General features: G+C 41.1%; 7 protein-coding genes, 1 long non-coding RNA gene, 1 other non-coding gene and 1 pseudogene across 13 annotated transcripts; 5 read left to right on the top strand and 5 right to left on the bottom strand.

Annotated features, from left to right (window-relative positions):
* Window positions 1–5828: 5828 nt before the first annotated feature.
* On the top strand, window positions 5829–10686 carry LOC131249862 (uncharacterized). The gene is made up of 2 exons (XM_058250607.1): window positions 5829–5981; window positions 9755–10686. The coding sequence occupies exons 1-2, from the start codon at window positions 5863–5865 to the stop codon at window positions 9948–9950; spliced, it is 315 nt and encodes a 104-aa protein (XP_058106590.1). The 5' UTR covers window positions 5829–5862; the 3' UTR covers window positions 9951–10686.
* Window positions 10687–25759: 15073 nt separating this feature from the next.
* On the top strand, window positions 25760–25866 carry LOC131250274 (small nucleolar RNA R71). Its single transcript, XR_009173201.1, has one exon. It is a non-coding gene; the product is annotated as a small nucleolar RNA R71 (small nucleolar RNA).
* A 13179-nt stretch (window positions 25867–39045) lies between these two features.
* Window positions 39046–42085, top strand: LOC131248237 (mitochondrial fission protein ELM1-like; annotated as a pseudogene).
* A 1489-nt stretch (window positions 42086–43574) lies between these two features.
* On the bottom strand, window positions 43575–86126 carry LOC131248236 (uncharacterized). The gene is made up of 2 exons (XR_009172173.1): window positions 85914–86126; window positions 43575–44054 (listed from the first exon to the last, which is right to left on the bottom strand). It is a non-coding gene; the product is annotated as an uncharacterized LOC131248236 (long non-coding RNA).
* On the bottom strand, window positions 44499–66825 carry LOC131248234 (uncharacterized). Of its 2 annotated transcripts, XM_058248407.1 has the most exons (5): window positions 66667–66825; window positions 65359–65497; window positions 46050–46276; window positions 45240–45497; window positions 44499–44930 (listed from the first exon to the last, which is right to left on the bottom strand). In XM_058248407.1, exons 1-5 carry the CDS (start codon window positions 66706–66708, stop codon window positions 44616–44618), a joined length of 981 nt encoding a protein of 326 aa, XP_058104390.1. In that variant the 5' UTR covers window positions 66709–66825; the 3' UTR covers window positions 44499–44615. The 2 variants fall into 2 exon arrangements, with proteins under 2 accessions (XP_058104390.1, XP_058104389.1); XM_058248406.1 differs by lacking the exons at window positions 65359–65497; window positions 66667–66825 and adding an exon at window positions 47528–48141.
* Window positions 86127–86213: 87 nt separating the features above from the next.
* Window positions 86214–102759, bottom strand: LOC131248233 (uncharacterized). Of its 3 annotated transcripts, XM_058248405.1 has the most exons (6): window positions 92072–92086; window positions 91792–91973; window positions 90460–90598; window positions 87776–88002; window positions 86954–87211; window positions 86214–86647 (listed from the first exon to the last, which is right to left on the bottom strand). In XM_058248405.1, the coding sequence occupies exons 2-6, from the start codon at window positions 91831–91833 to the stop codon at window positions 86333–86335; spliced, it is 981 nt and encodes a 326-aa protein (XP_058104388.1). In that variant the 5' UTR covers window positions 91834–91973; window positions 92072–92086; the 3' UTR covers window positions 86214–86332. The 3 variants fall into 3 exon arrangements, with proteins under 3 accessions (XP_058104388.1, XP_058104387.1, XP_058104386.1); XM_058248404.1 differs by lacking the exons at window positions 90460–90598; window positions 91792–91973; window positions 92072–92086 and adding an exon at window positions 100536–102759 and having other exon boundaries at window positions 87776–88208; XM_058248403.1 differs by lacking the exons at window positions 90460–90598; window positions 91792–91973; window positions 92072–92086 and adding an exon at window positions 89129–89727.
* LOC131248232 (uncharacterized) lies at window positions 98617–104349 on the bottom strand. The gene is made up of 5 exons (XM_058248402.1): window positions 104136–104349; window positions 102791–102929; window positions 100106–100332; window positions 99418–99675; window positions 98617–99115 (listed from the first exon to the last, which is right to left on the bottom strand). The coding sequence occupies exons 1-5, from the start codon at window positions 104337–104339 to the stop codon at window positions 98801–98803; spliced, it is 1143 nt and encodes a 380-aa protein (XP_058104385.1). The 5' UTR covers window positions 104340–104349; the 3' UTR covers window positions 98617–98800.
* A 5338-nt stretch (window positions 104350–109687) lies between these two features.
* LOC131249860 (acidic endochitinase-like) lies at window positions 109688–110726 on the top strand. Its single transcript, XM_058250606.1, has one exon. The coding sequence runs from the start codon at window positions 109693–109695 to the stop codon at window positions 110593–110595; it is 903 nt and encodes a 300-aa protein (XP_058106589.1). The 5' UTR covers window positions 109688–109692; the 3' UTR covers window positions 110596–110726.
* Window positions 110727–112285: 1559 nt separating this feature from the next.
* LOC131248231 (uncharacterized) lies at window positions 112286–125674 on the bottom strand. 2 transcript variants are annotated; one of them, XM_058248400.1, is made up of 7 exons: window positions 125138–125447; window positions 124305–124443; window positions 123000–123604; window positions 114727–114953; window positions 113887–114144; window positions 113104–113595; window positions 112286–112601 (listed from the first exon to the last, which is right to left on the bottom strand). In XM_058248400.1, exons 3-6 carry the CDS (start codon window positions 123211–123213, stop codon window positions 113281–113283), a joined length of 1014 nt encoding a protein of 337 aa, XP_058104383.1. In that variant the 5' UTR covers window positions 123214–123604; window positions 124305–124443; window positions 125138–125447; the 3' UTR covers window positions 112286–112601; window positions 113104–113280. The 2 variants fall into 2 exon arrangements, with proteins under 2 accessions (XP_058104383.1, XP_058104384.1); XM_058248401.1 differs by lacking the exons at window positions 123000–123604; window positions 125138–125447 and adding an exon at window positions 125497–125674.
* A 17263-nt stretch (window positions 125675–142937) lies between these two features.
* Window positions 142938–143840, top strand: LOC131249859 (acidic endochitinase-like). Its single transcript, XM_058250605.1, has one exon. It carries the CDS (start codon window positions 142938–142940, stop codon window positions 143838–143840), a length of 903 nt encoding a protein of 300 aa, XP_058106588.1.
* Window positions 143841–144179: the final 339 nt, after the last annotated feature.

Here is a 144179-nt window from a genome sequence, read left to right as displayed (position 1 = left end):
GTTTAAACAATGCATGTTAGTCATAATTCATATGGTTATATATTCGATATACATGAATTAGGTTTGGGTTGAATCAACTCAACCTAGCTTTATGATATTCATAGTGCCAAAAGAAAAAATCCATCATGTTTATAGACAGCTTTAAAAATCTACAATCTATTTGGCATGTAAAACTTTTTTAATTAACAACTTTAAAACTTAAATTTAATGAACGTTTCATCAATATTTTTAAATCTTTCATTGATTATTGGGTTAACGTACCTTAAATCACACATTAATTTTTTATTTTTTATTTTTTTTAAAAAATTGTCATATGCATTGTTGGAATCTTCGGAGGTGAAGTCAATCAAACGAAAAGCCAGCATGATTCATAATTAAATCGTTTATAGTAAAAGGAGATTAAATAGAAGAATCAATTCAACCAGATATAGGAAATTGATGGTCCATGTTTATTAATTAGAAAATGTCCAGTCAATAATTTAGATTGTCCATCATGTGGGCCCATCTTTGACTGCCAATCTCCCTTACATCATTTTGATTGCATAACATGACAAACTAATTATACTAATCATGGTATGAAATTGGATGGTTGATATTGATTATACTAGAAAAAGTCTAGGCATTGATGTGGACCATCTTTCATGTGGCATCCACCCTTGGTTTCCCACTCCTTGAAAATCACTTTCATAATCCTAACCATCCAGCCAATGAACCTACCTTTGTCTGCCGGTCCTTCTTAAAACTGGATGATCTTCACAGTTGATAATTTGATACAAACTGTATGGCCCATATTAATTATACTAGAAAGATTCAATTAGTGAGTTGAACCATCCATCATGTGGGGCCCACCCCTTGATATATTCGATTCCTCCCAAAAGATGGTGGACCGCAAGGTCCGCAACCATTCCATCAATAGTGGAATGGATCATATAAATTATAATAGCAGTCCGGTCATTAATTAGTCTGGAGCATATCAGCTGGAGCCCAATTTTAACTGCCTATCCCTTTTAAAAGTCACTTTGATTGGATAATCCTAACCATCCAATTAATGTCTAGAAAGGTGCATAATCCATATAATAAAAGCCCAATCACTGATGATCAAGACAGTTGATCATGTGAGCTCACCTTTGATTGCCCTTCCCTCCAAAATTTACTCTGATGGGATTACCCAAACCATATAATAGATGGCTGTGAAAATGGACTGTCCACATTAATTATAATAAAGAAGGTACAGACTCGATATGTGCCATCTATAGAATGGGGCCCACCTTTGAGCCCATAGCCCTAGTCCTTTAAGGCTGCCATTATCACCCCTAATCAGTTGAGCCAGCTCATATTAGAGGTAAGCCACTGAGAATAGGCAGATAAACTAACTCTCTTTATAAGAAACAGTGGCGTGTGATGCTTGCCATAGGAACCTTCCGGATGCCCAACCTGATTTTTGTATGCCATCCAACCCGTTCATGAGGTCATTCTCACTAGGAGAATGAATAAAAGAACATAAATATCGTCCTGATCTAAAAGTTCAGTGGGCCCAGAAAGGTCTCAATGGTGGGCATCTCCATCCCCCATATTTCCTGTGGTGTGGGCCACTTGAGTTTTGGATCCGTTAAATTTTTGGGTCCACAATCTACCGTGAGCTGGCTCAACTGATGGACGGAGTGGATGACACCGGACATTATGGCCAGAGGCAGATTGCCTAGAGATATGATTGGGCCATTAGTCAAAATTTTCTGATAGCGCCATGAGGCCCAATCGAATCGGTGCATCTTGGATCACCAAGACAATCTATGTCCATCAACATGGCGCCCCATAGATTCTTTTGTTGCACGTGACCCCTGCAACCATTCGCTAGGAACTTACACTATAATGGATCTTGGAGCATGGCCCAGCCAGGTTGATGCCCGTCGTATGATGGACGGTTTAGATCATTTAACCATGGGCCTCGCCTGTACAAAACGATACTGTACCACCTCGGTATTAAATTATAAACAGGTTAGCAGCGCTACCATGTGCCAATAGCTCTGTCTGCGAGAGATCCTTGCCATTCATCAGGCGTGGTCTACGGCGAATATGCCGGGGACCAAACTCAGGTATCAGATAGGCGACAAATATACAAAAAAAAAAAAGAGGGACTCAGACCAACGGTATATATTCAACGTAATCGTGTGGCCCACTAGATGAGTGGACCAGCCTGATTCCAGGTCAGAAAGTCAGGGAAGCAGATTGCGTCCGACCCCGCTTGGACAATAAGCCGTCCGACCAGATCTGTGTGGGTCCATTATAATATATATGTTTATCCACGCCGTCCGTCCCTTTCCTTAAGGAATGGGCCCAAAAATGAGTCAGATCCAACGGTCAAGTGGACCACACCAAATAATGAGTTGGTTGCATTAAATGTTAAGTTGCATTAATTGCAAGACTCATCTATGGTGTGGTGCACTTGAGCGTTGCATCTGTCTCATTTTTGGTCCAATAATTTAATTTAATCCGATAAAAGGCATGGACGGTGTGGATAAACAGATACATCATGGTGGACCTCACACAGATCTGGTCGGACGGCTTGTTGTCCGAGCGGGGGTCGGACGCAATCCGATTCCGCTGTGTTCACGTTGAGATTCACGAGATTATCGGGCCCGGTCTGCAACCCTGTCCCAGATAGCCACGTGTGCAGCAAATCCATTACACCTACGGTAGAATAAGCTCATTCTACAGCTACGTGAGAGGGGTCCACTGTCATGCAGATCCCACATCCACTCCGTCCATAAGGTGCACCACATCACGTACACCCCACCATCCTAAAAATCAGGTCGATCAAAAGTAGAGTCGAGTCGTACCACAAGGAAAAGTTGGGACGGGGAGCGGACGGCCACCATTAAAACCTGACAAATTGTGTTTGTGGGGCACCCCATAAATCTATATACTCAATCCATTCCATTCAAAAGATGCTACAAACCAGATAAATACACAGCAGAGAATCACTGAAAAACTCAGGTGAGCCACATCAACTGATTTTACAAGTTCCTAGCATAATCTCACACGGTATGGCCACCTAAGTTTTGGATCGTCCTCCGTTTTGGAATACAATGAAAACATGAGGGCATACAAATGATGAACGGAGTGGATATCATTAAAACATCACGGTAGGCCCCACACACAGTTGTAGAATAAGTTTATTTTACTACATTTGTAGAGGAACTCGCCTACGTGACTATCCGTCATCCCAACTCGACTCACGCTCATCTGCATGCCACACAAAGTTAGGCCCACATGCAGAGATTGTCTGATGACTGGGACCGTCCATATTCCATAGGCAAGAATGGATGGGCCACGATCTCAAACTCAAGCTCAACAAACTATTCTGACAATCTATATGCATGATTAAAAGTAAAACATTCAACGATTCAGATGCATCCCCGGAGATTACTGGTTACGATCATTGTTCTTCCTTGGTTGCAGGATGGTCGCAGTTCTAATATACCTCACAGAAGATGAACGGTTCCGATCCTCTAGAAAGCTCCGCATGTGGGCCCCACAGAGGGGTTCATGCCGGTGGGCCTGAGTTGCAACTTAAGCCAAAATGAACTCCCCTTTCAAACGCATTGAACCATGTTTCTAGCTCACCTTTGTGAGGACGGTGAGAATCTCTGGTGCGTATGTGATTCTTGCAATGTAGGCCCCACAAGGTGGGGACCTTCTAAATGATTGGTCTGGATCATTACGTTATGGGAAAGGACGGTCAGCCTCCACAGCATTTTTCTCTCCAGAACCCAATTAAAATTCATTGAGAGAGGCGGAGTCTGGTTCATCCTCCCAAATCTCTCCCATTAATGTGCATCCCTTCCAAAACGTCACCTTCTCTCTTCCAATGCCGGTATAAAGCTTTGATACTCTGGCAGAATGTGGCTGTTTATACGCATGCACTATAAAGTTGTACACTTAGGATGCATGTAACTCTAATTAAACCGTGCATTTTATGGGTCTGGGTCTCACTTTGGATGAGATATATTCCAATTACTAAAGTAGAATGATTGGCTAAATTGCGGATTAGTAGAGATCCAGCGGCAGCTGATGTGTCCCAATGCAGTGAAGAATATCCATTTACCAGCTGTTAGAATCGTTGAATAAAATGAATTTAGGGTTATAAACTATCTACAGTGCGTCCCACGATTTGGACGGTTCAGTTTTAGCTGGTTCTATTCCACATGTGCAATTATTTTGTTTCTGCCGGTGTACCTTATTTATTACGCCGGAAGAGTATGATAGTCCATACACATGCACGCAGAAATAGTAAACATGAGCCTCAACACCACGTGGTAGGGACGCAGATTGCGTGGTTACCCCAACACCACGTGGTTACGTAGTGCAAATACTTTGTGGGGACGGCTGTGATGTATGCATATTATCCACGCCGTCCATCCATTTTTTCAGATCATTTTAGGGCATGATGCCAAAATTGAAGCATATCAAAGTTTCAAGGGGACCACACCATAGAAAACATCAGAGATTGAACGAACTAACGTTGAAAGCTTCTTTGGGGCCATAGAAGTTTCGTATAAGCTGATATTTGTGTTTCCCTTCATCCAGGTCTCTGTGACCTTATCAATAGGTGAAGATTCAACGGTGGATGTCATTATCCGTACTGTTTGGTGTTTCGTGTGGTGTGGTGTACCTTAACTTCAGATAATTTTAGGCTCATGCCCTAAAATGAGCTGGGGTGAGCGAGCTCCACAGAGTCCTGACACCACGTCGCTACGTGGCGTCAGGATCACCGTCCGGTGTTAAGATGGGGCATAGCCCAAGAATGATGAACATCCGTGCGTTGAATTTGGACAAGTAACGACTATTCTCAATTTTAACCATCCATTAGACTCATATCAATCAACAGGTCGAGAAAATAGTTCAGTGTAATTGTTGAATTATAGACCATCTATGTTGGGGCCCACTATTTGAACGGTTTAACTTGGGTGCATATATGCCATGTGTACAGTGTAGGGCGTATAGAGCATCCAGCGTATCAAAGCTTCTCTCCTTATAAAACGAGAATCGACTCGGGAGTTACTGCCGCCAGCCATTTCCAACATTTTCTCAATTTTCTCACTGCAAGTCTGCAACTTTCATCCCTCTCACACACAAACGCACACACGCACGAACATATAAAGAAACACACGTGCCTCCCTCTCTCTCTCTCATCCGTCCATGGATACACTACTGGCCCTTAGATCATTCCATGCTGGGGAACGGCGTGTATTTGAACGGTTGCTGAATCTTGGGAAAGATCCATATGCGGCCAAGAAGATCATGGCACTTTGGTTATGGCTCGAGTCGGTGGGCCACCATGATCTTTTACAAAAAATCCAATCCCGCTCTGATAGATTCCTCTCATTGATCGCAGCAGAAGCTGAGACCTGTTTGGCATGCCTCCAAAATACAATAACACCCTCGGCTACCAACGACGATATTCCAATCACCGCCAGCATAGCTGAACAACCTATCACTCTCGCAGACTTCGACCTTCACCGAGAGATTGCGGTAAGGGGAATCTCCCACATCTTGAATGGAGTATGTGCTATGGTTTTCGATGATATCATCGTGCGGAGAGGAATGACAGAAGTTAATCAGATGATGAGTCAGGTGAGACCTTTTATAGAGGGTACAAGAAGGGGTTTTGCTGCTCCTCTTGGTGGGACCCACCTTGGTCATAACCCCTGGGGTGGGCCATCTTCAGCAGTGAATATGCCGCGGCCACCGCTCTTACTTTTGGGCCACACGAACGAAGGTTATGGACCGGATGCGACAGTGATTCCATCCAGTTCCCGCATGCGTAGTGAGCCGTCGACGGTGCTGTCTGATCTGAACCCGATGGCTCGACCATGGACTCCGGAGCGGGACCCCACTCCAGAGGATGAAAGGTGTTTATTTGTTACATTCTCCAGGGGATACCCTTTGACCAGAGGCGAGATCATTGACTTCTTTACACAGTAAGTCAATAACTTTCGTGAGTTGTGAGTTTGACTATGTTGACTGTAGGGTTTTTTTATATTTCTTTTAAAGGAATGAGACGCCGCACGTGCTAGCTCGATGAGAAACCGCTGTTCTTCGGGTGGGTGGGAGTGGCCTCACGCAAGACGGTGCGGCCTAACAGTGATACCTAACTTGATGTATGTATTTTATATCCACACCGTCCATTTTTTTATTTGTTTTTGTTTTTTATAAATGTTTTTCTGCAGATTTTTGTTGTTTTTTGTTTTTTGTGTTTTTAAATTGTTTTCTGCTGATTTTAGGGCATGTAACAAAAAAACAAAGCTGATCCAATTCTCAGATGAACCATACTAAAGGAAACAGTGGTGATTGACCATTAAAAACTTTTAATTGGCCACAAAAATTTAGTATCAAGATAATATTTGTTTTTTCTTTTATGTAACCTCATCAATAGGTATTAATAGGTTGCATGGCAAAAAAACGTTACTACACTGAGCTCTAATTAATAAGCTTTTAATGATGGGTGTTTAATCACTATTGTTTCCTATGGTATGGTACACCTGAGTTTTGGACTGGAAAAAAGGATGGACGGCGTGGATAAAGAATAGATATATCAAAACTGGCCCCGTAGTAATGGGTAGTAATGGAGCCGGGCCGCACCTAATCTGCTCCCGCTTCATGTGGTCTGGAGGATCATCTCATGCCATCGAATATATGCCATTCACCATGCATTCGAGCTTAAGTGGAGCCCAACACGATGTTATTGTGGAATCTAAACCATTCATCAGGTGCAATGCCTCATTTTCACAGTACATCCTATAAGTTTGATTTATATCTCAGGTGGGCCACACATCAAGAGACATTGTAAAATCATGTCTAAAACCTCTAATATTATGTTGTGTGGCATACTTGAGTTTTTGAAATGAGCTGATTTTGGGAGTGTACGGTCATCCTGTTGGGGCACGTTTGAAACTGTATATATATATATATATATATATATATATATATACACACACACACCATCTAATTAAAACTTTCTATGGTGCGCGCCCCTTCTCTATTTTTCTCAGTTATTCCCTGTGGTGTGGCCCACCTCAGGTTTTTATTACGCTTACTCTTAGAATACCATGAGGGGGAGAACACATGACGTGTTTGATGGTACAGATACGTCACAAGTGGTCCCACAAACTCAAATGTATGGGAACTCATATACATATGAACGTATGTGATCACTCCCTCGTCAACTGATAAGGTTATTGGATCGGTTACACGTGTACAAAACACATGGACGATTAGAAAAACAGACGACCCGATTATCGGACATGTATTATCTTTGGACCAGGGCACCTAGATGATGGGGCCGATCCTATCCACAGTCTGGACATGGCACGCATGCCACATTGGTACGTGCATAGAGAGCAATCGATAATGACCATATTTAGCGATAGAGGTGTACATGAGTCGAGCCGAGCCGAGCTTTGCCCAGCTAGTGCTTGACTCGGACTGCTCAAGTCCCAGCTCGTGCTCGGCTGGGCCTTCGAGCTCGGAACAGCAGCTCATGCTCGGCTCATCTAAGTTGGAGCTGAGTTTGAGCAGATTTCAAGCCGAGTTCGAGCAGAGTTTTCGAGTCGAGTTCGAGTCTTGGATCAGGAGACTGCAGGATTTCTCCATCTTGGACAGTGGCGATGATGCCGGTGGTGTTGGTCAAGGGTTTTGGGATTGGGATGGATGCGCGTTTGGGCGGGCAAAGGATTGTGATTTGGGGGGATTTAGATCTAGAAATTTGGGTGTGTTCTAGCAAAAATAAGGGTTTCGATTTCTTACCTTTTGGAGATGGAGAATCCATGGAAGAAGATCGTGCCCTTAACTGGAAGAGATGGTGGACAATGAGGACTGTAGTGGTTTTTGTATAATTCGAGGGGTGCTTTGGGAAATTTGAGGGAGAGATCTGAAATCTGCAACTCCTATGCGTCGATTGCGGCAAGGGAAGACGAAACGAAGACGAGAGCGAAAGAGAAAGAATTATATGATACAAAGCCAACTTTGTTTCATTGTATACACCGCTTCTGATTTTTGAGAAGTGGGATCCATGATCTAGTGATCAGGACCGTTGATATGTTAGATGTCACTGTGAATAAATATGAAAATTAAAATGTTATTATAAATATTCATATAAATTTATATTAGGAAATTTTTACTTAACTATGGGAGTTAGGGTTTTGATTTAAAGGGTATATATACCCTATTGAGTCGAGTCGAGTTCGAGTATTATTCGAGTTGAGCCGAGTCGAGCAGGGGCAAGCTCGAGCTTGGCTCGAAATCATTTCGAGCACCAAAAAATAGCTCGACTCGGTTCGAACTCAGCTTCGATCCATGTTGAGTCGAGTTGAGTGAGTTACCGAGCTTTTGCTGCTCATGTACAGCTCTATCTACTTAGCTATGCTCCATTTTAAAACTCCAATAACTAGTTAACCGTTTATAATTGTTATCCTTACTATGGGGCCCACCTTGATTACGTGTTGTATATCCACACCGTCCATCCATTTTTGCAGCCCATTTTAGGACATGTTCCAAAGAATAAAGAATATGCGAATCTCCGTTGGACCACACGTCAAGAAATAGTGGTGCTTGAACGCCCACCATTAAAAGCTTCCCAGGGCCTACCTTAAGCAAATCCATAATGTTTATTTGCCATCCAAACCCTTGATAAGGTGAGACAGACATGGATGAAGAGAAAATGCAAAGATCAACGTGATCCAAAACTTTTATACCCTATAAAAAGTTTTTAATGATCATTCAATACCTTTTCCAGTGTTGTGGGCAACCCTAAATTTGGATCTGCTTAAGTTTAAATGTGGCCCCACACGGTAAGGGTAACACCATTAAGGGAGTTACGATTCACTGATGGATTTTAGTAAATGGTGAAAATTTGATGGCAGGCAGACACGCAATGCAGTTTTTCTGAATATATAAACACAAACATCTCCCCTCTACCGAATTTTCATTCACTGATTTTTAATCGTTTTCCATTTTTTTACTCAATATTTTACTATCTTTTTTTAACCATCCAAATCGAATTAAACACAAATACCTCATGTACCTTATTTTTTTCTGACCCATTAGGCTTTTTGCTAGCAATGGACGCCGATTAGGAGGTGTTGCCCACACCACCCACAGCCGTGGTGTAGTGGTGTTGAGCACCGTGGGTCCCATGGTGATGTATATGTTTCATGTACACGCCATCCATCCGTTTTTCAGCTAATTTTAGAGCATGAAATCAAAACATGAAGCATATCTGAAGCTCAAGTGGACTACAGGAAAAAGCGGTGATAATCTGTTGAAACCTTCCTAGGGTCAATCATAATGTTTATTTTCCGTCCTATCTATTGATAAGGATACATAGACCTAGTTTTCCATCCAATCTATTGATAAGGATACATAGACCTCGATGAAGGAAAAATGCAAATAGCTTGATCCAAAACTTTTGTGGCTCCAAGAAATTTTTAATTGCAAGTGTTTAATCACCGGTGTTTCCTGTGGTGTGGTCTACGTAAGCTTCATCCCTATTTGATTTTTGGTTTCATACCCTAAAATAAACTTTAAAAAAAAAAAAAAAAAAAAAACAGATCGTGTGTAAGGATATAAAAAACATACATCACAGTGGACCTTACAACGGTCAACACACCAGGCAACATCACCTAATCCAGGTCCCTCGCAATTCGCACACAGCAGCACTGGCTTAAAAGTGTATGCATTTGGCAATGACTGGCAGGAACTGGGGTGATTGCGTGGAGAACGTGTACGTGGAGACTTCAATGGCTCAAGAGGGCCCTCTGTACGGACGGGTGATATTCAATACGCGGTCGATGATATCCCTCGTTTTGAATGGGCTAGAGAAGGTGAAGTTCAGCGTAAATGGAAAACCGCTGTGGGCGAGAATGTATAGGCCTAGGCGAGTGCACTCCTAATCTCTGTTTAAGGCAAGCTCTTTGGGACCGGAATTATCTAAAACACCTAGGCTCTTTGGGCCCACATGCTTTGTCTGTGAAATCCACTCCGTCCATCATGTTACCACACTTTTATGGTTGTGGCCCACCTGAGTTTTTGATCCGGATGAATTTTTTTTGTTCCCTTCTTCTTGTTGAGTCACTGAGTCACACCTCATGAATGGTTTTGATAAAAGATACTCAACAAGATGGTGACAAACACAAACCAATGGTCAACATCCCATCTCATTTTTTACTTGTGGTGTGGCCAAACTCAGTTGTGGATCTTGATGATTTTTCATCCAATGGCCTAGCATGGAGGAATGCATGCCTGAAGATGGAGTTGATTTTGCATATACAACATGGTGGGCCTAAAAAAGCCTGAGTGTTTTACGTATCCGGTCATACGGTAGGGAGGTGATTTTTAGACACCCTACTCTGGATAGTGAAGGATGCCATCAGCCGCACATCACGACAAATTCAATTGGCCATTGCAGTTTATGTTGAATCTGAACCACTGCTACACTGTCTCTAAGCATCCATTTTCCATTATTTGTGGGCCAAGGAAGAATCACGAGGAGCCCTGCCTGATAAACGGTTTGGATCTCACACTAATTGTAGGACACTTGAGTTTGTCAAACCTATACGTGTGGCTGCAAACAGCCTTCGACATATTGATTCAACCACCTTGTAAATGTCACGTATGTAGGCATAAAACCTCAACAGAAATAAAATAAAATGAAATAAAATATTCCTGAATACAAGGACTTTGCCAAATATGTTTCATGGCTCATGTTTTTGGTTGTATGTTTTATGGCTCATGTTTTTGCTCTCTTGGGTCGAACCCATAGCTAATGTTACAAGGTACTACAGGACCCAACCACAAGGTTATGTTTTTGGTTGTATGTTTTATGGCTCATGTTTTTGTTGTCATTGGTTACAAGATGGGCCCGATCCCATTAATGGGTTGGATTTCAATTTTTGGTCCCTTTAAGAAATTGGATCGAGTTTAGGATTCACCTCCTTGGACCCAATTGAAATCGGGTCCAGTCGGGTTTGTATCGGGTTAAGTTAGTTTTAATAGTACTATTATGCGTGTGTGTGTTGAGTATATGTATTGGTTATTCTAGCAAAGAAAGAAATTTCCTCAGCCACAAGCATGCAAGAGATCGAGTCCATTTATTCACCATACATGTGTCGAAGTGGCACTTGTGTGTGCAATCTAGTTTATCCATCAAATGGGCCTAACCATTTAAATGATCTTATTTGATGTCAGCTCAACTCAAAAGCTAGATCCACAAAGACCCAATGGGTACTGGAAACTGATTGCTCCAACGGGTACCTGAGCCTGATCTGGCTGGTGTCTGGTTCTTTAAAAGCTAGACCCAGACCAGAAAGGACCCATATCTGTAAGACCAGAATACAGTTGGCGTATTATATAAGACATTAAATCATTTAATGAAAGACTATTATTAAGCATTTAAACATTTCCATTAGCGAGCATTTTGAATCAGCATTTGTAATTTATTTATTTTTTAAAGTACCTATCTTGATCAATCAGGTTATATGGTCAATTTGGTTGAATGGTTTGGATTGGTTTGTATGTATTATGTATGAATGTACGTATATATGTACATGTATATGCATGTTTGCTAGAATGCATCACAAAGTAAAAGCAACAACATCCGTTGAGACTGAAGCCTTTGGATATAGGGTTATCTTTCTATGACCCCAACCGTTTGTACGACGGGACTCACTCTAGATGGAGTAAAACCATAACTGAAAACTCTTAATTAGATTGGAATATTTCAACTCTTCTGACTTGAACAAGGATGATCTGCTTAAGCTATGGATAATCACAGGACTGTAATATTTCAATATAAGATTATTATTTTTCCCTAGCCATGGCCATGCTTAAAACGTCTGGCTCATTTTTTTTTAAAAAAAGAACCTCATCCAACGGCCAAAGGACTGACCTATTCCATTGCAATACGTAGCCATGCAATCTAAGAATCTCATGCGTGTACTCAAAATGTTTGCTTATCCCACACTCGTGGATACCTCAAACCCTTCCACGCTACCACATGCACTAATGTGTGATGGGATTTCCTCCCAGGACTCGACCAGTCGTGAGCCTTACTGAACTGATCGAGGGTAGTGCTCAACTAGTCGAGCCCTGACTCGACTCAAAGTCCAGCGACTTTGGGTTATTTATTTATGTGGTGCTCGATCGGTCGAGTAGGCCGCTCAACTGGTCAAGGACATTGCTCAACTAATCGAGCTTATGCAGATTTGAGTCCGGATCTTGTGCGAACTGCGGAAATTGAAGGCAGTTTCGCAAGAGGTGAGAAAGGGAGTTTCCTAAACTATAAATAGGGGTGCCTAGGGCCTTTCTAGGCAATGTAAGAAGGTTTCCTAAAGCTTTGTAAGGGTTTGCTAAAGGGTTTAGGGCTATCAAAGGTGAGAGAGAGAGAGAGAGGAAGCTTGTAGAAGGGAGGTTATGCTCGTGGAGGTGATCTACTGTGCAATTAACAATCTCAGCGCTTCTACGTCCTTGTGATCGGTGAGATCTCTCTATTTTTCTTTTATTCTCTTATTGTTTATCCACTCTTGCATGAGTGAAGAAGATTATAATGTTCTACTTCATAGTGGATTGTTGATCTGGATGAGGACCCATGGTTTTACCTCTTTGAGGGTTTTCCATGTAAAAATCTCGTGTGGTGTGGTTTATGCTTTAATTTATTTCACTGCTTTATTATCTCAAAATTCTTGTTTGTTTTAGGAGGCTAGATCTTACGGTTTTGTGCAAGGCCCCCAACAAAGTGGTATCAGAGCTAAGTTCATTGAACGGAGTGGGATCGATTTTGAATTATGGAATGTGGCTCATCAAGGATGATCAACCTCAATGGTTCTAACTGAACCATATGGAAGGCTAAGATGGAGGACTTACTTTATTGTAAGGACTTATATTCTCCAATTTTAAGCATATTAGCAAAATCCAAGGATATGTCTGATGATGATTGGAAGAAATTAGACTGTAAGGTGGTGGGATTTATTAAACAATGGCTGGATGATTCTGTGTTCCACTATGTATTTACAGAGACCTCAGCCGCTAATCTGTGGCTGAAATTGGAAGGGCTGTATGAGAGGAAGACAGTCGGTAATAAAATTTTCCTGATAAGATGACTTGTGAATCTCAAGTTAAAAAATGGTGGTTCTATAGCTGAGCATATGAATGAGGTCAGTAATATAGTGAACCAGCTCTCCACTATGAAGATGGTCTTGGATGATGAATTGTAGGCTTTGCTATTGCTTAGTTCATTGCCTGACAGTTGAGAGACATTGGTGGTGTCTCTAAGTAACTTCGCGTAAGACAGAAAGGTATCCATGGAACAGGCAACTAGCTGTCTCTTCAACGAGGAGACAATGATGAAGTCTTAGGGGTCTAATCAACAAGAGGCTCTTGTAACACAAGAACGGGGGAGAGGAAAGAACAGGAATAGCGGAAAGTCCCAAGATAAATCAAGAGGCAAGTCGAGTAGCAGGAAGGATGTTAAATACTTAATTGTGGCAAGAAGAGCCACTATAAGCATAAATGTCGTAAGAATAAGAACGACAAGAAAGGAAAAGGAAAGGAGAAGGAAAATAAATCAAATCCCACTGTGGTTGCTTCAGATGACGACGTTGTAGTTTTTCTTTCAGCAGATCATGATGTTTGTCTCACGGTTACGAGTCAGGACACCGACTGAGTGATTAACTTGGGAGCTTCTTTTCATGCGACTCCACACTGAGACTTCTTCACAAGCTACAAGTCAGGTGACTATGAGACCGTGAATATGGGAAATTCTGGCATATCGAAGATCGTAGGAGTCGATGATATTTGTGTAAAGACCAATGTGGGCTGTACATTGGTTCTCAAGGATGTGAGGCATATTCTAGACCTTCGCCTCAACTTGATGTCGACAAAAAAGTTGGATGATGATGGCTATAAAAGCCGATTTGTTGGTGGGCACTGGAAGCTCATTAAGGGTTCATTGATCGCGACAAAAGGAAAAAAATGTTGCACCCTTTACAAGGCAAGTGTCAGTGTGTGCAAAGATGAGTTGAACGCAGTAAAAGATTCAGTTATTGACATGTGGCATAGGCGTCTAGGCCACATGAGTGAGAAATGGCTTCAAGTACTAGCGAGAAAGCGGCTTCTTCCAGACGTGACAGGTATACTTCTCAAAACCTATATTAATTGTTTATCAGGAAAACAATATAGAGTTTCATTTATTAAATCTGCTTCTCATGTTAATATAGTGCATGCATTAGATTTAGTTTATTTTAATGTTTGTGGTCCTATGAGGACAAAAACCTTGGGTTGAGGCATTGTATTTTGTTACTTTTATAGATAATGCATCTAGGAGAGTTTGGGTTTATGCTTTGAAATCTGATTGCTTGCCTCCAAGTGCAGAGGTTCGTAAGTAGTATCCCGTGAATACAGGGTCGATCCCACAAGGAGATAAATTGTGAGAAGAAAAAAATCAAATACAAAACAAACTAAGTAATAAAAATTAATCTGATGATTTGATTTTGGAATTTTTGAATAGATATAATTCAACTGAATAAAATAATACCCAAGCTTTAAAGTTCCACACATAGGTTAATGTTCCAAAATCATGATGACTTGGATAACACAACTAGGATCTGAGCACTATGGTCAGCCTAATCGAAAAATAAAACAGTTTAAATATTTTAATAAATGATATAAAAAATTAGAAAATAATGGATTTGCACCATTGACATATATTCTCAAGTGCCAATGATTTTAAGTATTCAATATCTATAGGATAATGAATATCAAAGAAATATAACAGGTTGAGAACCCCTCCTATCTAGAAAATCTGATTGATCTAGGGTAAGCCTATTCATCAATTTGGATCTCATATGATGGAAACATATGGATCTTACAAGAAGATAAAAAAACAAAACCTAAATAATAGATAACACGCATGCACCATTCTTCTCATCATTAAAATAATCAATCATCATAATCTTAAAAAATTACTAAACCCATGTGCTTCCCTTCTAGCTTGGGCTAGAAGGAACTTAGAAAAACATAATTAAAATAAGAAAGAAAAAATAAGAAGAAATAAATAAATGCAAATAGAAAAGATCTAAAAAAAATAACTTATAAAACTCTAATAAAACTAAAAACTCTTTAAAAACCCTAAATTTTACTTTGGGATGCCTTGAATGATGCTTATGAATGCCCTAGGAAGCCCTATTTATAAGTAGGGAACTCCAATTTTCGTACGAAGTTGAAAAACCCTAGAAACTGCCTCAAATATATGTATTTACTCAAAATAGATTTCTCGCTGCATAGTTCGTTTAAAACAGACTTCCTGCTGCACAGTTTCTCAAAATAAACTTCATAGCTCTAGAATACAGTTTTTCAGGACGATTTCAAGATTCTTCACTTCAAATATTCAATTCTTTTCATTTCTCACTTGGTTTTCTTGGATCTTTGGCATGTGAATTCTTGAATCTTAGTTTCCTAAGATCCATCCATTGCCTTGGTGATTTTTGAGCATCAAATTCTTACTTTTTAGCACCATTTTTCAATCCAAGCTCTTAAATTCACCTTGCAACACATACATGAGTAAAATAAAATATTAAGATGATTTATGTTCATAAAACCAATATATAAATGAGAAAAATTATGCAATATTTGAGTCTCAACACACCCTTCAACCAGTATTTTGTTAGTCCCGAGCAAAATAAGCGAAGAAAAATAAAAATAAGAATAAAAATTAATTTTAAAAATAAAATTCAAATGAAAAAATTCTAACTACACCACTTTCGCAGGTAATCTCGATTGCATTTATCATATGCAATAAGCCTTTAAACCCCTAGGTTTCCCCTAGTGGACGAGTTATAGTCTCGTGAGAGTTTTCAGAAATGTTACTCACATACATTGAAACATGAAAAATAGTTCAACACTCAGAAATTTATACAATTATGCCTTCATTTATCATATCATTTCTTCAATTCATTACATTCTTGAGTTCAGAAACCTAACCAAAATTGAGAATAGTTATGATCCAATATACTTAAAAGCTCATGACACTAGTCTAACTTTGAGAAATATGCATGTTCCCTATCTTAACTCTTTTCAATCATTCCAAGAATATGAAATCTCTAGTTATCTCATTTTCTTCATATCATTTCTTCTTTTATCATCATATCCTTATTATTATATACCACCCTTAGATGAAGATTCCCACCGGGTTTGCTTCATAACCTAAAGTATCGTACTTGTAATGGTAACAGTAATAGATACTTAGGTATCCTTATTCCCGATTACTGACACGATTGTTATGGCCATTGCATTCATGCTCTATAATAAAATTTTCCTTTTCCATCATTTTTTTGTCAATATTCTCTCTTTTAAGCATATATCAATGGTACTAGTTCATTCAACATTATTTGAATCAAGAGTTGTTATTCTAGTTCACATATCATATTCATCACTTAGTTAGTTAGGGTGTATTGTGAATTCAGTATATCAAATTACAACTCACTTTAAACTAGTGATTAAATAATTGAACTCAAGTTTATAATTTTCAGTTATCAGAATTCTGACTACTATTGACCTAGATTAAGTATTAACTTTGCCTTTGGAATTCGCATAATATCATGTTCACATTATTGTATATATTATTTTTAAAATATTGAAAAAAAATTCCCCATAAACCTAAAAAAATAAACTAAAACCTAAAAATAATAATAAAATAAACTGAAACCCCAAAAAAAAAAACCTTCACATGGATGACCATCCATACCCCCCAACCTAAAATCTACATTGTCCCAATGTAATGATAATGTAATACAAAGAACAATAAAAATAAAAGAAAGGGTGGATTGTACCTGCCATGAAAAACTCACCTGCTATGTGATACTAAAAAAATTAAATATGATACAAATCCTACACAAATGCTCCGTCAGACTAAGAGCATCATTCTAAATATTCTGGCTCAAGAAGAGGGAATGACTCTTCTCCCAAATGAAAGTTTTCCACATAAGGTTTCAATCTCTGACCATTAACCTTGTACACATTGTCATTATGTGGATTCTTAATTTCAACAGCCCCATGAGTATAAACATTCTTCACAATGAAGGGTCTTGTCCATCTTGATCTTAACTTTTTCGGAAAGAACTGGAAACGGAAATTGTACAATAGGACCTTTTGCTGAGGTTCAAAATTCTTCCTCAAGATATTTTTGTCATGAAAAGCATTGGTCCTCTCTTTGTAGATTTTAGAATTTTCATAGGAGTCTCTCCTCAGCTCTTCTAATTCATTCAACTCTAATTTCTTTTGTCCACTTGATTGGTCCATATCAAAGTTTAATTTCTTTATTGCTCAGTAGGCTCTATGTTCCAATTCCACAGGTAAGTGGCAAGCCTTCCCATACACCAATCATAAGAGAATTGTGACGGAGGGATTCTATCACCCTACCATGCCCATTGTTCACACCCCAAGTGCAGGGTTGTGATGTAGTAATAAACTCGGTAAGACCGAGGTCGAATCCACAGGGACTGATACTTGTACGTTATCTGGAACCAAGTAGAACTAGAACTAGACTAAGATGTGATCTAAACCAAATAGAATTTAAAAAATAATTGTGGAATAATTATCTAAAACTTTAAGAAATTCAGAGGAAGGAAACTAGGGATTCAGAGGATCCACTTGTAGAGATCAGGGAGATCTTATGCCTGCATCAAGGATTATGAAATTTAAACTGAACTTACTTGATCTGGTTTTCAAAAGATGAAGGGTATATGAATTAGAATGGATTCCATCACAAAACCATGCCCATGAGATAAAACAAACAACAAAATCAAACCAATTCACAGCCAATCTGAGTGATGTATGAATGTCAGGAAGAGTTCCGTCATCCAACCATGTCCAAGGGGCAATGGTGAACAACAGAGTTTTCTAACCGCATAGTCACAATAAGGGAATGGACATACTCAAAGCCATCACAAATATATTGTAATTTAAGTCACAATAAATCATTAAAAACTTGAAAGCATTCCATTCAATCACACTAGAATCAACGTCAGTTCATCACATGCATCCAGGCCGTAGGATCAACCCCATCACGCCACAAGCTTCACCCCTTATCCCTAGCTAAGGGGTTTAGCCACACATGAATAGGCTAAAATAAACAAATAAACAAAGGAAAAAGAAGAAAGGAAACATAGCAAGAAATTTAAGTAAAGAAGAAGAAACAAACTTCTCTTCTCTTTCTCTCTCTCTCCCGTTCAGCCTCCAGATCTTCCCTTTTCCTCCCTGCCAAACTGCTCCAGCGCTCTCTCTTCACTGCTAACCTCTTGCTCTGTTCATCTGCAGCCAAGCCAAGCCAAGCTCCACGTCCACCTTTGCTTTCACGTCCAGCTTCCTTCAAGAAAAACAAACCGATCCTGCACTCTCCTCTTCCCCTGTTCCAGCCGTGGATCCTTCTCTCCCTTTTTCTTTTTCTCATATAGAGCAGGAGGTTGTGCGGAAGGCCGGAGTCCGCGGACGACTTGGCTGCGGAGACGCCCTTTACGCACAGCAGCCAGTTCGGAGTCTTCCCCTATTTTTCTTCTTTGCTTTCCTTCCAAAAGGACAACGTCCTCTGGAAGCTTTCGAGCAGACCTTCATGATGAACGGTTCAGATCGTCCGTCCGATCGGCCCCACGAGCGCACAATCTGCCGCAAAAACCGGACGGCGTCCGGTCGCGAAACAGAGCCTGCGTATCGTCACGCTGTGACGATGGTGAGGTCCACAATTAGCTTATCAAGGAAATCCACACCGTCCACTGGTTTCCGCTCGGAATTTCAGTCGGGAATTGCTGTTTTTGGGTCCAAATCGGTGTGGTCCATGGATGCTCTCATTCAGCCGTCCGTCGTCCGTTTTAACGCTCGAAAATCGATATCCGGTGTCTTTTGACATTCATCCACCTAGGCCATGGTAACATGGACCCTGGGAATATGATGAATGGTCCAGATTTTCCATATGGAGAGCGAGAGGGGCCCACTGTTGAAAAACGGACGGACGCTGTCCGTCCGCTGTTCATGCGTGATCGAGTAGGAGAAGGAGACGTCGGTCAGCGTGCGCTGACCGACTTTGAGGGTGTTCGGTGCACGCCCGGTGCACTTGCGTCCCTTGCACTTGCACTGCATGTATGGGTCCCACAGAGATGTTTGTGAGAAATCCGCTCCGTCTATCCGTTTGGCCAGCTCATTTAAACAGTTGAAACCAATTTTCAAGCACATCTGGATAGCAGGCGGGCCCAAAATCAATGGTTTTATGGGCTGATCTGTCCGTTGGGCCCCTTTCACAGAGATCCAATGGATGAAAATTTACGTGTATGGTTAATTTATGACCCTCAGACCATGTATAAAGTTTTGAGCTGATCGGATGGCGAGAACCCTGTGATCTTGCATTTTGGACGTCTTTTGGGCCACTTAAGCTCCAATTTCTTGATTTTCTTGAATTTCTGGCATGCACATCCGTCGATCTTGGTCTCATGGGTCCGTCACTTGCCTTGGTGATTTGATCGCTAAATCCATGCTTTTAGTACCTTTTTCCCGATCCAGGCTCGTAAACACGCCCGCAACACAAACACGTTTTAAATCGGGCCGTTAAACAAGATATCATGTTGTAAATCTAGGCAACAACTGGGTCCGATATGCAATATTTGACCCTCAACACAACCCCCAACCAGCATTTTGCTAGTCCCGAGCAAAATATGCAAAAAGTAAGTTGAGAATTACAGAACAATTTCTATAAACTCGAGAGATTTATAAAAAAACAATTCAGATATTCGAATTCTAAGATTCATGAATGTTGGCATTACTTTCTCCTAGAATCAAACTCACGGTACTTCATAATCAAGCTCAAATATTAATCCATTAATTAGAACGATTCTAAATATTGAATTCCATGGATGTATAGTCTAATCTCGACTTGTCAACATTAAGATTCACCTCGATATTTAAGGATATCATTGGTAACAACTAAGAGAATTCACGATAACTCAACTTGGCTTACACATTAATTTTTTTTTTTTTTGATTTTTTCATTAAAAGTAACGCCAAGAAGAGGGATCAGATCCTCACCTATAGGGAGCAAACCTAAGGTAAAGACTGTACACCCAACTTTTTCACATATCATTCATGGGGAATCGAATCCTCACCTATAGGGAGCAAACCTATGGTAAAGACTGTTCGCCCAATCCATTCGATTTCTCAAGTTGGTTCCTTTCATGTTTAGTGATTACCAAGTTAATCCTCTAATATTGAACTGAGACCTTAATATGCAAGCGAGATGTGTCCTGCGAATTCATGACTCAATCAATGTTTACAAATTCTAATAATGGATTAACAATTCAAACTTAGCTGTGAAATTTAATAGATAACTGAATCCAAGAGTCATGAAGTACCAACATCACGCATCTTAAAATTCTAAGTGCCCTAGATGGCCTGTCAAAATCACTTCGACTTCATCAGAAATCCTGAAAAATTAAAAATTTTCACAACTTTTACTCAGGACCAAGAAAACACTGATTAGGAAACCTAATCTCCCACCCCCAACCAAAAATCTATATTATCCTCAATGTAAAAAGAAATAGACATGCAATGCACATGAGACAACGAAAAAATAGGAGTGATGGAAAGATAGTACCTGGACGAAAAGAATCAAGAGGCTTTCCAAAGATAGCTACGTAAGAGCGGGTCAGCACAAGAGAGAAACCAATAAAAATAAAATAAAAATAATAAAAATGAAATCCTACCTACACCACTTTCGCAGGTACTCTCGATTGTATTTAGCATATGCAACAAGCCTTTAAACCCCTAGGTTACCCCTAGTGGACGAGTTGTAGTCTCGTGAGGGTTTACAGCAATGTTACCCACAAACATTGAACTAACTAATGATAAAAACGACATGAAATGAAGAAGATTGGCTCCCGTGAGCGCTAAGTTTACCGTCTTCACTAGACAAATAAAGCAACTACCCTAGTCCTAAGAAAACAGAAACCTACCTATACCTCCATCGGACTAGGAGATCAATCCTGAAAAATCACGTATCAGCGACATGTCCTCTGAATCAAATTTCTCGACAAATGGTTTCAATCGATGTCCATTGACTTTAAACTCCTTGCCATTGTCGGGATCTCTTATCTCAACGGCCCCATGTGGAAAAACAGTGACAACAATGTAAGGGCCGGTCCAACGAGATCGAAGCTTACCCGGAAAGAGATGTAATCGAGAATTGTACAAAAGGACCTTCTGACCAGGCGTGAATGATTTTCGCAAAATGTGTTGGTCATGAAATGCTTTCATCTTGTCCTTGTAAATTCTCGAATTATCGTACGCATCATTCCGGATTTCCTCAAGTTCATTCAATTGAAGTTTGCGTAGCGAGCAGCGTTGTCTAGATTGAAATTAAGATTTTTGATCGCCCAATACGCTTTATGTTCCAGCTCCACAAGTAAGTGGTAATCTTTCCCATAGACAAGTCTAAAGGGAGACATTCCAATGGGGGCCTTATAAGCTGTACGGTATGCCCATAAGGCATCGGTCAATCGGATTGACCAATCCTTATGATCAGGGTTAACAGTTTTCTCCAGAATATGTTTAATTTTCTTGTTGGAAATCTCAGCTTGCCCACTTATTTGTGGGTGGTATGGAGTGTTCACCTTATGAGAGATGTCATATTTATTCATTAAGTTCTCAAATAGCCTATTGCAGAAATGTGAACCTTCATCACTAATGATGGCTCGAGGCGTTCCGAATCAGGAAAGGATGTTCTCTTTTAGGAATTTAATGACTGTGCGATGGTCATTATTCTGACACGGAATCGCTTCAACCCATTTAGTGACATAGTCTATGGTGATCAAAATATATAGATTTCCAAAAGATTGGGGGAATGGTCCCATGAAATCGATGCCCCAGCATTCAAATGCCTTTATGATAAGAATGGGATTCAAGGGCATCATATTTCGACAGGACAACGCTCCTAATTTCTGACAATGCTCACAAGCTTTACAAAACTCGTAAGTGTCCCTGAACATAGTGGGCCAATAAAAGCCACACTACAGAATCTTGGCCGTGGTCTTTTAGTAGAAAAGGACCACCACAGGCCTGTAAGTAACAGAAGGAGATGACACTCTGATGCTCATCGTCTGTCATACATCTCCTTAAGATTTGGTCTGGGCAATATTTAAATAAATATGGATCATCTCAAAAAAAGTTACGCACCTCGGTGAAAATTTTCTTCTTATCTTGCGTAGTCCAATGTGTCGATATGAAACCTTTGGTAAGATAATTAGTGATATCATCGAACCAAGGTGAATGGGCGATTTTAAACAACTGTTTGTCAGGGAACATGTCATTGATATGTGTTGTCTCAAGGAAATCGAGGTATTAAGGCGAGAAAGGTGATCGGCCACTACGTTCTCTACTCCCTTTTTATCTTTAATTTTCAAATCAAATTCTTGGAGTAGAAGGATCCATCGTATCAAACGGGGCTTAGAATCATTCTTCAAAAGAAGATACTTAAGTGCCGCATGTTCTGTGTAGATAATGATCTTGGATCCGATCAAGTAGGACCTAAATTTGTCCAAGGCGAACACTACAGCTAAGAATTCCTTTTCCATAGTCGAGTAGTTCACCTGGGCAGAATTTAAAGTTCTACTTGCGTAATAAATGACGTAGGGCCTCTTATCTTTTCTTTGGCCTAGGACTGCCCCAAGAGCATAATCAGAAGCATCGCACATAAGCTCAAAAGGAAGGCTCCAGTCGGGTGGCTGCATGATATGTGTAGTGGTTAACGTGCCCTTAAGCTTGGTGAAAGCTTCCTGGCATTGCTCAGTCCACTCGTACGGAGCATCCTTTTGAAGAAGATTACATAAAGGACGAGAGAGGAGACTAAAGTCCTTTATGAATCGCCTGTAAAATCCTGCGTGTCCTAAGAAGGATCGCACATCTCTGATGTTCTTGGGTGGCGGTAGGTTAGAGATAAGATCAATTTTTGCCTTGTCTACCTCGATTCCTTTGGACGAGATGATATGCCCAAGGACAATTTCCTTCTGAACCATGAAATGGCACTTCTCCCAATTAAGTACCAAGTTCTTTTCTTCACATCTTTTCAGCACACATTTAAGACTTTCCAAGCATTTGCTAAAAGATGGACCATAAATAGAGAAGTCGTCCATGAAGACCTCTAGATATTGCCCCACCATGTCAGAAAAAATACTAAGCATACATCGCTGAAAAGTGGCAGGGGCATTACATAGTCTGAATGGCATCCTTCGATAGGCAAAGGTGCCGTAGGGACATGTAAATGTGGTCTTTTCCTCGGTCTTCAAGGGCTATCTCTATCCGGTTCGGAGCCCGAATACCCGTCAAGGAAACTGTAATAGGAATGACCAGCTAACCTTTCCAGGATCTGATCAATGAATGGTAAAGGAAAGTGGTCTTTCCTTGTGACAGTATTCAACTTCCTGTAGTCAATGCACATTCTCCAACCAGTAGTGACTCTTGTTGGCACGAGTTCATTATTAGCATTGGCTACGATGGTGATTCCGGACTTCTTAGGGTACTCTGGAGTTAGACTCACCCATTGACTATCGGATATAGGGTATATAATACCCACGTCCAATAGTTTAAGAACCTCGCTTTAACCACTTCCTTCATGTTTGGATTTAGTCTACGTTATGGTTGCCGAGCGGTTTTTACATTATCCTCAAGATATATGTGGTGAGTACAAATCGAGGGATCGATTCCCTTGAGGTCCGCTATCGTCCATCCTAGGGCTCCTTTATGCTCAATGAGAGTAGAAATGAGCATACTCTCTTGTTCTTTCTCCAGGTGGGCAGAGATCACCACCGGGTATGTCTCATCTTGACCTAAATATGCATATTTCAAATCAGAGGGCAAAGATTTTAGGTCAAGCTTCGGCGGCTTGAGGTTAGACGGTAGAGGCACTATATCGGTTTGTGGTAATTCTTCAAATTGTGGCCTTCACCGCTTAACTTCAAGTACCGGCAAGATCAAGCAAGGCACACGTCTCCCTAATCATATCATCATCAAAATCATGGGAGTGGGCTGGGCACGTCTCTAGAGGGTCAGAGGTAAGGTCAGAGGTGTCGTATCTTCTACGAAAGAGTCAATCATGTTAATGTCGTGAAAATCGTCATCATCCTCTAAGTTGCGCCGTTATTGAAAAAAATGTTTGACTCCAATGTCAAATTTCCAAAAGACATAGTCATGACACCATTCCCGCAATTAATAATTGCATTTGACGTGGCAAGGAATGGGCGACCAAGAATGACGGAATTGAGTGGTCATGTTATTGATGGGTTCGGTGTCCGGGATGATAAAATCTACAGTTGCTTCAAAAATCTATCGACTGACTAACACATCCTCAATTATCCCTCTTGATACACGAACAGAGCGATCGAAGTTGTAGTGTGGTTAGGGTGGGTTTTAATTCACCCAAACCTAACTGTTTGTATACCGAGTAGGGAATCAAATTGACGCTCGCTCCTAAGTCAAGAAGTGCGTGATCAATTCGGTGATTTCCGATTACACATGATATGGTTGGGCTACCGGGATCCTTGAATTTCTGCGGCACGTCTTGCTTCAGAATGGCACTCACTTTCTCAGTCAAGAAGATTTTCTTTTGAATAATTTTTCGTCTTTTGGTCGTGCATAAGTCTTTCAGGAATTTGGCATATGAAGGTATCTGTTTAATGACATCAAGTAGAGGAATGTTGACTTTCACTTGTTTCAACACCTCTAAGATATCCTGAGAGTTAGAGAGAGGTTTTGGTGAAACCAACCGTTGGGGGAATGGAGCAACTGGCTTCTCTAGAAGTTCCGGTTCTACTTTTTGTGGGGCATCACTGGATCCATCATTGTTGTCCTCTTCTGGTTCTTGAGGCTTTTCGGGCCTAACCTAAGAGTTTTATTAATGATCTTCCCACTCCTAAGAGTGGTGATGGATTTAGCATGCCCCATCTGATTTGAAGAGCTGGGATCATTAATCTCGTACTGCGGTTTAGGATTGGGGAGAGGTTGTGCAGGAAGCATCCCCTTTTCTATAACCGTCATACGAGAATCTATCTTTTGCATAAAATCTGTAATTCCCCGCATTGCCTGCGCCAACTCTTGTATGGAATTTTGAACCGGTTCCTCTTGAGGTTTCACTTGATTTGGATTTTGATTGAAGAAACCTGGAGGAGTAGCCGTTTGTCCATTCCTCCAACTAAAGTTTCGATGATTTTTCCAGCCAGGATTGTATGTATTGGAGTTAGGTCCAGTAAAAGGTCTTTGATAGTTGTTTACGGCATTGGCTTGTTCATTCAACACTCCTCGAAAGACAGGTATTGTAGGACAGTTTTCAGTTGTGTGAATGTTGTAATCACAGATGCCGCAAACAATTTCATTAACCTTATCCTTCATTCCTTCCATGGCCTCAACTTTCCTTATGAGCGTAGTCACTTTACACTTAAGATCATCCTCTTCTTTTAAGAGATATAATCCACCTTTCTCCTTTAATTGAGTCGGCCTAGACGTGGTGTTCGCCATTGGGTAATAGTCCCATGATTGTGTTTTTTCAGCCAAACTGAGGTAATCCCATACCTCGTCGACATCTTTATTAATGAACTCTCCATTACACATTGTCTCGACCATTTGGCGCATGGAAGATGTCAGTCCATCGTAGAAAAAATTTGTAATGCGCCACGTTTCAAATCCGGGTTGTGGGCATGAACTGACCAAATCTTTGAACCTTTCCCAACATTGGAAGAATGTTTCATCTTCTTTTTGGGCAAAGTTCATGATTGCTTTTCTGAGGGTAATCGTTTTATGATGTGGGAAGAAATTTTTTATGAATTCCCTCTGCATGTCGTTCCATGTGCCAATGGATCTAGGACGCAATGAATGTAACCACGTCTTAGCTTTCTCTTCTAAGGAAAAAGAAAAGAGTTTCAGCCTAATTGTATCCTTAGATACATTAGGAAAATATAATGTAGCTATAATCTCATCGAACTCTTTCAAATGTAAATATGGACTCTCTGATTCAAGTCCATGGAATTTGGGAAGGAGTTGGATAACTCCTGGCTTGATGTCCATTTGTCCTGTGTTTTCAGGAAAAATCATGCATGAGGGCGTACTCACTCCCGCCGGTTGTAGATAATCTCGTAAAGTACGAGGCAGGGGTGCCTGTTGCACCTCATTTTCATCTTGGGTATCCTCCACCCTGGGTGGAAGTAGAGGAGGTTGGTCTTCAGCCATAACTTCACTTAACTCAGGGGATTTCGAGTGGTGTCTAGTCCTGCGATGGATAGTCAACCCCTCAACCAATCCTCCTTCAGTCAAGAGACGTCGAGTGTTGTCACGGGCCCACTTGGGCATGAAAACACTCGCAGCCCTCAATTAAAAACCTAATCCTAAGAAAGGAAAAGAAAATCTAGAAAGAAAGAGAGTTGGAAAGAAATTACCAAATTGGAGTCCTGAGTTAAAACCTGCAAAATAAAATAAAATAAGTTAGATTTTTAAAAAGAGAAGAACAATCCTTTAAAAGAAAGATAGAAGTGAACTAGCTTCTAAAAGAAAGAATTCCTAAAAGAAAATGAAAATTTCTAAAATAAATTAGGAGAGTCCTAAACTAGAAAGTAAATTACTAAAAGAGAATTGAAAAATAGAAAGTAGGGAAGGAACTTACCGAATTAGAAATTTCTATCTTAAAGGCCTACAAAATAGGAAGGTTAGTTTCTAAACAAAAATTCTAAAAATAAATTAGGAAACCAATTAGATTAAAAGAGTTAAAATTAGAAAGTTACTAAAATAGAAAGTTAATTTCTAAAAAGGGAAAGAAATAACCTAATTTCTAAAAATAAACTATTTCCTAGAGAAGGGAGGATACTAGAATTAGAAAATTTCTAAAATTTAAACCCTAATTTTAAAAATAGGAAAAGTAGAGAGATTAGGAAGGAATTACCAATTGAGAAACTTATGTCAAGATCCTATAAAACAGGAAACAAGTTAGTTTTGAACTCAAATAAAAATAAATAAAAACTAAGGTTAGTAAAATCCTAATCTTAAACTAATCCTAAAACCAATTAATTTCAGAGAATCGTAACCGTCAGTCCCCGGCAACGGCGCCAAAAACTTGTTCACTCCCCAAGTATAGGGTTGTGATGTAGTAATAAACTCGGTAAGACCGAGGTCGAATCTACAGGGACTGAAACTTGTACGTTTCCTGAAACTAAATAGAACTAGAACTAAACTAAGATGTGATCTAAACCAAATAAAATTTAGAGAATAATTGTGGAATAATTATCTAATAACTTAAGGAATTCAAAGGAAGGAAACTAGGGATTCAGAGGATCCACTTGTAGAGATTAGGGAGATCTTATGCCTGCATCAAGAATTATGGAATTTAAACTGAACTTACTTGATCTGGTTTTCAAGAGATGAAAAGTATATGAATTAGAATGGATTCCATCACAAAACCATGCCCATGAGACAAAGCAAACAACAAAATCAAACCAATTCACAGCCAATCTGAGTGATGTATGAATGTCAGGAAGAATTTCGTCATCCAACCATGTCCAAGGGGCAATGGTGAACAACAGAGTTTCCTAACCGCATAGTCACAATAAAGGAATGGACATACTCAAAGTCATCGCAAATATATTGTAATTTAAGTCACAATAAATCATTAAAAACTTGAAAGCATTCCATTCAATCACACTAGAATCAACGTCAGTTCATCACATGCATCCAAGCCGTAGGATCAACCCCATCACGCACGCTGTCCGTCCGCTGTTCATGCGTGATCGAGAAGGAGAGAGAGACGTCGGTCAGCGTACGCTGACCGACTTTGAGGAATACCATGCACGGCTGGTGTACTTGTGTACCGTGCACACGTGATGCACATCCGTCCTACGGAGACGTTCGTGAAATATCCGCTCCGTCCATCCGTATTGTCAGCTCATTTAACGTGTTGAGACCAATTTTCAAGCACATTTGGATAGCAGGCGGGCCCAAAATCAATGGTTTTATAGGCTGATATGTCCTTTGGGCCAATTCCACAGTGATCCAATGGATGAAAATTTACGTGTACGGTTAATTTATGACCCTCAGGCCATGTATAAAGTTTTGAGCTGATCGGATGGCGAGAACCCTGTGATCTTGCATTTTGGACGTCTTTTGGGCCACTTAAGCTCTAATTTCTTGATTTTCTTAAATTCCTGGCATGCACATCCGTCGATCTTGGTCTCATGGGGTCCGTCGCTTGCCTTGGTGATTTCATACCGCTAAATCCATACTTTTAGTACCTTTTTCCCAGTCCAGGCTCGTAAACACGCCCTGCAACACAAACACGTTTTAAATCGGGCCGTTAAACAAGATTCATGTTTGTAAAACCAGGTAATAACTGGGGTTCGATATGCAATATTTGACCCTCAACACCATAAAGCGTCGGATAGTCTGAGGGACCAATCCTTCCTATCTATCCTTATAGTTTTCTCTAAAATGTGTTTGATTTTCCGATTAGAAATCTCAACTTGTCCACTCGTTTGTGGGTGGTATGGGGTGCTCACTTTATGCTTGATGCCATATTTCTTCATCAAAGTCTCAAATGTCTTATTGCAAAAGTGAGACCTGCCATCACTAATAATGGCCTTTGGAGTTCCAAATCTAGCAAAAATATTTTCCTTGAGGAATCGTATGACCACTTTCTTAACATTGGTCCTACTTAGAACTGCCTCAATCTACTTTGAAACATAGTCCACACCAACCAATATAAAAAGAAATTCAAAAGAAGATAGAAATGGGCCCATAAAATCAATACCCCAACAATAAAAAATCTCCAATAATAAAATTGGGGATAAAGACATCATATTGCACCGAAACACTCTTCCCAACTTTTGACATCTATCACAAGCAACACAGAAAGCATGGGTGTCTTTAAACATGGTGGGCCAGTAAAAACCACACTGTAGGATTTTTGCAGTGGTTTTCTTAGCAGAAAAATGGCCACCACATACTTCCATGTGACAAAAGGAAATAACACTCTGAACTTCATCCTCTGGGACACGACGTCTAAAAATCTGATCAGTCCCATATTTATATAAATACGAGTCATCCTAGAAGAAGTTTCTAACCTCGGTTTCAAAACGCTTCCTATCTTGTCACTTACAATGATATAACATTTTTTCCGTTACAAGATAATTCACTATATCCGCATACTAAGGCAATTTGGAGATCGCAAATAATTGTTCATCAGGGAAAGTGTCCTGGATATGCATTTCCTCAGTGGAATCATCTAACATTAATCTAGAAAGGTGATCGACCACTATGTTTTCTACTCATTTCTTATCTTTTATCTCTAAGTCAAATTCTTAGAGTAAGAGAATCCATCTCAAAAGTCTCGGCTTTGCATCCTTCTTAGATACCAAATATTTCAAAGCTGAGTGGTCCGTAAAAATGACCACTTTGGATCCCAGCAAGTAGGACCTAAACTTATCCAAAGCAAAAACTACTGCAAAGCAAAAACTACTGCAAGTAACTCTTTTTCGGTTGTTGAGTAGTTAACTTGGGCTGAGTTTAGAGTTTTACTCTCATAGTGAATAACGTAGGGCCATTTATCCTTACTTTGGCCCAAAACAGCTCATATGACATAATCACTTGCATCGCACATTAGTTCAAAAGGAAGTGTCCAATTTGGTGGACGCATGATAGGTGTACTGGTAAGGGATGATTTAATTTTATTAAAGGCACTTGCACACTCATCTGTCCACTTAAATGGAACATCCTTTTGAAGAAGATTAGTCATGGGTCTAGTAATGACACTAAAGTCCTTGATGAATCTTCTATAAAAACCAGCATGCCCTATAAGTGATCTAATATCTCTAACAGTTCGGGGGATGGGTAGATTAGCTATAATGTCGAGTTTTGACCGATCTACCTCGATTCTATTTTTGGAGATAACATGGCCCAAAACAATTACCTTTTGAACCATGAAATGATATTTCTTCCAATTTAAGATAAGGTGTTTCTCTTCACACGTAGACAAGACAAGAGATAAATTGTTAAGGCATTCCTCAAAACTACTCCTAAATACAGAGAAGTCGTCCATAAAAACCTCAAGAAACTTCCCAACCATATTTGAAAAAATACTTAACATACACCGTTGGAAAGTTGTTGGGGCATTACATAATCCAAATGACATCCGTTTGAAAGCAAACGTGCCAAATGGCTAAGTGAACGTGGTTTTCTCTTGGTCTTCAAGGGCTATCTCTATTTGGTTATATCCGGAATATCAATCAAGAAAACTATAGAAGTGACCTGCTACCCTCTCTAAAACTTTTTCAATTGTTGAGTAGTTCACTTGGGCCAAGTTTAGAGTTCTACTCGTATAGTGAATAACGTAGGGCCGTTTATCTTTCCTTCTGCACGATAGTTATTCTGGATTTCTTTAGGACTACTTGAGTTGGACTCACCCAAACACTATTGGATATTGGGTAGATGATTCCCACATCCAAAAATTTGATCACCTCATTTTTTACAACTTCTATCATGTTTGGATTGAGACGCCTTTGAGGTTGTCTAATTGGTTTAGTGTCCTCATCGAGGTGGATCCGATGGGTGCATATAGAAGGGCTTATACCCTTGATGTTAGAAATGGTCCAGCCCAAGGCTCCTTTGTGGTCCCTTAGAACATTCAACAATTTAATCTCTTGATCCTTGTCTAAAAATGAAGAGATCACCACAGGATAAGTTTTATTTTCACCTAAGTATACATACTTAAGCTCATTTAGTAGTGGTTTTAAATCAAGCTTTGAAACATTGGTTGGTGATGACAGAGGTCACGAGTCCTTGATAAATAGGATTTGAGTGCGCGGTCTCCATTGGTACATACCAATGTCCAGAGTGGTAGTGCTTTCATTATCATCACAAATTTCAGCAAGCACTTTTTCTAAATCAGAATTTTTCAAGTCCCCAATGACTTGAATCAATTCCTCAGTCAGACTAGGTTCCAATTCCTCTTCTTCTATCAAGCAGTCCATGAAATTCAGCTCATGGATCTCATTATTATCAATGGGCTGCTTACATAGATTGAAAATATTTAGCTCTAGAGTCATGTTACCAAAAGACAAGTTCATCATTCCATTCCTGCAATTTATGATTGCATTTGAAGTTGCTAGGAATGGGCGGCCTAAAATGATGGGAACTTGAGCGCTAGCATTTACACATGGTTTAGTGTCTAGTACAATAAAATTCACGGGGAAGTAGAATTTCTCTACTCGGACTAGCACATCGTCTAAAATTTTCCTTGGTACCTTAATAGAGCGGTCAGCGACTTGGAGTATAATCGTGGTTGGTTTAAGCTCGCCTAACCCCATTTGTTTGTAAACTGAATAAGGTACTAAGTTGACACTTGCACACGAATCTAGCAAAGCATGCTCAATTTAAAAATTTTCAATAATATAAGGAATAATGGGACTTCCTAGGTTTTTGTATTTGGGTACAACCTTTTGTTAAATGATAGCGCTCACTTTCTCAGTAAAGAAGGCCTTTTTGTGCACATTTAATTTCTTTTTTATAGTGCATAAGTCCTTGAGATATTTAGCATATGATGAAATTTGTCTAATGACATCAAGCAGAGGAATATTAACAATAACCTTTTTAAGCACATCTAACACCTCTTAATATTTCATGGGGACAGTCAGATTCCGAAGTCTAGATGGGAATGGAACTGGAGGCTCATATGACTTAGTCTCTTTATCCTTTTGTTGTTGCAACTCTTGAACCATAGCCGGTTCATCATTTTCTTGAGACAGTGGCTCATCCTCCGGTATTTCTACCCGTTGCATTATCTTGTTATCGACCTCTTTTCCACTTCTTAAGGTAATGATGGCCTTAGCTTGTTCATAATGTAGCTCACTTGGATTTGAGTCTCCAATGAAATGTGTGTTTCGAGGGTTTGGCACAGGTTGAGAAGGAAGGGTGTTTTTTTCCTAGTATTTAGTTGAGTCTTAATCCTAGCTACAACTGTCTTTAATTCCTGATTTGATTGGATTAGAGACTGATTCATTTGAGCTTGAAAGTTCATGAATGTGGTCAATGCATCCTCCACAGATGATCACTTTAGCGGGGGCACATATGGTGCATTGTTAGGTGCCCAAAAGAGTTTTGTGGAGGCATTTGAGGTGCATTAGGCGCATTAATTTGTGGTTCATTCCTCCAACTAAGATTAGGATGGTTACGCCAATTTGGATTATACATGTTTTCCATTTGTTGCATAACTGACCTTTGGTAATTATTTATAGCATTTGCTTGATCATGCTCATGCGTTATATTTTGTACAATTGAGATTATTAGACAATCCTTTGTGTCATGGTCTGTACCACCACAAATGCTACAAAAATTACTTAAGGAAGTGTTTGCTTTAACCATATCAACCTTCCTAATTTCTAAGGCTTCGACCTTTCTAGCCAATGCAGCGAATTTTGCATTAAGGTCGTCTTCCTCTCTTAGGATATACATTCTCGCTTTCTCTCTAGGAATGAGTCTAGTTTGGTCTGATTTAGCAGAGACATCCCATGTCTGCGTATTCTCTGCTAACATATCTAGAAAATCCCAAGCCTCATTATAATCTTTGTCAAGAAAGGTTCCACCACACATCATCTCTATGAACTAACGGGTATCCATGGTGAGCCCCTTTCGGAAAGCATTAATCACGTGCCATGATTCATAACCATGATGTAGACAAGTAATTAGAATGTCTTTGAAGTACACCCAAGCTTGAAAAAATAGTTCCCTTTTGGGAGAATGACATGATTTCTTGTTTTAGTGTATTTGTTTTGTGCTCGGGAAAGAACTTTTTCAAGAACTCTCTACTTAAGGCTTGCCATGAAGTGATGATATTACGTCTTAGAGAGTTAAGTCATGCTTTGGCCCGATCCTTTAGAGAAAATGAGAATAATCTAAGCTTAAGTACATCCCTATTGCCATTATTTACTTGTAATGTTGCAATTACTTCCTCAAAGTCCTTGAGGTGCAAGTAGGGGTTTTCAAAATCCAAGCCATGAAATTTAGGAATTAATTTGGCTCGTAATCCGAGTCAACTTTATGCGTCTTATATATTTTGTCTATGGCTCTTGACTCTTTAAGTCTTGGTCAGGATTCATTTCCTGCAATCCAAGCTAAGTCTCTCCTTTAGGCTTCGTCTTGTCTCGGTCCGACTTGTCGCGCTACTGAGTAGAGCTGGGCATCGGACCGAGTCGGATCGGATTCGGTCCAACCCGACCCTAATCGAAGTCTGCATAGCTTGACCCGAACTCGAACAGATCCGGTACCAGATTTGAGTCATCTAACTCAAATAGATCCGAATCCCTAGTCATCTAACTCAAACAGATCCGAATCCCTAGTAGTCTGAACCAATCCGATTCCAACTCGGTCAAAAAAACTGAGTCGGATTGGATTGGGCGAGGTTCGATCGTCCATTTTTTCAATGGTGTGGAAATTTAGCGTCAACCCCTCAAATGATCTGAAAAAACTGATGAACGGTGTGGATAAACTAAAAAAAGATTTAAAACGGTCCCACGTAGTTTACCAAATGGGATAAAATATCTCACCGCAAAAGCTTACTGAAGAAGCTTTACTTCATGACGGGAAGCAGATTGTGCCTAGCCTGTACAGTAAGCGTACTGAGTAAACTCAGTGGGCCCTAGTGACATTCATGCATTGTATCCACTCCGTCTATCTCTTTTGAAACGTAATTTTAGGGCATTATCCCAAAATGGAGTATTACAAACCTCAAATGGACCACACCACCAGAAACAGTGTGAATTGAACATCGACCGTTGAAAAATTCTTGGGGACAACATAGGGTTTAGATCAAGCTGATATATGTGTTTTCCCTTCGTCCATGTCTTTGTGATCTTATGAACAGGTTGGATGACAAATAAACATCATTGAGGGCCTTAAAAAATTTCCAACGGTTGAAATCAATACTTCCACTTTTTCCAGTGGTATGGTCCACTTAAGCTTTGTATATGCATCAATTTTGGGTTGAACCCATAAAATGATCTAGAAAAACGAATGGACGGCGTGGATGAACTACATGCATTCGCGATGGGCCCAACCGAGTTTACTCAGTACGATAAGAGCGTACGAGTAACTCAGTACGCAAGGCAACAAGTACTGCCTATGTTTTTAGCTCACGCTAGCTATACAATAGCTTTAGGTACTTGTTGTGCGAAGACGAGCACTGACGGTCCTTGAGCTCCGTGTTGTACGAACGGTTCAAAGGAGATCAAAGTTACATGGCCCCACAATGATGTATTTATTATATCTATACCGTTCATCTATTTTTAGAGATCATTTTAGAGCATTATCCAAAAAAATGAATCAGATCCAAAGATCATCTGGACCACACCATAAATAGCAGCAGAGATGATGATTTTCACCGTTAAACAATTTGTATGCCCACCATAATGTTTATTTTCCATCCAATCTATTCATAAGGTCACAAAGACCTGAATGAAGTGGAAAAACAAATTTCATGTTGATCCAGAACTTCTATGAACCCAACAAGGGTTTCAATGGTAGACGTTCAATCCCCTGCGACTTTCCGTAGTGTGGTCCACTTAATAGTTAATCTATCTTATTTTTGTCTTAAGCCTTAATAAAATATTGCCAAATGGATGGACGGTTTGGATGTAACACATACCTCGTGATTAGACCCACAGAACTTGCTAACGTCCGCTTCCATCTCTGAATCTGACCGTCACACTTGTAAACACCGTATGCAAATCTTCTTCTTCTTCGATCAATCTCTGCTGCGTCGTTCTTTCTCTCTCTCTTCCGTAAACAGCTATCCACCGTATAGCAGTGTATATCTCTTCGACAGAGAAATCTCTGAAACTCAACTGCAGAAAAAAAAGGTATTTAATCTACCATAGGATATGTAAGTAGTTTTTTTCTTGCCTTAATCTTCAACAGAAAGGGAGAGAGAGAGATAAACAGAGATAAAGCGAGATAGAGAAAGATAGAGTTGGGGGCTCAAGTGTATATTGAGCGGGTTTTTTTTGGCGCCAAATGAAAAGCCAAAGATACGGGGATATTTTGTAAAATTGAGGGCTATTGACATTCCGGGTCGGGTCGGGTCGGGTCGGATCATTTCGGTCCGGATTTTCGGATCGGTTCTGTCCGGATATACCACTATCCGAATTCGACCCGATATATATTTTGTCTATGGCTCTTGACTCTTTAAGTCTTGGTCAGGATTCATTTCCTGCAATCCAAGCTAAGTCTCTCCTTTAGGCTTCGTCTTGTCTCGGTCCGACTTGTCGCCTCGGAGTCTTGAGCAATGTCAATAGAGTTGGTCCATTCTATATCTGGGTCTCCGAACTTGTCATATTTTTCCCCAACACAATTCATAGAATTTATATTTTATAGCTTTTTCATATTTTCAATGGGACATACGATATGAAACTCAAGTGGGCCATACGATATGATGCCTCCAGTTGAAGCCTTCCTACGCTCCACCTTGATGTTTATATGTCATCCAAACTGTTTATAAGATCATTTTCATTGAAATGAAGCGAAAACACCAAAAACTTAATCGATACAAAACTATTCACGTTCAAGTTTTTCTAAAAAAAACAACAAGCCTATCATTTACTTCTCTATTTCTCAACGGTAGGCGTTGTTCATCATGGTGTGGCCCACCTAAGCTTTAAATCAATCTATTTTTTCATCTCAATCCCATAAAATGATCTGACATAATAAATGAATGGTGTAGATCTTGCATGTACAACATGTGGGGAACACAATGGACCCCATGGGTGTTCTGGCCAAAAAGGGACCTAGGCATCCCTCTCTAGATGCTCCAACTTCCAGAGATTACACCCTTTTTTACTACTATATTAACTGGTTAGTGTTTTTTTTTTTTTTTTTGGATTTATTGATCTTTTTTTTTTTCGTAGCATTTTAGTGGGCTTTGCGAGCTTTCAACTATGGACATTAATCTTCACTGTGTGGTCCACTAGAGATGTTGGATCGGCTTGAGTTTTGGGCCCTTGCCCTACGTTGAGCAGGTAAAACGGATGGACAGCGTGGATCAAACACATGGATCATGGCGGTCCCATGGTGGGCCCCATAACCCTCTACTCAAAAAGGGGCAGAGACGTCCCTTCTCTGGATCTCAACGTCCAGAGAGGGCGTCCTCTCCCATCTACTTGTTTTTGTATTTTTCTCGTTTTTTTAGTGGTGAGAGTGCGCACGTGTGTGTGCATGGGTGTGCGTGTGTGTGAAAGTGTGATTGGGCCTGACCATCTAAGTGAGGCCCATCGAATTAATGGTTTGGATCATCTACTACATCATAACGGGCCCATAGGTTTCGATCAAACTGATAGTTACGTGACCCACGTGAAGTTTTTAATGGTCAATCACCACTGTTTCCTTTGGTGTGGTCCACATGAGATTTGGATCTACTGCATGTTTTGGATAATGCCCTAAAATGAGTTATAAATATGAATGAACAACATGGATGTAATACACATTCATCACGGTGGCCCCATAGCCAGGCATCTGCTTATCCACTGAAGCAGCGCCGGCGTGTCTCGCTACTCAACCTGCGCGAGTCTCGCCTAGTCCAGCTCCTGTAAAAACGAGGCCCGCGTGTCTCGCTACTCAACCTGTCATAGTGAGTCCTGCCACTCCTATCAAAATGAGGCCCGCGTGTATCGTTACTCAACCTGAGCAGCGAGTCTCGCCGCTCCTATAAAAACGAGCTCTACCTCATTTTTACCTATCATTTTAGGGCATGATCTCAAAAATGAAGCAGATCTACATCTTAAGTGGGCCACTTACCATTAAAAGCTTAATGGGTCACCGGACTGATGAAGGGATTGCACAAATATCAGCATGATCCAAAACTTTTGTGACCCACGTAAAGTTTTTAATGGTCAATCACCACCGTTTCCTTTGGGAGGGTCCACATGAGATTTGGATCTGCTGCATTTTTTGAATAATGCCCTAAAATGAGCTATAAATATGAATGAACGGCATGAATGTAATGCACATTCATCACAGTGGCCCCATAGCCAGGGATCTGCTTATCCACTGAAGCAGCGCCGGCGTGTCTCGCTACTTAACCTGCACGAGTTTCGCCTAATCCAGCTCCTGTAAAAACGAGGCCTGCGTGTCTCGCTACTCAACCTGTCATAGCTTGTTAGTACACCCACTGTGAGATCACACTTCTGTTCTAGATTTGAGAAAAACTCACCGATCCTCATGCCGATCGGTCTCTCCATTTTCATTGCCTTACTGGTGTTATACTTGCAGAGCAAAACCATTAAGGTGGGTGTACTCTCAGTCTGCACATACCCAAACCCCCGACGTACATGTGTGGTCAAAGACATAAGTTAGAGCTAATGTCATAACCATCCACATAATTGAATTCACATGCCCCTTGAAAGGGACTCAAGCCTTACGTAAAAGTTACTTCTTATAAGCTCGGGGTTTTCCTTGATAATTTTTTATGTGGGAAAGGAGAGTCACTAAAAGACAAAATTATTTTTCCAAATTAAACAAAATAAAGGTAAAAAATTTGAATTTTGAAACACATTTTATATTTAAAGTCATTTTAATACAACAAGGTGCACCCTACAATCATGTGCACCTACTACAAAAATCAGGCCGATTAAATCATTGGGTGACCACAAGATAGAAAACAATGTATAGGGACACTGAAAACCCCCAAATTCAAGTTGTGCAGTCCACAAGGTATTTGCCGTATCCAACCCATCCAAATAGTTTGCTCTGCCCCATCATAATGATGGGATGGAAAAGCCATTCAAGTCATTAGGTGGGCTCAACCTCTTGAAATCTGGGGTTTATGAGTGTGTTTGCTTGTTTCATTACATTTTTTCTTCTTTTCTCTTTGGTTGCGTTGTGGCCCATTTGATGGTTGAATTAACTTGAATTTTGGAACATCACATTATATGAGGAGAACCTTTTAAATGGGTTAGATGTCATCCAAACACCATGTGGGGATACAACTAGTGAAATTATTGTTGCATATGGAAACATACACTTAGTGTTTGCTTATAGTTGTATTGGGGCATCGGTTCATGTTACAGGCATGTAATCATATTCTTAGTGTGATAACTTGCAGTAGTTGTCATTCACCTTGGTTCATGTTACAAGCATGTAATCATATTCTTAGTGTGATGACTTGTAGTAGTTGTCATTCAACTTAATTTCCACTAATAAATACTTCCTTTCTGCCTTAAAGTGGACACTCATGGAGAATGAATAGAGTGAATGAATATGTACAATTAAGATATTGGAGAAAATTGATTAGGTAAATATTAATTTACAATTTGGAAATTCACTGATCCTCATGCCGATCGGTCATTTTCCTTATTTCTTCTCCTTCTTTCTCTTTCTCTTTCTCTATTTCCCTTCCTTCTTTTTTTCTATTTCGATCGTATTCTTCCTCTGAAGTTTTTTTTTTCTCTAATTGCAGGGAGGTAATGAAGTGGCCCGTCACACCATAGACATGGTGATGGAGGCTCTAGTTTCTCTTGCAGTACATCTGTTTGGATCGTACCTCGAGAAACTAATTTTCCGTCGTCATGGCGGCTGCGGTTGCGGTCACGGTCATGGTCCTGAGCCTCCAAGTGCTGAGCCAGAACCTCCCAAAGGTCCTATGGAGGTTGAGCAGCCAGAAGGTCCTATGGAGGTTGAGCCAGAAGAAGTTGCACCTGCTCCACCACCTCCACCTGTTGTGGATATTTTAGTTGTGCTACTACCTACTCGAGTATGTCTTATGATTCCTGACGCACTTCCCATAGCAGATATGGTTTAGGACATTCCATCTCCTCCTGCAGGCCCCTCTTTTTTTTGTGAGACGTAGACGTAGTTCCCGTAGCGGGACATTCCATCTGCCGGTTGTATTTATTTTTTATTTTTGTATATACAAAACACAAAATAAAGGGTGGACGCCGAGGATCCGTTATTGTGCTTTCCAATTCGAACTCTCTCATCTTCTTGACTGTGATTTCATCTGAATTTGTAAAATCTGACCGTTCATTAGGTGGGCCATGTTATCAGCTTTTCTGATTTTTTTCTCTACGCATTAAAACTAAATCACGTGACTAACAATGTTACGTACCAACATTAAGGTGGGGTCCACTTGCATACCTTTAAATCATAGATCCAACTGCCAATGAACTGGTTAATATAAAGCGTTCATCTGTGTAGGCCCATCAAATAAAAAGGAAAAATCTAACAGCTCTACATGCATCTTCTATGGCCCAAAAATCAAGAGTGGGACGCTTGACATGGACATACTTGAGAATCTGTTTACTGATACTTGAGCACTTCAAAAACTGTAAGGCGTCGTTTGAAATGTGTTCCTTCTTTTCTCAGTAAATCTTCAGTTGAAGCACTACAGCAGTTTAGGATGTCTGGATGACTCCTATTTTACATTTTTCATTAAATCTACAGGGGATGTGCATTTGGTCGAGATAGCTGCCCCGTCTCTTAGGTGTGATTGATTGCTTCTAACTCCCTTCATCTAGGTCTTTGTGACCCTATGAACAAGTTATATAGCCCTAAACATCATGGAGGGGCGCAGATCAGTGGGTCCCATGCAAATCTTGAATTCCAGCTAGTTTTTGTGTTTTTCCCATAATCCAAACCATTAGACGGTTCGGATGACATTTGAACATCAAAGTGGGTCCTTCATCAATGAGTCCCACACCTACGTCATCAAGAGGATGAAATCAACACAAAATAAGAAAAGAAAAAGGAATGAAGGAGAGAGCACTTACCTAATTCGACAATTGATATTCCTTAAGATGATTGGATGTTTTTTAACAGCAATCTTTAAAAAGATCATAATTTTACTATTTCATGATAAAAATAATCAAAAAGATCATAATCATACCAAATAACTGATGCCATAAAATATAATCAACTCTAACGACCATATTTTGTTTTTTAGCACATAAGCCCTTCACATTGAAAACCTTAAAAATTGATAATCCCAATAAAATTATTGACATAATAGATAAAATACTTTCAGATTGTAAATCTTCAATGATTGTTCGTCATTTAACTTGGGCTAACATTTCCATTTCTGCCTTCAATTTAGGAGGAAGATAGATCGCAGCACGCCAACTGCGGCAGCAGCCGTCCCGAAATCGTAAGAAGAGCAGCATCCATACCTAGTCTGTTGGTTTGATTGATGAGGGTCATAAAGCTGCCGGAACCGCCGAGCGGTTCATCAGGGATGCCGGAGATCTTCAAAGCAGGTGTCTACAATGTAATCCGCCATGCCGTCATCATCAGTAACGGTTTTGCTGGTGCTGAGAATCAGAGCATCGGATTGGTTCGCGCTCTTGGTCTTTCTGATAACCAATTTCTATACCATGTTTTAAGACCAAGAGGAGGAATTAATGAGTGGCTTCGATGGCTCCCAGTCTCTCTTCACAAAAAGGTAGACTGTCATGAACAACCAAGGACTCCAGGAGGCAAGAAGATTGTGTCATATCTTGCAGAAAATTTTGGAAATACTGATTTGTCATCTATTTTAGAAGCTGATGTCAAGCAGATAGCAACAATGGCTCGTGAGACTTTTGAGAAGGCAGGGCCTTTGCTAGTGGTTGCGTCTGGTCGAGATACCATCTCTTTATCGAGCTCAATAAAGCGTCTAGCACCCCAAAATGTTTTTTGTTTTTCAGATACAACATCCAAGGACACATCTGAACAGGTTCGACTTGGTGGTTACTCCACATCATGATTATTATTACCCTTTGACTCCTAGTGGACAGCAACAGATCCCCCAGTTTATGCAGAAGGAACAGCCTGATAGTCATGTGGTCTTCACTGTGGGAGCATTACATCAGGCTGATTCTGCTGCACTTTGGATTGCTGCAACTGCCTGGCATGATGAGTTGGCTCCTCTTCCAAAGCCCTTACTTGTTGTCAACATAGGGGGGCCTACAAGCCACTGTCGTTATGGAATAGACCTAGCCAAACTGTTAGCAGGTTCTCTACATAATGTTATAGCTAGCTGCGGAAGCATAAGGATATCTTTCTCTAGGACTCCTCAGAAGGTATCCAATATAATACTGAAAGAATTTGGCAACCATCCAAAGTTTTATATTTGGAACGGTGAAGATCCAAATCCACACATGGGGCATCTAGCGTGGGCAGATGCTTTTGTCATCACTGCAGATTCAGTTAGCATGTTGAGTGAGGCTTGCAGCACTGGGAAGCCTGTCTATGTAATTGGAGCTGAACGGTGTACATGGAAATTCTCAGCATTCCACAAGGCTCTACGGGAGCGAGGAGTTGTTCGGCCATTCACGGGCAAAGAGGACATGTTGGAGAGCTGGAGTTATCCCCCACTCAACGATGCTGCTGAAGGAGCTGCTCGGGTACGTGAAGCGCTTGCTGACCGGGGATGAACATTGCAGCATTAGTATTTTGTCGATAGCAATGTAGTTGTGTTGGGAAATGAGTAGCAATGTAGTTGTGTTGAGAAATGAGTGGTGCTTGTTGCTTTGCTTCCTGTCTTCTTTATCACAAGGAAGATGATACATACCATTGGTGGAATCATTCCCTTCATCCGATGGGCCTTACTGTGGTTAGTAATATAACCCACAAATCACGCAGGAATATATGGTTTGGTTTTGCGGTAAATGATATGAGATAGGGCACTGTCACTCTTCATACACAGACTCACTCCATAACGAAAGAGTCCATAGAGAAGTCCTTCGTATTATTCATTGTGTCAATGGATTGTATATCAATTTCTTTTACTCTTTTTTATTTAAAAAAAATGTTAAGTCATTCATAGAAAAAAAAAAGAAAAAGAGGAAGATGGATCAAGGCTGAAGAGATGGACAGCAAATGAGGCTTAATATATCAAACCCATCCTCTTGCCGTTTTGATCAGATTTCACAAAAAGCAAATGAGAGAAGTTCATTTTATAGTGATAAAAAGAAAAATGTAAGATATCGAGCAGTATAAGAACAGATGCATAAACAAAGTTGTCATTCACTTCAAGACTTCAATAGCATTATTAGAATTGTTTGGATGAGACAATACCAAATTCTGTATGGTTGGCATTATTAGAAGCCATTTAACAACGCTTAAGATTTGAACCTACTATATTTAGAAATAGTAGGATTTATGTGGTGCTCATGGCAGTTCAATTATCAATATAGTCCGTCCATTTATTAGGCTCTAAAAAAGATTGCTTATGTTTCAATAATTAAAACATACCAAACTTACTATCCATCACTTCTCTTTCACCATTAATCAATTTTGTTGCCTATTGTCATTTCAGGGATTATTTGGATCATAAGTTACTTTCCATAAGCTACTTATGCCTCAAGTAGTTCGTCTTGGTTTCTACTTATCCAAAAAAATTGTCTGGTAAACAACATATTTATCTAAGTAAAATGTAGAAAATGATATTTACTTTTCAAATAACGCAAGTACTTATCCCTAAGTTTGTTTGGTCCACCCCTAATATCCATAATATATGTGGGACCAACCTTTGATGCAGACTATTCTTTATGTTAGGCCAGCTTGGCATTGTCTTCAAAATGTGGACCAACCACCTTGCAAGGCCAACCTTTGATATAAGCTAGCCATTATGCAAAGCCTACCTTAGATGTTAGCCATCCATCATGTCGGGATAAAAGCCATCAATCATGCAAGGCCCACCTTTAACATTTAAAGTGGATTGTCCATTATGTAGAGGCCAACATCAAAATGGGAGGTCCATTTTTATGGGGTCTCACCTACATCCGCCCTAGATGTCGATCATTCATCATTAGGGCGCCAACCTCCAATGTGAAATGTCCCTGTGTGGGGGCCACCATCAATGTTATTGTCCATATATAGGCCCTGCCTTCGATGTGAGCTGTCCATCATGTAAGTTCCACCTTGGATTAGAACTCACCTTTGATGCGGACCATCCATTATGTGGGGCCCACCTTGATGTTGGCCATCCATCATGTCAAACCCACCTTCAATGTCCACCACCCATTGTGTGGAGCCCACCTTTGATGTGGACCATCCATTGTGTGAGCCCTACATTTGAAGTGGGTCGTCCATCATATGGTGCCCACTTTGAATGTGTGCAATTTATCATTAGTGGCTGACCTTTGATGTGGACCATCGACCCACTTTAATATGGTTCATCCATCATGTAGACTATCTATTGTGTTGGGGCCCACCTTAGATGTGGACTTTCCATCACGTTGAGCCTCCTTTGATATTGACCATCCATCAAATGAAGAGATGAGAGAGAGCCGTAAAAAAAAAGAAAAGAAAAAGAGAAGTTACTTTTACTATTGTATTTACCAAAGGACCATCCATCATCGGAGAGATGAAAGAAATTTTGAAAAATAAATAAATAAATAAAAATTCATAAGTAACTTTCACCGTTGTATTTACCAAACTAATTTTTTTATAAAAAGTAATTTCTTAACTTACATAAATTAAGAAAGTTACTTATTGGGTGGTACCCAAATGGGCCCTTAGCAGGCATACTAGATTGAAGGAGTGGAAATTTTTATACATAAAAAGTCATCCAAGCAAGTTCCAAATACATGAATCGACCTGATAAATACATAAGCTCGATTTGGCATGCAATCACAACACCCGACTTAAGAATCGGATCCAACAATTAGACGGGTCCTTTTCATTTATCCAAATAGTCGATGTGATTCGCCTCACCCTACATTTAGGAACTTGGAGAATCTTCCATATTTAAAGATTTCTACCGTTTCATTGCTCAGATGATCAAAGAGTTTAAATTTGGCTATACCCTTTTCAAGCTGGGGCGGCCTCAGGCCAAGGGGACCAAGCCCTGTCCATACACGACTGGGCCACAGCCATTGCCACTCCTATTCAATCATACACATGGCATAATTGTCCCGCAATCCAGACTGTCCAAATTGCTGAAACAGAGCATAACCCAAAAAGAGAGAAAAAAGAAGCTGTGTGTGTGACATCCACTTAATCCATCATTTTACAGTACACACGCCCAAAAATCAAGTCAATCCAAAGTTCAAGTGGGCCACACCCTGACATTGGAACTGGGAGGTGTCATCCAACCCGTTCATAAGGTGACTCCAACCCACATCGAGAAAACCAAATATAAGCCCAACCCAAAATTTTGATAAGCTTAAAGGTGGTCTCAGTGGTCAGCATCCTCGTCTACCTTTTTCCCATGGTGTGGCCCACTTGAATTTTTGCATCAACCTGATTTTTTTTTGGCTCATGTCCTAAATGATCTGGTGCAGATGATGGATGGAAATTTGCATCCCAAACCAACCAGTGAAAAGAAAGGGGAACTTAAAAAGGGATTTTAAAAAAAGAAAAAGAAAAGGAAGAAGAAGATGCATACCGAGTGTTATGTGCCGATGCAAGCCTTGCAAACGTTCATCCAAACCTGCATTACGTGCATGTATTCACCAAAATTTTCAATCTCCAAGTTCAGATTATATCTATTAAAAGACCATTTTAGTTTCTTCCAAACACCTCGGGTTTGCAACATATCAGTCGGAATCTGGTATCAACACCACAGAACCAGTGGTTTTCCTTGCCTCAAGGTCTGCATGAGCCTGCGCGGCTTGAGACAGAGGGTAGGTGTGGTTAACAGGGACCTTCAGCATACCTGACGCAATGCTGGCAAACAGTTCTCCGGCAGCTTCCAGCAGCTCATTTCGAGTTGCATTGTATTGCATGAGTGAGGGCCTTGTCAGGAACAAGGATTTGGCAGCGAGGGCTGACAACGGAACAGGGTCTGGCATACCAGATGACTGCCCGAAGTTCACCATGTATCCGCGAGTCTTCAAGCATGCCAACGATCCCTGCATAAGAGCCCACTTCTAAGTGATCCTTGCAATAAAAGCACTTCTCAGAGTAAGAGAGCTCTTAAAGCTAGTGTTTGGAAGTAGCCCAAAATTTTGATCGATTCCATTTGTGGGTGCCTGTTTTGAACTGACCGAGCAATTGGGGCAGTTAGAGAAAAGAAACACAAATGGTGTATTGTGTTTGATCCAAGTAGTTGTATTGAAATAAACAAAATCTTCTATGGGAGGAAAACCACCCCACCATAAACCCATGTTTTGAGATACTTCCAAACACTGCTTTTAACTTTCTGTGATAAAACATTTCACCTGGAATGTGTCTTTCCCGACAGAATCATAGACCACGTTGACTCCTTCACCGGACGTTATCTCATCGACCCTGCTGACAAAGTCCTCTTGGCTGTAGATTATGACATGGTGGCATCCATCCTTAGATGCTTGAGCTGCTTTGGCTTCGGTTGACACGGTTCCAATGACGGTGGCACCAAGGGCATGTGCCCACTGGCAGAGTAGAGACCCAACACCTCCAGCTGCTGCATGGACAAGGATGGTGTGCCCGGGTTCAACCTGTATTCATTGTAAGTTAGCTCTTATGCTTAAAGCTTCTATAAACGTCCCGCATTCTATGTATGCATGCATGTATTTATGTATATAATTCGTTCCATAGGTAGTTTCAAGAACAGGGACTGCCAGTTTCAACCTGCATCCGCAGTCATGTCAGGATTATGGCACATATGAAGAAATGAGCCTGCATATGTATGAGTAGCAGTGCATTTTAGTCCATCTATGTTGGGGCCTTCCATTTACAGCAATCAGATAGTCAAGATTGACCCATCAGTGTGATTTTTGGGGCTTGCCCATCCATGGTTGGGGCTGGCGGATGGATGGTCTAGATCACTATAATGCATGGACACAAGTACAGTGGACCTATGTTGAAGGAGTTGTATTGATGGGTGTTAATTGATGTTGCTGAAATTTTCACCAGCACCTTCCAAGTACACGCAAGATGACTGAGACAAGGCGGGTAGATTTTCTGACCATATAATTATCAAATGAATGGATTGCCTACTCTAGAAAGGTAACAAAATGTCCAGAAGCAGTGTTCTTAACAAAACCAACCTTGAAGCATCGGCGTACGAGGAACTGTGCTGTCAGACCCTTAAGCATGATGGATGCTGCGACAATTGGATCGATAGAAGGTGGAACGCGCACCGCAACACTCGCAGTAAGGATCTGTTCTTGAGTGTAAGATCCCATTGGGTTTTCTGCATAAGCAACGATATCCCCCTCTTTCATGCCGGTCAGTCCAGGTCCCACAGCTGTCACCACTCCAACTGCCTCAAAGCCTGCAAAAGAAAGACTCATGTATATTCTCACTCTTATGCCTTCACAAATGAATTGAGCTACAAGGATACTTTTCTTTCTTTCTTTCCTCCTCCTTTTTTCTTTTTTACTTTTCTTTTCTTTTAGCAGCTAACCGCAGTTTCTTAAGATGGAATCAGAAGGGGACCATAGTCCCACTACAAAGGTCGGGACTACTAGGGCCTTGTGAAGTGCAAGACTAACAGCTACGTGATTAGACTCCTTACTAACAAGATTAAATGAAATATTTAATCTAGAGGTTAAGGATCTAATCTCATTAAAGATGTAGCAGAGCACCCATGGTTTTTCGAGAGCCCACTGAAGAACACTTTCAGCATGTCCTTCAACGATTGTGGGGATTAATGGCAAATACAACTACAGGTGAAGACTCTCGCAACGCAATCACTTCCGCATAAACGGGATGACAGAGCTTAAATGGCCTAGAAAAAGCACAGACCACTCTTCCCCCGGTCTTTGAGACTACCTCCAAACCCTGCCTTGCAGATAGAACCTATCAGCCAGAGAATATTCAATTTGTAACATCAATTGGGAGGGGACCACACTGCCGGAGGCCTAGAATTGGAAAGAGAATCTGCTGCTAGGCAGAACTACTGTCTGCCAATTTCAGTCAGCAAACAGCCATTGAAATCCTTAGAAACCGAGGCCCATTGAAACCCTCTTTTTTACCCGATACACGTGGTTGTGGGTGATTGCGTGTATCCGCAGGATTAGTCTCACTTCAAAAAAGAGGTGGGGACACCCTGTGTCTTCAAAAAATAATAAATAAATAAAACCTTATACTTTGTCTATTATCGACTCCGTAGGTTGTTGCTAATCGTTGAAGTCATGCAGTTTATTTCCTTCCAAATCTCGCAACAGAGAAAGAGGGAAGAGGTTCCAACGGACATCCCCTTTACCACGAAATGGGCCTTTCAACCAAAATAAGGTCACTTCAATCAATTGGTAAAACCCAGCCACGTTTAGGTCCGATTGGATGTGGCTCCAAACAGCAGAAGCTACTGAACAGTGAATGAATGGATGCTTGCCATCCTCTTCACTGGATTTTCACAGAACACACCTGCTCGGCATGAGAATATCTGTGTTTCAGCTTCCCAATTGTAAATACCTTATTGAGGATAGCTTGGAGGGGCTTTTGATTCCCATGATGGTAAAGAAAAAATGGAACTTTTCACATGTTTGAAAATTCTGAAAGAAAGATTTTGCTGAGAACATACCCGATGATTCTATCTTCCGGAATCTAATATCCTCGCCTCGGTGACTGAGATGCATCTCTTCCAACAAGTTTAGTAAGGCGTGGAGATCTTCCATCTCTACCTCCCTGAGATTCCTTCCACTGGTGATGACCCACACCCATTTATGTTCACGATGCTCAAGGCATTCTCTCACTGAAGCTGAAGCACCCTTGTTGCGCATGCGATTCTGAAAGCCATGAGAATTTTGTGGCCAACGAACAATCATTGACCCATTCATCTTCCCAAAAGCAGACCGATTGACTGTCGTTTACCACAATGAAAACTCCCCTCCAACAGTTTGCCCCAGGGCTTTGACTGATCACCCAAAGCCATGAATCCTGACAACATTTTTGAGAGAGCTGCCCTGCTTCTGATACCTTGCTTGCATCCCCTATCTGACTCACCGTATTTCTCCACACTAACGCTGCACCAAAGAGCATTGTTCTCCCTCCCAAATCTCCATCACCATTTGCTGAGTAACTAATATTCTTATCCTTTATCTTGCCGATTCCTAGGTACAAGCGTACTTCCACATGCAGAGGTGGATGGATAATCGGAACTGTCCATCTTCTGTGCCGATTATGGATGGAGGGATCCTGGTCACTAGGATTGAGGTATGCAGATTGGAAACTTTACAGTAGAAAATCAATCAATGTAGATTTGAACTGATCCAATCTGGTATTGGCTACGAAGTGCTTGATTTGGGAGCTGATCAAATAATTTCAAACAGAACCACAGAAAAGGTGATGAAAACAGAGGACACTCATGAGAAACCAATGGGAAGGAACCAATATTTTGCTGGCGGGTACATTCGGAGGTAGGCATAGAAAGAGTTGGGGAACACTAGAATATATTGGAGCCCTCTGTAACACCCCAAAATTTCGCTATTTTGAATTAGCAAAAAAATCCTTAAAAATTTTCTTTTTTATAACTAGCCACGTCATCACTTACTGACCCTTGACGCTTGAGATGAGCTTATGCGCGGCTGGTACCGATAAAGAACAGTACAAATAGGACCGATCGACCGTAGAAAACCAATGAATCTAACCGATCACTTAAACATCGAGATTAGCCCCATGATTTGTTCACATAGGGCCCAAATCTAACCGACCTGTCACTGACTAATCAAACAACCGTAACTAAATTAAAGATCTACCCGAAGACGAGTCAACTATGGCCCGGACCTTAATTAATAAACCAAATCAACCCAGTTACTCTTTTAGCCTAAAACCGATGGTTTAGAGTGATCAAGACCGAATCACCATTTTCGCTAATTTCGAATAGGCCATACTGTGAACTTAGTCAATCCATACCTCCATAACCGCGCCTAAGAAATCTCCCTACCCAATTTATTCCAGAAGTGCCCCGATTACCCGAACAAGTTGTAGACTACTCGTTAGTGGGCCGCTAGTTCCGAAATTATAGAGTAATGTCCAACTCACTGGGCTTGTGGTCCATCGCCAGAAATGGACTCAAACGACACCTGGAAATAGATGATTTGTGCAGTCCAGTGGGCAATCGTAAAATGCAACTCCCCCAAGTATTAGCCAAAAATCTGAATTTTAAAACAAATGGCCCTGCCACTTCGGACAATAAATTAGGACATTTCATACGTCGGATTCTACCCAAATTTACACCATATGTTGAAGATATTTTCCTGCACTCGCCTGCCAAATCTGACCCCCGATCGAGAAACGGTGACAGTTGATTGCAAATCGGACCCTTACGATAAAACCCTGCGTCCGTTTGCCATCAAACTTTGCCCAACCCTTCATCGGGCCATGGAGCACTTATCCCATAAATTAGATGGGCCAGGGGCCCATCAAGATGACCCCAATAGCCAGATATGGGCCCCACAAGGCCATTGGAGGCATTTAGTGAAAAACAGGGATAAATGACTTAATTTCTGGATGTTTAATGCCCAAACCCCTCTCATTTCCACCATTTCTAGCAGCTGAAATCTGGGAGAGAGAGAGAGAGAGAGAGAGAGAGAGAGAGAGAGAGAGAAGGAGAGTGACTGTGTGGTGCATGTGGTGCAAAATTCCTTACACTCACACCCCTAAATTGCCGGGAATTTCGACCCGATCGCCGTAGAACCAAGCTACGTCCGATCTAAGGTGAGATTCATATTCCAATCCACTCTTTCTTAGCGAACAGCCACATGCATGCATCTTACCGCCGCTTTCTTGTAACGCAGGGCCCCGACGCGTCGAGTTTGCGGACCCGGCGACGTTAGGACGCTTGCGAAGGCTTCCGATCGACTATAGGTGCGGACCATTACCTTTAGATGGCCAATTATCGTGTCTAGCGTAGATTTTAGTAAATGTGCACGATGTATTGTCCCTGCATGTTGCTAGATTTTTGAATTGCTTGATTTGGGATTGTAAACTTAGTATTTCCCCCAAATGTGGGAAGGGGTTTAGGCCCCAAACACCCCTGAATGTGTGAAATGCTGACCTGCATGTTAAATTAGAGTGTATGCACTCAATTTCCCCAAATATTGCTGAATTGTTAGTTGAACTTTGTTGCATGTGAAACATGTTAGGCATAGAAGGAATGTATTGTTGTCAAATTGCCTAATTTCTGGACTAATTACACTTGATTCCTATTATATCGCTGAATTATATGATTCGTGCCAACACATGTGAAATTGAATTGTTGTGAATGGGTGCATGGTTGTCCATCTTGTTGAAATTGTTGGAATATGTTGAGCATGATCCTCGTGGTTTGGTGGAGATTGGTGTATTGCTATCCATATACTTAGAATGCTGGATTTTGTTTGTCATTTTTGGAATTATTCCTGAATTTGCTGAATTTATGCTATCCGTCTGTGACTTTGCCCTCTCATGGAGTGGCCAATTAATCGGAATTATTGGGAAACCTTTGATTGGATCATCCCACGAGTAAGTCTGGCCCGATCAGTTAAACCGTAAGTTGTCGGCCGTAGTTGGACTACACGAGACGCCGTTCTCAGGCCGTTCAGTTTATGGTTCAGCTTGTGGGGGCATATTGGCTCATAAATTGGCCATCCTTGCATGTTAACCATGGTTGCACACATCTGTAGGAACCCATGATACCCTGAGACCCTTGCGCCCACTATCAACTATAATTTGCAGCCCACAAGACTCATAAGCCGGGGATGGTGGTATGCGACACTATGCTCGAGCTGTCGGCCTATGCTGGGGTGACGAGCCTCCCCGTAGTAACTAATGAGCACTAAGACTCGTGTGCTGGGGACGGTGGTATGGGACACTGTGCCCGTGCTGTCGGCCTATGTTGGGGTGACGACCTCCCCGTAGTGACCGTGAGCAGGACTTTGAAATCCCAATTGTTTTTGTATGAGCTTAAGAGCTATGGGATTGATGAACCCACGTGGGCTAAGGATCACGAGAGTCATACGGCCACGGCCATTGGAGCCGCGCGATCGGATTAGGGCAATGTTTCCGACAAGGGTATCTCGGTTTCCCCAACCTGCTGGATGAACGAACCTAATTAATCAACTTGGCTAACATTTACATGATATTGCATTATTACTTTGGCGATTCGGCAATCGTGGTCGCACTGAGGGAGTGTTGGTCATTCGCGATCGTTAGATGTTGTTGCTCGAGAGAGTGTTGGTGGTGAGCATGCATCATATCATTAAACCATGCATTGCATTAACTAAGAATACTTAGGATTCTATGATGTGTGTTGTTTACTAAATCTACTCTTATGTATGATGATTTATGTGATCTCTTGCTAATGGTACCACTGAGTTAGCTACTCACTCTCACTCTGGGATAGTGTTCTAAAACACCAACCAGAATCTGGTATAGATGCAGGAACACTAGAGCGGGACGCATTGGAAGATGCCAGTGTGGACGACGAAGAGGAGCAGGCGTACTATCAGACTTTCGACGGTTTCTTCCAGTTTATGTTTGGATGGTCGCGGGACATGGGCTAGGGCCCTAGTCATTTTGAGATATTTATCTGGGTGGGACTAGTTCCCGGTTTGAATTTTCTTGGCACTGTAATTTGGATATCTTACATGTTTAGCAGCTCGTATTTACATTTTATGATATTCTCATGCTTATGGTTTGCTAAACTCCTCATTACTTATGAATAAACCCAAATGCATTGGAATCTGGAGCCCATTAGGGCACACGTGGCACCCGAGAATTCGGGAGCCGAGTTCCTACTCGGCCCTTGAAATTCGGGACGTTACAGATGGTATCAAAGCATGGTTTGGGTTTAAGCTGGGCCTTGGGTGGTGGGTCCACAACGCCATTTTGACTTAGGAAGGAGCGTCGAACCTAGTGACATTAAAAGACCCTAGGACCAAGCCGTTTGGCAAATCTAAGCACTGAAATCTTAGCCTAGGGTTGGAATATAGGAGGGACCTAAGGCCACTTCTACTTCATTCCTACCCCAATTCTACTCTTTTCTACCATTTTCACCCTTAAATCATCACCCCATTCTCTTCCCAAGCTCTCAAAACTCAATCCCTAAGTCTCAACTCCTCCTTCCAACCCATCTCCTTAAAAAACCTCACCTTCCACCACTTTATCCTTTTAATTTTTCTAAATACTTTCATACTAGACAGCTCCTAAAGCTCAAAGGATGAAAAACTATAATTAAACTAAAATTTACTATAAATAGTAAAAATGTAAATAAAATGAACTTTTGACCATTAACCTTATGAAATATCACAAAATAACCAGGTTATTTGGATAGAGTAGCTTCTCCTACCCCAAATTCATATATGGCACGTCGAGTAACTCATTCTGAATTGAGAGATATACTTGTTTCAAATATCGAGTGACAGAGCCACTACCGGGACCACCAGAGGGCGGCGGCGGAACCGCCGAATCGGCAGCGCGCCACCGCTGGCATTAGAAGATGGCACTATCGCCGCCGACAACCACAGGCCGCTGGATTTTCTGCCCTTTTAGACCAAATTCAAAAAGTCATCTCCCTCAATATAACTCCGATTGAGGTGATTCAAAAGCCAGATTGAAACTTAACAAGTCTAGTTTCATATAAAAATAAATAAAGAATAAAATAAAAATTATAATATAGTTAAATTTAGGATGATTTGACAACTGTCCAAAAATCGTCAATTTCAGATAGTTGTTACTTTTAGAATTTTAATAATTTATCTACAACTCCAAATGAGATGAAATCTTGTGGGATGGATTTAAACTTAATGATAAATCATAATAAAGATTTTAAAAAATAATTCAAATACTAAAAGTATAAGAAACATTACAAAAAATAGAGACATTTTGCAATCATATAAAAATCATTAGTTTCAAACAACTCTTACTTCTAGAATTTTAATAATTTTTCTACAACTCAAAACGGTATGAAATTTTATAATATGAGATTAAACTCACTGATAACTCACTATAAAAAATTTTAAGAAAATAATTTAGTTACCTTAAGTATGAAAAACGTTACAAGCAGTAGAGGTATTCTATAAACAAACGGAAATTCTTTGATTTTGGACAACTAGTACTTCTTGAATTTTTATAATTTTTATGGAACTCCAAATGAAATGAAATTTTGTGAAATAAAAGTAAGCTTAATAATGAATTACAATGAAAATTATAAAAATAATATAGTAACTAAATGTGACAAATATGTTACAAATGATAGAAGGGTTGAAACCAAAAATTTTGCAACTTCGAGTTGCCAATAGACTAGTCATGTCTTTTCATATTAAGGTTTAGTATTTGGTGTCTAGTTTGGAATCATTTATAATTGTACTAGGAATCATCCCGTGATTAAATTTGATTTTATATATGTATATATATATATATATATATGTATATATATATAGATAGAGAGAGAGAGAGAGAGAGAGAGTAATGATCTCCTCTGCACCTTACCGCAAGAGAACTTTTGCGCACCAAATTACAACCGGTCATGCCAACTTAAACAAGTATGCTGTAAGTGAGCCTCACCATAATGTTTTCCTATGATCCATTCTAACAATTCAATCCATGATATCAATTGAACCGTAGGGTGCAAAAAATATGGCTGATTTGTGATTTACTAGGCCACAAAATAGAAAACAGTAAGAGAGGAAAAGCCTAACTTTGAATTTTTACAGGGCTCACCATGATGTTTATGTGAAATCCATTTCATCCATTAATTGCCTCGTAGAGGTTAATTCATGGAGACCAAACATTAGACCCATTCCTGATTTATGTTGATCACACCAAGTGAAGTGATTTTGATAGTGGGTGTTCCTTACATGGTTTCCACTCATGTGGCCCACAAGAATTATGGATGTGGCTGATGTTGGATCAATACCCCTAAATTATCATATAGATCCATTATGGTTAGAGTGGATTTTACATACATGTCAAGGTGGGCTGTGAGACCCCTATCCTAGCCTGTACTGTTCCGTAGGCTTCTGCAATCCTCCCGATCGAATTCCCGCGACCCGCGATCTGTTATCGGCATTTGAGCGCGATCCTGAGTCGTATCCCGTATATTAGAGTCGGCTCTACTCGAAAGTTATATCCTGGCAACCGCACCGTTGCCGCGTCTCGCGCGCTGAAGCGATACCCGGGCCAGAAGATGTGGGCCCATGTTCAGTTCGAGGAAAACATCGCGCGTTGCAAATCCTAAGAGAATATGTTCCATCAAATGTTAAGTACACACCCCATCACTCACACCCATCCCCAAGTACCATACCCATCTCCAAAAGTCAACTCTCCCCATCACCGATCACTCACTCACCCATCCCTCTCTTACATCCCATCCTCTCTCTCTCTCTCTCTCATTTCAAACTCATTCTCCCAAGCAACCATGGGAGGTGGACGTCCAAGCTCTCCATGAGAAAGAGCTACGTGTGGTCTACCTTCCTACCATCCAATCCCACCCTCCATGATCGATCTCAACCGTTGAAGTCCATCCATTGGAGCTCTAGCATGCATTGGCGAAAGAAGGAAGAGGAGATCTAACGGTGGGTGTTCTTTAGGTAGATCCTTTCATTTTCTTGCTTAGGGCAAGTGGGACCCACCAATCAATGATGAGGATCCCATCTTGGTCCCTAGGTGTGGCCAATGGCCCACCTCGATCGAATGCATGTATCATAATGTAAGAGGGGCCCATAATGGCGGGGCCCTCCCACAACCGTCTCTCTCTCTCTCTCTCTCTCTCTCTCTCTCTCTCTCTCTATTTTTCCTTGTATGATGGCCCACCCTTCCATGGACCGCACCATGATGCATGCGTTGTATATTCACAACGTCTATCCATTTTGCCAGATCGTGGGGACCACTGTGTTTCATTCCAGGCCGCCCACCCAGGGCTTGGGCACTGAAGCTGCATCAAAAAATATATTTATATAATATAATATAATATACGATATTATGTGGTGGGCCCCACGTGGGACCGACCTGCCGTGAAGTGGGTTGGCCGGAGTACCTTACACCAGCCACACAGCTGTTGTTGGCGTCAGTGAGGTCTGTGGGCCTCCATCACAAGGTATGTGTATATCCCAACCGTCCGTCCATTTGCTGGACAGTGGGACCCAGCCACACAAGTGAGGTCCTCACCGTCCAGCTGGGATGTGACCCCCACCTTGATGATGTATGTATCCACACCATTCGTCCAGATTGGAGAGGCCACAGGCCTAGTCGTTAAAGAAAAATGGAAATATTAGCTTGATCCAAAAAAATTCTGGTGGGCTACTCACGTGGACCCCACCTTGGTGTATGTATTTGATCCACACCGTCCATCCCATTTTCCAGCTCATTTTAGCCCTTGAACCAAAAAAGTAAGCCAATCAGAATCTCTAGCGAGCCACATCATAGAAGACAGTGATATTTACTGTTAAAATCTGTTAGGGCCCACTGTAATGTTTCTGCACATCAAAACATATTGAATATTGGGCTCGTTAGGCCTGTCACGAGCTTGGGAACCCAACTGGCGGGGTGGATCCTCCTGATGTGGGCCCCACCTATGAAAATCCTCACATACAAAAAAAAATAATAATAATAAAAAATGCAGACGCTGCTGCTGCTAGCGTCCAGAGGACACTGCAGCAAGCAGCATCCTGCTGCTTTAAATCAAGGCAGGGACTGTGGGCCCCACCACAGGTCCCACCATGATATATGTCAGACATCTACATTGTGCATATGATGGGTCCCCTCTAGGTATTGGGATACCCCAAAAATCAGTCGTGCACGGGACTTAGATGGCCCACACCCTCTAAAATCATGTGAAGACATGCTAAATCATATAAAAGCACTTGCTGGGGTCCATTTGAAATTTGGATGCATCTGAAACTTGGTCTGACCCCTTAATCAAGTGGGACACACATGATGGATGGGCTGGATTTGTGAACCACGGCTTGGTGGGCCCCACAAATGATTGTGAATGTTTTAATGGAGAGTAAACCTCTCAACTATTGTGCATGGTGTGGCCCACACAAACCACAGATTGACTTGATTTTTAAGTCCTAGGCCCACCATGATAGGTGTGTTGCTTACACACCGTTCATCCATTTTTTTTTATAAACCTTATAAGGCCGTAGGCCCCACATAAATGAAGTAGATCCAGACATCAGGTGGATGCCCACCGGCAACACTTGGGGTGTCCCACCATGGACTGTATTGTGAGGCCCACCATAGTGTATGTGTTGTATATTCACACTGTCAAGCCTTTTCTAGTGAATGCAAGGCCGTGGGCCCCATTGGGAGGCAGGCCCAAATCCCAAGTGGACCATACTATAAGTAATGGTTATAAAACGTCCACCGTAGGGCCAACTTGAGAGGCCCACCATGTTATATATGTTGTATGCACGTTGTCCATCCATTTCAAAAGCGTGGGCTGTCCCATTGGGCCCACCATGTTATATGTGTTGTTCATATGCTGTTCATCCACTTTTTTTTTGGGCCATGGGCTGCCCCATGAGGCTCACTTCAATGTATGTGTTATACGTACTATCCACTCATTCGTCAAGCCCACTTTGATGTATTTTGTGGCCCATTCGAGAGGCCCACTTTGATATACTTGTGGCCCATGTGTAGGGCCCACCTATTGTGGATTTGAAGCCCATGGGTTGTGGCCCATTGTGATGTATTCGAGGCCCATGGGTTGAGGCCCATTGTGATTTATTTGGGGCCCATGGGTCGTGGCCCATTGAGATGTATTTTCACCCCATATGTCATGACCCATTGTGATGTACTTCCCGCCCATTGGTAAGGCCCATTGTGATGTATTTCCGGTCCATATGGCGTGGCCATTGTGATGTTTTTTGTAGCCATGTATATGAGGCCCATTATGAGACTCATTATGATGTGCATTAGGCCCATGGGTTGTGGCCCGTGTGATGTATCTGATGCCCATGTGCAGGGCCCACCTGTTGTGTATATGAGGCCCTAAGACGTGGCCTAATGTGATGCACATGTAGCCCTTGTATGAGGCTTGTTGTGATGTATATTAGGCCCATGTGATGCGGCCCATAGTGATGTATACGTAGCCCTTGTATAAGGCCCATTGTAATGTATATTAGGCCTTTGTGTGAGGCCATGAGCCCACTTTATGTTTGGCTCTATGTGGGCCAATCCTTGGGAGCAATGTTGGTTAAATGTCCACATTGATGGGCAATGATGGTTAAATGTCCACATTGTGACCTTCCCTTAGGACGATTGTATAGGCCGATTCCGATTGTCGAGGCTAATTGTCAAAGCTGATTACCATTGTTAATGCCAATTACCGAGACCGATTATCGAAGTCGATTCCAATTGTCGAGGCCGATTCCGATTGTCGAGGCCGATTCCGATTAACGAGGCCGATTCCGACTGTCGAGGCCGATTCCGATTGTCGAGGCTGATTACCATTGTCGAGGCCGAATACCGAGGCGGATTCCGATTGTCAAGGCTGATTACCATTATCGAGGCTGATTCCAATTACCAAGGCCAATTTCGATTGTCGAGGCCGATTACCCAGGCCGATTGTCAAGGCCGATTCCGATTGTCGAGGCCGACGAGGCCAATTACCATTATTGAGGCCGATTATCAGGCTAATTGTATAGGCCGATTATCAGTGTCGGTTGTTGATACCGATTATGAGTATGTGACAGCATAGCATCATGATACATGCCCATACACATCATCTGCATGTTTGTTATGAGATATGATTGACCATTGCATATACAATAGTGTCAGTGGTTTATGGGACTCCTTGATAGGCAGAGTTATCCCACATGAGCGCACGGTATGCGCAGGATTAATGCATGACTGGATTATATGACTCATGCATCTTGCATTGTGTGTTGTGATTGTTGTACGCCCTAGCGACATCAGGGCCGTAACTTTCACAGGCATATCGTGAATGGTCAGATGGGACACAGGAAATATGTTATTAGCATTGAGCTGACATAGATGGCCCTGAGTGAAAATCCCTAAACCCACTTAGTACCAGAGGACGCCCCAACGTCGAGATCAAGTGAATATATATGAGCACATGAAGGCCATATACTAGTAGGCCGCGTCTCCCACAGTGTCGTGATCGGTTAGGAGGGGGTGTGGCCTTATCCGCCTGAGGGACTAGGCAATGCTAGGCCGAGTCTGACCAGCTTAAGGAATGGGTCCGCTATCGACGAGTCAGGCCCAATATTGGCAGGCAGATAGTGAGGTCTCTTCCACTTCCCAATTGTGCACTTGATAGGGTGGCTGGTGGCGTAGAGTGTACTAGACCCCGGTGATGACCCCAAAGATGTACAGTACTAATTTGTGGAGCAGGAATTGCATACTCATTCATTCATTCACTATCCACTCAAGCTGGTGGTGCGCAACTATTTGTTGTGTACCTTCGTAATGGTCAAGATTTCGGTTGGGGCGCGCGACTAACCTAAGATCAGGAGTTTACCGCATTGAGTCTGACTATCCAAATTAGGTATGAGACTAGTTTGGATAGAAGTCCCTTGTGATGGACCCCATAGCCTGCGATACTACGTACTATCATCCCGACTTCACATTCCAGCATGGTCATTCGCACCGCATATTGCATTACATCCTCGGCATCTGATATTTGGTTTTTTATGGCTCCTCATTTGTATAGCCGATCTGTATTGCGTATCCTGATATCGTATGATTCATGATCTTATCAACATTTCCGATATTGTATAATTATGGCATTGTGTTGAATACCTGGCACTTACCTTGTGCACACACTTACACCACCCTCTAAGCTTTCTATAAGCTTATGCACGATAGATGCGTGCAGGTGATGTTAAGTTGCAACAGCGTGGAGCTTGGAGCATGTAGCTGACTTCTGGAGCTTTCTTTTTGACATATGTATTTCTCTTTCAACATTATTCAAATGTTTATATTAGTAGATATGTGATGATGATGTTGCCTTTGTGATTTGGGTAAACTTGTGGTTACGTTTATTACGAGTAAACGTACATTGGAAAATCCTCCTTGTAGGATCCCAGGATCAGAATCTGGAGTATGGATGTTCGGAGCCGAGAATGGGGTACTACAGAGGCTGTCGGCACCAGATTCAGCGATCGGGAATTTTGAGAGCCCCGTTTCCAAGTTTGGGGCGTGACATGGGCCCACCTCCAGTTGAACCAATATCGGTTGGGACGTTATCCTAGGTTGTGGATTAGATGCCGTGACGAGCATCAACCACCTAACAGCTGGTTGGTGCTAGTTGGCCCAACAATGATGTATGTGTTTAATCCAAGCCGTCCATCTATTTTTCCAACTGAATGTATGACATGTTCCAAAAAAATGAGTCAGATCCAAATATCAAGTGGACCATGCCACAAGAACAGTTGCTGGAAAGCCCACCATTAAAAATTCTCTGGGCCAAAGTAAGCTTTGGGTCAAGCTAATATTTGTGTTTTTCCTTCATCCAAGTCTCTATGACCTAACCAATAGGTTGGATGGCAGACAAACTATACCTAAAAAATTTTAATGATGGGCGTTTAATCTGTTTAATCACCACTATTTTCATGTGGTGTGGTCCACTTTAAATTTGGATCTTATGCATTTTTGGGATCATACCATAAATTGAGCTAGAAAAATGGATGGACAGCTTGGATTAAATATATACATCATTCGTTTGGCTCTCTAGCACCAACCAGTAGCAAGGTTGTTAGTTACTGACAGGGTCGGGCCGGTCGGCATGCAATCCATGTCTCTGACGCATCCCAACCACTACTGAATTGGCTAGGGGTTGGCCCACCTTGATGTTTATATGAATCCGCTCCATCCATAAGGTGTGTGACAATAATTTATTCGTAGGGATAAAAGATCGGCCACATTTATAATGTTGGTGGGCCACATGAGCAAAAACAATGTAGGGGATGCCAACTATCCAAACGGTTTCACTTGATGTGACCGATATGAATCACCAATCTACCTAATTTTTAAGATATACTACTAAATTTCTATCACAGACCTAATGATGGGGGTGGATTTCATGAATGTATCATGATGGGGCCTAATCTTAGCCCATGCGTTTTTACTTGTGTTGGTTGGTGCGTAAAATATCTCGTGCGCAGGAGACCGGGACTATATATATATATATATATATATATATATATATTTTTGTTTAAATTGTTTTGGTGCAATTAAGTTAGGACCCTTTAGTAGGATTGAGTTTCATAGTTCAATACTCTGTAAGCTCATATTAGAGGCGAGCTACAGAAAAATATTTTGAATTTTCTTATTTTTTTATGGACTCAAGGTTCAAACAACATCGAGAAGACGATATTCTTCATCTTTCCTTTTTTGCGTCCTTATTAACGTTATTAGCACTCCAAACCTCTAGAATATCTTAGAACTCTCGACTCTTCCTTCCCTCTCGAAGTTAACAAAACTGAAGTGCAGTTGCTCTTAACCCACTAGGCATAAGATCGAAATAACAATATATGTATAAAATTTTATGCCATTAGAAACCCTTTTAGGATGACCTTTAACCATGAACATATTGAGAGATTTATTAACCCCAAATTTGGATATAAATTAAAATGAGAACTCTCTTAGACCAAGACCCAAAGGACAACCTTATAAATAGGAAATTTGAACTTTTCAATGATAGGTATTCCCTACACATTTAGATTGATCGGACTACGGACTTATAGAACTATACACCTGCAGGACACGGATTGCGTCCTACCCCTGCCCGGATGGTAATCCGTCCAGGCAAGGCTCTGTGGGGCCCACCGTGATGTAAGTGTTTTATCCAAGCCGTTAATCGCTTTTCTCAGATCATTTTAAAGTATGAGCCAAACACTAAGAAAGGTATAGGGCTTAAGTGGACCACAAAGTGAGGATTTAATGTTCACCATTAAAAACTTATTGGGAGTTAGAGGAGTTTCGGATCAAGCTAATATTTGTTTTTTCACTTCATCCACGCCTACATGACCTTATTAATAGGTTGGATGATAAAAAAACATCACGGTGGCCCATTAGAAAGGTTTCAATGGTGGGTGTCATTATCACTGCAGCTTACTCCAGTGTGGTCCACTGGAGCTGTGGACCTGCTTCAATTTTAATTACATACCTTAAAATGATATGAGAAAAGCGATGAACGGTGTGGATCAAACAATTACATTACGGTGGGACCCACAAAGCCCTGCCCAGACGAATTACCGTCCGAGCGGGGGTAGGACGCAATCCACGTCCTACACCTGCAAAGCATTCACAGCTTGACCCAATTCTCAATCCTAGGAGACTACCAATGGACTCACAGCTTCAACCGAGCAGAAGACCAGGATCCACCAAGACTAAAAAAGGGGTACAATAAGCCTTCTACCCTGGCCAGGTAGATGATCGACGTATCGGGTTCAAGCCCACTACAACCGTCTCTCCGTATTGGTCGAACATTAAAAACATATACTCTTACTCTAGATAGAGGGGAATCGTTGTCATGAATCCAAATCTTTTAAAATAAATAAATAAATTGTAGTAAACCATCAGGGTGAAAAAGTTTTAAGGGGGGTAGACTAAAATGAGCCAGACCAGCGTAGATAGTATGCACCCTACCATGCACATGAACATGAAATCAATGAAACTTAGGCGTATAGGATTAAATTACCCTTACCTAATTACATTAGGCAATTTCGAGGACGAAATTGTTTTTAAGGGAGGTAGATTGTAACACTACGAAATTTCGCTATTTTGAATTACCAAAAAAATCCTTAAATTTTTCTTTTTTTATAACTAGTCACGCCATCACTTACTGACCCTTGACGCTTGAGATGAGCTTATGCGCGGCTGGTACCGATAAAGAACCATACAAATAGGATTGATCGACCGTAGAAAACCAATGAATCCAACCAACATCGAGATTAGCCCCATGATTTGTTCACATATGGCCCAAATCTAACCGACCTGCAACTAACTAATCAAACAACCGTAACTAAATTAAAGATCTATCCGAAGCTGAGTCAGCTATGGACCGGACCTTAATTAATAAACCAAATCAACCCAGTTATTCTTTTAGCCTAAAACCGACGGTTTAGAGTGATCAGGACCGAATCACCATTTTCGCTAATTTCGAATAGGCCATACTGTGAACTTAGTCAATCCATACCTCCACAACCGCGCCCAAGAAATCTCCCTACCCAATTTATTCCAAATGTGCCCGATTACCCGAACAAGTTTTAGACCGCTCGTTAGTGAGCCGCTAATTCCGAAATTATAGAGTAATGTCCATCTCACTGGGCTCGTGGTCCATCACGGGAAATGGACTCAAACGACACCTGGAAATAGACGATTTGCGCAGTCCAGTTGGCACTTGTAAAATGCAACTCTCCCAAGTATTATTCAAAAATCTAAATTTTAAAACAAATGGCCCCGCTACTTAGGATAATAAATTAGGGCATTTCAGCCACAGATTCCACCCAAATCTACACCATAGGTTGAAGATATTTCCTTGCACTCGCCTGCCAAATCTGACCCCTCGATCGAGAAACGGTGACCGTTGATCACGAATCAGACCCTTGCAATAAAACCCCGCGTCCGTTTGCTGTCAAACTTTGCCCAGCCCTTCATTGGGCCATGGGGCACCTATCCCATAAATTAGATGGGCCAGGGGCCCATCAGGACGGCCATTGGAGGCATTTAGTGAAATGCAAGGCCAAATGACTTAATTTCTGGATATTTAATGCCCAAACCCCTCCCATTTCCAACAGCGAAAATCTGGGAGAGGGAGAGAGAGAGAGAGAGAGAGGGAGGGAGGGAAGGAGAGTGATTGTGTGGTGCATGTGGTGCTTGGGGATCAAAATTCCCCACACCCACACCCCTAAATTGCCGGGAATTTCGACCCGATCGCTGTAGAACCAAGCTATGTCCGATCTAAGGTGAGATTCGGATTTCAATCCACTCTTTCTTGGCGAGCAACCACACGCATGCATCTTACCGCCGCTTTCTTGCAACGTAGGTCCCCGGCGCGTCGAGTTTGTGGACCTAGCGACGTTAGGACGCTTGCAAAGGCTTCCGATCAACTATAGGTGCGGACCATTACCTTTAGATGGCCGATTATTGTGCCTAGCATAGATTTTAGTAAATGTGCATGATGTGTTGCTGGATTTTTGAATTGCTTGATTTGGGAATGTAAACTTAGAATTTCCCCCAAATGTGGGAAGAGGTTTAGGGCCCAAACACCCCCGAATGTGTGAAATGCTGACCTGCATGTTAAATTAGAGTGTATGCACTCAATTTCCCCAAATATTGTTGAATTGTTGGTTGAACTTTGTTGCATGTGAAACATGTTAGGCATAGAAGGAATGTATTGTTGTCAAATTGCCGAATTTCTGGACTAATTACACTTGATTTCTGTTATATCGTTGAATTATATGATTCGTGCCGACACATGTGAAATTGAATTGTTGTGAATGGGTGCATGGTTGTCCATCTTGTTGAAATTGTTGAAATATGTTGAGCATGATCCTCGTGGTTTGGCGGAGATTGGTGTATTGCTGTCCATATACTTAGAATGCTGGATTTTGCTTGTCATTTGTGGAATTATTCCTGAATTTACTGAATTCATGCTATCCGTCTGTGAACTTGCCCTCTCATGGAGTGGCCGATTAACCGGAATTATTGAGAAACCTTTCATTGGATCATCCCACGAGTAAGTCTGCCCCGACCAGTTAAACCATAAGTTGTCGGCCGTAGTTGGACTACACGAGACGCCGTTCTCAGGCCGTTCAGTTTATGGTTCAGGTTGTGGGGGCATGTTGGCTCATAAATCGGCCATCCTTGCATGTTAACCATGGTTACACACATCTGTAGGAACCCGTAATACCCTGAGACCCTTGCGCCCACTATTAACTATAATTTGCGGCCCACAAGACTCATGAGCCAGGGATGGTGGTATGGGACACTATGCCTGAGCTGTCAGCCTACGCTGGGGTCACGAGCCTCCCCGTAGTGACTAATGAGCACTAAGACTCGTGAGCCGGGGACGATGGTATGGGACACTGTGCCTGTGCTGTCCACCTACGCCGGGGTGACGACCTCCCCGTAATGACCGCGAGCAGGACTTTGAAGTCCCAATTGTTTTCGTATGAGCTTAAGAGCTATGAGATTGACGAATTCACGAGGGCTAAGGATCGCGAGAGTCATACGGCAACGACCATTAGAGCCGCACGGTCGGATTAGGGCAATGTTTTCCGACAAGGGTATCTCGGTTTCCCAACCTGCTGGATGAATGAACCTAACTAATCAACTTGGATAACATTTACATGACATTGCATTATTACTTTGGCGATTCGGTAGTCGAGGTCGCACTGAGGGAGTATTGGTCATTCACGATCGTTAGATATTGTCGCTCGAGAGAGTGTTGGTGGTGAGAGGTATGCATCGTATCATTAAACCGTGCATTGCATTAACTAAGAGTATTTAGGATTCTATGGTGTATGTTGTTTACTAAATCTACTCTTATGTATGATGATTTGTGTGATCTATTATTAATGGTAACACTGAGTTAGCTACTCACTCCCACTCTAGGACGGTGTTCTAAAACACCAACCAGAATCTGGCATAGATGCAGGAACACTGGAGCAGGACGCGTTGGAAGATGCCGGTGTGGACGACGAAGTGGACCAGGCGTACTATCAGACTTTCGGCAGTTTCTTCTAATTTATGTTTGGATAGTCGCGGGACATGGGCCAGGGTCCTAGTCATTTTGGGATATTTATCTGGGTGGGACTAGTTCCCGGTTTGGATTTTCTTGGCACTGTAATTTGGATATCTTACATATTTAGCAGCTCGTATTTACATTTTATGATATTCTCATGCTTATGGTTTGCTAAACTCCTAATTGCTTATAAATTAGCCCAAATACATTGGAATCTGAGCACACGTGGCACCCGGGAATTCGGGAGCCGAGTTCCTACTCAGCCCCTGAAATTCGGAGCGTTACACCCTCCCTCCCTGCCAGAACAAGAAATTACAAGTATCGTAGTTATTATTTGCTTCTAAACAATGCCACTATGATTTAATTGCTAGGGGCCCTTCTGATTCACATCGAATTAGGTTTTTGGGCTATCATGGGATCTTGAAAATATCATGAAATAGTGTGTGGTATTTGACTTATCAGTTCGTAAGATGGACAGGGTGTGCTTCATGCAAATCATGATTGAGATCAAAGCAGAACATTCCAGTTCTTATTTCACTTGGGGCAGAAATGCTAGAAAAAACAAAAGCCTGTTAACATGGATTACATCTTCCATCACCCAAGCAAAACAGATATTTTGCACACCTTAAACAAAGTATGCAGACAGAATCTTTAGCAAGATGGAAGCTGAATTTCTTTTAAAAAAAAAATCAAAGACTGTTACTAAACATGTTCACCTGGAGTAAAAGGCAAAGCCGTTTTGTACACCCCTTTGCGGTAATAGACGTCGATGAAATTGACCCCAATCGCTATGTTTTTAACACGGATCTCTCCCTCTTTGGGCTCTCCTATTTCCACATCCTCCCACTTCAAGACCTGCTCTTCAAAAAAAAAAAAAAGGAAAGTGAAAACATCAAATCAAAATTGCATCATGAAAACATTGGAATTTACTCTATAGCCAAACAAATCCAACAAGCGTTGGCAGCACACAAGAAGTTATCTGAACAATATCAAACCATTGGAATCACACAGCGGCGGTTAACCCACAACACAACTGAAACACATGAAACTACCAAAGAAACAAATAATCAAGAGAAAAAAAAAAAAAGAATTGGGTTCAGCTCGATATTGAGAATTGGCCAAAGATCAATATTTGTGATTTCTATCAAGTCCAGGTGAATTTCTATCAGCTCGATATTGAGAATTGGCCCAATATCAATATTTGCAATTACTATCAAGACCAGGTGAATTTATTTCAGAAGCAAGTTAATTCAATATGCAGAGATACTTTGGGCACTGTTTCAGAAACAGTATTTTTATTTTGTTTATTTTTTAGAATTAGCTAACAGTAATTATATACTGGAGATCTTGATCGCTAATACATAATTATGTATTAGCTAAAACGAGATGAACTCATTTTTACACGCCTGCCAAACAGTGCCTCGTCCAAAATTGAAATCAGTTTTTGACAAATCATCCAAGAACTGGGTTTTACCTGATATCTCCATGTATTGGCCAAAAAAATTGATGTGGGAAATTTCAAAACTATCCAATAAATGGGGAAAAAAAATCAAGAAAAATAAGCAGCTGGTCAATTAGATATCGACAATCAACCCAATAATCGATCTGGGTTTAGATGAATTCATATAGGAAACGGATCCGATTGCATACCGACAAATTTTTTGATTAAGAGGGTTTTCATGAAGCAATCCAAGCTTCAAATCCCAACAACGAAACAGAAAATTCAAAACTGATTATTTCAATCCGACCCAAATGAAGTGGGGTTTCCATGAATTTACCTACCAAACTATTCAAACAAGCTCAGAACCCCTTAAAAAGTCCCAAGACTTTTTTAAAAAGAAGAAGAAAGAAGACCACAGAACCCATATCAGAATCAAAATCCACACAACCCATGAACATCTCCTGTTTTCATAGGAAGCAGTCTATCTAGTGGTTACCACTATTTAAGAGTGAGAGTGGTGGTAAGTATGGGAAAGGTTAAAAGAGAAAGGAAAGAGTAGAGATTAAAGAAGGAAGAAGCTTGCCTCTGGCCCACCAAGCTCATGTACTCTGATTGCTTTCACCATTGCTGCAAATGCTCTGATCGGTTGTTTGGGTGTGGTAGGGTTGAAGGAGGTACAGATGACTGAAGAGGTCTTCTTCTTGCTTAGCAGTGAGATCTTTCCAGAGCTTACCAACGGTGTTTTTTTGGGCCCATGGGCTAGTTTGGTAGAGCCCATTTTCTGTTACTTTCTAGAACCTTCTTAAATAGCGTGGCCAAAGATGAGGACGCGGATTGCCTGTGGACCCGGTCTCTATGGATATCCCTGGTGACCCAAACTTCGTGGGACCCACCGTGATGTGTATGTTTTATCCACGCCGTCCAAATGTTTTACGAGGTTATTTTAGGTAATGGGTACAAAAACGAGGCAGAAACAAAGATCAAGTGGACCATACCACAGAAAAGAGTGGAGATTAAACGCTTACCATTGAAAGTTTCTTGGGGAACATAGAAGTTTTGGATAAATCTAATGTTTGTCTTATCCCTTCATATAGTTCTGAATGAATTTATAAATATATTGGATGGAAAGTAAATCTGACTGTCGGGCCATCAGGTATATATCCGTGGAGACGGTCTCCCGGCAAACCCGTGCAACCAAGCAACTCAATAGTGTTGAATAAACTATTGTTCGGGGTTTTCATTCGTATCTTTCTAATATTATCAAGTGGTTAGATGGTAAATTAACATCATTACGGGCTCAAGAAAAGTCCGAAGGTTGGTATTAGATAGAATTAAAATAAATATGCTACTAAATTAGTGGTACATTTCGTTTGGTTTCTTTATTAACTATTAGCTTGGTATATTTTGAAAAATCAGCCATATGACAGAGAACTATGGTCTGCAGCAAGAAACTTTGCCGAGCCATCTAAAATTTGAATTAAATTGCTTCCATATACACTATGGTTTTGCTGGATTCGAATGGATTCTTGATGTAGAAAAGTTATCTAAGTTCCATCATAATGTATAGGCCATATCAATGCCATCCATCCATTTTTTTAAATCATTTTATGATATCAACTCAAAAATAAGCAAATCCATAGCTCAAGTGGACCACACAACGAAAGGTGATGGTGCTTGAAAACTTCTTAGGGGCTATGGAAGTTTTGAATCAAGTTAATATTTGTGTTTTCCCTTCAGCTATAACCGTGTGACCTTTAAAACATGTTGGATGGAAAATAAACATCATAGTTGGCCCAAGGAAGGTTGCATTGGTGGGCGTCATTGTACCCACTACTTCATGTGGTGTGGTCCATGTAAGCTTTAGAATTGTCTCATTGTTGGGCCCATCCCATAAAATGATGTCACAAGAGGGATGCATGGTATGGATATAACAGATACATCATGGTGGGTTTGCATTACTTGGTAACATCCACACACTAACAATGGTAATGGCGTGTGGCATTTCCAAACTAGGTGCAGAGAGTGGATGAATCTTCACTGTTTCCACAATTCAATCCCACTGTGTTTCAAAATAAAGGTCAGAATCTACTTTTTCACTATTCTCCTTCCAAACAAGAAATAGGATGACCTTAAGCTTACGGGAATCCAAAAAAACCTAACACCACGTAATCATTACTCAATACCAATTTTCATCCCACCTGATTCCATCTAATACCATGGGCCAAACTCCGTTAACGGTGGACCCCATTACCTTCAAGTGAAATGATACAATTAGCATTGGATATATTTCAATTACGCAGTACAATGTAGCGTCCAAGCACTCAGAGTTGCTAGAACATTCCATCCACATCCCCCAAGAGCGGGGTAGAGTAACTCTGTGGGGCCCACTGTCATTTATGTGCTTTACCCAATTCATCCATCCTCTTTTCCATATCATTTTAGGGCATGAGCCCAAAATTTGGATCATATCTAAAGTTCAAGTGAACCACACCACAGGAAACAAATAAAAACTGCTACTGTTGGAAAGTACGTCGGGCCACGGAAGTTCAGGGTTAAGAGGATATTTGTGTTTTACCTTCAGCCATGTCTACATAACTTTATGAACATGTTTGATGACAAATAAAGATCATTGTGGGCACTTGGAAAGTTTCAAGGGTGTATGTCATCATCCCACTATTTCCCATGGTGTGGTCCACTTGAGCGTTAGATATACTTCAATTTTTTTCTCATTCTATAAAATGTAATGATGAAACAGATGGACAGCATGGATAAGATACATATATCACATGTGGACTCACAAAATTTACTCATTACGCTATAGCCAACTGAGTTACTCATTCCTAGGGGTGTATATCAAGTCGAACCGAGTCAAGTTGGCCTCAGCTCGGCTCGAATTGACCACTGGCTGACCTTAGCTCGAACTTGGCTCGGCTCGGTTCGGTCAGTAGTTTGGGCCAGCTTGGGCTGAGTTTGGGCCAAGATCGAGTCGAGTTCGCCATTGAGGCATTTTCCACGAACACCTGGACTGCACCTTCAAAATCGCTCTTAATGTGAGACAGAAGCAATGGTTTTATAGGTATTTCATCAAACACCTTCTAAGCAACATAAAAAATCAAGAAAAAAAAAAGGTATTTGTTTCATTTACATACATTCCTTGCCACCGGTCATACTTTGTTGAGCCATTTTATCAAACACTCGGTGAGCAACATCAATGGCAAAGTAACCGAGTCACCGAACTAGTTCGATCCGAGTTCGATTCGAGCTAGATTCGATCCGAGTTGAGTCGAGCCGGGGCCTCCTCGAACTCGGCTCAAACTCATTTTCGAGCTAAAAAAATCAGCTCGACTCGACTCGAACTCAGCTTCGAACAGAGTCGAATCGAGCTTTTTCAAGTCGAGTCAAGCCAGCTAACCGTGCTACTCGGTTCACATACACCCCTACAGTCATTCCGCTCACCCTAAAATAATAGGGTGGACGATTGCGTGGATCCATTTCTTAAATGGTAGTGACTCTTTAACCATAATCTTAGTGAAGATTTAGTTAAATCCAGGCCATTCACATTTTGAACCTTACTGTGGATGGAACATGTCCAGAAGATTAAACATTTTAGGCTATCATAGCCACACGTAGCCTCCCAATTTATTGGATATGGACGGTTATAAGGGAACAAGTAGCCGTTGGATTTAATGGCTGATATAAGATAGATAATATCGTTTAAACGGTATGGTTTTCTGGATATCGTCCATCCATGATGGTGCTTGCAATTGGACTGTCTGGATTCTTAATCAATGTGATTTTAGATTTATGCGAGGGGATGAGTTACCCCACTCTCAATGGAAGCGGATTGGCTGGTGTACCACACACTGGCTATATAGCTAATGTATTGACGTCAGAAAGTTCTATAGTCCTTTCATGAGGTATGTGTTATATCCAAACCGTCCATCCATTTGAGGAGCTTGTCTTAAGGCTTGAGATGAAAAATAATACAAATCTAAAGATAAGGTGTACCACATTGCAAAAAGCAGTGAGGGATTGAATGTCTACCATTGAAACTCTTTTGGAGTCACAGAAGTTTTGGATCAACATGAAATTTGTTTTTCCTCTTCATATAGGTCATTGTGACCTTATGAACAGATTGGATGAAAAATAAACGTTATGGTGGGTTCTACAAATTTTTTAACGGTGAACATCATTATCCTGCTGCTATTTGTGGTGTGGTCTTTTGGATAATACACTAAAATGATCTCTAAAAATTGATGAACAGTGTGGATATAATAAATACATCACTGTGGGGCCATGTAACTTTGATCTCCTTTAACCGTTCATACAACTCAGAGCCCGAGGAGTGTAGAGGAAGCGGATTGGCTGGTGTACCTCACACCAGCTATATAGCTGATATATTGACGTCAGCAAGTTCTATGGGTCTAATCAAGAGGTATGTGTTATATCTAAACCGTTCATCCATCTGGCCAGCTCATCTTAAGGCTTGAGACGAAAAATAAGACAAATCTAACTATCAAGTGCACCACACTACAAAAAGTAGTGGGAGATTAAATATCTACCATTGAAACCCTTTTTAGGTCATAAAAGTTTTAGATCAATATGAAATAGGGTTGTACATGAACTGGGCTAGCCCGGTTAACTCGCTCGACTCGGCTCGAAAAAGCTCGACTCGGCCCGACTCGAAACTGAGTTCAGTCGGTACGTGCCATTTTCTTTGGTCTGAAATTGAGTTCGGGCCAAGTTCGAATAGGTCCCAGTTCGGCCTGACCCGTCTCGACTCGGTCAAGTGGTGCATATATATATATATATATATATATATATATATTCAAAACCCTACCCGTCCCTTTCCCCTCTACCCTTTTGGGATAGTTCACCGCTCATTTTTGAAGTGACAGTGACTCATCCACCTCATAGACGTATAACTTGAACAACCTACATTCATCCAAATACAAAAAGGAATTATAATGTCCTTACTAGTTAGATTTTTTGTGGAGTCTATAATTCAACCATCTAAACCATTGATCGAGGGCCTTATAATGGAATGCGGATTACCTGCCAAAGCCCTTCCCATGAACTTGCTGTAAGGTTCGAAACTGGCCCGAACTTGCCCAATTGCTTACCGGGCCGAGTTCAAGCTGGACATGATGGCCCGGTGACTAGGCCGGGCCGGGTTCGGGCTGGGTGTGGTTGGTGACCGGGCTGGGCCGGGTTAAGCCCAGTTCAACTCGGATCGACTCGTGTACACCCCTAATATGAAATTTGTTTTCCCTCTTCATCCATGTCTTTGTGACCTTATGAACAGATTGGATGGAAAATAAACGTTATGGTGGGCCTTATGAATTTTTTAACGGTGAAAATCATTATCTCCGCTTTTATTTGTGGTGTGGTCCATCTGATCTTTGGATATGATTCATTTCTTGAACAATGGTTTAAATGATCTGATCCATCTAATCTTTGGATATGATTATTTTTTAGATAATGCTCTGAAATGATCTCTAAAAATATATGAACAGTATAGATACAATAAATACATAATTGTGGAGCCTATGTATCTTTTATCTACTTTGAATCGTTCGTACAACTTGGAGCTCGAGGAGCGTCGGTGCTCGTATTGGCACAACACGTACCTACAACACAAATATAGCTGGTGTGTGGTACAACAGCCAATCCACTTCGGATCCGGATTAGATACGGACAGGGTGGATAGTGAGTCGGCTGCTAAAGTGACATTGATAAGTTTTGTGTGCCCCACTATAACGTATGTGTTGTATCCACACTGTCCATCCATCTTGAGATATCATTTTATGGCATGAGCTAAAGAATGACGGAGATAAAAATCTGTAGTGGATCTCAGCACAGAAAACAGTGGGAAGAGTGATTCCCACCGTTGAAACTATTCAAAGGCCCACCATAATGTTTATTTGAAATCCAACCTGTTCAAAAGTTAAAAAAGACTTGATATAAAGGAAAACACAAATATCAGCTTGATCTAAAACTTTTGAGGCCTTTAGAAGTTTTAATGGTGGACGTCACTGTCCCCACTGTTTTCTGTGGTGGGGTCCACTGGAGCTTTGGATTTAACTCATTCTTTGGATATTGCCACAAAATGATCTCTCCAAATGTATGGAAGGTGTGGATACAAAACATACATCATGGTGGGGCCCACGGAACTTGGTGACGTCACTTCAGTAGCCAGTCTCGCTGCTCAACATGTCAGTAGCTAATCCGCGCCCATCCGCTCCCCACCATGATGTATGTGTTTCATCCATTCCGTTCATCCATTTTTACAGATCATTTTATTGCTTGATCCCAAAAATGAGAGGTATATAAATCTCAGGTAGACCACACCACATGAAAAAAAAATAGTGGTTGGATATCCATCATTAAAATCCTTCTAAGGCCCACTGTACTGTTTATTTGACATCTAATATTTTGATTAGGTTGTACAGGCCCAGATGAAGGGAAAAAACAAAAATCATCTTGATCCGAAACTTTTATGGCCACAAAATGTTTTTTAATGGTCGACGCTCATTCAACACTGTTTCATGTAATGGACCACACTGTTTCATGTAATGTGGTCGACTTATGATTGGGATATACCTCATTTTTGGTCTCATACTGTAAAATGATCCGTAAACATAGATGGACCGCATGGATGAAACACATACATCATGGTGGGGGGCCCACGGAGCACGGACCACCAGCCATTGGCTGGTGTCAGCGGGAGTAGCCAATCCGCGTCCATCCGCTTCCGCTTCCGAGCGCAGCGCTCGTCTTCGCACGACACGTATCTACACCAGCTAGATAGCTGGTGTGTAGTACGCCAGCCAATCCGTAAAGGCTCGAAGTGAATATGTGGAAGATAGCGGGGCCCACCAAAGGGGTCGCAATCGGTGATATCTCCTTCTTCAGGTATGAGATGTCCTAGATCGGATTGCATTCGACGTTGATGGGTGTGGTCGATTACATGAGCATTAAGTTTGAAAATAAAGAAGACATCGTAGCCGTTAGGTTGGTTTCTGGGCCCAAGAAGATGATCTGGATGATCCAGATGTGATGGTCTACTTGGAGCACAAGGTGGTCAGTGATAATTCGGTCCAAAGCGGCAAATGGCCTTAGAGAAGAACATCCATTGGAAAAATGAGATCAGGGTCATCCATTGTATGAATAATCAAACCACTCCAACGGGCAGGATCTACGTTTATGATGGCCTCTATAATATCCAAGAGACTTGGATAAGAGATCCAAGGGCCATGCCATTTTCAAGTACAAAATGCTAAGGATGCTGGGCCAGCCCAACGACATTGTGATCTGGAAGTCCATCCAACGGTGGAAAGAGAATCCCATGTCGAGGCCCCACATGATCTAGTCTGACCTGTCGGGCGGGGTATAAAATCTACCCGTCTATCTTGTGAACAACGTTGATAATGAGAAGTTACTACTGGTTTGGCGTCCGAAGCTGCTTTTTATTATTTTTATTTTTTTAGTGAGTGGTGACGTGGACCAATGAGAGTTTGGGTATCAGGAATTCTCTGTTGACTTGATAACAGAGGATCCGGACTCAAAATCTACCGGTCTATCTTGTGAACAAGGTTGCTGATGAGAAGGGGCCCACCCATTTCAAATATAGCCATAGAGTCAATTACTTGAGTCCCATAAACTCCATGAGATCTCAGATGCAACTGCAAGGGCCCGTGAGTTCCTGGTAATCCCAACTGCCATTGTGTGAGATTGAACGGTGGATATCTCCCATATGGCTCAGCTGGGGTGCTCGTGAGTCGTAAACCATTCGTATACGAGTGTGGGGCCAGGTGTTTGTGCTTGTCAAACTATAGAAATAGAAATAGAGTGGCCCAGAAGGGTGTACGGTTCAGATTGGAGGTTTTCAAGACAAAATAAAGGATGGGCCGTCCGATCGTGGGACCCAATGGAGCGGGTTCCTTCATCTGCCTGTACACGGGTGAGGCAATTGATCAGATGATCAATGCGGAGGATGATGATGATGAAGAAGATGGGTACATCTTCAAAAATGGACCCATCTGAATGGAACTACGATCCTGCATTGCTAGGAGAAAAGTGTCCCACCGATCCACTAATCGTGCCATCTGAGCCATTCACAATCATCATCAGCGCGAAGAATAGGGGGAATGTGGCACGATTCATGAACCATAGCTGCACAAACGTTTTCTGGCAGCCGGTGGTCTACAATCATCTTGATGATTGCTATCCACACATCATGTTCAATGCGATCAAGCACATCCTACCGTTGACTGAATTGACGTAAGATTATGGCCTGAGTGGGGCCCACTCGAGCAACGATAAGGTGAGCCACATGATTGGGGATCGCAGGATGCAGAAGTGCTTGTGGGATCATCACAGTGTTGAGGCTTTTTCGGTTAGGCTATTTACACGAATGGCCAGAAATCAGGTTAGCAATCTCACCGTTCATGATTTAATCTTTTTATCTCTTGGTATTGGACACGAATTTGTACGGAGCCTGTCCAACAAAAAGTTGTTGGGCCCACCTTGATATGTGTGGGAAATATGTGGATGAGATGCTACCGTCCAAACTTTCTTGTAGCCCACCAAAGTTTCACATCAGGCTTTTTTTTTTTTTTCATTTTAAGGCCCACCTGAACACCTCAACTCAACTCTACTTGCATCAGCACTATTAAATAACTAAATTCTCAGTAGAAAACTCATACCTTAGATTTTTACTGTCACTCCTCTGATCACTTTCATATGATGATCATAGCCATCCAATTAAAAGCCAGCAAAATGGGCAGTCTTGATTGATTGAAACAAGAAAGTGTCCACCTTGGATCAGATGATCTTGAGCATCCAACATCAGAAGGGCCCATTCATCAATTTGAACCGTCAACCATATGCAGGTCCCACTGTGTACACCCATACATTCGCAACCACTCGACGGTCAAGAGTCGTCAAATCGCTTTCGTTTTTCGGCCTGTAGCCCATCCGCAAAGTGGACCATGACAGCTTAAGGCTCATGAAATCGACCACGTCCATCAGGTGCATCGCCCCCTTGTTTGGCCTTGATCCCAAAGATATCATCCAAACAAAACACTAAGCAGAGAATTTTTTATTTTTATTTTTTAAAAGAAGAAAAGCCGAACGTTTTGAATTCAAAAAAACAGTAACAAAAAAGAGAAACCTCACAAATGCGTCGAATCCATCTCACAAATCATTCTAAGAAACAGGTAGAGAGATTATACCGTCCTCGTTTGAAGCCACCTTGCGGTTCTTGACGTTCTTCGCGATTTTCAGTACCGTCGACCTCCTCGTCGTCTGAAGATAATTGAAACCCACCTAGACCAACAAGGTTCTTAACGATTTTCAGGGGTAAGGGCAAGAACATGTTCCTGGGTCGCAATTATATCATGCAAACTGCATCATCCTGTCGGGTCACGGAAGGTTTGTTGGCGTGATAAAAGGATTTGAAACAACATCAGCAAACAAGCCATGTTACTGGTTGAAGGTGATTCTTGGGGTTCTTGGGTAGGTCGGCCATTGCGTGTAATGTTTGATTCTTCTAGGGAATTGGTTTATACGGTTGGCATGGAGGGTTGAGTAGGACTACGTACCTTTAGAATAGCATCAGAAATCCGATCAAGACAACATTCTCCGGAACGATCAGATGAATTGACCTTTTATGTTCAGCTACACCGAGAAATCTGATACCCACACCATGGTGATGGCAATTTCGGCTAGAAGCAAGACAAAGAACCAGACGACAATTATGTTGTAATATATTGATTTACACACACACACACACAAAAAGGGTTTGCAAAATGCGATCAAGACAACATTCTCCGAAACGGTCAGATGAATTGACCTTTTGTGTAACCAGATGATGACTGCCCATCGCTTCGGACGTGGGCTGATGAAGCATCCAAAGAATACGGTCAGACCGGTGAACAGAATCATGCCGTCGGAAAATCTCAAAGACAGCTTCTGCAAAGGACGAGTAACGGTTTGTGAAACCACATGGGAGAAGCCATGAAAAAGCGACGCCACGTGGCACATTTCAACATTCTGAGATGTGATGGACGGATGCATGTTGCGTCCTACCCCCGCCCATATCTAGCCACGAACGGGCAGTTCTGTGGGCCATAGGATATTTTAGTTTTCCTGTAATGATCTGGAAAAACGGATCAATGGTGTAGATAAACAAAATACATTCACTGTGGGCCCAACTGAGTTTACTCAGTACGATAAGAGCGTACTGAGCAATCCGATTTCCTCTGGCCTAAACGTTGTACCACACACGAGGAGAAACGGATTGGCTACTCCCCTGCCACTAGCCATGAGGGCCCACTATGAAGTGATTCTTTGATCCATGTTATTCATCCATTTTTTTACGGATCATTTTAAGGCTTAATACCAAAAATGGAATGGATATAAATCTTAGGTGGACCACACCACAGGAAAATAATAGTGATTGAATATCCACCATTAAAATCCTACTAAGGCTCACTGTACTGTTTATTTGACATCCAATCTGTGTCATACAGACCTAGATGATGGAAAAAAAAAAGAAGATCAACTTGATCCAAAACTTTTATGGCTGTCAAAAAGTTTTTAATAATCGACGTTCAATCAACATTGTTTCAATCTCTCTCTATTGTTTTTTGTGGTGAGGTCCACTCCAGCTTTTGAACTGCTCATTCTTTTTCTCATTTTCTAAAATGATATCTAAAAATGAATGATTTGTGTGGATACAGCAAATACATCAAGGTGAGCCCACATAACCTGGTGATGTCACTTCGAGTCTCGCTACTCAACTTGGCGGTAGCTGATCTGCCTCCCTCAGCGTGAGTGTAGGAGAGAATCAATTTTTTTTTGAAAACGAACCCTCTCAATGCTACTGAATCCCAGCCATTCTCGTTATCTCACAACTCACATGAAGGCTCGCATATAACCTTCTTACGGTACTCTGTGTGTGTGTGCGCGCGCGCACTTAAATGCATAGCAAAGTAAATCAATAGGATAGGTTGAGACTTTAGCCATTGGACATAGGGTTATCTTTTCTATGACCCCAACCGTTTGTATGACGGGTATCACTTTAGATGGGGTATAGCCATAACTGAAAACTCTTAGATTGGAATATTTCAACTCTTCCGACTTAATAAGAATGGCCTGCTTAATCTTTGGATAATCACATGGCTGTAATATTTCAATATGAGATTATTTTTTTCCTCAGTTATTCCCTATTCAAATTTAGGCCCATCGCTTAAAACGTCTGGCTCATTAAAATAAAAAATAAAAAAAATTCATCCAACGGCCAAAGTACTGACCTATTCCATTGCAATATGTCGCCATGCATTCTAAGAATCTCATGCGTGTGCTCAAAAGGTTTGCTTATCCCACAGTCGTGGATCGCTCAAATCCTTCCACGCTACCACACTCACTAATGTGGTCCGCCCCATTATAAATTCACCTGGACTCAGAATAATAGTGCTACCAGTGGTTAGGTGGTCCAACCAGTATGTTGGTCGGATTGACGGCCTTGCCGATGCCCAACCTGCTAAATAATCGGCCTTGTTTTCACATCAGATGTACTCTGGCACCGAATCTGGCTTTTTCCCGTTGCTTTGGGCGCGTATGACAAATTCACATCAGATCCGGCCTAATTTTGAATTGTTTGGATGAGATAATACCAAATTCTGTATGGTTGGCATTATTAGAAGCCATTTTAACAAAGCTTAAGATTTGAATCTACTATATTTAGAAACAGTAGGATTTATGTGGTGCACATGGCGGTTCAATCATCACATGGCAGTTAAATAATTAATATAGTCCGTCCATTTGTTAGGCCCTAAAAAAGATTGCTTATGTTTCAATAATTAAAACATACCAAACTCCACTATCCATCACTTCTCTTTCACCATTAATCAATTTTGTTGTCTATTGTCATTTTAGGGGTTATTTGGATCATAAGTTCTTTTACATAAGTTACTTATGCCTCAAGTAGTTTGTCATGGTTTCTACTTATTCAATAAATTTATCTACTAAACAACATATTTATCCAAGTAAAATGTAGAAAATGATATTTACTTTTCAAATAATACAAGTACTTATCCCTAATTTTGTTTGGTCCACCCCTAATATCCATAATATACGTGGGACCAACCTTTGATGTAGACTATTCTCTATGTTAGGCCACCTTGGCATTGTCTTCAAAATGTGGACCAACCACCTTGCAAGGCCAACCTTTGATATAAGCTAGCCATTATGCAGAGCCTACCTTAGATGTTAGCCATCCATCATGTCAGGATAAAAGCCATCAATCATGCAAGGCCCACCTTTAACATTTAAAGTGGATTGTCCATCATGTAGAGGCCAACTTCAAAGTGGGAGGTCCATTTTTATGGGGGCTCGCCTACATCCGCCCTGGATATGGGTCATTCATCATCAGGGCACCAACCCCCAACGTGAATTGTCCTTATGTGGGGGCCACCATCAATGTTATTGTCCATATATAGGCCCTGCCTTCGATGTGAGCTGTCCATCACATAGGTTCCACCTTGGATATGGACCATCCATTATGTGGGGCCCACCTTGATGTTGGCCATCCATCATGTCAGACCCACCTTCGATGTCCACCACCCATCGTGTGGAGCCTACCTTTGATGTGGACCATCCATTGTGTGAGCCCTACATTTGAAGTGGGTCGTCCATCATATGGTGCCCACTTTGAATGTGTGCCATTTATCATTAGTGGCTGACCTTTGATGTGGACCATCGACCCACTTTAATATGGTTCATCCATCATGTAGACCATCTATTGTGTTGGGGCCCACCTTAGATGTGGACTGTCCATCTCGTTGAGCCTCCTTTGACATTGACCATCCATCAAATGAAGAGATGAGAGAGCCGTAAAAAAAGAAAAGAAAAAGAGAAGTTACTTTTACTGTTGTATCTACCAAAGGACCATCCATCATTGGAGAGATGAAAGAGATTTTTTTTTTAAAAAGAAAAAATAAATAAAAATTCATAAGTAACTTTTCCCGTTGTATTTACCAAACTAATTAAAAAAAGTAATTTATTAACTTACATAAATTAAGAAAGTTACTTATTGGGTGGTGCCCAAATGGGCCCTTAGCAGGCATAATAGATTGAAGGAGTGGAAATTTTTATACATAAAAAGTCATCCAAGCAAGTTCCAGATACATGAATCGACCTGATAAATACATAAGCTCGATTTAGCATGCAATCACAACACCCGACTTAAGAATCGGATCCAACAATTAGACATGGGTCCTTTTCATTAATCCAAATAGTCGATATGATTTGCCTCACCCTACATTTAGGAACTTGGAGAATCTTCCATATTTCAACCGTTTTTTTTTTTTTGAACTGCTGAGGTAGCAGAACCGGTTAAGCCTCAAGAAAGGCAAGATCTACATTAAGCCAATCCCTGTGGGAGACCCATTCAGCAATCAAGCATTTAACAAAAGAAGACACTAAGTGGGAGGGCTTCACATTGTTTTGGAAACACCGATTGTTTCTTTCAATCCAAACAGCCCACCAAATCGCCAAGATTGCCATCCGCCAGACCCAAGATATTGGTTTGTCTAGTCTAACACCGTGCCAGGCCTTGAGAAGCATGTCCACATCTTTAGGGAAGCACCAATTAACCTTGAAGCAGGAGAGGATGGCTGTCCAAATAGAGTAGGCAAACATGTCCACATCTTTAGGGAAGCACCAATTAACCTTGAAGCAGGAGAGGATGGCTGTCCAAATAGAGTAGGCAAACGAACAGTGGATCAGCAAGTGGTCCACCGATTCTTCAGAAGACAGGCAGCATATGCAAGCGTTCGGAAAAGTCATTCCTTTTTTTCTAAGGTTATCCAAAGTGAGGATTCTTTTGTTCCCAGCTAGCCATCCAAAAACCTATAACTTAGGAGGAACATCGTATTTCCATATGAAGTGAGGGCATTGAGGAGAGGTGTCACTGCAGGCGGCTGAAAGTTGCTTGAAAAACGACCCGATCGTGAAGAGGGACGACTTATCTGCTTTCCAGATAATAATGTCCTTTCGCGCCTAGTTAGGGAGACCATGCTGGATGCAATCCATCAGCTCCACAAATTCGCTGACTTCCCAGTCCTCCAGATATCTTCTGCATTGAATATTCCAGACAACTTTATCTGCTTCTAAAGAGTAGTTTTCAGCTATCGAGTTGTTTTTCTTAACAGCCACCCAAAATATGGAGGGGAATTTGTCCTTCAACGGAACTTCACCTATCCATGTGTCCAACCAGAATCAGACGCAATCCCCCTTACCAATTTCGAAACCAATCCCTTGGCTAACCTCATCTTTTAAGCGGATAATGCCTTTCCATATAGCAGAGGCCCTATACAGGGAAGATTCACTCGTCCACCAACCTCCATATGAACACCCGTATTTACCTTTGATGATTTTGTTCCACAGACTATCCTTTTCAATACCAAGTCTCCAAATCCATTTCCCTAATAGGGCCCGGTTCATTAATTTTAGGTCTTTTATACCAACACCTCCATCTTTAAACTGTTTACAGACTTGCCTCCACTCCAATAGATTGAATTTCTTATTGTTGTCCATGCCACGCCAAAGAAAATTACATCTAAGGGTATCAATCTCCTTGAGGACCGCAGTAGGGCATCGAAACAGAGACATGAAATAAACAAGAAGATTAGATAGCCCAGCCTTAATTAGTGTGAGTCTGCCACCGATCGAGAGCTACCGACATTTCCACCCAGCCAGGTGGTGATGAAACCGCTGAATAACTTTATCCCACTGGGTTTTTTTTTTTTAAAAAAAAGCAAACCGACGCAAAGGGGGAGGCCCACAAAAGAAGTCGGAAAAGATCCCGTAGAACATCCCATTAATTCTGCCAACTCTCTGACCTCCTGGCTACCCAGATTGACCTCGTATAATTTGGATTTGAACATGTTCACCTTCAGCCCTGCAACTGCTTCAAAACACCTGATGATTGTTCACAGATTGGCTATTGTTTCTGTGTTTGCTTCAGAAAAAATGAGAATATCATCCGCAAACTGCACATGGGAGATCGGATCTTGCACACCTTTTATTTGAATACTCCTTAGAATGCCTTCCATCTGACCTTTGTGAAGCATCGTGGATAAGGCCTCGCCGATGATGAAGAAAAGATAGGGAGAAAGAGGATCTCCTTGCCTAATTCCACGTGAGCTTTTGAAGAATCTTTTTGGGGATCCATTTAAAAGAATTGAAAAATAAGCCGAGCTGATGCATTCCTCTATCCATCTCCTCCAGGTCTCACTGAAACCCATACGCTTCATCAGATATAGGAGGAAATCCCATTCCACGTGATCATAGGCCTTCTCCATGTCCAAGTTGCAGAAAATGAATTTCTTCTTCGAACGGTGGCAGTAGTCAAGGCATTCGTTTGCAATGAGAGCTCCATCAATTATCTGTCTACCCGGGATGAAGGCGCATTGATTAGGGGCAATGATCGATCCGATCACCTTCTACAACCTATTATCAAGGACCTTGGCCAAGATTTTATACAGACTACCAATGAGATTAATGGGTCTGAATTCCCTGAACTCAGAGGCTCCCGAAAACTTGGGAATCAGCGCTATAAAAGTTGCCCCGATGTTCTTTGATAGTCTTCCTTTGTGGTAGAATTCGTTTATAAAATCCATCAGCTCATCTTGAAGGAGGTCCCAGAAACTCTGGAAAAACTTAATAGGGTACCCATCTGGACCGGGAGCCTTATCACCACCTAAGTCCATTACTGCCTTTTTAACTTCTTCCAAGGAGAAAGGCAATTCCAGGGAGGTAGCATCATCTTCACTAATGCACTGGAGCGGAAGATTGTCCAGGCGCGGTTTGGCCCATCCCTCGTTCTAAAGGAGTCCTTGAAAATAACAGATAGCTTCTCTGATAATCCTCTCTCTGTCCTCAATCCAAATGCCATTTGAAGTTATGTTATTAATACGATTAACCCTTGCATGCATACTTGTTACGCTGTGAAAGTACCTCGTGTTCCTATCTCCTTCCTTGATCCATTTTGCCCGGGCTTTTTGTTTCCATGAGATTTCATCTTGAAAGACTTTTGCTGAGAGGGCTTGAATAAGCTGGATTCTGTTCGCCAGAGACTCTTTAGACATAGGGCTGCATTTAGCACTAGAGTCGATCTTCCGGATCTCCAAAAGGATCGAAGCCATCTCCACTTCTGAGCTTTGACGTTCTTCTTTTGACTATTGCTTGAGTTTTTCTTTTAGCAACTTTAATTTGGAGCAGAGTCTGTGACCCGCAAAGCCAATAGGCTGCATCTCCTTCCACCAATCGATCACCATGGATTTGAACCCTGCAAAATGGAGCCAAGAAATGTCAAAACGGAACGGCTTTGGACCCTAGTCCGCCTCCTCAGCTGATAGGATAATAGGCCAGTGATCATATGTAGTCCTGGGGAGGATCGACTAAGAGGAGGAGGGCATGAGGTCGAGCCAGTTGGGAGAAATAATCAAACAGTCCAGCCTTGACATAATCGGGTCGAGTCGGCCATTCGTCCACGTGAAGCGAGAGCCTAGAAGAGGAAGGTCAAGCAAGTAGTTACTGTCAATCCAGTCGGAGAAAGCGATCATATGAGGCTTCATTTTGTTCCCAGACAATTTCTCTCCCATGAACTTGATGGTGTTGAAATCACTTGCGAAGCACATATGGCCGATGAAGCTCTGGCAGACTGAAGATAATTCTTTCCAGAAATCATCCCGCAAATTGTTATTGATAGGCCCGTAAACTGAACAGATGAGAAAATCCGCAGCAATGGCGTTGTTTCTCAAGATAGCTGTGATTGAGAAATTACCCACTGAACTGTTTAGGAGGGTCCAACTCGCTAACCTCCAAGCAATAAGAATGCCTCCTGAGCTACCCGACGCTTCCTTAAACACCCATTTGGCATCCGTGGCCTTCCAAATCGATCTCATCAAGCGGTCGTCAAACACTTTCACTTTGGTTTCTTGAAGACAGATAATCTGGGGGTTACTTCTGCTACAGGAATTCTTGATAAGTCTTCTTTTTTGCTTAGACCCCACCCCCTGTACGTTCCATGAGACCATCTTCATGGGACAACTCCACTTCCCCACAGTGCCTTGGCATTTTCCACGTTCGAAATTCTAAGATTGCTTCCTGAGGTAGTGTTTTTCCGCTTAAGGTCCCTATTTCGTCCCACCCTTGAGGTCCTTGACTTGGGTGTTCTGTTGGGATCCGACAGCCTGCCTCTATTCTCCACATATTGGAATAGGGCGATAAAATCTTCTGGGCAGTCGCCGAACGACAAGCCGAGTAATATGCCAATATGTCCCATAGCATCGCGAATCCACCTCTTCCGCTGGATCTTCTTGCTCAGTATAATCCTCTGCTCGTCCTCTATCAACTTAATTTCGAGGTTACCATTTCTGATCTGGAGTGGTTCCATGATGATTACGTCTGCACCTGGAGAGTCATGGAAAAGAGGCAGGAGGTTGAGGTCCGAGCCCTCAAAGGTTGAAGAAAGGCGATCAGACATGGGGGATGTTGATGGTGATGGGGATTGGGAGGAGGAGGACGGATCATCTTCAAACAACTGGGCTTCAGAAGGGACGTCGAAAGGGATCAGTTGCAGATGCGGGCTTATGTCTTCCTGCGAGGCGGGCCCCTTGAAGCTGTTGCTGCTTCGAGGATCCTCATCTGAGTCATAGGCTGAGTCTGCTGAATGCAAAGGAGTGGAATCCCGAAAGGTAGGGTGATGGTTAAGGTTTGGAGGTGGGACAGGTGTCCGGTTGAGATCGAGGGATGTAGAAGCGAGTTCTATGGATGATGTGATTCCCAAAGAAGCAATCGATTGAGAAACCAAACCTAACCCTCTCACCAGAACAGGAAGAGAGATGGGTTTGGGATTTGGTAAAAGGGGAGCCACGGATTCGAGCCTGAGAGCTGGCAGATGGCAGCCGCAGGAAACCCGCCATGTGGGTGCTCTGTCTCGTCCGGACCATCCATCCTGTCGATGAGCGAGATCGAGGCTGCACGTGTCCCCATTTCCGTGTTCGAGACATCATCGTTGGTTCGGAAAGCTACATCTAAAGCGCCACGCAAGTGTCTCGAGCCGGACAACCTGACACACAGAGCGTCTCGAGGTCGAGAAACAGTCGAGAGCGCACCATGTGGATGACTATCCCCCGGATTCGAGGCAGCGCATTTAAGGACTCCACCAACCTCATAGAAATTATCCGATACACCGTAGGTGCACCAAATGCGAACATCATCTCCTTCCCTAGCTTGAACAGAGGTTGGCTCCAGCATTTGAGAAGGCGCTCTGCTCCGCCATAGATCTCCCCAACGCGGGAGGGGGGAGGTCGGCCCTTCCCTTTGAATCGGAAGCTCTATGGGAGGGGCAAGCCTTTTCTTCTTCTAATACGGAACCTTATCACCCCCATTTCCACCCCCTACTTAGTCTTTAGATCCAGCTCCACAAAGGAACCCAGGCGCGAAGCAGCTGCGATGAAGAACTCTTCGTTCCAAAGTTCAAGTGGGACTCCCCAAACGAGGATCCACATATCCTCAGTACCAAATGCAGAGAAGTCGTTCCATGGTATGACACCTCTAACGAGTCCATCTCGATGTATCGCCCCCGCCATAAGCAGGGCTCCAAATTAACTCCCGGGTCACCTTTGACCCATATCTCATTGTAGCCAATGGGGCGCAAGCTGTAGGAGCCGGTCCGAATGTTTGTGCATTCATCAATCCAGTCATTGATTTGAGAGATGGTGGCATCCTCACAGGCCAAAATCACCACCGTGCCCTTCAGAGCCTCCTTGGCTCGGAGGAGATCATTAGAAGTAATGCGAATGGAAAAAGGCAGTTCCCTACCTACATCGGGAGGGGTAGCCTCACACTCTGGAGACGGAGTGGGCGGGGTTGTTAACTGTCGCTTGCCGTGAGGTCTTACCAACGCATCTCGGTAAGATGTGGAATGAGGAGCTGGGATTGTAGGTTCCAATCCAATCCTGTGGGAAACTGGGGCTGTAGAACCCGATCCATTCTTCTTTTGGTTTCTCTCCGGTCCAAATCTAGCACGCTGCACGAGAAGTCTTTCTCCCCTGAAGCTTTGCCCATGTAACATTGATACAACTCGTGACAACTCTTCCTCGGAGCTCATCCTGATAAGGGTGAAACCCCTGTATTGACCGTTGCTTTTGTCTCTGGGCATAATCACCCCCATCACTACCCCTGCCCTCCCAAAGACTCTTTCAAGATTCAGGGGGAACCATCCAGTCGGGTATCCCTTAACAAAGAGAGTTGGTAAGGAATCGTATCTGTGGTGCTTCTGTCTCCGATCCCGCGATTTTCGTCCCACCTGAATCCAGTCATCAACAATCTTTCCTTCTTTAATCGCCTTGTCTGCCCTAGCATCCTGTTGGGCCTGTTCATCATCGAACAACAGATTGCACCTACCATCTTTCCCTTGGGTTTCGTTGTTGTCGCCGTTGTTTGTATCAGCACTCGTTGGTGTCGCCGTTGTCCTCGCCGACCTCGCCATTGTCGTCATCGTCTTCATGATCCGGTCGTCGCAAAGATTTCAACCGTTTCATTGCTCAAATGATCAGAGAGTTTAAATTCGGCTATACCCTTTTCAAGCTGGGGCGGCCTCAGGCCAAGGGGACCAAGCCCTGTCCATACACGACTGGGCCACAACCATTGCCACTCCTATTCAATCATACACATGGCATAATTGTCCCGCAATCCAGACTGTCCAAATTGCTGACACAGAGCATAACCCAAAAAGAGAGAAAAACAGAAGACGTGTGTGTGACATCCACTTAATCCATCATTTTACAGTACATACGCCAAAAAATCAGGTCAATCCAAAGTTCAAGTGGGCCACACCACAGTGAAAGGTATGGATGGGGGATTCCTGACATTGGAACTGGGAGGTGTCATCCAACCCGTTCATAAGGTGACTCCAACCCACATCGAGAAAACCAAATATAAGCCTGACCTAAAATTTCGATAAGCTTAAAGAAAAAGGGATTAAAAAAAGAAAAAGAAAAAGATGCATACCGATTTACCGAGTGTTATGTGCCGATGCAAGCCCTACAAACGTTCATCCAAACCTGCATTACGTGCATGCATTCACCAAAATTTTCACTCTCCAAGTTCAAATTATATCTATTAAAAGACCATTTTAGTTTCTTCCAAACACCTCGGGTTTGCAACATATATCAGTCAGAATCTGGTATCAACACCACAGAACCAGTGGTTTTCCTTGCCTCGAGGTCTGCATGAGCCTGCGCGGCTTGAGACAGAGGGTAGGTGTGGTTAACATGGACCTTTAGCATACCTGACGCGAAGCTGGCAAACACTTCTCCCGCAGCTTCCAGCAGCTCCTTTCGAGTTGCAGTGTATTGCATGAGTGAGGGCCTCGTCAGGAACAAGGATTTGGCAGCGAGGGCGGACAACGGAACTGGGTCTGGCATACCAGATGACTGCCCGAAGTTCACCATGTATCCGCGAGTCTTCAAGCATGCCAACGATCCCTGCATAAGAGCCCACTTCTAAGTGATCCTTGAAATAAAAGCACTTCTCAGAGTAAGAACGTGTAAGGTAGTGTTTGGAAGTATCCCAAAATATTGATCGATTCCATTCGTGGGTGCCTGTTTTGAACTGAACGAGCAATTGGGGCAGGTAGAGAAAAGAAACACAAATGGCCTATTGTGTTTGATCCAAGTAGCTGTATTGAAATGAACAAAATCTTCTATGGGAGGAAAACCACCCCACCATAAACCCATGATCTGAGATACTTCCAAACACTGCTTTTAACTTTCTGTGATAAAACATTTCACCTGGAATGTGTCTTTCCCGACAGAATCATAGACCACGTTGACTCCTTCACCGGACGTTATCTGATCGACCCTGCTGACAAAGTCCTCTTGGCTGTAGATTATGACATGGTGGCATCCATCCTTAGATGCTTGAGCTGCTTTAGCTTCGGTTGACACGGTACCAATGACAGTGGCACCAAGGGCATGTGCCCACTGGCAGAGTAGAGAGCCAACACCTCCAGCTGCTGCATGGACAAGGACGGTGTGCCCGGGTTCAACCTGTATTCATTGTAAGTTAGCTCTTATGCTTAAAGCTTCTATAAATGTCCGCATCCTATGTATGCATGCATGTATTTATGTATATAATTCGTTCCATAGGTAGTTTCAAGAACAAGGACTGCCAGTTTCAACCTGCATCCGCAGTCATGTCAGGATTACGGCACATATGAAGAAATGAGCCTGCATATGTATGAGTAGCAGTGCATTTTATGAGGCATTGTAGTCCATCTATGTTGGGGCCTTCCATTTACAGCAATCAGATAGTCAAGATTGACCCATCAGTGTGATTTTTGGGGCTTGCCCATCCATGGTTGGGGGCTGGCGGATGGATGGTCCAGATCACTATAATGCATGGACACAAGTACAGTGGACCTATGTTAAAGGAGTTGTACTGATGGGTGTTAATCGATGTTGCTGAAATTTTCACCAGTACCTTCCAAGTACATGCAAGATGACTGAGACAAGGCGGATAGATTTCCTGACCATGTAATTATAGAATGAATGGATTGCCTATTCTAGAATGGTAACAAAAAGTTCAGAAGCAGTGTTCTTAACAAAACCAACCTTGAAGCATCGGCGAACGAGGAACTGTGCTGTCATACCCTTAAGCATGATGGATGCTGCGACAATTGGATCGATAGAAGGTGGAACAGGGACCGCAGCACTCGCAGGAAGGATCTGTTCTTGAGCGTAAGATCCCATTAGGTTTCCTGCATTAGCAATGATATCCCCCACTTTCATGCCGGTCAGTCCAGGTCCCACAGCTGTCACCACTCCAACTACCTCAAAGCCTGCAAAAGAAAGACTCATGTATATTCTCACACTTACGCTTTCACAAATGAATTGAGCTACAAGGATACTTTTCTTTCTTTCCTTCTTCTTCTTCTTTTTTCTTTTTTACTTTACTTTTCTTTACTTTTAGCAGCTAACCGCAGTTTATTAAGATGGAATCAGAAGGAGACCATAGTCCCACTACAAAGGTCAGGACTGCTAGGGCCTTGAAGCGCAGGAATAACAGTAACAAGATTAAATGAAATATTTAATCTAGAGGTTAAGGATCTAATCTCATTGAAGATGTAGCAGAGCACCCATGGTTTGTCGAGAGCCCACTGAAGAACATTTTCAGCATGTCCATCAACGATTGTGGGGATTAATGGCAAATACAACTGCAGGTGAAGACTCTCGCAACTCAATCGCTTCCAGATAAATAGGATGACAGAGCTTAAATGGCCTAGAAAAAGCACAGACCACTCTTCCCCCATACTCTGAGACTACCTCCAAACCCTGCCTTGCAGATAGAACCTATCAGCCAGAGAATATTCAATTTGTAACATCAATTAGGAGGGGACCACACTGCCGAAGGCCTAGAATTTGAAAGAGAATCTGCTGTTAGGCAGGACTACTGTCTGCCAATTTCGGTCAGTAAACAGCCATTGAAATCCTCAGAAACTGAGGCCCACCCAAAAATAAAACCTTCTACTTTGTCTATTATCAACTCCATAGGTCGTTGCTAATCGTTGAAGTCATGCAGTCTATTTCCTTACAAATCACGCAACAGATAGAAAGAAGGAAGAGGTTCCAACGGACTTTCCCTTTACCACGAAATGGGCCTTTGAACCAAAATAAGGTCACTTCAATCAACTGGTAAAACCCAGCCACGTTTAGGTCCGATTGGATGTGGCTCCAAACAGCAGAAGCAACTGAACAGTGAATGAATGGATGCTTGCCATCCTCTTCACTGGATTTTCACAGAACACACTTGCTCAGCATGAGAATATCCCTGTGTTCCAGCTTCCCAATTGTAAATACCTTATTGAGGATGGCTTGGAGGGGCTTTTGATTCCCATGATGGTAAGAAAAAATGGAACTTATCACATGTTTGAAAATTCTGAAAGAAAGATTTTCCTGAGAACATACCCGATGATTCTATCTTCCAGAATCTAATATCCTCGCCTTGGTGACTGAGATGCATCTCTTCCAACAATTTTATTAAGGCATGGAGATCTTCCATCTCTACCTCCCTGAGATTCCTTCTACTGGTGATGACCCACACCCATTTATTTCCACGATGCTCAAGGCATTCTCTCACTGAAACTGAAGCTCCCTTCTTGTGCAAGCGATTCTGAAAGCCTTGAGAATTTTGTGGCCAGTGAACAATCATTGACCCATTCATCTTCCCAAAAGCAGACCGATCGACTTTCATTTACCACAAAACGAAAACTTCCCTCCAACAGTTTGCCCCAGGGCTTTGACTGATCACCCAAAGCCAAGACTCCTTTCCACATTTTGAGAGAGCTGCCCTGCTTCTGATACCTTGCTTGCATCCCCCATCAGACTCACCGTATTTCTCCACACTAATGCTGCACCAAAAAGCATTGCTCTCCCTGCCAAATCTCCACCACCATTTGCTGAGTAACTAATATTCCTTTCCCAAGCGTACTTCCACATGCAGAGGTGGATGGATAATCGGAACCGTCCATCTTCTGCGCCGATTATGGAGGGAGGGATCCTGATCACTAGGATTGAGGCATGCAGATTGGAAACTTTACAGTAGAAAATCAACCAACGTAGATTTGAACTGATCCAATCTGGTATTGGCTATGAAGTGCTTGATTTGGGAGCTGATCAAATAAAATCAAACAGAACCACAGAAAAGGTGATGAAAACAGAGGACACTCATGAGAAACCAATGGGATGGAACCAATATTTTGCTGGCGGGTACGTTCGCAGGTAGGCATAGAAAGAGTTGGGGAACACTAGAATATACTGGAGCCCTCCCTCCCGGCCAGAACAAGAAATTACAAGTATCGTAGTTATTATTTGCTTCTAAACAATGCCACTATGACTTAATTCCTAGGGGCCCTTATGATTCACATCGAATTAGGTGTTTGGGCTATCATGGGATCTTGAAAATATCATGAAATAGTGTGTGGTATTTGACTTATCAGTTCGTAAGATGGATAGGGTGTGCTTCATGCAAATCATGATTGAGATCAAAGCAGAACATTCCAGTTCTTATTTCACTTGGAGCAGAAATGCTAGAAAAAACAAAAGCCTGTTAACATGGATTACATTTTCCGTCACCCAAGCAAAACGGATATTTTGCACACGTTAGAGGCCATGCCAACCACAAGAAGGCAGCACGTCCAAGACGGACCTTAAATGAAGTATGCAGACAGAATCATTAGCAAGATGGAAGCTGAATTTCTTTTTAAAAAAAATCAAAGACTGTTACTAAACATGTTCACCTGGAGTAAAAGGCAAAGCCGTTTTGTACACCCCTTTGCGGTAATAGACGTCGATGAAATTGACCCCAATCGCTATGTTTTTAACACGGATCTCTCCCTCTTTGGGCTCTCCTATTTCCACATCCTCCCACTTCAAGACCTGCTCTTAAAAAAAAAAAAAAAATGAAAGTGAAAACATCAAATCAAAATTGCATCATGAAAACATTGGAATTTAATTTACTCTATAGCCAAACAAATCCACCAAGCGTTGGCAGCACACGAGAAGTTATCTGAACAATATCAAACCATTGGAATCATACAGCGGCGGTTAACCCACAACACAACTGAAACACATGAAACTACCAAAGAAACAAATAATCAAGAAGGAAAAAAAAAAAGAAAAAAGAAAAAAGAATTGGGTTCAGCTCAATATTGAGAATTGGCCCAGGATCAATATTTGTGATTTCTATCAAGTCCAGGTGAATTTCTATCAGCTCGATATTGAGAATTGGCCCAATATCGATATTTGCAATTACTATCAAGACCAGGTGAATTTATTTCAGAAGCAAGTTCAATTCAATATGCAGAGCTACTTGGGCACTGTTTCAGAAACAGTATTTTTTTTATTTTTTATTTTTTAAAGAATTAGCTAACAGTAATTATATACTGGAGATCTTGATCACTAATACATAATTATGTATTAGCTAAGAGATGAACTCATTTTTACACGCCTGCTAAACAGTGCCTTGCCTAAAATTGAAAACGGTTTTCGACAAATCATCCAAGAACTGGGTTTTTACCTGATATCTCCATGTATTGGCCAAAAATATTGATGTGGGAAATTTCAAAACTATCCAATAAATGAAAAAAAATAAAAATTCAAGAAAAATAAGCAGCTGGTCAATTAGATATTGACAATCGACCCAATAATCGATCTGGGTTTAGATGAATTCATATAGAAAACGGATCCGGTTGGATACCGACAAATATTTTGATTAACAGGGTTTTCATGAAGCAATCCAAGCTTCAAATCCCAACAACGAAACAGAAAAATCAAAACTGATTATTTCAATCCGACCCAAATGAAATGGGGTTTCCATGAATTTACCTACCAAACTATTCAAACAAGCTCAGAACCCCTTCAAAAGTCCCAAGACTTTTTTTTTAAAGAAGAAGAAAGAAGACCACAAAACCCATATCAGAATCAAAATCCACACAACCCATGAACATCTCCTGTTTTCATAGGAAGCAGTCTATCTTGTGGTTACCACTATTTGAGTGAGAGTCGTGGTGAGTTTGGGAAAGGTTTAAAAAGAACGGAAACAGTAGAGATTAAAGAAGGAAGAAGCTTGCCTCTGGCCCACCAAGCTCATGTACTCTGATTGCTTTCACCATTGCTGCAAATGCTCTGATCGGTTGTTTGGGTGTGGTAGGGTTGAAGGAGGTGGAGCTGATTGAAGAGGTCTTCTTCTTACTTAGCAGTGAGATCTTTCCAGAGCCTAACAACGGTGTTTTTATGGGCCCATGGGCTAGTTTGGCAAAGCCCATTTTCTGTTACTTTCTCGAACCTTCTTGAATATAGTGGCAAAAGAAGAGGACGCGGATTGCTTCTAGACCCGGCGTCTATGGATATCCCTGGTGACCCAAACTTCGTGGGGCCCACCGTGATGTATGTGTTTTATCCACGCCGTTCATATGTTTTTTGATGTTATTTTAGGTAATGTCCAAAAAATGAGGCAGATCCAAAGATCAACTGGACCATACCACAGGAAAGAATGGAAATAAAACGTTTACCACTGAAAGTTTCTTGGGGAACATAAAAGTTACGGATAAATCTTATATTTGTCTTTTCCCTTCGTATAGTTCTGAATGAATTTATAAATGTATTGGATGGAAAATAAATCTTACAATGGGTAGTGTTTCAACGGTAGGTATCAGTATCCCTACTATTTCCTGTGGCGTGGCCGATATTTGGATCTATTTTATTTTTCGAATCGTGAACTAAAATGGTACGGAGGAAGTGATGAACAGCATGGGTAAAACACATATATCTTAGTTGGCCCCACAGAGTCGGGTCATTAGGTATATCCATGGAGATTGTCTACCGACAACCCGTGCAACCAAGCAACTCAATAGTATTGAATAAACTGTGGGGCCCACCATGATGTATGCCTTATACACGCCGTTCATGCGATACACTACCTCATCTCAGGACATCAACCAAAGCTAAAGTGGACCACTCCCGTAAAAGGTGGGAATTCAATGCCTCCTCCAATTGAAGTTTTGGATCAAATTGTTGCTTGGGGTTTTGCCCAAGTATCTTTCTATTATTATTAAGGGGTTGGATGGTAAATAAAGATTATCATGAGCTCCAGAAAAGTTCGAAGGTTGGTATTAGATAGAATTAAAATAAATATACTACTAAATTAGTGTTATATTTTGTTTGGTTTCTTTACTAGCTATTAGCTTGGTATATTTTGAAAAATCAGCCACATGCCATGGAACAATGGTCTGCAGCAAGAAACTGTACCAAGCCATCTAAAATTCGAGGTAAATTGTCTCCATCTACTGACAAGTTATATAAGTTCCATCATATGCTATATCAATGCCATCCATTCATTTTAAAAAATCATTTTATTGTATTCACTCAAAAATAGGCAGATTCATAGCTCAAGTGGACCACACAACAAAAAGCAATGGTGCTTGAAAACTTCTTAGGAGCTATAGAAGTTTTGAATCAAGTTAATATTTGTGTTTTCCCTTCAGCTATGTCCTTGTGACTTTTAAAACATGTTGGATGGAAAATAAACATCATAGTTGGCCCTAGAAAGGTTACATTGGTAGGCATCATTGTACCCACTACTTTATGTGGTGTGGTCTATGTAAGCTTTAGAATTGTCTCATTTTTGAGTCCATCCCATAAAATGATGTCACAAGAGGGATGCATGGTATGGATATAACACATACATCATGGTGGGTTTGCATAACTTGGTAACATCCACACACTAGACGATGGTAATAGCGTGTGGCATTTCCAAACTAAGTACAGAGAGTAAATGAATCTTCACTGTTTCCACGATTCAATCTAACAATGTTTCAAAATATATGCAAGAATCTACATTTTTACTGCTCTTCTTCCAAGTAAGAAATAGGATGACCTTAAGCTCATCGCATTTTAAAAAAACCTAACACCACAAAATCATTACTCAATACCAATTTTCATCCCACGTGATTCCATCTAATACCATGGGCCAAACTCCACTTAAAGGTGGGCGTCATTACCTTTCAAATGAAATGGTACAATTAGCATTGGATATACTTCAATTACGCAGTATAATGTAGTGTACAAGCATGCAGAGTTGCTCATAACACTCTCCATCCACATCCCCCAAGAGTGGAGTAGAGTAACTCTGCGGGGCCCACTGTCATTTATGTGCTTTACCCAATTCATCTATCCTTTTTTCTATATCATTTTAGGGCATGAGCTCAAAATTGGATCATATCTAAAGCTCAAGTCAACCACACCACATGAAACAATGGAAATTGCTATTGTTGGAAAGTACTTCGGGCCACGGAAGTTCAGGAGTAAGAAGATATTTGTGTTTTACTTTCAGCCATATCCATATGACATTATGAACATGTTTGATGACAAATAAAGATCACTATGGCACTACGGAAGTTTCAAGGGTGTATGTCATCATCTCACTATTTCCTGTGGTGTGGTCCACTTGAGTGTTAGATATACTTCAAATTTTAATTTTTTTTTCCTCATTTTATAAAATGTAATGGTAAAACAGATGGACCGCATGGATAAGACACATATATCCCCTGTGGACCCACAAAATTTACTCATTACGCTTAGGGGTGTACATGAACCGAGCTCGCTCGACTCGACTCAACTCGAAAAAGCTTGATTCGTCTCGGTTCGAAGCTAAGTTCGAGCCAAGTCGAGCTGATTTTTTGAGCTCAAAAATGAGTTCGAGCCGAGTTCGAGCAAGCCCCTAGCTCAACTCAACTTGGAATGAATCCAGCTTGAATCCAACTTGGATCAAACTAGTTTGGTGACTCAGTTACTTTGCCATTGATGTTGCTCACCAACTGTTTGATCAAATGACTCAACGAATGTGGCTGGTGGCAAGGAAGGTATGTACATGAAACAAATACTCTTTTTCACTTTGTTTTACAAACAGTTGAATTTTTAAGTTGCAATTCAAGTGTTTGTGGAAATGCCTCGATGGCAAAATCTGCTCGAACTCAGCCCGAGCTAGCATAAGCTGTGGACCAAACCGAGCTGAGCTGGCGAGTCAGGCTCGAGGACCAAGCTGAGCCGAGTTCGAGCTGAGGTCAGCAACTGGCCGAGCCCAGTCGAGCTGAAGCCAGCTCAACTCGGTTGGATGTATACCCCTAATTACGCTATAGCCAGCTGAGTTACTCGTTCCGCTCACCCTAAAATAATAGGGTGGACGACTGCGTGGATCAATTTCTTAAATGGTAGTGACTCTTTAACCGTAATCTTAGTGAAGATTTAGTTTAATCCAGGCCGTTCACATTTTGAACCTTATTGTGGATGGAACATGTCCAGAAGATCAAACTTTTTAGGCTATCGTAGCCACGCGTGGATCCAATCCGTAGATCCAAACTGTGGAACCAAACCAAGAACCCTTTGATTGTTTTCATATTTGACTCATGATTTATGGTTTATAATGCACCATTTAATTATTTTCATAAATGCATTTTACATACCTTATACAATATCTAAACCATTCATCAAATGGATCACAACATGAACGAACATGGGCTTACAATTGGGTTGGATTATAAAAAGCCAAGAACCGTGGAACCGATCCGGAACCGAACCGGTTTTAACGGTTCGGTTCCGGTTCCAGGACCAAGCTGAGCCGAGTTCGAGCTGAGGTCAGCAAGTGGCCGAGCCCAGTCGAGCTGAAGCCAGCTCAACTCGGTTGGATGTATACCCCTAATTACGCTATAGCCAGCTGAGTTACTCGTTCCGCTCACCCTAAAATAATAGGGTGGACGACTGCGTGGATCAATTTCTTAAATGGTAGTGACTCTTTAACCGTAATCTTAGTGAAGATTTAGTTTAATCCAGGCCGTTCACATTTTGAACCTTATTGTGGATGGAACATGTCCAGAAGATCAAACTTTTTAGGCTATCGTAGCCACGCGTAGCCTCCCAATTTGTTGGATATGGACGGTTAAAAGGGAGCGAGTAGCCGTTGGATTTAATGGCGGATATAAGATAGATAACATCGTTTAAACGGTATGGTTTTCTGGATATCGTCCGTCCATGATGGTGCTTGCAATTGGACTGTCTGGATTCTTCATCAATGTGATTTTACATTTATGCGAGGGGATGAGTTACCCAACTCTCAGTGGAAGCGGATAGCTGGTGAACCACACTGCACACACCAACTATATAGCTGGTGTGTTGACGTTAAGTTATGTGGGTCCCATCATGAGGTATGTGTTATATCCAAACCGTCCATCCATTTGGTGAGCTTGTCTTAAGGCTTGAGACGAAAAATAAGATAGATATAAAGATAAACTGGACCACACTACAAAAAGCAGTGGGGGATTGAACGTCTACCATTGAAACCCTTTTGGGGGTCACAGAAGTTTTGGATCAACATGAAAGTTGTTTTTCTTCTTCATACAGGTCACTGTGACCTTATGAACAGATTGGATGGAAAATAAACGTTACGGTGGGCCCTACAAATTTTTTAACGGTGAAAATCATTATTCCGCTGCTATTTGCGGTGTGGTCCGGTTGATCTTTGGATATGGTTGGTTTTTTGAATAATGCTCTAAAATGATCTCGAAAAATGGATGAACAGTGTGGATATAATAAATACATCACTGTGGGGCCCATGTAACTTTGATCTCCTTTGAACCGTTCGTACAACTAGGAGCTCGAGGAGCGTAGCGCTCGTCTTCGCACGACACGTACCTACACCTACACCAGCTAGATAGCTGGTGTGTGGTACACTAGCCAATCCGTAAAGGGCTCGATGTGAATATGTGGAAGATACCGGGGCCCACCAGAGGGGTCGCAATCAGTGATATCTTCTTCTTCATGTATGAGATGTCCTAGATCGGATTGCATTCGACGTTGATGGGTGTGGTCTGTTACATGAGCATTAAATTTGGAAATGAAGAAGACATTGTAACCGTTAGCTTGGTTTCTGGGCCCCGAGAAGACGAGCTGGACGATCCAGATGTGATGGTCTATTTGGAGCACAAGGTGGTCAATGATCATTCGTTCCAGAGCGGCAATCTGGCCTTGAGAAGAGCATCCATTGGAAAAATGAGATCATGGTCATCCGTTGTATAAGAATTAAACCACTCCAACGGGCAGCATCTACGTTTATGATGGCCTCTATAATATCCCAGAGACTTGGATAGAGAGATCCAAGGGCCATGCCATTTTCAAGTGCAAAATGCTGACGATTCTGGGCTATCCCAACGACATTGTGATCTGGAAGTCCATCCAACGGTGGAAAGAGAATCTCATGTTGAGGCCCGACATGATCTATTCTAAACTGTCGGGTGGGATGTAAAATCTACTCGTCTATCTTGTGAACTGTTGAGTGTCAAATATTGCATATTCTCTCCTATTTATATCTTAATTTTCTGAATATGATAATGCTTAATGGTATATTTTATACATGTTTGTGTTGCAAGGTGAATCTGAAAGCTTTAATTGAAAAGAATATCAAAAGTATGGATTTAATGCTCAAAAATCATCAAGGCAAATAAGAGATCTTAGGAGACCGAGAATAAAGAGTTCACGTGCCAAATATCTAAAGAAATCAAGTACAAAAGCTAAAGAAAGTACTCGAAAGATCATATAATCTGTAACAAAAAACAAACAAGTTGGGTCCGACCGAACCCATGTTTGGTTCGACCGGAATCGCGCAAAACAATCTAGCAGCCAACAATGAAATTTAAAAGCTAATTCGGTTTGACCGTAAATCCAAAGCTATGTTTATAATCCATAGCCATAGATTTCCAAGTTGCTACTGCGAATCCAAGGGTATTTTCGTTTGCAAATAGTGTATCCGTACAGAATGATTTACTTTGGGAAAGTAAAATTTGGGAGCGTACAGAATGGCTTACTTTGGAAAAGTAAAATTTGGGAACGTTTAGAAAAGACTGCGGGTAAAAAGTGGGATTTACAGTTGTAAAAAATTCCTTTCACTCTCAATGCTGCAAAACTAGGAAATGGATTGGGTGTGGCCTGAGCCTCACCCAAGACGATGTGGCCCTTACAATGGGCCCCATCCTAATGTATGTATTTTATATCCATGCCGTCCATCCATTTTTCCAGATTCTTTTAGGGCATGAGCCATAAAATAAGCATATCTAATTCACAGGTGGACTGGGGCATATAAGTTATGGATCAAGTAGATATTTGTTTTTTCTCTTCATCTAGGTTCATGTGACCTTATTATCATGCAAATAAACACTGTAGAAATTATGATGGGCCATAGGAAGTTTTTAATGGGAGGGTATTCAATCACAACCGACTGTGATGTTTATATGCCATCCAAACCGTTCATAAGGTCACTCAAACCAACAGTAAGGGAAAACCAAATATCAGCCTCATCCATAACTTTGATCAGACAAAGGGTGGTCTCAATGGTAATCATCCCAATCGCCCCTTTTCCCAATGGTGTGGCCCACTTGAATTTTGCATCAACCTGATTTTTGGGTTCACATCCTAACATGATCTAGCGCAAATGATGGCCGGCATGGATATAAGATGTGCCCCAAATCAACTAGTGTGAACTGAAGAACGGGGAACTAAAAAAAGGAAATAATAATACTAATACTAATACTAATAATAATAATAATCATCATCATCATAATCATAATCATAATCATAATCATAATCATAATGCATACTGGGCATCTTATGCAAGCCCTGCAAACGTTTACCCAAACCTGCATCATTACTTCTAAGTGCATGCATTCACTAAAATTTCACTCTCCAAGCTCATAACATTTCCATTAAGAGCCCGTTTGTATCTTAAGTTGCTTATGACAAGCTACTTATTGCAAAAGTAGCTTATCTTAGTTTCTACTTATTAAGAAGATAAGTGTGGCACACAACGTACTTATCAGCTTCTCCTCCCTTTCGTCAACTTATATAAAGTAGAAAAGCTAAAAAAAATTAACTGAAGTGATTAAGTAATTTTAACAATTTTAAGTAAAAAAGTTACTTATAACTAATCATAAACCAAACTTATCTGAAATAAGTCACTTATGTAGAAAAAATAACTTATTTGGCGGTAAAAGACCATTTTAGTTTCTTCTGAGTGCCTTGGGTTTGCAATATATATTAGTCAGAATCTGGTATCAATACCACGGAACCGGTCGTTTTCCTTGCCTCGAGGTCTGCATGGGCCTGCGCAGCTTGAGACAGAGGGTACGTGTGGTTAACATGGACCTTCAGCATACCTGATGCAATGCCGGCAAACACTTCTCCGGCAGCTTTCAGCAGCTCGTTTCGAGTAACATTGTATTGCATGAGTGAGGGCCTCGTCAGGAACAAGGATTTGGCGGCAAGGGCTGACAATGGAACTGGATCTGGCAAACCAGATGACTGCCCGAAGCTCACCATGTACCCGCGAGTCTTCAAGCATGCCAACGATCCCTGCATAAGAGCCCACTTCCAAGTGATCCTTGCAATAAAAACACTTACAGATCGCATAAGGTAGTGTTTGGAAGTAACCCAAAATTTTTGATTGATTCCATTCATGGGTGCCTATGTTTTGAACTGACTGAGCATTTGGGGCGGTTAGAGAAAAGAAACTTAGATGGGAATATTGTGATCAATCCAAGTAGTAGTATTGAAATGAGCAAAATCTTCTATGGGAGGAAATCAACCCCACCAGAAACCAATGACCTGGGATACTTCCAAACACTGCTTCAACTTTCTGTGATAGAACATTTCACCTGGAATGTGTCTTTCCCAACAGAATCATAGACGACGTTGACTCCTTCACTGGATGTGATCTCATCAACCTTGCTGACGAAGTCCTCTTTGTTATAGATTATGACATGGTGGCATCCATCCTCAGCCGCTTGAGCTGCTTTGGCTTCGGTTGACACTGTTCCAATGACAGTGGCACCAAGAGCACGTGCCCACTGGCAGAGTAGAGACCCAACGCCTCCAGCTGCTGCATGGACAAGGACAGTGTGCTCGGGTTCAACCTGCATTCATTACAAGTTAGCTCTTCAGCTTAAAGCTTCTATATACATCCACATTCTAAGTATGCATGTATGCATTTATGTATGTAGTTTCATAGGCATGCATGCACACAATTACAGCTGCAAGAACAAGGACTGCCGGTTTTCAACCTGCATCTGCAGTCAAGTCAGGTGTATGAAAACTGAAGGGGAATATGATACATGTACGAGTAGCAGTGCATTCTATGGGGCCATTTTAGTCCATCTATGTTGGTGCCTTCCATTTACAGCCCAGCAATTAGATAGTCAAGATCAACCCATCAGTGAAATTTTTGGGCCTTGCCCATCCATGGTTGGGGCTGGCAGATGGATGGTCCAGACTACAGAATGGATGGACTGCCTACTCTAGAAAGGTAACAAAAAGCTCAGAAGCATTGTTCTTAACAAAACCAACCTTGAAACATCGGCGAACAAGGAACTGTGCTGTCATACCCTTAAGCATGCTGGATGCTGCAACAATTGGATCGATAGAAGGTGGAACGGGCACCGCAACACTTGCAGGAAGGATCTGTTCTTGAGTGTAAGATCCCATTGGGCTTCCCGCATAACCAACGACATCCCCCACTTTCATGCCAGTCAGTCCAGGTCCCACAGCTGTCACCACTCCAACTGCCTCACGGCCTGCAAAAGAAAGACATGTATATTCTCACTCTTATGCTTTCACACATGAATTGAGGTATAAGGTTCTTTTATTTCTTGCTTTCTGCCTCTTCTTTTCTTTTTCTTCTTCTTTTCTTTTTTTCTTTCCTTTTCTTTTTGATATTTATTAGGAGGGATTCAGAAGGGTACCAAAGTCCCAATACAAAGGTCAGGATGACCAGGACCTTGAAGTGCAAGACTGACAGCTACATCATTAGACTCCTTACTAACAAGATTAAATGAAATATTTAATCTAGAGGTTAAGGATCTAATCTGATTAAAGATGCAGCAGAACACCCATGGTTCGTCAAGAGTCCACTGAAGAACAATTTCAGTATGTCCTTCAATGATTGTGGGGATTAATGCCAACGACAACTGGAGGCGAAGACACTTGCAATGCAATCACTTCAACATGTGCAGAATGGCAGAGAATAAATGGCCCAGAAAAAGCATAATAGACCACTCTTCCCCTGGTCTCTGAGAGCTCCAAACCTTGCCTTGCCACGAGAACCCATCAGCTAACAAATATTCGGTTTGAACATCCACTAGGAGGGGACCACACTGCGGGAGGCCTAGAATCTGAAAGAGAAGCTGATGCTAGGCAGGACCACTCTGCCAATTTCAGACACCAAAAGCCATTGAAATCCATAGAAACTGAGGCCCACTCAAAAACGAAACCTTTTACTTTGTCTATTATCGACTCTGTAAGTTGTTGCTAATCGTTGAAGTCATGTTGTTTCTTTCCTTACAAATCTCCCAACAGATAGCAAGAGAGAGGAGGTTTCAATGGACTTTCCCCTTATGATAAAACAGGCCTTTGCTTCAATAGACTGGTAAAAAACCAAGCCATGTGAAGGTCCGATTGGATGCGACTCGCCGACTCCAAATATCAGAAGCAATTGAACAGTAAATGAATGGATGCTTGCCATCCTCTTCACTGGATTCTCACATAACGCACCTGCTCGGCATGGGAATACCCATGTTTCATCTTCCCAATTGGAAACACCTTTTCGAGGATAGCTTGGAGGTGCTTTTTATATCCATGACGGTAAAGAAAAATGGAACTTACCACATGTTTGTAAATTCAGAAAGTTCGCTAAGAACATACCCAATGATCCCATCTTCCAGAATCTAATATCCTCGACTTGATAACTGAGATGCATCTCTTCCAACAAATTTAGTAAGGCATTGAGATCTTCCATCTCTAACTCCTTGAGATTCCTTGTATGGGTGATGATCCACATGTATTTGTGTCCATGATGCTCAAGACTTTCTCTCACTAAAGCTCCCTTGTTGTGCAAGGGATTCTGAAAAGCCTTGAGAATTTTGTGGCCAGTGAACAATCATTGGCCCATTCATCTTCCCAAAAGCAGATTGATTCACCACTGTTTACGATGAAACAAAAACTTCCCTCCAACATTTTGCCCCAATGCTTTGGCTGATCACCCAAAGCCATGATTACTTTCCACATTTTTGAGAGAGCTGTCCTGCTTCTGATACTTTGCTTCCAGCCCCTATCTGACTCACTGTATTTCTCCACACCATCGCTGCGCCAAAAAGCATTGTTCTCCCTGCCAAATCTCCACCACCATTTTCTGAGTAAATTAATATTCCTTTCCTTTATCTTGCCAATTCCTAGGCACAAGGTTACTTCCACATGCAGAGATGGACGGATAATCAGAACCGTCCATCTTCTGCAACTATTATGGATGGAGGGATCCAGATTGTTAACTTTACTATGGAAAATCAACCAATGTTGATTTGGACTGATCCAATCTGGTATTGGCTATGAAGAGCTTGATTTGGGAGCTGATCAAATCAAATCAAACCGAACTACAGCAAAGGTGATGGAAACATAGGACACTCATGAGAAACCAATGGGAAAGAACCAACATTTTGGTGGTGCACACATTCTCAGGTCAGCATAGAAAGGGTTGAGGGCCACTACGATATACTACAGCCCTCCTTCCCTCCCCAGAAAAAGAAATTGCAAGCATCATGGTTATTATTTGCTTCTAAAACACCGCCACCATGACATAATTACTAAGGGCCCTTACGGTTCACATCAAATTAGGTTTTTGGGCTATCATGGAATCTTTAAAGTATCATGAAATAGTGTGTGGTTATTTGACTCATCAGTTTGTAAGATGGACAAAATGCGCTTCAAGCAAATTGTGATTGAGATAAAAGTAGAAAATTCCAGTTCTTATTTCACTTGTGATTTGGGGTGGAAATGCGAGAAAAACAGAAGCCTGTTTAATGTGGATTATATTTTCCGTCACCTAAGAAAAACAGACATTTTGTATAATTTGGAGGCCATACCAACCACAATAAGGCGGCAAGTCCAAGACGGACCTTAAACCAAGTATGCAGACAGAATCTCTGGCAAGATGGAAGCTAAATTTTTTTAGAACCAAAGAACGCTACTCAACATGTTCACCTGGAATGAAAGGCAAAGCTGTTTTATACACCCCTGTGCGGAAATATACATCAATGAAATTGAGCCCAATCGCTTTGTTTTTCACACGGATCTCTCCTTCCTTGGGCTCTCCTATTTCCACGTCCTCCCACTTCAAGACCTGCTCGTTTAAAAAAAAAAAGAAAAAAAGAAGTGAAAACCACAGAGCAAAATTGCATCAGAAAAACATTGGAATTTAGCCTATAGCCAAACAAATCCAACAAGCATCAGCAGCCAACCAGATGTTATCTGAACAGTATCAAACTATTGGAATCATACAGCAGTGGTCAATCCACTACACAACTGAAACATATGAAACTACCAAAGAAACAAATAATCAAGTAAAATTAGAACTGGGTTCAGCTCCATATTGAGAATTGGCCCAAGATCAATCTTTGTGATTTCTATCAAGACCAGGTGAATTTCTATCAGCTCGATATTGAGAATTGGCCCAAGATCAATATTTGCAATTTCTATCAAGATCAGGTGAATTTATTTCAGAAACAAGTTCAAGTCAATATGCAGAGATACTTGGGCGATGTTTGGTAGACGCCTAAAAATGGGTTCATCTCTTTTTCTTTTTGGTTGAGAATTAACTAACAGTAATTATATACTAAAGATTTTGATCTTTAATACATAATGAGTTCATGTTAACAGTAATTATATATGTATTAGAGATGTTGATCTCTAATAAATAATTACTGTTTGCTAAAATGAGATGAACTCATTTTTACGTGTCTGCCAAACGGTGCCTTAAACAAAATTGAAAATGGTCTTTGATAAATCATCCAGGAACTGGGTTTTACCCGATATCTCCACAAATTGGCCGAAAAAATTGATCTGGGTAATTTCAAAACTATCCAATAAACGAAAAGAAAAATTAGAAGCGGGTCAATTAGATATCGATAATCGGCCCACGGATTGATCTGGTTTTAGATGAATTCATATAGGAACAGGTTCCGATTGTATACCGACAAATATTTTGATGAAGAGGGTTTTCATGAACTAATCCAAGCTTCAAATCGCGACAATGGGATTGAAAATTCAATGCTAGTGATTTCAATCCAACCCAAATGAAAATGGGGTTTCCATGAATTTACCTACCAAACCATTTAAGCAAGTTCAAAACCCAAAGCCCCAACACCAAACAAAAACAGACCACCAAACGCATATCAGAATCAAAATCCACACAACCCATGAACATCCTGTTTTCATAGGAAGCAGTCTATCTAGTGGTTACCACTATTTAAGAGTGAGAGTGGTGATGAGTATGGAACATGGTAGAAAAGAAAGGAAACAGTAGGGATTGAAGAAGGAAGAGACTTGCCTCTGGCCCACCAAGCTCATGGACTCTGATTGCTTTCACCATTGCTGCAAATGCTCTGATTGGTTGTTTGGGTGCGGTAGGTGCGGTAGGGTTGAAGGAGGTGGAGATGATTGAAGGGTTCTTCTTCTTACTTAGCAGTGAGATCTTCCAACTGCCCAACAAGGGTGTTTTTATGGGCCCGTGGCCTAGTTTGGCAAAGCCCATTTTCTGTCATTTACTGAACTTGCCCATTTTTTGTCACTCACTTTGTATCCGCTAGTTGGTAGTAAGAAGACTCTTAGTGCCCGCATACTCAAAATGGGTGGCCGGTTAAAAAACAACTATTTGATTTTATTTCTTACTCTCCCTTAGCAGCAGCAGGAAAATTGTCTATCTGCCCAGGTTTGATAGATTTTCCCGGAGGTAATTCACAAACTGAATTCGGATCCTCTGCTTGCCCCAAACATGTGATTGGGATACATTATCATGGACGGCATTTAATGTAGCAGTGTTAACAATGCTAGTCATAATGTAGACACATTATAATGCAATAAAACAGAAAAACCCTGTCTGGAGTAAGATTCTGAATGGACGGGCAAAAAAATAAAGATTTGGATTGCCCGAATACCCGGTCTCCTGGGATATCGCTGGTGACCCGAGTCTATGGGGCTATCCAGATGTCTTTGTTTTATCCATGCCGCCTTCCATTTTTTCAATTTATTTTATGACATAAGTATAATAACAAAGCAGATCCAAAGATCAAGTGAACCACACTACAGGAGATAGTAGGGACATAATTCCTATCATTGAAAACTTTTTGGCCACCATAATGTTTGTGAGAAATAACCCTGTACATCCGTTTTTTCAGATCATTTTACCGCATGGACCTAAAAATTGGCAGATCCAAAGCTCAAGTGGGCCGCACCACCGGAAAAAGTACGTTAGTAGTTGAAACCTCCTTAGTACACTGTGATAGTTATATTCCATCCATACAGTTCATAGCTGGAAACAAATAAATAAATAAATAAAATAAAAATAAAAAAATGTTAGCCTTACTCAAAACTTCTATCCCCTCACAGATGATTCACCGGTGGATCCTCACCGTCCCCTTTCGAGTGGCCTAGTCGAGTTTTGGATCCGCCTCATTTGGGGCCATATCTTTAGATGATCTGAATTTCTCACAAACATCCGCTTCCTGCCGCACGAAGTGCCTGGGTAATCCGCGTCCTGCAAGTTGAAGGGGTAGACTACTGTGTGGGACCATTTCTTAAATGGTGGAATCTCAGTGAAGATATAGTTTAATCCAGGCCATTCACATTTTGAACCTTAATGTGTGGATGGAACATGTGCAGAAGATCAAACTTCTTACGTTATCGTAGCCACCCAATTGCGTGGATATGGACGGTTAAAAAGTAATGAGTAGCCGTTTGAATTTAATGGTTGATATCATATAGTAAGCATCCATGCCGCCATGTGTTAGCAATGCACCTCTAATAAAGATAGAATTGTGCTTGCACCTCCAATGATATCTTTTGCACTTATCTTCTAAGCGACTACACACGACTAAGGAGGAGATTAAGTGATGGATGCCATGTAGCCCTAATTTGTATGGCACGTGATTGAGTGATCAATAAATCTACAAAAGACCCACTGAGGTAGGGATCTTATCATAAATTTGAATGCAATCAGTAAGGCCGTTTCGCACAATCATTTTAAATGGGAGATCTTTCCAAAAGTGTTTGTTGCTCTCGTGACGTTTATGAATATTCAATCTTATTTAAGACTGATTGTGGGCAATGGTATAACAACATAAAGTACACTAAGAGGTTAGATAACACCTCTTTAATCATTGTTATACAACCTTGCAAAGATAAGTATCTACCTCTCTACTTGGCAAGCATTTTTTCCACCTTTCTGTAACTACATTCCATAAATATTTGGCCGATCTGCGCACACAAAGAGACAAACTAAGGTATGTAGTTGGGAATTCACCCGCTTTGCAACCAAATACCTTAGCTAGAGATGCAAGCTCCTGCTTGGCCATATGAACCCAAAGCATAACATTCATGGATATATTCACCTAACCTTGAAATCGCTTCAAAACACATAATGATCATTCTCAAGTTTTCCACCATTCCAACATTAGCGCTGCAAAATAGTAGCGTGTCATTTGAGAATTGAAGATAAGACATTGAGGGACTCTAACGAAGAAGCCTCTAAAAAAGCCAATTTGTTGCCCACACTCATTTTGCTCAAGGTCTCGACTACCACCATGAAGAGGAATGGATCACCTTGTCTCATTCCACACGAACTAGGAAAAAAACCTTTAGGCAAGCCATTTCATCTCGCAGCCAATTCCCCGTAACATGTAGTCCAAAAATTCTCACTGAACGTGATTATACGCCTTTTCTAGATACAGTTTGTAAACCACTCCTCCCACTTTTTGCTTGAATCTGGTGTCAATACACTCATGGAAATGAGCGCACTATTAATGATCTGTCTTTCTTCCATAAATGCTTATTGGTTCTTAGATATGATCCCTTGAAATGCTCATTTGAACCTTGCGGCTAGCACCTTAGTAAGAATCTTATACATGCTTCCAATCAGACTCGTGGGATGATAATCTTTGAGGTTTTTAGTGCCAGAAACCTTCGAGATTAGGACAATAAATAAGGGCCCTAATTTTTTGGATAATCTTCCACTTGAGTAGAATTCATTCATAAAATCTAGCACGTCCCTTTAACCGTCTCTCAAAACATTTGAAAAAAGGCTAAAGGAAACCCATCCGGCCTAGGCACCTTGTCTCTCCCCAAATCATTCACAACTTTCATGACTTCCTCTTATGAGGACTTTTTCTAGGTATTCTACAATCTCCTAAGATATCACATTGAAATGGGGAGTCCCTGGGAAATAGTAATTATAACAATTTTACTGCGTTTGAAAATTCATAGGGATTTGTGCCTGTAAAATTGGTTCAAAAGATGTGATTTAAATTTTTGAACTGCAAGGTAATGCGAATGATATATCCATTCCGTCAGTCTGTTTTATTACAATATTTTGGAGCATGAGACAAAAAATAAAGCGGATCCAACACTCATGTGGCCCACGCCAAAAGTAACAATGGCCCTGCAAAGTTTTTAACGGTAAGTATTCGATTCCCTTTTTTGTATGACGTGGTCCAACTGAGTATTGTATATGCCTCAATTTTTAACTCATGCTGCGAATTCAAATGGAATAATGGATGAACGGTGTAGATAAGCGAAATACATCACAATGGGACCCACAGATATTTTGTAATATTCTTGATTTTCGTGTTAAAAAGTAAGTAGGCAAATCAGATAAGTTGTAAATGTAGAGGGAAGTAATTATTGCGTTTTTACACTGCATTTACCATTTCACCGGAAAATCAAACACGCCCTTAAGATATCACATTGAAATGTAGGCTATTTAGTGAAGGTCTTAACCAAACCTTGTCCGATAGCAACTTTTCGTAAAATCCGATAATCGCATTGCACACTTAATCCTTTCCTCGAATCTTTCCCTGCCTACCACTATAGTATAGATTTTGTTGTATCTAGCACAGGCATTCACAAAACTATGAAAAAACCTGTGTTCATATCCCCTTCTTTGAGTCAAGTAGCTCAGGACCATTGCCTCCACTCGATTTCTTTCTCAAGACAGTTAACTAGCGTAATTTAGAGCATTCCTCTCTCTCTCTTTCTCTCTCTCTCTCTCTCTCTTTATATATATATATATTATATACACACATACACACACACACACACACACACACACACACACACACATGCAGGCCGTAGTGGAATTTCACCACCTATGGGTTTTGAACCCAAGACCTCATGTTGAAACTCGATCCTCAGAGTCTACCACTGAGGCAAGGACTAGAACCCAAAACATATCCAAAGCTTAATTGAACTAAACAATGGGAAATAGCACAGGGACCAAACACCTTACCATTGAAAACTTGAAGCCACGGAAGTTTTGGATTAAGCCGATACTCTTTCATCCTTGTGTGACCTTATGAATAAGTTGATCACAAATAAACATTACTGTAAGCTCTAGGAAGGTTTTCATTGTCAATGTCATTATCCCTATTGTTTCCTATGGCGTGGTCCACTTAAGTTTTGGATATGCTTCAATTTTAGGCTCATGCCTTAAATAAGCCAATAAAATGGACAGATGGCATGGATAAAAAAACACATACATCACCGTGGGCCTTACAAAGTCCTAACATCATATAGCTATGTGGTTTTGGCCTTTGGGTCCGCACGCAATTAATTTATGTCCAATGTGAACCATACATGGGTGCACCATGTGTGTAGATGGTGCAGTAATCAGGGATGTGGATTGGATACCGCCCCTACCTGTACTTAATGGAGATGTAACGAGATTTGATTGGCTTGCAGGCCACTGCTAGAGATGGGTGTGGGTAGTGCATACTCAAACCAACAACTTTCTCTAGTGCCTTGCACACACCCGTGGGCTGGGCTCACGTCCAAGCCCTTGTAGAGTAGGCTTATTCTACTTGATTTTTTATTTTTTTTCTTTCTTTTCAACGATTCATATTAAATATGCATAGCCACATAATCATCCTTTCAGCATGAATTTCCTACTGTGGCCAGTCGAGGGTATCCCCAAAAATATGGACAGTTCAGGTCATAGGATCAACTCTTCTTGTGACCGGGAAGGGTTGATGATTGTAAGAATCCGTTTTTTCTATTCTCCCTTCTTCCTTTTTCGAGGTAACATTGTGAATGGGTCCCGGTCCAATATTCACTTTGGGCCAGTGATTTTGACCACTGCTATGTATGGTACTACGGTTAAATATAGACTGTTTATATGTTCGTATTCAACTCCAAAATTCAATGGCCATGATCATCCTTTCCAGGTTTTTGACCAGTGGGCCATGATTATTATTATCCAGGGAGTGTTTGGTTCCGATTATCCCACCATCTGCGCACGTGGATCGCCACGAGGCGACACATGGCAACTGAGGCCGGACCAAAAATTGATCGAATCCCTATTTCCCAAATGAATGTTTCTAATCCATCCATGGATTAAGTGGGCCACAAATGCAGAAAGAAATGCACATTCGTAAGAAAGAAACCAACAGTCATATGGTGCCTTAACCGCAGATTGGAATGGCATATTTGAGGATAGAATACATGTACGTGTGAAGCGGTGATGGGCCACACCAGGTCTGACTGAAGTCACTTGAACCCAAGTCTGGCTGAAAATTGATCATGTCACTGATAGGTCCAAGCCCGGTTCAAAGCTGGGCCGGGGTGCAATCCGAAGCCATGATCTCTATTTTGTCCTAACCCAAAATACAATTAATTATAAGTGTTTCTCATGTCATGCAGCGTATCCTCAAGGTTGAGTAATCTCCAATCCACGGCTATGGACATTGACATTCATTAAATCCATTGGCACTATTCATTTTTTAAAGGTCGAAACAATCCCAATGTAAATGCTATTTAAAGGAGTTAATGTTCTACATTGGTGGACAACTTAACATTCTCCAACTCTTCTTCCTTCACTTGCATTTTTAACCATCCAAATGGCTTCTTCACATCCTTCCATTGCTAGGCTTGTAGCTATTTTTCTCTTCTTGGGTGGACTGGTGGCCCACTCACATGGAGGTGGCATTGCAATCTACTGGGGCCAGAACGGGAATGAGGGCACTCTTGCCGAGACATGCGGCACTGGCAACTACGACTTCGTGAACTTAGCTTTCCTTAGCACCTTTGGCAATGGCCAGACCCCACAGATCAATCTAGCAGGCCACTGCGACCCGTACTCCAACGGTTGCACAGGACTGAGTGACGACATCCGGACTTGCCAAGATCAAGGGGTGAAGGTGATTCTCTCTATCGGAGGAGGGGCTGGGAGCTACTCCCTAGCATCAGCAGACGATGCACGGCAAGTGGCTGAGTATCTGTGGGACAATTACCTAGGTGGGCAATCCTCATCACGCCCGTTGGGTGATGCGGTTCTCGACGGCATTGATTTTGACATCGAGGGCGGGACCACCGAGCACTGGGATGACCTCGCCAGAGATCTTTCTTCTTATAGTTCTAGAGGAAAGAAAGTCTACCTAACAGCGGCCCCACAGTGCCCATTCCCTGATGCATGGGTGGGTGGGGCATTGGAAACAGGCTTGTTTGATTATGTATGGGTCCAGTTCTACAACAACCCTCCTTGCCAGTACACTTCGGGCGAAGTCGGGAATCTGGACGATGCTTGGAAGCAATGGACTTCGTCGATCAAGGCAACCAAAATTTTCTTGGGATTGCCAGCGGCTCCAGAGGCAGCTGGGAGTGGTTTCATCCCTACTGGGGATCTGACCTCCAAAGTGCTTCCTTTATTGAAGGACTCTAGCAAGTATGGTGGGGTGATGTTGTGGTCAAAGTACTATGATGATCAGACCGGATATAGCTCAGCTATCAAACATGATGTATAATCTCTCTGTGTCAGCGTTTTGGGTGGGGCCTCTGGTGATAGGATCATGACCCAAGTGCTTTTGGCGGTGGGTCCATGACCACTGTTCAGGTCCACCGTCTAAAATGCGTGTGTATGTTTGTGCATGTTGTGTGTTTCTCTCATATGGTTCCAATCCTATATATACTAGATGATGTTCTCTCTGTTTAATTGTCCAAGGCCCAGATTTCAGTGTTTAAGGCTCCCTTTGTTGTTGCTTTTAGCAAAAGGGCAGATTGATTCTCAAAAAACCAAATATGTGGAATTTTCATGCCGCTTGCTTAACAAATAGAGAAGAAATAGTCAAGTGGGACAAGGTTTTATCAATTTTCAAGCCAGACGAGTCTTTTGGGCTAAAGCTTGGGCTTTAAGTGTCAGACCAGACAGGACCAAGGCTGCCCTACCCAAACCTCTAAAAAGAACTGATCACCAACAGGCACCTGTACCAGTAGTGGTATGGATTATTTTTTTTAAAATTTTTAATTTTTTTAAATTACACACACACACACACACACACACACCACATGGTCAGTTCTCAATACATACATGTATGAGGCATGGTACAATGCTCAAGCTGTGTGTGGGGTCAGGTCACTGTGCTGTGTGTTCGACGTCCACTTACCATTGCATGCCAAATATCGGAAAATCCATACGTTGCGGAATGTAGTAAAATCACACCTAACACCTCTTTAACTTCATGAGTTGTGTCTCGCATGAGTTTTAGATCAGTTGGACCTCCTTTATCCCAGTTGAAGCGCATATAATGAAAAGGTTACTTGTCGTGAACAAAAAATTACATTTATTCAGTTATCTTGTTACCGAATTAGTAGACATTTATCGGACGACTTAAAATGAAAAATATCCAGTGGTCTTCTTCAAAAAACAAGTGGTGACGAATGAATGAGATTTTGGGATTGATTAACCATTTTGATTTTGGGACCGTTTACTTAAGCAACGATGCGGTGTGTTCCACAATTTAGTCTGTTTATTACGTTGAGTTAATGCATGCCGCATTTACACACTCGGAATGCCTGCGTATCAAGCGTCATATGGTGGTGCCAGAGTATCAAGTAACTCTGGTCGGTCTTTTGGCTGACCAGGCCGGGTTCAGAGTCAAGTCAGTAGCATGAACCCTACAAGAACTATGATTTTATTTATTATTAGAACAAAATCAAAACGAACTCTCAGGCGCAAATGGGGCTGTCAACGGGCTTAGTTCAGACCGGGCCAAGGTCAGTCCAAAGCTAGCCTCCACAGTAGGAATTAAGCCCAAGCACGGCCTGGGGTCCACCAAAAATGGACAGACACCCATAAGTTAATAACTAGCCCAGCTTAAGCCTAGTCATAGCCAGAGCCCGAAAATTAATTATTATTAATCTAAATTAGCTATTAAATATTTCAAAAAAAAAAAAAAGTTGAAACTTTTGAATATAACCTTAGAAACCATAAACAAATATGGCTGACTGGGCCAGGCTGGTCAGCCATTATGTAAAGCCCAACTAAAAAATAGAATTTACTTTTAGGCCCAGGCCAGCCCTTGGCATACATATGCTAACAACCAAAGTTAAGCCCGAAGCGAAGACTGCAAGTCCGATGGTCCCGCCATGTAGGACTTTAAAAAAACGAGTCCTATCATTTATAACAACAAAGATCTCCTTGCACACATCTTAACGTACCATAAAATGCACGTACAAGCTCAGCACACTCCATTTATAATCTTACAACAACCATTCCAACCACAAAATACAAATACCAACATCTATTTACATCTTTACATGTCTGGCAAGCATGTAAATAGCGATCTGGACATCGGCAGATTCACTTATGGTTAACAAAGGAGTGGTAGGTACCGCCCACCCTGCTGGAATAATGTTCCTCGCCACTAGTGTCTTGCCTGAGTACTGAGACATCAACTGGATCTAAAAATGACGGCTTCAATTCCAATCCAGAATCAAGCTTCCACTTTGCACCCCATGATTCTTGCATGGCCTGCCATTCATTGTAATCTGTCACTGCATTGAAAAAGAGAAGCTGTGTGTGCCATCTACTTAAATTCATCATTCGCACCATATCATTTTACGGCATATAAACCCAAAAATCAGACCAAGCTCAACTGGACCACGCCACAGTGAAAGGTATGGATGGGGATGCCTGCCATTGAAACCGGGGCCTCCTGTAACATTTGTATGCCATCCAGTCTGCTCATAAGGTCACTCCAGCCAAATATCAACCTGATCCAAAACTTCAATAAGCCTAAAGATGGTCTCGATGGTGAGCAGCATCCCAATCTCCCCTTTTCGCATGGCATGGTCCACTTGAATCTTGCATCAACCTGATTTTTGGGCTCACATCCTAACATGATCTGACATAGATGATGGACGGAGTGGATGTCAGATGCCCACCACAGGGTGCCCTGTGCTCCAAATCAACTAGTGTGATGAAAGGGAAACTTTAAAAAAGGGGTAAAAAGAAAAAGAATAGAGATGCATACCGTGTATTCTGTGCTGATGCACGCCCTGCAAACGTTCATTCCAACCTGCATAATTGCTTCCGCGTACATGCATTCACTAAATTTTCACTCTCCAAGTTCATAATTTTTATCTATATATATATATATATTAAAAGACCATTTTAGTTTCTTCCAAATGCCTTGTGTTTGCAATGCATATTAGTTGGAGTCCGGTATCAACACCACAGAACCGGTGGTTTTCCTTCCCTCGAGGTCCGCATGAGCCTGTGCGGCATGTGACAGAGGGTAGGTGTGGTTAACATGGACCTTCAGCAAACCTGACGCAATGCTGGCAAACAGTTCTCTGGCAGCTTCCAGCAGCTCATTTCGTGTAGCATTGTATCGTGTAAGCAAGGGCCTCGTCAGGTACAAGGATTTGGCAGCGAGGGCCGACAATGGAACTGAATCTGGCATACCAGATGACTGCCCGAAGCACACCATGTATCCCCGAGGCTTCAAGCACGCCAACGATCCCTGCATAGGAGTCCACTTACAAGTGATCCTTACAATAAAAGCACTTCTCAACTAGAGCACATAAGGTAGCATTTGGAAGTAACCCAAAGTTCAATCAATTCCATTCACGGGTGAACTGACTGAGCATTTGAGGTGGTTAGAGAAAAGAAACTTAAATGGGCGTATTGTGTTAGATCCACGTAGTATTGAAATGAACAAATTCTTCAACAGGAGGAAAACAACACCACCAAAAATCCATGTCCTGAGATACTTCCGAACACTGCTTTAACTTTCTGCGATAAAAGATTTCACCTGGAATGTGTCCTTCCCAACAGAATCATAGACGACATTGACTCCTTTGCCAGACGTTATCTTATCAACGCTGCTGACAAAGTCCTCTTGGTTGTAGATTATGACATGGTGGCATCCATCCTCAACCGCTTGAGCCGCTTTAGCTTCGGTTGACACGGTTCCAATGACAGTGGCACCCAGGGCATGTGCCCACTGGCAGAGTAGAGATCCAATGCCTCCGGCTGCTGCATGGACAAGGATGGTGTGCCCAGGTTCAATCTGTATCATTACAAGTTAGCTCTTCTGCTTAAAGCTTCTATATATGTCCACGTTCTATGCATGCATGCATGTATTTATGTATGTAGTTTCATAGGCATGCATGCAAATAATTACAGCTGCAAGAACAAGGACTGCCAGTTTCAACAATCAACCGCAGTCAAGTCAGGTGTATATATAAACGAAGTGCGCATATGGTCACAAGCCTGCATATGTATGAGTAGCAGTGCATCTTATGAGGGCATTTTAGTCCATCTATGTTGGGGCCTTCCATTTACAGCCCAGCAATCAGAGAGGATCAAGTCATCAGTGTGATTTTTGGGTCTTGCCCATCCATTGAGGCTGGCAGATGGATTGTCTTGATCACTATATGCGTGGACAAAAGTAGTGGACCTATGTTAAAGGAATTGTACTGGTTGGTACTAATGGATGCTGCTGAAAATTTCACCAGTGCCTTCCAAGTACATGCAAGATGACTGAGACAAAGCAGATGAACTTCCTGACCATGTAATTACAGAAGGGATGGATTGCCTACTCTAGAAAGGCAACAAAAAGCTCAGAAGCAGTGTTCTTAACAAAACCAACCTTAAAACATCGGCGAACAAGGAACTGTGCTGTCATACCCTTAACCATTATGGCTGCTGCAACAATTGGATTGATAGAAGGTGGAACAGGCACCGCAACACTCGCAGGAAGGATCTGTTCTTCAGTGTAAGATCCCATTGGGTTTCCAGCATAAGCAACAACATCCCCCACTTTCATGCCGGTCAGTCCCGGTCCCACAGCTGTCACCACTCCAGCTGCCTCACGGCCTGCAAAAGAAAGGCAAGTATGTTCTCACTCTTATGCTCTCACACATGAATTGAGGTATGAGGCTACTTCTCTTTCTTTCTTTCTTCTCTCAACAGTTTTAATTGAGTAATCTGACTTAAGTTGGAACACACCCTTCTTGTAGATTTTTCTGAGTGGTATGGTAGGCATATTTCAATTTTGAATGGTTTTTTCCATGTCTATAGAACTTTTTTTTTTTTTTTTATACAGACATAGTTCTACCTATTCTTGATGAACTAGAATAAGAGGAGCTAGCACCAGATATAGATCTCAAGACTTTGTCCATTTATCTTATGGCTTGTATATCCAGGTGGCCTGTCAACGTCTTACGTCGAAAGCCCCAACAACACCTCTCTCTGGCAATGAACGTACAGAAATGATGCGAGACAAGAGGCTTCGGACCCAAGAGTATAAAATTCATAAGGGTAAACAAATAGAGCTCAAGAACTTTCTCTGGATTAGCTCTAATACCAAGATATGAGGAGGATTGATTTAAGCTAGCAAACTGAACTTCACTAAAGAAACTATATTTATTACAAATTTCTAAGAATGAATACTTCCAAAGATTACAATAGACTAGATGTTTGAAAAAGTCCAATACTAGAAGGAGATTACAACACTCAAAACTCTCACAAGACACTCAAAAAGGAAAACACATATAAGTATGGATCTCTCTACTTCAAGTGATGCCTAAGTTATGGAGCTTGTTCTCCTTTTACAGAAAAGGATAGGAGTTTTAATGATTTGACCGTGTTGTGGAGAGATGCGATCGTACTATAATAATGTTACTTTTACTGTAGAGGGATTCTATAATACTTTAATAATATTTCTTTCACTACTGCAGGATACCTGGAATCTTACTTTTGCAAATGACAATATATCTTCTTTTCAGGTGAAGAAATATGCCTTTTAGCACTTGGTGGAGAATTAGCCACGTGTCTTGAATGATGTGGAATTAAGCCAGCTTAAGAAAAATTGCTTTGTCTTTTAACATTGAAGAGCTGGTGGAAAACCTTGGTAAAGATCTTACTAACTTTAAGGAATTCTCCTAAATTATTCAAGCTATTAGCTGTTCTGAGCTTATGGAGAAGCTTAGTTTCTTTAAGAAATTTGAAAGGCTAATTCATAAGTTCTAATTTGGAATGATATATATATATATATTCTTCGGACTCGTCCTTAGAGCATAAATTGAACCGATGCTGGTGAGATAACCAAATTGAGATAAAAACAACCGTCTCCATTAAGGTTTTTGAGAGATATTTAAGGAATATCCTCGTGAATTTCTGGGATGTTAAGATCTTCATTATCTTATTTTAATAGGGGCATTAATGAGTTTTTCAAACAATTCTTCTTTCGTTAAGTCTAAATTTTTAATTAAAATCTTTTGTTTTAGATTTTCTCTAATGATTTTTTTCATGACTATCGATTTTGAAGAAATAACTGGAACTTTACCTTTTAGCATATATTCGAAATTAAATTTATCCCATCATTTAAAGCTTATTTGTCTTTCGAGAGTGGTTGGAAAAGCATGAGAATCAAGGGAGAATTCCCATATGAGAATCAAACAGTAAGAAATTACCAATGAAAAAAATATAAGGAGTGAAAAATTGTTCTAATGCAGAAAATAATTTGATTTTAAGTTTTTCGTACATTAGCTGAAGGGGAGAGGGAAGAAGATCTACGGTTGCTCCAAGACCTAAAGAAGAAATAGGCAAGAAGGTTAGAATTGAAGGAAGAGTCAAATTGAAGAAACCAAGAATGTTTGATTAACGGTTATGATAAAGAACACACTGTTTCATACTTTTACGTGGTCCCAATTGTTATAAAAACAACCATCATAAGGAAATCTTAATTTCCTAGTATATGGATGCAGAATCTGTCGACCATGATCTAACTTCCTAGGCTTAATAAGACTAAGTTCATAACCATGGAGCCGTCCAATCTTTATATTGAGAATGCAGTTGCGCTCAAGAGAGGAGCCCCAAGATCAATCATTAATTATAAATCCTCTTTTTAGATGTAACAACAATTTATTAGAATGCCCGCAAAACATGAAAAGAGTACAAAGCATCTAAAAGATCAGAAAAAGATTAAGAAGCAGCGCTAGCTGCCTATAGCTACATGAGGGTCCTAACCCAACAATAGATTGTTGACCATACAAATGATATCATCGACCAAGGACTTTCCGTTTCGAAAGCATCACTCGTTCCGTTCTTTCTAAATAACCCAAAAAATAGCCGTGATAAGGAGCCCCCAAACTGTTTTCCTAGCTTTCCCAACTCTGCTGCCATGCCACGCCCAAAGAAGATCATCCACCGACTTCTGCATAACCCAAGCTAAATGAGACGTGGAGAAAAAGAATTCCCACACTCTTTGAACAAAATGGCAGTAGATAAATAAGTGATGAATAGATTTTGCGTCCTTCATGCACATCAAACATATATTAGGAAGAATAAGGGATCCGCTGCAGATTATCAATCGTCAAAACTCTCTTTCTTCCCACCAACCAAACAAACACCGCCACTCTAGGAGTAGCCCCATGGAACCAATGGTGCAAAGGATGAGATGGGCCATGGATTCTATCTAATAAATATAGACAAGAGAATAAGGATTGGACAGAAAATCTCCCGGAAGGGTGGGCTTTCCATATCATGGAGTCCTCATCCGAGGGGACGACATGCTTCAATAGATTCATAAGACCAATCAAATCACACACCTTGTCATTTGCCAAGTTCCTACGACATGTGGGGCTCCAAGCTATAGCACCCCCAACGATAGAGAAGCATCTTGCAACTGTAACAAAACGATAAGGAGCGAGAAGGGCCAAAGGAAGACCTCTTGGACATGCGAATCGCCCACCAAATGTCCTTCCAAAAGTGGATGCGAGATCAATTGCCAAGAGTAAACACACTCTTGCTACAAACTAGGTGTTCAGTCAACACAACACCTTTCCAGATACCCGAAGCGCGATACAACGATGACCTCTTCACGTACCACCCACCCTCTACTACTACATATTTGTTGGCCACGATCTCCCTCCACAGTCTCCCTGATTCGGCTTCAAATATCCAATGCCACTTTCCAAGAAAAGCAAGATTCATGAGGCTTCTCTCTATCCCCACGCCCCTCTCTATCCCCCAACTGAGAAGATGAAACTTTCCACCCTCATTGGCCTCTCTCCAAAAGAAGTCCCATCTCAGCTTTTCAAGTCTTCCAACCACCTTCCTCAGACATTTGAAAAGTGACATGAAGTATACTAGCATATTCAAAAAGGCTACTTTAATAAGGGTAAGCCTCCCCACATAAGATAAGTACTGATAGTTCCAACTCAAAAGTTTTCTCTCAGTTCTTTTAATAACCTTATCTCAGAGATGCTTGTCCGACTTCCCAATACACAGAGGGAGCCCAAGGTTAGTAGATGGAAACGAACCTATCTTGCACCTGAAAACTCTAGCAAAAATGACAAGCTCATCGTGGGAAACATGAATTCCCAGCATCTCATTTTCGTCGATGTTAATCTTTTAGGCCCGAACCGCTTCGAAACACACAATGATCTTCCACAAGTTGTCCACCAAAGTGGCATCCGAATTGCAAAATAATAGAGTATCATCTGCATGTTGCAGGTGGGTGATCAGAATTCCATCTTTAAATGAATTCAATATCCAATCCCAAACAAACACGACTTATTGAAATGGCTTTACAAAGCTACAATCTTTTTTAAATTTGATATGAAATCAGTTTTCCAGTAATTCTAGATTAAACCAAAAGTCCGATATAAGACGGCTTTTACTGTCCTATTTAAACATTACAAAACGGAATGTAATGCCATTCGGATTAAAAAATGCTCCCTCTAAGTTTTAAAGGATAATTAATGAATTGTTTTTCATTATACAAAATTTTCTATTGTATATATAGATGATGTATTGATCTTCTCTAAATCCATCGATCAACACTAAAAACATTTAAATGTGTTTCTCAAAGTAATAAAACAAAATGGCCTAGTAATATCCAAAAGAAAAATAAAACTATTTCAAATAGAAATTAATTTTTTTGGTCATAGAATGACCCAGGGTAAAATCACCTCAATCCATAGGGTTATTTATTTCGCTAACAAATTTCCAAATGGTATTATAGAAAAATATCAATTACAAAGATCTTTGGATTGCCTCAATTATCTCTCTAATTTCTATTAATAAAAAATTTATAAAAAAAAAAAAACTTTCTCAACAACGAAAATTGTTAACACAAAGGATAAAGAAAAACTCCTAGGTTGGTAAATCAATCATATTCAAGTTGTTCAAAGAATTAAGCAAAAGCTTGAAACCCTTCCATGCCTTAGTATTCCCAACCTTGAAGCAAAAAGATAATTTCAAGAGATATGCTTCTGATATAGGATATGGTGGAATACTTTTTATTTTTTTTAATATTGATTTTATTCAAGCCAAGAAAGGCAAAAAAGAAAACAGGGCAAACAAGGTAAAGAGAAATACAAAGACAAACAAACAGCCTATTAAGGCACCCAATCCTTAATACATTGAAAACCCTTTGAATCACCCTTTGAGAAGAACATTTATTGTTCCGAAAGCAGTGGCTATTCCTCTCATCCTAGATGGATCAAATAACCATAGGGGAATGGTACTTTCCATCTAGTTGATCTCTTGCCTCTTGGACCCCACACATGCCATGATCGAAAAAGATAAGTAATAGAGGTAGGCATCACCCAATTAACACCAAATGAAAGGATGACATTGTTCCGAACTTCACCCACAACGATGAAATGAATAAGGAGAAGTTCGATAGATTCCGCATCCATATAACAGAGAAGGAAGATGTTGGGAAGAACTATAACCCTTTTCGAATGTTATACACGGTCAAGATCTTGTTCTTTCCAACAAGCCACGATATTTGTCACAACGATGACAAATTGTATCAAAATACTTTCCCCGGGGAGGTAAATACCAAGACCCCCATCTCATAGTAAAACCCAGGAATATTATTCCAAAATCCTTCAAGACTCTAGAAGTGTTCAAATTAAACACTTCCATTGAGGAAACTCCTTATAAATTGCTTATTCGGAATTCACGATATTTAATATCATTTCTCCTTTAGAATGGGGAATAGACCAACTCTATAAGCCCATGATATTAAGATTTCTTTATAATGGTTGTGTTTATTGTAATTATTAGGACTACGTAAAAGCATGGAATAATATGTTCTTTTATCAAAACCATCAATTCAACCATAGACCTTCTTCTCTCTCCTTTAGCCAAAGTACGAAGAATTTAAAACCAAATTGTTCTCCACACTAGAACAATTTCACTCATTGTATTTTTTTTGCTAGTAATTTCTTACTATGGATTCTTAAATGGGAATTTTCCCTTGATTCCCAAACTTTTCCACTCTTCTAGAAAGACAAATAAGCCTTAAATGGTAGGATAAGTTTAACTTCAAATATATGCCAAAAGACAAAGCTCTAGTTATTTCTTTAAAATTGATTAGAAAAACAAATCATTTAAAGAAAATATAAAACAAAATATCTTAATTAAGAACATAGACTTGTAAAAAAGAAGAAGAAGAAGAATTATTTGAAAAACTCATTGATGCCCTCTTAAAAGAGTATAATGAAGATCTCAATTTGGAAATTCTCCCTCGATTCCCAAACTCTTCCACTCATTCTAGAAAGACAAATTTTAATTAACTGGTGGGAAAAGTTTAACTTCGAATATATGTCAAAAGGCGAAGCTCTAGTTATTTCTTCACAATTGATAGGCACAAAATAATAATAATAATAATAATAATAAACACCACTTTGAGAAAATATATAACAAAAGATTTTAATTAAAAATCTAGACTTATATATATATATATATATATATATATATATATATATATATATATATATATATATATATATATATATATATATAAAGAATTGTTTGAAAAACTAAAGAGGATAATGAAGATCTCAACATTTTAGAAATTCCCGAAGATCTCCCTAAAGTATCTCTCGGAAATGATAACAGAGACGACTACCTTAATTTCAATTTGGTAATGTCACCAACATCGATGCTCCAAGGACAAGACGTGGTGACTTATAAAATTTTTTATTATTCTCAAACTAGAACTCGTGAATCAGACTTTCAAAATTTCTTAAAGAAACAAAACTTCTCTATAATCTCACAACAAGCTCGAATGATTAAGGAGAAGTACCTAAAGTTCGCAAGATATTTACTAAGATTTTTCACAATCTCTTCAATGCTAAAAGACAAAGCGGTCGCCCTCAAGTCAACTTAACTCCACATCATTCAAGGTACGGCTAATTTTTCACCAAGTACTACAAGGTAGATTCTTCACCTAAAAAGAATATGCATCGTCATTTGCAAAAGTAAGGTTTCGGACATCCTGCAATAGCGAAAGCAACATTGTTGAAGTACTATGGAATCTGTCTACAATAGAAGTAACATTACTATAGTACAATCACATATCTCTACAGTAAGGCCAAATCATTAAAGCTCATATCCTCTTTTATAAAAAGAGAACATGCTCTAGAATTCAGACATCCCTCAAAATGAAGAGATCCAGGCTTATATATGTGTTCTCCCTTCTGATTGTCTTATGAGAGTTTTGAGTGTTATAATTTTTTTCAAACGTCTAGTCTATTATAATCAATTCAAAGAAAGTTTAAAATTAGATTTTTTTAGCAGATAATTGTAATTTATTTATAGGGAATCAAAAGGGGACCAAAGTCCCTATACAAAGGTCGGGAGTCGGGACAACTGGGACCTTAAAGTGTAAGACCTACAGCTACATTATTAGACTCCTTAGTCCTTACTAACAATATTAAATGAACTATTTAATCTAGAGGCTGGATCTAATCTCATTAAAGATGTAGCAGAGTGCCTGTAGTTTGTTGAGAGCCCACTGAAGAACATTTTACACATGTTCTTCAATGATTGTGGGGATTGATGCCAATAACAACTTGGATGTGAAGACTCTTTCACAATTCAATCAATTCCACGTGAGCAGGATGGCAAAGATCAAATGGCCCCAGAAAACGCACAGACCACTCTTCCCACAATCTCTAAGAACACCTCCAAACATTGTATTGCTGCTAGAACCTATCGGCCTGTGAATATTCAATTTGTAACATCTGCTAGGAGGAGGGGACCACACGGCGGGAAGCCTAGAATCGGAAAGAGAATTTGCTGCTAGACAGGACCACTCTTTGTCAATTTCGGACAGCAAACAGCCATTGAAATCCTTAGAAAACGAGGCCCACTAAACAATAAACCTTTTACTTTGTCTGTTATCATCTTCGTGGGTTGTTGCTAGTCATTGAAATCATGTTGTTTCTTTCCTTCCAAATCTCCCAACAGATAGCAAGAGGGAAGAGGTTCCAACAGATTTTCCCCTGTCCACGAAACGGGCCTTTGCACCAACAAATGAAGGTCACTTCAATTGATTGAAACCCAAGCCATGTGAAGGTCCAATAGGATGTGACTCCAAATAGCAGAAGCCATTGAAGAGGTTCCAACGGACTTTCCCCTTACCATGAAATGGGCCTTTGCATCAACAAATGAAGGTCACTTCAATTGATTGGTTGAAAACCCAAGCCATGTGAAGGTACGATAGGATTTGAATCAAACTAGCAGAAGCCACTGAACAGTGAATGAAGGAATGCTTGCCATCCTCTTCACTGGATTTGCACATAAAGCACCCACTCCGCATGGGAATGCCCCTGAGTTTCAGCTTCCCAATTGTCAACACCTTATCGAGGATAGCTTGGAGGGGCCTTTGATTTTTATTTCTATATTTTGAAAGATAACAGAAATTTTATTAAAAAACAAAAAGAAAACTACAAAGGGGGTGCCGAGGGGCGGCCCCAAGCACTACCCAAGAAAATCAAGATTACATATCACGTGACGGCAGAGAAAAATGGGACTAATCACATGTTTGTAAATTCTGAAAGGAAGATTTTGCTGAGAACATACCCAATGATTCCATCTTCCACATTCTAGTATCCTCACCTTGGTGACTGAGATGCAACTCTTCCAACGGGTGTAGTAAGGCATGGAGATCTTCCATCTCTACCACCATGAGATTCCTTCTATTGGTGATGATCCACACCTGTTTATGTTCGTGATACTCAAGACATTGTCTCACAGAAGCTCCTTTGTTGCGCGCACGATTCTGAAAAGCCTTGAGAATTTTGTGGCCAGCAAACATCATCGACCCATTCATCTTCCCAAAACCAGACTGATTTTCCACTGTTTACCACGAAATGAAATCCTCCCTCCAACAGTTTGTCCCAGGGCTTTGACTGATCACCCAAAGCCATGATTTGTTTCCACATTTTTGAGAGAGCTGCCTGCTTCTGACACCTTGCTTCCAGCCCCTATCTGATTCACTGTATTTTCTCCACACTAATGTTGTGCAACAAAGCGTTGTTCTCCTTGCCAAATCTCCACCACCATTTGCTGAGTAAACTAAAATTCCTTCATCTTGTCAATTCTCATGCACAAGGGCACTTCCCACATGCAGCAATGGATTGATAGTCAGAACCATCCATCTTCTGCGACTAATATGGATGATCCATGATCCAATAATCGTGCTGAAATAGTGATCCTGACCACTAGGATAAAGAGATCAAGATTGCTAGCTTTACAGTTGAAAATCAACCAATTGAAACTCGGACTGACTGCATTGGCTACGGAGCACTTGATTTGGGAGCTGATCAGATAAAATCAAACAGAACTACAGAAAAGGTGATGGAAACAGAGGACACTCATAAGAAACCAACTAGAAAGAGCTAATATTTTGGTGGTGGGTACATTCTCTGGTCAGCATAGAAAGAGTTGAGGAACACTACAATATAGTAGAGTACTGGAGCCCTCCCTCACTCCCCAGAAAATGAAATTACGAGTATCATACTTAGTATTTGCTTCAAAAACAATGCCGTTATGACTTAATTGCTACGGTTCCTTACAGTTCACATGGAATTAGGTTTTGGGGCTATCATAGGATCTTGAAAGTATCATAAAATAGTGTGTGGAATTTGACTTATCAGTTCCCAAGATGGGCAGGATGCAATTCATGCAAATTGTGATTGAGATAAAAGCAGTACATTGCAGTTCTTATTCACTTGTGATTTGGGGTGGAGATGTGAGAAAAACAGGGATTACAAAGATATTTTGTACACTTCGGAAGCCATGCCAACCACAATAAGGCGGCATGTCTAAGATGGACCTTAAACCAAGTATGTAGACAGAACCTTTAGCAAAATGGAATCTGAATTTCTCATAAAACAAAAGAGTGCTACTCAACATGTTCACCTGGAGTGAAAGGCAAGGCTGTTTTGTACAACCCTGTGCGGAAATAGACATCATTGAAATTGAGCCCAATCGCTTTGTTTTTCACACGGATCTCTCCCTCCTTGGGCTCTCCTATTTCCACATCCTCCCACTTCAAGACCTGTTGTTTTAAAAAACGGGGGAAAAAAAGAAGAAGAACAAGAAGAAGTGAAAATCTCAAATCAAAATCGCACATTGAAAACATTGGAATTTAGCCTATAGCCAGACAAATCCAATGAGTGTCAGCAGCACACGAGATGTAATCCGAATAGCATCAAACCATTGAAGTAATACAGCAGTTCTAAACCCACAACACAACCGATGCGCGGAACTACCAAAGAAACAGATAATCAAGAAAAAATTAGAACCGGGTTCAGCTCGACATCGAGAATTGACCCTAGATTGATATTTGTGATTTCAATCAAGGCCATGTGAATTGATTTCAGAAACAAGTTCAATTCAATAGGCAGAGATACTTGTGCACTGTTTGGTAGGTGCCTAAAAATGAGTTCGACTCATTTTAACTACAGAATTTCTGTTAGCTAAAATGAGATGAACTCATTTTTACACGTCCGCCAAACAGTGACTCAAACAAAACTGAAAAAGGTTTTTGATAAATCAACCAAGAACTGGGTTTTACCTGATATCTTGACAAATCAACCCCAAAAAAATTGATGTGGGAAATTTCAAAACTATCCAATAAACTAAAAAATTCTAGAAAAATAAGAAGTGGGTCAATTAGATATTGAACAATTGGCCCAAGGATCGATCTTGGTTTAGAGGAATTCAGATAGGAAATGAGTTTGATTGCATACCAACAAATATTTTGATGAAGATGATTTTCATGAATTTAACCAAGCTTCAAATCCCAACAATGGGATGGAAAGATCAATACTGACGATTTCAATCCAACCCGAACGAAATGGGGTTTCCATGAATTTACCTACCAAACCATCCAAACAAACTCAAACCCCTTAAAGCCCCAACACCAAACAAAAACAGACCACCAAACCCATATCAGAATCAAAATCCACACAACCCATGAACATCTCCTGTTTTCATAGGAAGCAGTCTATCTAGTGGTCACAACCATTTAAGGGGGAGACTGGTGGTGAGTATTGGAAACGGTAGAAAAGAAAGGAAACAGTAGGGGTTGAAGAAGGTAGAGGCTTGCCTCTGGCCCACCAAGCTCATGCACTCTGATTGCTTTCACCATTGCTGCAAATGTCCGATTGGCTAGGAGGTGGAGATGATTTTCTTCTTGTTTAGCAGTGAGATCTTTCCACAGTCCCACAAGGGTGTTTTGAGGGGCTCATGGCCTACTTTGGCAAAGCCCATTTCTACTCACTTTCTTGAAACTTTCTTTCTTCTTGAGCCGGGGTGGACTAATTTGGAATCTTTAACCATAATCCTGGCGTCTATTTAGTTTAATCCAGGTCGTTCACATTTTGAACCTCATTGAGAATGGAACACGTCCAGGAGATCAAGGTTCTTAGGGCATCGTAGCCACCCAATCGGTTGGATGTGGACGGCTAAAAGGGAATGAGTAGCACTTCTTAATTAAGGGGCGTTTGGTTCGTAAGTTACTCTGGATAAGCTACTTTAGTTTATACTTAATCAAAATAAATAACATACTTATCATTCAAAAAGTAGAAAAGCATATTTGATTTCCTACGTTATAAGTAATTATCCTAAATCAACGCTCTCTTTGATCAAAACAATTATTCACTCTCGGCACGGACAACATTGCACAAATTCATGATATTTAGTATTTACCTTCAGCATGACATTCAATGATTCCTAGCAAGATGAAGATGCTTATGTTAGTCCAATAACACTAGGGACTCGGACTTCATTAGTTGCTTTAAGACCCATTTAGGCACTGTTTGTTAGATTTGAAGTCTAAAGCTGAATTTAAAATCTGAAGCCTAAATCTAAATCTAAACACGAAGTTTAAATCTGAAGTCAAAAAATTTGTTTGATAACTATGGCTGAAATTTGACAATTAAGTATTGAATTTGAAAGAACCCGTTTGTTAGCAAACATTTGGAATGCTTGAAATTTGTTAATTTGAAACATTTGCCCAGTTTGAAAATGTTTTACTTTATGAAGAAATTATTTTTTATTAAATAAAAATAAAAGCATACCATTTAATTCAAATAACCTAAAGTACTTAATAGAAAATTAATATATCATTATCCATAAAAAAAATAGTGCAAAAAAAAATATTTCTAATCTTCTACAAAGAGGCTAAAGAAACAGCCAATGATACAATAGGGAAGTGAATGAGAAGCTTGTTGTTGTTGTTTTTTTTTAGCAAAACTTCGAACGTGAACACCACTCTTGTTTTCCATTGTATTTGATATGTTGGGTATTGTGGAGTCCACCATCAAGTATTTGTTTTATATCCACTTCATCCATCCCCTTGGCCATCTCATTTTAAGGCATGTGCCCAAACTTGAAGTAGATCCTAATATCTGGTAGACCACACCATAAGAAATGGTGAGACAATGGTGCCCACCTCAGGTGGATCTGACTGGTGCAGATTAGGTACTACCCCAAGATGCAGAAACTTCCTCCAAAAAGGCTTTAGCAGGAAATCCGCTACCCAGTAGCATGCTTTCACCAATCGTACATGTTTTATCCATTCCATTCATAAGTGTTTTATCCATACCATTCATTCGTTTTTTCCATATCGTTCTAAGGAATGATAAAAAAAAATGAGGAAGATCTAAATTTCTTGTGGACTAGACCATAGGAAACAGTGGGTGATTGAATGCCCACTATTAAAAGCTTCGTGGGGACAAAAAAAGTTCTGGATGAACCTAATATTTGTGTTTTCCTTTCATTTGCCTGACCTAATCAACAGGTTAGATGGGAAATAAACATTACGCAGTGGGCTTAGAAAGTTTTTAATGGTGTGCGTTTCAATCACCACTGTTTTCTTATGTTGTGGTCCACATGAGATTTGGATTTATCTCATTCATAGGCCAATGCATTAGAATGATCTAGAAAAATAGATGAACAGTATGGATAAAACATATATATTATAGTGGGGCACAAAAAGTATTGTCCAATCCCTCCTCATTATTGGCAGCATTAGTGGGCTGCATGGGAAGCAGATTTAATGCAAAAAGCCTCTCCCCGGAAGTTTCTGCACAAGGTTTATGGTTGGGCCCACTGTGATGTTTACGAGAAATCCAACCTGTCCATCCGTTTTTAGAGCTTATTTTAGGACATGCAACTAAAAATAAAGTGTATCCAAAACTCAAATGAGTCACACGAAAGGAAATAGTGGGGATTTAGCAACCACTGTTGAAATGTTCATATGGCCACAAAAGTTTTGTATAAATTAAGTTTTTGGTGTTTTCACTTCATCTCAATGAAAATGACCTTATAAACGGTTTGGATGGCATATAAACATCAAGGTGGAGCCTAGGAAGGTTTCAATGGAAGGCATTCATTTCCCCACTGGCCCACTTGAGTTTCATATCATATGGCCCACTGAAAGTATTAAAAAGCTATAAAATATAAACCGTATGAATTATAATGCAATGAATTAAATGAATAAATAAAAATACCTTTTTTAGTTTCCTCTGATGTCTCAACTGAATTTGAATTATTTGGATATGTGTAACTGCAACAGTAATAAACAGATATAAAACTTAGTAAAATTGATAGTTCTAAACCAATATTATGTTAATATCTTAGAAGTATTAACCATACACATTAGTTAAAAAAAAAAATTTAGTTCGTATTGTACCTGGCTCTCCTAAGCATACTTTCGGCCCTGATTTTGAGCTAATTATGGCCAAGCTTGCTTGATGAGCATTACTCATTGACAGTCCTAAATTTAGCAGCATACAAAAGAAATGAAATTAAAATTTTCAGGAATAAAAAATAATTAAAAAGAAAGAAATTACCTAGCTAGCTTATTTATTACAATGAAACACATTCCATTCTTAATTCATATTTATATGATTTTGAATTTTTACAAGCAAGAATTGAGTTTTAACACATTTGCGTAACCTATTTATAGAGTTACAACATACATTAGGGGTGAAGGGACAACATACATTAGGGCGAAGGGACATACATTAGGGGTGGAGTCATTAGAGGGTTAGTTAGACAATGACACGTGTATAGTTACACGAAGGATTATGATTTAATTAATATTAGTGGAGGACAAAGAAGAATTAGGATTTATTTAGTATTAGTGGAGGAAAGTAGTAGTTTAACAATGGAGATTAGTTGTGATGTTTTTGAGAAAGTCACTCTGTCCATCAATTTTCTGAGCTTCTTTTAGGAAATGGAACAAAAAATAAACTGTATCCAAAACTTAACTGGACCACAGTAGAGGAAACAATGGAGATTTAGTGACCACTGTTGATACATTTATTTGGCCACAAAAGTTTTTTATCAGTTAAAGTCTCGGTGTTTTTACTTCATCTCGGTGAAAATGACCTTATAAATGGTTTGGATGGAATATAAACATCAAGGTGGATCCTAGAAAGCTTTCAACGATTGTCATTCCTTTCATCACTGTTTCATTTGGTATGGCCTATTTGAGCTTTGAATCCTCTTAATTTTTGGTCACATGTACTAAAATTATCTCGAAAAATGGATAGATGGGTTGGATTTCTCACAAACATCACAGTGGGCCTCACCCAAAATCCTTGCTCAGCAACCTCATGCGAAAGGCTTTGGCTCGAAATCCGCGTACGGAGGGATCGCTGGAAACGGAGCGGCTACTCCCCTGCCACCAACCCAGTGGTTGGTGCTATGTGGGCCCATCATGATGTATGTGTTTCATCCATTCCGTTTATCCATTTTTACAGATCATTTTAGGGCTTCACACCAAAAATGAGAGGGATATAAATCTCAGGTGGACCACACCACACGAAAACAATAATGATTCACCATTAAAATTTTCCTAAGGTCCACTGACATCGTTTATTTGGATCAAGTTGATATTTTTGTTTTCCCTTCATTCATTCAGGTGTGTGTGTAACCTCATTAATAGGTTAGATGGCAAGTAAACATTATGCTGGTCCTAGAAAGGTGTGATCTAATTAAGCTTAGAATAAGCTTCGATTTTTGACCCGTGCTCTAAAATGAGCTGAGAAAATAGATGGACGGTGAATGAAACAGATATATCAAGGCACAGCCCCCACAGAGCCCGGTCACCAGGGCTACAGGTGGTGTTGGGGTCACCACGCAATCCCTACGGGCTTGTTTGTTTTCGTGGTGTTGGGTGAAACACCTGTGAAATGGGTCATAATAACCAGTTCCCTTGTTTGAGTGACGGAAAGACGGCGTGCATTGGGAAGAAGGGAAATCCCATTTCAAGAGAGGGGGATTCGTTCGGAAATCTCAGATATTTGGCGCATATGTCGGAGACAGGACACACCGTCTCTGTGGTCCGCGAGAGCATCGATACAAACGCACCGCCTCGTCTATATATCGGTGGAAAATCTCAAATGGAGGTGTGTCTCCCGCAAACCTCCCTCGCAGGTATGTATTCCAGCAAATCTTCTTCCTCCGATATGATGAATTTCTCTTATCTTCGAACTCGCAGACCCCGCATTTGCAATCCCGCCGGACTTATCTTCTTCCTATTGACAGGTTTACTTTTGGTGCATTTCGCCTTTCGTGCTTCCTCGGAACCCAGCCGGTCGCAAGGTAGAGACGTCCGGCACCGACCACCTCAGTCCAAACCTCTCCACCGCAAACTCAGGTACGTGGTGTGAGAATCTATCACCTGCTATCCACCTCCGTCCGAACCTCTCCACCGATGGTTCATTTTAACCTAACATCAGTGGAAGATCTTGGTCTCAAGTGGACCACACCGCATGAAGCAGCGTTGAGAAACCCATCACCGTTGAAACCTTTTTACGTCCCACAGTGATGTTTTGCTTCTATCCAACCTATTAATAAAGTTACATTTACCTGGATGAATAGAAAACAAAAATATCAGCTGCGTCTTCCACCTCTGTGGCTGGCAAGAGGTTGTCAACGGTAAGAGTTTAATCCCCATTGTGTAGTACACGTGAGCTCTAGATCTGCATTTTTTGGGCTTAATATCAGAAAATGATAAGAAAAAATGGATGCATGGTGTAGAAGACGGGCCACTCAAAGCTGTTGAAATCTTCCCAGAAGAAGACGGGCCATTGCAGGGGGAATGGATTGCCTACTCCCCACGGCACAAGGCAATGGCAGGGGGTCGGTGCTCTGTGGGCCCCACTCTGATGTATGTGTTTCATCCACGCCGTCCATCTATTTTTCTAGATCATTTTATGGTATAATACGAAAATTGAGGTATATCCCAATCTAAAATGGACCACGTTATAGGAAACAGTGTTGAATGAGCATTGACCATTAAAAACCTTTTAGGGCCATAAAAGTTTTGAATCAAGCTGATCTTTTGAATCTTCCCCTTCATCTGGGCCTGTATCACCTAATCACTCTGTTTGGGGCACATAGGATGAATGGATTAGATGGCTTATAAACACCATAATGTGCCCTGCACAAAACTAATGGTGACATTCCATCCCAAGTATGAGTTTTGAATGGTCATGATATTTAGTTTCCAACGTTAAAATTAGGCAATGTACCTGATGGATGGGGTGGATTTCATAAATATTCTATCCACATGGCTATCAGCGTGTGAGTACTCAACCGCCATAAGGAACCCCACGGTGGACTGTTGTTCTCATACTAACAGCCATCCACCCATAGCAGAATGATTTAGGTGCCTAGATTCTCCTAAAGAGGAGATTTGTAAAAAACGGTCCATCTACTATGGAATACCATAAACCCATGGTCTGGATCATCAGATACATGGGCCATGTACACAAGACAGGAAGGGCTGGCATGACATACGTTCGCTGTAGATTTGAACAGAGATTGTAATCCTCTATGGCACCTGTTCCACGAGTGCGTAAAAGACCCTGGTCTGCAGGGCCCACTGTGTTATGTATGATGAATCCAGTCCGACTCGTTACATAGGTTTGATGAAACATTCACCCCATGGTCCGGTCGAAGTTGTTATCTATTAAAGCTTTTTCAGGATATTTCTACCATTGTAAGCTATGTTTGGCCCACCCGCGATGTTTATGGAAAATCCACTCCATCCATTCATTTTGGAAGGTAATTTCAAGACATTAGAAACAAAAAAAGGACAGATTTAGGTGGACCACATGATTATAAATAGTGGAAATGAATTGCCTACCATTCAAATTTTTTTAAGTTTTGTGTTTTTATACAATCCAAATTATCTATAAAGTGGCCCAAATGCTTGTAAACTCCTTATCATGGGGATGGACTGAAATAATAAAAATATTAGCCTGATCCAAAGCTTCTATAGCCCCATAAATGTTTCAAGCCTGGGCATATGATTTCCATTGTTTTCTGTTGTGTGGCCCACTTAAGCTTTGAATCTACCTCATTTTTAGACTCATGTCATCAAATGATTTGACGAAACATGTGACCGGTATGAATTTCTCATGAACACCATAGAGGGCCTCACATTGTTTACCTCTCCGTGTCCCTCTAGGCAGCTGGCTCAATGCAAAAGCGTTGGTTTCATTAGTTTCCGTTGCATTTGGTGCTGGGTATTTGATGATTCTCAACCTATTCAAAGAAAAGGGAAAACTCATCCAAAAATCATTTAAAAATGTCCAAGGAGGGGGAGCTGATCAGGTACTACCCCACCTGTCCCAATCTTGGAACAAGCCGGAGCTCTGAGGGGCCCAGCTTTATGCACGATAAGGGTAATACTCATTATGGTGTTACTCAGGATAAACTTAATCCCCTCCCTTCAAACAGTGGATCCCATGTACATGGGCCTACTGCTAGAAAGTCAAATTGATGTGGGATGGTTATCACACGTTGCTATTCCCCCATTAAACCCTATAGTATCAAACAATGGAGTATCAGATATCTGTCCATAAACTAATATATTAAGATGGGCAGATGGACTACAGTTAGCATGGTCAACAATACAATTAGTCATCCCCAAAAATTTTAGTCATCCTCAAAAATTATCATGTCATTGTTCTAATCAAATTCACATGCATCCTATATAGACAGAGGTGAATCACTATGGCTGGGAGCGACTGGACGGACGAAGAGTTGGAATTTTTTGCAGTAATATTGGCTGTTGGATCTGCTGCAATAGCTGCTGGGGAGTATTGTCGCACTTACCTCTTTCGAAACCCTCCAAGGTCTGCTGATTATGACCGTGCCCGTATTATCGACGAGATTATTAGGGCAAGGGAGACCGATTGTGTTTCGCAACTAAGGATGAAAAAGACCACGTTCTTTAATCTTTGTTCAATTTTACGAGATAAGGGTCTGTTGGCGGATGCGAAGCATGTAAGTATGGAAGAACAACTTGTCATGTTCCTCCATACATTAAGTCACAATGTCCGAAACCGAGTGATTGGACATCATTTTATAAGGTCAGGTAAAACAGTAAGCCGATACTTTAATCGAGTCTTGGATGCAGTCGTTTCTTTATATGGAGATTACATTACACTCCCTACAATAGAGACCACAGTAGAGATATCATCGAACCCACATTGGGCTCAATACTTTCAGGTATGACATAACATATTTTAATTCCAGTTGATGACGATCCTTTGTCTTCAAATTACAAATGTCAATATCACCTAACGTATGACAAGTTTAACGTAGGATTGTATCGGTGCGATAGATGGGACACACATTCCTGCTTTTGTACCATCTACAGATAGTGCTGTCTATCGAAATAGGAAAGGATACATATCCCAAAATGTCATGGCAGCCTGCAAGTTCGACATGAAGTTTGTTTACGTCTTAGCGGGGTGGGAAGGTTCCGCAAAAGATGCATGTGTTTTGCAAAGTGCTTTGACTTACTCAAGCGATCCTTTCATAATACCCCATGGTCAACCCATGGACATCAAGTACTCTGATAGCTTTATAACATCAAATGAACAAGAATTGATATTGATTAGAAATTATTTTCAAAATGTAGGTAAATACTACGTAGTGGATGCAGGATATGCACACTCACCTGGATTCATGGCCCCATATCGCGGTGTGCGTTACCATCTCAATGAGTATCGTACCGGTCGGAAACCATCCAATGCTCGGGAGTTATTCAATTATCGTCATGCACAACTGAGGAATGTAATTGAAAGATGTTTTGGAGTTTTGAAAGCTAGGTTCCCAATTCTGAAGACTGCTCCACAATATCCTGTACAAACTCAAGTGAAGATAATGCTAGCTTGTTGTGTGTTACACAACTTCATAATTCAATTTGGAGACGATGACATGTTTGATGTTGAGGAGTCATCAAGTTGTGATGCCGATGGTGTGACCCCATCACCTACAGAAGTATCCGTCCTCGATGAAGGTCGTGTGCTTTTGAATGTCACTCAACAAGAAAGAGATGAGTGGGCCAGAAAACGCGATGAAATAGCGTCCATAATGTGGAACGAAGCTCATCCAGTGAGTCGAACAAACTAAATACATTGTATTAAAACGAACATCACCGATGGTTTTTGGATTAGCGTTCAATAATGACCCAACTAGATCACCAATGCCAACTATTCTATATATATATATATATATATATATATATATAAAATATGCAAGCTCTTTTTATGAATCTTTTTGTTGAATAGTCTACGATTCAGTTCATAATATTTAATTATGGGGTAGATTAATGTTTTAAACTTGTATTCATAATTTATCTTCTCACAGATTGAGGTAGACCGAAGTGGGTCCATGTCATCGAATAGATGATTCGGTCTATCTACTCCGACTAAAAATCACCTGGGATCACCTAGTAGTATCCCACGGAGATCACTCAGGAAGCATACACTGAACGGTAGAATTGAGGAACAGTCCTATGGAGGTGTTCTTCGGTGGATGGATGACATGGACGACATCCTCATCGACGGACTAATGGAGCTAGTCGTTTCCGGAAGAAGAAGTGGTGCTGGCTTCAAAATAGAATCATTTACAGGAATCGCAGAAAATATGTTGTTGAAGTTAAGCCTCAAGGTCACTAACGCGAACGTAAAGAATCGCATCTGGACAGTAAAAAAAATTTCTTCACTGTTAAAGATCTACGGAGTGTGTCTGGTTTTTGGGTGGGACCTAGACCTACTAATCGTCGTGGCATCAGATAAATTGTGGATGGACTATATTAAGGTAATACTTGTTTACTAGTTATATCATATGTCATCATACAAAGTGCGATGTTAATGACTTGAATTTGTATTGTGTGTAGTCTCATCCAGATGCTGCTCAGTTTCGTGGCAAACCCATGCCCAGATATAATGATCTCGCCTTCATTTTCGAAAACGACAGGGCTACCGGTAAATCATGTGCCACTGGCAACTTCCCTCCCTGTGCAACCACTCCTCGATGGAGAGATACAGATGCGTCGTCCAACCACACTGTTGATCTGAATGATGATATTAACATAATATCTTCTGAAGATCTTGGCGATGATGCACCGCATATCCATTGGTCTGACAATAGCCCTGGAGGCAACAACATTCCTCATCCGAGTCCGACACAGCATGCGAATGCATCCGGCAACACGAATTCCACAGTTAATTCTAAAAAGAGACCGAGGGGGGAGCGACCTGTTGACATGATTGGCACCGGTATGGTTGATATTGGGGGTGCCATGAAGTCAATTGCTATTTCAATCGATAAGGGTAAGAACTTTGGTCGGATGACACAAATTATACCGGCTTTGGAAGAGTTAGAGGGACTTACGAATGATGAGGTCTTACGGGCGATAAAGTTGCTATCGAAAGAAGAAGCGTATGAGGCCTCCTTCGTTAACTTTGCCAAAGAGAAGAGAATATCATTCATAAGGATGCTGTTGGATGGGGGTGGACCCCAAGTATGAATGAATATTTTGCCTAGTTTGACTGGCTGGAAGCAGTTAACGTAGGCTTTGCCTTTAAGATAATTTTTAACTATAATACTTTTTGGAATTGTATAAGTTAATTTTGGAGATTTCTACATGTTTCTTGTCGCACTTTTGGGTAACATATCACACGTTGCTAGTAAGCACGTGCATACTTTTGGATTATTGTAACTAAGTTGAACAACATGCATGTTTGATGTGCACGATGTATATGATAACTTGATAGGTGCTTCAATATGTGATTCTGTTCTCCAGGTATGATGGGCTAATTACACAATGTTGATTTCTTCTATAGTTGGAAAGAAATTTCGATTATTCATATGAATATGTTATGTCAGTAATACCATTTGATTGATTACAGTATGCTTTATTTCGTTGCATGTGCAGATGGGTAAAAAGATTTATGTTGTTTTCAATGGACGGCGACCTGGGGTGTATTATTCATGGGAAGAGTGCCGGGAGCATGTTGATGGCTACTTAAATCTTCATTTTCAGGGTTACAAATCTGCGTCAGAGGCGTTCTTTCACTGGTTAGTTTATTGTGAGTCTTTGGAGCATACAAGTGTACCTGTACGGTCAAACGAGAAGGAAGAGGATAATCTTACGTTGAACAGTGGATTGTATCCCACCACCAATTACATGATCCCTCCAGCTACTGCGCCGAGACCATCCTGTTTCAGTCCGTACACCGATTACACACTGAAACATCAAGAAGTTGTGGAAGATACACCAGATGCAATTGCAGCACTGTTTTGGATAATCGTTGGTTGTCTGGCTTTCATTATCACCATTCAAGTCATGTATTGGCGCTAGACTGCAGTGGACGGATTGATATGGACTTTGTAGTTTTAGATTATCCTATTTCGATTGGGTTCTTCTTATCGTTTATAAGTAGTACTGTTTTTGGACATGAAGTAGATGTTTAAAAATGTGTATGCTGGTAGGGAGGACAGTGTCTTCTCCAATTTTGGACATTGAATTTGTGGCTAGCGTGACTTTTTGCACTTAGCTGCAATTGCCAAACTCAGTAGGTTTATGATAGTAGATGTTTTATCAGGTAGGTGTCTTCTCCACTTTTAATTTAATCATGTTTTTTAATTTCCTATCATATTGCGGTCTTGAAAAACTGATGGACAGAATGGATTTTACAATAGGCATCTCTGTTGGCCCCACACAACTCGACCCCACTACTATTGTGACGTCAATACTTGAATGGAATGACCGTGCCATACTGATCGATAGTGTTTTATGATTTTGAACATACAATACTTGAATGGAATGAACGCGCCATATTGATGATCTTCCCAAGTGGACTGGACGACTTGTATGGGGCACGGGGAGTAGATACTGTCGGCTTGAGTAGCAACAGTCGCTACTGAAGAGACGTCACATCATTGTGGATCCCACTATAATGCATGTGTGGTATCTGCAATGTCCATCCAATTGGACATTTTGTTTCAGCTCATATCGGTGGAGAATTAAGCAGACCCAATGCTTTGGTGGACCTCACCACTTAAATCAGCGGATGCCACTGTTAACTACCGTTGAAATGTTCTAGCAAACCTTTTTAGCCTTCAAATTTTTTTAATGGTGGTGTCACTCTTCCCCCCTCGATCTATGGTGGGATCCACTAAAGCTTTGGATGTGATTCATTGCTTGGATATTACCCTAAAAATGATCTATCCAGATGGATGGACGGCATGGATACATACCGTACATTACGATGGGCCTACATATCATGCCTGTGACGTCACTTCAATTATTAGGGGACTGCCGCACATTCATAGACAATATCTCCGTACCATGGTGATCGCCAAAAAAACAAACGCGCTTACCTGCATTTGCATTTCCGCCGGTTGTTTTCAAACAAAGGATTCTCTGATAAATACCGGCTACAAAACCGATGCATTTCCCTGAGCATGTCATAAATGCCCAGGAAAACTGTAAATGCCCGTGAAATAGAAAAACAAACAGGCCGTTAGAGTTCAAGGGCATAACGGGCCGTGTTAGTGGCTCTATGGGCCTACGATGATGTATATATTTTATATCCACACCGTCTATCCACCTTTTCATATAATTTGTGGGCATAAAATAAAGAAGAGGTAGATATAAGGCTTAAGTGGGCCACATTGCAGGAAATAGTGAAAATTGGGTGCCTACCATTGAAAATTGCTGAGGCCATAGAAGGCCCTGATCATGCTGAAATTTGCATTTTCCCTTTTTCATTAAGGTACGTGTGACCTTATGAAGAGTTTATATGAGAAATAAATATTAGTGAGATTCTAGGAAAGTTTCAACGATAATTTTATTCAATTTCCATTATTTTTATAGTGTGGCCTACTTGAGTTTTACATGTACCTCATTTTTGGGCTCATGGTCTAGAATGATCTGAAAAGGTTAATAGACGGTGTGGATCAAACACATAAATCATACTAGGGCATAAAGAAGTTTCACACGTTAAAAGTTGGTTTTCTATTATGCAAACAATTTGAAGATAAAAAAAATAAATTCGTAGTGACTTGAAAAGGGGTAATTTTGGAAGTAAAATTTTTTTTAATGAAAAATCACTTAGAGCTTTATGATTTCGGCGTTAAGCAACACCTGTTCCTAGGGGTGTACACGAACCGAGCTAGCTCAGTTAGCTCGCTCAACTCAACTAGAAAAAGCTCGATTTGACTTGGTTTGAAGTTGAGTTCGAGCCGAGTCGAGCTGATTTTTTTAGCTCGAAAATGAGTTTGAGCCAAGTTCGAGCAGGCCCCAGCTCGACTCGACTCGACTCGGATCAAATCCAGCTCGAATCGAACTTGGATCGAACCAATTCGGTGACTCGGTTACTTTTCCATTGATGTTGCTCACTAAGTGCTTAATGAAATGACTTAAAGAAGTGTGGCCGGTAGCAATGAAGATATGTATATGAAACCAACACTCTTTTTTTTCTTAATTTTTATGTTGCTTAAAAGGTGTTTGATCGTTACATGAACCGTGACATCTAATGAATGTAGGTCATAACTAACTGATAGGTGGACATCTAATGAACGGTCAAAAGAACATATTCAAATTCAACAAAGTAAATGTATATTGAATTGAATTCCAAGCTCAACAAACAGCATTGCCGAGTCAATTTGATGGTGTGGCTACTTCCCATGTACGGTCAGTATCATTACACATGGCACACATGTACCTTAAATTGAACTGTCCAAGTAATGGCCCAATATCGAAGGATCATCATTTAGCATATGATCTTAACTGGCTGATTCGTAGACATCTGATGGTCCGTTATAGTGAGAAATCTTCGATGGTCCAAATCAACAGGAAAATGTCCATTGATCAAAGGTTAGAATTGTCTAATTAATCTAAATCCGGAGCTCTGTCCCATCTATAATGGGTCCCATTATTTGGACGGTTTGGATTCTATTACATGCAAGCCACGTGTCTAATGTCTAATTGCATCGTGTAAGTTATTAAAAAAAGAGGTCTCCCATGTAATTAGTTGGATGATAAGTTACTGTTCAACTATCATATATGTGTCCACATCTCTAGTGTGTAAAACATCCAAACCGTTTAAGAATTGATACGAAGTTATTCCCATTCATTCACTCCTGATTGTATGGTTCCAAGATCTTAATAGTATTGTTAAAAAAGTGCAATTGGGCTAGAGTTTAAAAAGCTCAGAACTGTGGAACCGATTCGGAACTGAACCGGTTTTCACGGTCCGCTTCCGGTTCGGTTCTAGGGTGTTAACAGTCCAGTTCCGATTCCGGTTCCAAAAATCCTAGAATCGTAGGGAACGGTTCAGTTCCGGTTTCACCCCAAAACCGAACCAAACCGAACCGTGTGCACCCCTACGTGTAACTAGATGAAGGATTATGATTTATTTAATATTAGTGGAGGACGAAGAAGGATTAGGATTTATTTAGTATTAGTGGAGGAGGAAAGTAGTATTTTCCGAATGGAAATTAGTTGCGATGTTTTTGAAAAAGTCACTCTATCCATCCATTCTCCGAGCTTGTTTTAGGAAATGGAACAAAAAAAGTGTATCCAAAACTTAACTAGACCACACGGGAGGAAACAATGAAGATTTAGTGACCACCGTTGATACATTTATATGGCCACAAAAGTTTTGTATCAATTTAAATTCTTGGTGTTTTCACTTCATCTCAGTGAAAATGACCTTATAAATGGTTTGGATGGAATATAAACATCAAGGTGGATCCTAGAAAGATTTCAATGATAGTCATTCCTTTCCTTACTGTTTCATCTCGTATGGCCTATTTGAGCTTTGAATCCTCTTAATCTTTGGTCACATGTCCTAAAATGATCTCTAAAAACGGATGGACGGATTGGATTTCTCACAAACATCACAGTGGGCCTCACCCAGAATCCTTGCTCAGTAACCTCATGTGAAAGGCTTTGGCTCGAAATCCGCGTACGGAGGGATTGCTGGAAACGGAGCGGCTACTCCCCTGCCACCAACCCAGTGGTTGGTGGTCGGTGCTCTGTGGGCCATCATGATGTATGTGTTTCATCCATTCCGTTTATCCACTTTTACAGATCATTTTAGGGCTTCACACCAAAAATGAGAGGGATAAGATCTCAGGTTGACCACACCACACGAAAACAATAATGATTCACCATTAAAATTTTCCTAAGGTCCACCGTACTGTTTATTTGACATCCAATCTGTTGATTAGGTCATACATGCCCAGATGAAGGGAAAAAACAAAGATCAATTTGATCCAAAACCTTTATGGCCCCTAAAAGGTTTTTAATGGTCGATGCTCATTCAACACTGTTTCCTGTAACGTGGTTCACTTGAGATTGGGATATAACTCATTTTTGGTATCATACATAAAATTATTTGGAAAAAAAGATGGACAGCACGGATGAAACACATACATCATGGTGGAGCCTAAAGGCCGGTAGCGTGTACGTGCAATCTGCATGGGATGCGGATTTCACCCATACGGCTTTCGAAGGAAGTTTGTACCCAGGGATTCTAAGTGGGCCGTGTTAGTGGCTCTGTGGGGCCTACGATGATGTATATATTTGATTCACACCGTCTATCCACTTTTTCATATCATTTGTTGGCGTAAAATAAAAAAGAGGTAGATACAAGGCTCAAGTGGGCCACATTGCAGGAAATAGTGAAAATCGGGTGTCTACCATTGAAAATTTCTCAGGCCGTAGAAGGCCCTGATCATGCTGAAATTTGCATTTTCCCTTTTTCATTAAGGTACGTGTGACCTTATGAAGATTTTATACGAGAAATAAACATTAGGTGGATTATAGGAAAGTTTCAACGATAGTTTTATTCAATTTCAGTTGGTTTTTATGGTGTGGCCCACTTGAGTTTTATATGTACCTCATTTTTGGGCTTATGCTCTAGAATGATCTGAAAAGGTTAATATACGGTGTGGATCAAACACATAAATCATAATGGGGCATAAAGAAGTTTCACATGTTAAAAGTTGGTTTTCTATTATGCAAACAATTCGAGGATAAAAAAAGTCTGTGGTAACTTGAAAAGGGGTAATTTTGGAAGCAAATTTTTTTTAATGAAAATCACTTCATACTTTTCGATTTCGGCGTTAACAAACAACTCTTGATATGGAGTAAAGGTGTACACGAACCGAGCTTGCTTGGTTAGCTAGCTCGACTCGACTCGAAAAAGCTCGCTTCTACTTGGTTTGAAGTTGAGTTCAAACCGAGTAGAGCTGATTTTTTGAGATCGAAAATGAGTTCGAGTTGGCCTCAACTCAACTCGACTCGGATCAAACCCAGCTTGAATCGAACTCGGATCGAACCAGTTCGGTGACTCAGTTACTTTGATATTGATGTTGCTCACCAAGTGTTTGATGAAATGACTCAAAAAAGTGTGGCCGGTGGCAAGGAAGGTATGTATATGAAACCAACACTTTTTTTTTTTCTTGATTTTTATGTTGCTTAGAAGGTGTTTGATAAAATACCTATAAAATCATTGCTGCTGTCTCAAATATAGTGAGGTTTTGAAGGTACAGTCTAGGTGTTTATGAAAATGCTGCAATGGCGACCTTGGATCGAACTGGCCCGAGTTGCTGACCGAATTGAGCCGAGCTGGCCAGTCAAGCTCGAGGACAGAGCCGAGTTCAAGGTGAGGTCAGCTAGTGGCCAAGCCGAGTCGAGCTAAGGCTAGATCAACTCGGTTCGACTCGATGTACACCCCTAATACAGAGCATTTTCTCAATTTCAATGTCCATCATGTGAGGCCCATCTTCAATATCCACAACCCATCATTTGGAGCCCACCTTTAATGTGGACCATCCATCATGTGAGCCCACCTCTAATGTGGGTCGTCCATTATGCGGGACCCGCCTTGGATATGGGCCACTCATCATTAGACTGACATTTAATGTGGATAGTCCACCATGTGGGGCCCACCTTAATATGGATCATCCATCATGTAGGGCCCACCATTATTAATTGCCCATCATGTGGAGCCCACCCTTGACGTGAGTTGTCCATCATGTGTATCCCACCTTCAATGTGGGTTGCCCACCGTGTGGGGCTCACCTGAACTATTCATCATTAGGGGTGAACCTTTGATGTGGATCATCCATCATGTGGAGCCCACTAACTCATTTACCCATTGGATGATTTTCTAATGAGCATAGGGAAGGTTCACACCCATGAAGAGCATATTACTTTGATAATTTGCTAAGTTGTTAGGTCATCCGTGAAAATGAAGAAAATAAGTTATTTTTGAAATTTTAAAAGTAATAAAAAATAACTTATAAAAATAATTTAATTTTTCTAAAAAATTAATTATTTAAGTTTAATAACCAAACTAACTTATTTTATTACAAAAAATAAAAATAAATAAAAACTTATTAACTTAGCCAGTACTCTAAACCAGACAACCTGTGGGCTCTGACATTGATTGGCCACCAATCAAAATATGTGTTGACTGGACTATATATATCCGAATCATCTAATAATATACACCTGTCCTCAACAAATGTGAGTCATTTTGAATAATGGCACAATCACCACTAGGCCAATCAAATGAATGGTTCCGATCTAGCATCTCACTTGTGCAGCAATAACATTAGACCATCCTTCTCCGTTCAGGAGATTCAAAGAACGGCCCAGGTTTCTGCTCGGCCCAGCTCGACACTATACTATCCATGACCTGAGCCCTGCACCTGCACGAGCAGTAGGCCCAAGCCCAAGCTCGAAAATTGCCTGGACCTGGCTCAGACCAGAAATTGATCAGGATCCCCTATTTCCCAAGTGAATGTTTCTAATCCATCCGTGGATTAAGTGGGCAGACATGCACGAAGAAACATACATTTGGAAGAAAGAAACCGACCGTCATGTGGTGCTTCATCGCAGATTGTAACCGCCTGTTTTAGGATTTCTATTTTGTCCACACCATGATCTCTATTTTGTCCTCTCTATGAAACCTTCCAAACTGGCCCAAAATAAAATTAAGTGCTTCTCATGCAGCGTATCCTCAAGGTTGAGTAATCTCCAATCCACGGCTATGGACATTGACATTCATTAAATCCATTGCTGCCATTCATTTCTTAAAGGTCGAAATGATCCCAATACAAATGCTATTTAAAGGAGTTAATGTTCTACATTGGTGGACAACCTAACCTTCTCCAACTCTTCTTCCTTCACTTGCATTTTTAACAATCCAAATGGCTTCTTCACATCCTTCCATTACTAGGCTTCTACCTCTTCTTCTCTTCTTGGGTGCGCTGGTGGCCCACTCACATGGAGGTGGCATTGCAATCTACTGGGGCCAGAACGGCAATGAAGGCACTCTTGCCGAGACATGCGGCACTGGCAACTATGACTTCGTCAACTTAGCTTTCCTTAGCTCCTTCGGCAATGGCCGGACGCCACAGCTCAATTTAGCGGGCCACTGCGATCCATACTCCAACGGTTGCACAGGACTGAGTGACGACATCCGGACTTGCCAAGATCAAGGGGTGAAGGTGATTCTCTCCATCGGAGGAGGGGCTGGGAGCTACTCCCTAGCATCAGCAGACGATGCACGGCAAGTGGCTGAGTATCTGTGGGACAATTACCTAGGTGGGCAATCCTCATCACGACCGTTGGGTGATGCGGTTCTCGACGGCATTGATTTTGACATCGAGGGTGGGACCAATGAGCACTGGGATGACCTTGCCAGAGATCTTTCTTCTTATAGTTCTAAAGGAAAGAAAGTCTATCTAACGGCGGCCCCGCAATGCCCTTTCCCAGACGCATGGGTGGGTGGGGCACTGGAAACAGGCTTGTTTGACAATGTGTGGGTTCAGTTCTACAATAACCCTCCTTGTCAGTACACTTCGGGCGAAGTCGGGAATCTGGACGATGCTTGGAAGCAATGGACTTCGTCGATCAAGGCCACCAAGATCTTCCTGGGATTGCCAGCAGCTCCAGAGGCAGCTGGGAGTGGGTTCATCCCCACTGGGGATCTGACCTCCAAAGTGCTTCCATTATTGAAGGACTCTAGCAAGTATGGTGGGGTGATGTTGTGGTCAAAGTACTATGATGATCAGACCGGATATAGCGCAGCTATCAAACATGATGTATAATCTCTGTCAGCGTTTTGGGTGGGGCCTCTGATGATAGGGTCATGACCCAAGTGCTTCTGTTCAGGTCCACCGTCCAAACTGCGTGTGTATGTTTGTGCATGTTGTGTGTATGTTTGTGCATGTTGTGTGTTTGTCTCTCATATGGTTCCAATCCTATATATATTAGATATGCTCTCTCTCTCTCTCTCTCTCTCTCTCTCTCTCTCTCTCTCTCTCTCAGTGTCTAAGGCAAGGCCCGGATTTCAGTGTTTAGGGCCTCCTTTGGTGTAGCTTTTAGCAAGGGAAGATTATTCTCAACGAACGAGTATCAGGAATTTCCTGGTCACTTGATCAACAAAT

Source organism: Magnolia sinica, chromosome 6 (assembly GCF_029962835.1).
Source record: "Magnolia sinica isolate HGM2019 chromosome 6, MsV1, whole genome shotgun sequence".
Classification (NCBI taxonomy): domain Eukaryota; kingdom Viridiplantae; phylum Streptophyta; class Magnoliopsida; order Magnoliales; family Magnoliaceae; genus Magnolia; species Magnolia sinica.
Note: the sequence above shows the minus strand (reverse complement) of the source record. Positions and strands in the feature narration are given on the sequence as shown.

Bases quoted from the DNA above. Each gene is read 5' to 3' on its own strand.
- LOC131249862 (XM_058250607.1), top strand. From the start codon at position 5,863: ATGGCTCGACCATGGACTCCGGAGCGGGACCCCACTCCAGAGGATGAA. The intron at 5,982-9,754 runs GTAAGTCAATAA...AATGACTGGCAG, and splicing joins ATCATTGACTTCTTTACACA to GAACTGGGGTGATTGCGTGG.
- LOC131248232 (XM_058248402.1), bottom strand. From the start codon at position 104,339: ATGGGCTTTGCCAAACTAGGCCACGGGCCCATAAAAACACCCTTGTTG. The intron at 100,333-102,790 runs GTGAACATGTTG...TTTCTTTTGCAG, and splicing joins AGCTTTGCCTTTCATTCCAG to GCCGTGAGGCAGTTGGAGTG. The intron at 99,116-99,417 runs GTGAAATGTTCT...GCTCTTATGCAG, and splicing joins TTGGGAAAGACACATTCCAG to GGATCGTTGGCATGCTTGAA.
- LOC131248233 (XM_058248403.1), bottom strand. From the start codon at position 89,414: ATGAAAGTCGATCGGTCTGCTTTTGGGAAGATGAATGGGTCAATGATT. The intron at 87,212-87,775 runs GTTGGTTTTGTT...CAATGAATACAG, and splicing joins TCGTTCGCCGATGCTTCAAG to GTTGAACCCGGGCACACCGT. The intron at 86,648-86,953 runs GTGAAATGTTTT...GCTCTTATGCAG, and splicing joins TCGGGAAAGACACATTCCAG to GGATCGTTGGCATGCTTGAA.
- LOC131248234 (XM_058248406.1), bottom strand. From the start codon at position 47,783: ATGAATGGGTCAATGATTGTTCGTTGGCCACAAAATTCTCATGGCTTT. The intron at 46,277-47,527 runs GTATGTTCTCAG...TTTCTTTTGCAG, and splicing joins CCGGAAGATAGAATCATCGG to GCTTTGAGGCAGTTGGAGTG. The intron at 44,931-45,239 runs GTGAAATGTTTT...GCTCTTATGCAG, and splicing joins TCGGGAAAGACACATTCCAG to GGATCGTTGGCATGCTTGAA.
- LOC131248231 (XM_058248400.1), bottom strand. From the start codon at position 123,213: ATGAATGGGTCGATGATGTTTGCTGGCCACAAAATTCTCAAGGCTTTT. The intron at 114,145-114,726 runs GTTGGTTTTGTT...GTAATGATACAG, and splicing joins TTGTTCGCCGATGTTTTAAG to ATTGAACCTGGGCACACCAT. The intron at 113,596-113,886 runs GTGAAATCTTTT...ACTCCTATGCAG, and splicing joins TTGGGAAGGACACATTCCAG to GGATCGTTGGCGTGCTTGAA.
- LOC131249860 (XM_058250606.1), top strand. From the start codon at position 109,693: ATGGCTTCTTCACATCCTTCCATTGCTAGGCTTGTAGCTATTTTTCTC.
- LOC131249859 (XM_058250605.1), top strand. From the start codon at position 142,938: ATGGCTTCTTCACATCCTTCCATTACTAGGCTTCTACCTCTTCTTCTC.